The following is a 144,179-nucleotide window of genomic DNA, read 5'->3' as shown; positions in this document are numbered from 1 at the left end:
TCTGATCATTAAAAAATAAAGTTATGATCGTACATTTATTATATAATCTTTATAAGCTATTGATTATATAGGTATTTTGGTAACACTGTATCTGAAGGAAAACATTATAAGGGTTTAATTTTGGTGTTTATTCAGTACAATCCAAATTAGACTCTTGTAAGGTTTGTATTCATTATGCATTAATTTTTATTCATTATTACCAATATTAGAACGTAAATAGATATTAAAAAGACTCTGTTAGGCATATGATTGGGCATGAATTAATCATCTAGATTCACATCTAATGAATGAATTAATTAATTAATATTTCGGAATATGTTATTCCTCTAGGCCCTAGCTTATGTTAAGTGACTGTGCATTACGTTAGAGTTCAATAAGTCATTAATGCTTTAAGATGTTTTCCATACTCTAAAGTAAAATGCATTAAAGTTTTCAGTGAGTGAATTTGCATCACAGATTCAAGACTAAAATGTACCGTGTACTGAGACCAAAACTAACACTGAACACTAAAATGATAGTATCGTGTCTATCTACAGCTGTTATACAGCATCAGCCTGGTGTTGATCTGTTTAAATAAAACTTGATAGTGTTGAAAAGGTTGCAGGTTGGTTGGGATTTTTTTCTGAAATTTTCCATTTTCTCTTTGCTGCAATAACCCATGTCTCTTCCTGGTACAGAAGCGTATAATAGAAATGTATAGAAATATATTTACAGGTGCTGGAGTCGCCGTCGCAGGAACAATTAATCACTGAAATTGGCTCCACTGAGCGGACGCACTGATTTACTCCTGCTACTGGGGAGAAGTGAAAGACTGTATGAGAGCATGGAGTGGAAAATACATGAGAGAGAGAGAGAGAGAGAGAGAGAGAGAGAGAGAGAGAGAGAGACATGCATATACACAGAGAGAAGTAGAAGGAGAGAAGGGAGAGACAGGAACAAAAGACCAGGGAGAAACAGAGAGAGAGGCATAGAAAGAGAGAGAGAGAGAGGCATAGAGAGAGAGAAAGAGAGAGATGGGCATAGAGAGAGGGAGAGGGGCATAGAAAGAGAGAGAGAGACTCTCTTACTGAACATGGCCTACAGCAGCACCTGGACCTGCTGGATCACTACTGTCAGAACTGGGCCCTGTCAGTCAATCCGGCCAAAACCAAAATTGTTATCATCCAAAAAAAAAGGCCAGATCTCAGGAACACAGACACCTGTTCAATCTATTAAACAAATCCTTACAGCACTCGTTACCCTACAATTACATAGGACTGAACATCAGTGCCTCAGGAGGCTTTGATCTGGGAGTGAATGCACAAAGAGAAAAAGCATGAAGAGCTCTTTATGTAATCAAGAAAAAATTCTACAAAGTAGACATCCCAACTAGAATTAGGTGTAAAATCTTTGACAGTCATTGATGAAGAGAACGCGAGAACACAACATCGGCTCTGTCCCAGAGAGACCAAACACTCTCAGAGCTTCTGTTTCATACTCCTTTATTCCACCTCTGAGTGTTTTTACTTCCTCGCTGGATTTTTAATTTCATAGCAGTGAGCTGTGACTGAGCTTCTGAATCTTGTGCATCTTCGTGCATTCAGTTCTTCGTGCATGAAGAACTGAAGCTCTCAGTTTTATTGCTGCTGAATGCTGTTTGTACCTACAGTGTGCCTAAGTACACAATGTAGTACTGAGCCTTATATTAGCCACCTTGCTAGGAAACTTGTCTACTGGTTTAACAATGTAAAAGTTAGCTGAACATGAGCTAGTGCTTGTGAACTTTACTGGGTTTAAAGTTCACCATATAAATAGTTTAACATTAGCTAGCTTGCTATTAATATTAAATAATGGGTTACATATGAAAGTATTTAGTCTAAGTTGGTGTCTCACTTTCTAGCAAACATGTCTAATGGCTTTAATTAAACTATACGTAGCCTATTGATAGGTTAACAACTACAGTTTACTAGCAGATTTACCTACTGGGTTATGTCAAGCTAAACCTGAGCTAGTATGTTTATGAAATTCATATTTAATTGATATCCTAGGTTGTTAGCTGACTTTACTGGGTGGTGCACAGTTTTATAGTTAGCCTAGCATTAGCTAACATGCTAGTAAACTTATCTACTATATTATACAAAGTAGTATTTGGTCAAACTTAACTATCACTTTTAGTTACACGATAAGTTAGTTCATTCAAGGTTAGTTGGCTTCCTGTTGGTTATAATTAGTTAGCTAAACAGTCGTTAGTTTGCTAGAAAACCTACTCACAGTATTATATACAGCACACTGTATAATAGTCAGCCTGCTAAAGTATACTGCTAATTATTTTCCTTGGTTAACGTTGCTCTCATTATCTTCTGTGAATAAAAACTGCTAAGTAGCATATTGAGCTGTAAAAGTAAACAAAAAATGTCAAATATAAATAACAGCTAGTGACAGTTTTATATGAATAGTCTTATTTTTAGCTTCCTCTCTTTTAGAGTCACTCCTGATGTTCCTATCTCAGCTGCTGTGTCCCAAGCAGGAGATGATTTATGAGCAGGAACGCTGAGAGCCCATCATGTGGAGAGAGAGAGAGAGAGAGAGAGAGAGAGAGAGAGAGAGAGAGAGAGTGTTTATTACGCAGACGGCTGAAGGAGACGGGCGTGTCCTGTGTCTTGCTGTGGCCGTCTGTTCGGTGTCTAATTTTCCACGACCGTACAGCTGTACCGAGCTGTAACTCTCACTCGCTAATAAAGAAGTGACTCCTGCTGAGAGAGGATGAGGAAACAGCATTACACTTCTTTATTTCAGTGGGTAAGAATCAGTTCATAAAACATAAATAAGACAAAGAATCGCAGCTTGTCGTGTTACTGAGAAAGCGCAAAGTAGTGTAAACTCCTCTGTCCTGAAGATGTCGGAAAACGTAAAGTTACAACTTCACCTCTGACTGTTACACAGCGCTGACACTGGAGACTCCTTCCTTACATTTTACATAAACACATTTCAGCCTCACACTCGGAGTCAAAGCCTCTGATGTTCAAGAGGAGAACATGACTGTAATCTATACAGCAAGGTCAGAGAGAGAGAGAGAGAGAGAGCGAGAGAGAGAGAGTGAGCGAGAGAGCGTTGAATTTATGTCTGAGCACACTGCCCCCTGCTGGACTCACAGCGCTACTGACACAGCTGTCTCTTGTAAAAAGATTGTTGTTGTTTTGTATTATTTATTATTTTTTTTTATTTATTTTTTTTGCAGTGGACCGTTTACAATTCTGATTTAAATCTTACTATTACATTCAGAATAAATAAATAAATACATACATACATACATACATACATACATTTCTGCATTACTATTAGACTGTTACTCATAAACCCTGATTACAGATTTTTATTTCAGAATAAACAATCATGTTGTGAGTTTTCCGGATGTTTTTCCTGAATCTGTGTGTAAGTTACATTTCCTAATGTTGGGAAACATATTGCTAACGTGTTTGGGGTGTGTGTGTGTGTGTGTGTGTGTGTGTGTATCTACCTATCCATCCATCTATCCATCCATCCATACATCTATCTATCTGTTGTTTTTAATTAAAAAAGGGGTTTGGGGTTTTTTTTGGTAGTAGGCTAGAAAGGTAGGTGATGGAATATAAAGCCAGTTATATCCAGATCTGCAAATGGAAACCAGAAATCATAATATTTTCCAAAATAAGACTTCATATGTGATGTGACATCAAAGTTCATGTTTTTATATAGTACAAATTATTTTATTTTTTTAAAAATTGGAGAAAAAAACATTAAAAAGAGTAGGAAGTTTGAAACTAATGAAAAATGTTATGTTGGCTTAAGTGTTAATATAATTATACATATTTGAGTAGAAATCTGCCACACAGGCTTGTTTAATACAAAAGATAAAAGTAGATGGAAAAGATTTTCCCAACATTATTATTAATTTTTGTTCAGATTCAGGATAAACAGCTGGTTTGGAATGAATCTCTTCATGCTTCTATTAACTTTAATCGCTGTAGATAACCTTCTGTACACTAGTGATGGAAACTCTGGGTGTTTTTGCAGTGACTCAGATCAGTTGACTCACTAATAAGAATAGGAGTCGACTCTTTTAGTTCCCAAACGGCTCGATGTGATTTTGACCAGTCAGTGATTTTTCATCTTTGATTAAACTATGATTGAATTCTCACTCAGCCTTCTGATTAAAATGCATTTTAATTAATAAATAAATAAATAAATAAATAAATAAATAAATAAATATTTAAATAATTGTGCAGTGACTAATACAGTGAACATTTTTATATAAATGTTTCCATTGAAGCGTTTTGTTTACATTACACTGCAACAACCGTGGCATTGCCTTCATCAGCAAAAAACAGACAGAAAGAAAGCAAGAAAGAAAGAAAGAAAAAGGGTTTGACTCAAAGGGTCGGTTCTTTGAATCAATGAACAGAATCAAAGAACCGACTCAAGTAGTCAACCGACTCGTTGGATAATTTAATTAGATTTGAAATCGGATTTAAACAGAATGGATCAGTTTAGATGTTATTCATCTGTACTCTGTGCTGAATGGTCTTTCTTACACACACACACACACACACACACACACACACACACAGAGAGAGAGAGAGAGAGAGAGAGAGAGAGAGAGAGAGAGACAGAGACGCATATTTTCCCGTCAGTACTTTGGACTTTTTCCAGTCAGGATCAATGCGTCTTTGTGGTGTTAATGCACAGCTTTTTCCGTTCAAGGACAGATACACACACACAGTACAGTAACACACTTAAAAACACATTTATATCTGATTACACAACCTGATTCTGAGACTCTGACAGCTAAAACGCCACCCACTTCGTGACATCATGACACACTCGGGTCATACCTGCTACGTCAGTGCTATTTAAGAAAAATCATTTTTAAGTCCAAAAGAAGGAATAAAATCGAGGAACAAGACAGGACACTGTTGTTTAAATGAGATAAGTGTTAAATGATTTGCATGTTACACACAATCAGATTTCAGTCCTGTAAAAAATATGCTTGTGACATCAAAAATCACTGAATAGCTCCATGAAGAAGTCTTTACATTTCTTTAAAATTTAACTAAAAGGTGTCGCAGGGCTCGAGAAGGGATTTAAGCGATGATTGGCTTTAACTGTGTTTTAAAATCATGCATTTAAACTTAAGGACTAAATTGACTTAGTTTGAAAATGGTATAGTCCATTGTAGCGGTGTTTTATGATGGGGACGTAGTTTATTCTGTAATGTGCAAGTGTGTAGGAGTCTTAAGTCTTAAGAAGTCTTGTACTTAATGAACATTATTAGTAATGATGGTCTAATAACATTCTTACTTGTTACATCACAATAATTCACATTCACAGCGTCTGTGTTCAAATCATACATAAATATCCATTCATTGTCCATTGGTACGTTTCAGCAGCTCTCAGACACTCTATTTATCCAACCAGGTTTGATCCTGTGCTTCTTCCATAGTCCGGAAGTTTTCCCCAAAAAACAAACAAAACAAACAAACAAAAAAACATGGCAGGCAGAAGACACACAAACACAAACACACACACACACACACACACACACACACACACACACAAACCAAAACAAACATGGCGGACCAGCGCTCAGTTTAAATTGAAAAGATAACGAGCATACCAAAACTCCACAACATGTAACTACACTGCTGGGAGTATTCCAGAAAGCAGGTTTGCATGATTATTTACTGTGGACGTTATTGTGTGCGTGAGCTAAATAATATTTCACAGTTATGCTGAGATGTTTTAGCTGTAATTATTTTGTAGTTTGCATTTACTATTTTTTTCAATGGGCTCAGGCCTATCTAGCACCCCTCCAGCAGTCTTATAATGGTACAGTCCCTATATAAGCCCCCTACACCGGTGATGACGTCACAAATGGGGATGATAAAAAGAAGGAATGTATACAAGTTATAAAAATATAAGTAAAAGTTCAGTGTCCTGCAAAAATGTAAACTTTAAAGTGGTGTGTGAGAATGAGAGTGAGAATCGGTGTAATACAAACGGCAGTTAAACACCGGTGTGATTCCTGCGTCATCCAAAAGAGGGTGACAAAATCAAAGGAATTCAAAATCTAAAACTATTATTATTATTATTATTATTATTATTTAATCATCATTTGAACAATGTTAAAGTGCAGAATTCCACTCAGTGTAATTATTTAGTAAAAATAAATAAAAATAATGTAAAATATTTATTTAAAAAAAGATATCCTGAAATCTCAGAAAAGTGTATTGTGACATCATTTATCACGGTATTGATATTAAATTGTCCTGTGTCCTGTGTCCTGTGTGCTGTGTGACGTAACAGAAAGCTTATTACCCTGCTGAAAAAAGCAATAGAAACCCTGATAGTATTTGTAATGGTTTTAATGGGAATTGTATTTGTTTGAATGGAAACTGTCTACTGGCAATTTGTTGTGTTCTACTGGTGGCATGTTATGGCTAGTGGATACCATTAAGGACCAATAATGGTAATGGTTTTAATGGTTATCTGATGGCTTGTAATGGTGTTTGTATTGGAAACCATTAGAATTTCTTTGATGTTTTCTTTTTTTAAGGGTAGTTTTTGACCCCCTGTTTATTTTTTTAATGCATTTTAAAAAATAAAATAATCTTCTTTTATTTTTTTTCCATGTAATAATATTAATTATGATTTTAAAATTGTAGTGTATTTAATATTGTTTAATGTTTTATTTCTAAAGCAGTGTGTTCTCACCGACTGAAAGAATTCAGGACTGAAACACAGAATGGAGTTAATTTAACATGTTAGCTGTTAATAATTAACATTTACCTGTGTTAATATTTGAATAAAATGTGTAGCATCAGAATGAAAAGTAGAATAAAATAAAAGTAAATGAACGGAAGCGAACGCAATGTTTAATTATTTAGATTTTATATTCAGAATTTCTGAAAAACTAAAAAAGTCTTAGAGTGATAAATGATGGATTTTAGAGAAATAAATAAATAATAAAAAATAAACTGATGTTTTTTAGCTGATGAAATTAAAATAATTATTCATGTGAAAGTCCACACGATTTCTGATTAAAACACAAACATGTGAGCATGTTGATTATTTTCCTCACTGCAGTGCATTATGGGATTGAGGTGACAGTAGGGGGCTGTGTGTGTGTGTGTGTGTGTGTGTGTGTGTGTGTGTGTGTGTGTGTGTGTGTGTGTGATGGTTTTTATCCGGACACTTTGCTTTTGGCTCACTCAGCATCTCTGAGCAGCGAAGGTCGAGCCTCTCCTCCTATTTCCATGGAGACCAAGGAGCCAATTAACTGCTGCGGCTCTAGACTGTACCACTCTGAGCAGAGGGGGGGCTTAGATATACTGGGCTGCCAAATAAACCTCACACTTTATTATTATTATTATTATTATTATTATTATTATTATTATTATTATTATTATTATAACAACAAGAATCATCATCATCATAAAAATAATAATAATAACAACAACAATCATAATCATAAAAAATGTATATGTGATATATATTTTTAAGAACTAAAGCAGTTTAATTAAAAGGGTCAAATTAGTTATTTATTTTATTATAAATATTTTATTATATATTATTTTTAAAGTATACAAATTGTAATGATTTTTCATAACAAAAAAGACAGAGCATTAAGAAAAACAAGTGGAAGATATTTTTAACAGAACTTAAACTTATTCAAAGTAAAAATAATATTTAATTCATGTATTTATTTAAAATTAAAAGAGAAGAAAAGTAACACTTATTATGAAGGAAAAAAACAAAAAAAGGTACATTAAATTGTTATAATATTAGTAATAATAATAATAATAATAATAATAATAAGTAATGCCATTGAAAATATAATGAAATGTGCTGTAACTTCATGCACTGCTTCTGAAAATTAAACATTTCTTAAATAAAAATAAAATGAAAGTGGAAAAGTCACTTCATGCTGCACAATAAAGAATTTATTTCAAAAGTAATGTTATCCATAAATATCTCTATATTTATCTCCTGAACAGAATCTATTCAAACATAGTGTCATTTTTCTGAACTTTTTCACTGTATTTAATTGTATTTATTTTTTACATTTAAATAGAAATTTTTATCGATCAGAAAATTAATTAGGAAATAAATGTTTAATAAAATATATCTAAAGAGAAGAAAAAACACAAAGTAAAAAAAGCAATTAAGTCAGAAATGAATATTTATAATAAATTGCTTAAATGAAAAACATGGTCCCCCTCCCCACACACAAACATACACACACCCCTCACATCACAGTTGGTACGTTCCGGTGTGGATGTGTGATGCGAGTGTTGCATCACAGCTGCTGATGAGTCTGAATGAAACAACAGACTGCAGCTCCACACTCCATCCTCCTGCTGCCCTGTCCCTGCTCTAACACTCCACACACACACACACACACACACACACACACACACACACACACACACACACACTCTGAGAGTAGCTGACCTCCATCCCGACCCATCATGGCGTACCGACTCTCCAAAATGTGAGTACTCATTTCTGATGACCTTGTTGAGATAAAATCTGTGTGTGTGTGTGTGTGTGTGTGTGTGTGTGTGTGTGTGTGTTTAATTGATTGACCTGCTGAGTCACTTCTTTCATGCAGGTGCTCATTGTTGGGCTTCGTATTTTGTGTGTGAGTCCAGTCACGTGTGTGTAAACAAGAATATTCCACAGGGAGGTTGTCATGTGAGCTGTGTGTGTATATGTGTGTGTGTGTGTATGTGTGTGTGTGTGTGTGTGTGTGTGTGAGCTTGTGTGTGTGTGTGTGTGCGTGGGCAATCTGTTAAAAACATCACATTGTGATATTAAAGATGTTTTTGTGTCAGGTCTGTACTGCGGGTCTGTATCGCGGGTCTGTATCGCGGGTCTGTACTGCAGGTCTGTACTGTGGGTCTGTGCTGCGGCGTGGGGTCTGTACTGCGTATCTGTACAGTGACGTCAGATCTGTCCTGTGGCGTCGGGTCTGTACTGTGGCGTTGGGTCTGTACTGCGGGTTTATACTGCGGCGTCGGGTCTGTGCTGCGGCGTGGGGTCTGTACTGTGTATCTGTACAGTGGCTTCGGGTCTGTACTCTGGGTCTGTACAGTGGTGTTAGGTCTGTACTGTGGCGTCGGGTCTGTACTGTGGGTCTGTACTGCAGCGTCGGGTCTGTACTGTGGGTCTGTACTGCGGCATCGGGTCTGTACTGTGGGTCTGTACTGTGGCGTCGGGTCTGTACTGTGGCGTCGGGTCTGTACAGTGGCATCGGGTCTGTACTGTGGTGTCAGGTCTGTACTGTGGGTCTGTACTGTGGCGTCAGGTCTGTACTGCGGGTCTGTACTGTGACGTAGGGTCTGTACTGTGGCGTCAGGTCTGTACTGCGGGTCTGTACTGTGACGTAGGGTCTGTACTGTGGCGTCGGGTCTGTACTGCGTATCTGTAGTGTGGCGTCGGGTCTGTACTGTGGTGTCGGTCTCAGAAAAGCAGAACATTTTGGTACACACGTGCTCATGTTCCATTTTCACAAGCTTTTTTATTTTTATTTTTTTGCAAAGTTTCCTTCAGAAACTCTTTAGGTTCTGAACATGAAAACATTCAAATAAAAATGTCTCAAATAAAAAAAAAAAGTGGAAAAAATTACAAAAATTGAACCATTTTTTTGAGCTCACTAGAATGTGTACGGTAAATAAATGAAAACTTCTTTCATGCAGGTGCTCATTGTTGGGCTCCGTATTTTGTAAATATTAATCACATTGCTGTGTGTCAGAGGTTCGAGCAGAGCTGCTGCAGGATGTGGATGTAGGAGAAGGTTATGAAGGTAGTGATGATGTTAATCAGATCCTCCAGTTTAAACAGAGACCGAATCACGCTTATGCTGGTTTCATGAGTGTATTTACTTTTGCTTGCATTATGAGGAGATTGTCTAAGTGTGTGTTTGCTTCTCATCAAATATCTTTAAGCCCCACCATCACTCCTGATCTGTGCAAGTACCCCATTCTTCTTCTACTTCTTCTTCTACTTCTTCTTCTTCTTCTTCTTCTTCTTCTTCTTCTATGTATTATGATGTATGTAATATCAGCCTGTCTGTGATGTATACGCTTGATCCTCTCTGTATAAGTGAGATTTGCTGGTTCATATTTCTGAGATCTCTGGATGATCAGTTTTGTGTAAAATGTCATATGGCTGGTAAAAGGCGTCATGGTGCGAAGTTCTGAACCGATTCAGAACATTTCGGAGCACTGATCTGCAACTTACTCATCCTCACCCACACCACTCATATTCATTTACGCACCTACAGAATTAATTAATACATCATTAGTGTGGATGAAGGGAAGAATAGTTTAATAAACAGTCAAATAATTAAATCTATAAACTAGTAAATTATGTAGATAATAATAATAATAATAATAATAATAATAATAATAATAAGACATCTTGAAATAATCTGTTAAGCAAATTAATTGTACAGATAATTAGCACTAAAATACTTGCTAGCTGTTAACCGCAATTAAGCTAATGTAATTCAGACATGTCTGGGGGGAACCACTCTCAGTTGGTTATAACACTGACCACGCCCTGACTTAATATCAGTTTGTTTTTGTTTTTTAAATTATGGTGAGTGACACGTGACACTAAGCAAGCGCTTATACGGCTTATAGCAGGAAACGATCCTGGTATAAAAGCAAATAAATGTGGCTGGAGGTTTGGCTCACTGGTGGGATGGGTGGTCAGTTACAGCCAAAGAACATTTACATCTTTATTATACTTAGAAACACAAAGGGTGTGTTTCCCTGAGGATCCTCGTGTATGGACGGAGGTAAGAGTAGAATCACTTCAGCGCAGTAGTATTACTGTACATGATCATTCCTATAACAGAAAAAGTGTATATTCATATCATTTATCAAAAACATTATTTATTTATTTTTTATTAATTTTTTTTTTTTTAAATTCAGAGTCTCTTTAATTAGGAGTTTTCCAAGCTAGGACATGCCAAGCTCTTGGGGAAAAACCGCAAACTGTCCCACCTCTTCAATAACACAACACATGCATTAATTCTGTTTGAACAGGTGTGTACTTCCTCCAGTGTGGTTCTTTATACAGGTAAGAACACACTGGTTTGAGTGAGGTGTCTAAATGATCTCTAGTAGTGAGAAAGTGATTTTACTCTGAATTGACTCACCTGCAGGAAGTGAATCAAACATGCCGTGTGTTTTCGGTTGTAACATTTCATTTTTGTTTGTTTGTTTGTGTTTGTTAAACTGAGCCAAAGCACAGATCTGTGGCGCTGTAGAACTGCATTATGTTCTGGAGATTCTTATTGATGAAACAAACAAAAAGGGAAAAAAAAAATTTTTTTTAAAGTGTTCTCCATGCTTGGCTGAATTTTTTACGAATTCTAAACACACTTGGTAAAGATTCGTTTACATTTTTTACATTGTTTTTCTGACCCATGCATGAAGGAGTTTCACAAGGTTCGTGTTCATCCCTACGCGTTCCTTAGAAAACATTTCATTGCTTTAATTACGTGCAGTGTGAAACCAAACTAAACCAAATAAAGCAAATGAACCGAATGAAATAGAGGATCGTTTGCACTCTGATTGATTCAGAGTCAGTAAACAGACTGATGGGTGTGAAATCGTGTTTAAATGACGGAGAAGAGTAACAGTGCTGCTTTTGAGAGAAGGGAACAGAGGATGGCGTGCTCGCGGGGCTGAAGGTCACGATGTGTTCTTCATCTCTTTGAGCTAATGGAGAAAGGACGAGAGATGGCAGGCGTGGAATTCTCCTCCACAGCTTGGAAGTTGCATCTCCATTTGTCTTTTCTCTCAACTTTTAACCTCTGCGTCATCAACAGTCTTATTAAACTCTTTGAATAGATCTGTCGTTGTTTTTTTTATTATTATTATTTTAATCTATACCAAGCTTCTCGTTATTATAGATGTATAATATAAAGAGAATTGTCTTAAAATCTGCCTCCTTGCTTCTCTTTCTATTAATAGGTTTATTTTCCGTCTTTACACCTCTCGTTGCATAACACATGAAAAAACCCAGCCATCTGTTTTGTGCTGAACGGCTTTGTGTCTAAAAACGGACGTGTGAGTGTGTAACAGAGGCTCGAATGCCTCGGGCTGGAATATCATATGACTGTCTGAAGGTGACTGTAAGCACCAGCTTCAGGGTTAAAGGCCTCGTCTGCTTCAGCGCACGGTGTCCTACAGCGCCAGAGGAGGATTTTAAAGTCTATAAAGCACGCTGGCGTTGTCTGGACACGTGAAGAATAAGAACACATCCTGAATGCATGAGTGTTTCATTTGGATGTTAAACGTCCAGGACGGAGTGTTAAGTGTTCGTGATGTGCAGTAGTGCTGTGAGGACGCCATGTTGCTGCGTATATTTACATTACATTAAGATGTAAATTAAAGCCATTTGCTTCTTCTGTAGAAGTCAAATGTCTGATTATATAAACGGTCATAGAACACATTATCACGCCCTAACACATTAACGCGTATGTATTGTCTAGTTAGCTAAGTTAGCTCGATAATTTTCGCTTTGTAACTAGTTAGCTACTTTACATTAGTTAGATAGATTAGACTTTAAATTACGCCTGGATAAAAACATTTGAGCTATATTATGCCAACTTATTTTTGTCATTTGTTTTTTTAAATTTGCATAATTGATACTGGGAACATGTTCTTAACGCTTTTTGAGAGTGTAGTCGTCAGAAACATTGAAATGCATTTAAAAAAAAAAGAAAGAAAGAAAAAAAGTCAGTAACCCTATTTAGACAGTGTTTGTTTATTTTTTTGGGCATACGCGATGAAAGTCATCCAATATTTAACTCACCCAAATGTAATGCAGGACAATAAGGGGGGCACTTACATATGCTCTGCTGGACTGGTGGCTTTAGTAGTACACAATATATGCATGTAATTTATATATATATATATATATATATATATATATATATATATATATATATATATATATATATATATAAAGCAGGAATCAGTGTCGCGGTCACAGAAAACAGGGTCACAAAAACAAGAAACATGAAGTAGTACTATGGACTGTGAGTGGAAAAACCAGTGGGGAGTAAATGAAGTAATCTATAGTTTAAACTAACTAAATCTATCAAGGATCATAACATTAACAACGTATCTAACTCTACTATGTCCACTACAATACTCCGCGAGGTGTACAGGGACGCGAGCGGTACATATCCCCAATATAATCATCCGTATAGAACCCAATAGAACCATTTTCTGCACTCTTGTCAATGCACTTTTTAATGCACTTTTTAGTTGTAGGCTACAGAGTGTTCCATTCTTTCAGCAGTCAGTTACAGGACTAACATCGGCTATTCAAGGGGCTCAGAGATGAGCACATCAAAATATTTTTATTTTACTCATTTATTTATTTAAAGTTATATTGTGCCTTGTTGGTAGGCTATGCCTGCTGGAATGAAACAAAATGTTCAGTGTTGAATAAATATTTCGAAATCGTTGTTTTTGTAATTAATTTTTTTCTTTGAAAAGCAAGACAGAATAGTAAAAAGCACATTTTGACTATTTAATTTAAGCAATGGTGAAAAAAAATGGTAAAATAAATGGAAAAAACGCGAAAAAACGTGTTCGGTATTCGGCCTTCGGCTTTCAGCCAAGTTTTTCATCATATTCGGTTTCGGCTTCGGCCAAGAATTTCATTTTGGTGCATCCCTATATGATAGAGTTGTTGTAAAGACCTATGAGCTCAAGGAGAAATTACATTTTGCACGGTTATCGTAATCGCTGTAATTTTTTAAAAAAAGTTAATTTTTTAATTTGATATTTAGTTTGTTCCTTTTGTATCTTAAAAATCAGACTGACGCAGAATAAAATCATATTTATTGTTGTTTAGAATACACTCCACCATTCGGTCATCAGTCACCTCCTCTCCAGACATAGCTAATTTGATGCTAACCTGAACTCTCAAATCTATTTTTCCCGTGTAAATAAATAAACGCAGACGCTCTCCTTGACTTTCTGACTGTATGTTTCTCCTTGTGTCGTAGGTCTGTAGATACTTTGCACCAGTATTGCTGTCCAGCTCCGTTGTACAATAAGCAGCTAGCCGTGCCTGCGCCTCTCAAAGAGTGCAGGTAAGCGTCACGCTAGTCCCAAACACTTAGCCTAACTCGATTCATCGCTAAATCGCAACCTCGCATCGCTTTATTCAGCCGAACAAACATCTCGTACAAATGGTAACATGGCTAAACGTTAGTGAAACGATTGCATGCTAAGCTTGACTAGTTAGCATGATCGCGTATTAACTGGCATGACTTCATTATTAGCCATGTTAGCATTTCAGGGTTCTGGGACAAGTTAAATTGTAATATTTTATGTTATTTCTCAGATTTTGTTTTACGCTGGTTTGTTTGTTTTACGCTGGTACTTCACCTAAAATAGCATTTAGAAAAATACCATGTAAAATACACATCCCCCATGGATCATAGCTACATTTGCTGACTTTGCTCACTCATTTCCTGTTAAGATGCATGTGTATTTCCTGTCTAAATTAGAACAGGCTGAATTCCGACTGCTTTTTACGTTTTCATTAAATATTTTTTGTAATATTGTAAACATAATGAATTCAATTAAACCTCATTACAACACTTTCATTTCCCCTTGAGACAATCAAGTGCTGCTTAATTATACAGTTATTTCATTTATTATTGACTTGCTGTAGGAAGAACTAGTAACCCGGATCTCGTATGGTGCTGTGCATAAGTATTCACCCCCTTCGAATTTTCCTACTTGGTGTAGTGTTGCAATCTGGAACTGAAATGTTCCAGAAATGAAATCGAAAAGTTTGATTTGATTATATGTTATGAATCTACATTTTTAAAAAACAATTGATGTGAGGGGAAAAATCTATATAGTTTGCAAAACTAGGTAAAAATAAAAAGTTGTGGTTGCATAAATATTCAGCAACCCCCCCCCCCCCCCCCCCCCCCATCACTGTGAAATCTGTAAATTAATTCAGTTTCCGTGAAAAGTCTCAGGATCAGATGAAAGGAGTCGGCATGAAGGTAATTAAAGTATCATGTGAGCGATCAAAACAAATCCAGGTTTTAAGTTCCCTGAAGGTATCAGTCAGGGTTTGGAGGTTAAAATACACAAAGGAGACAGTTCACTAAATGTCAGTGAGTAAGTAAAGAGGGGATTATTCTGAGAAACAACCAAGAGGTCATGGGTAACTCTGAAGGAGCGGGAGAGAGCCACAGCTCAGGTTTGGAAAGGCTGTTCATGGGACAGCCAGAGCCTGGACCCTCCACAAAGCTGGACTTGATGAAAGAGTGAAAAGTTTTCTCTGGTCTGATGAAACCAAAATATAAACTTGAACCCAACACTATGAGAACACCATCTCTGCTGTGTCTGTGAAGCATGGTGGTGGTGGTGGTGGTGATCATACTGAGAGCTACCCTTGACCTCTTTTTTCACACTTTTCTCCACTTCTCAGGAACATTCTGTGTTCTAACATCGAGTTTCATAAAGCAGTAGCGAGAACGCTAATTAGACATGAATTCTAGCAGAGCATCAGATGCAGTGTGTTCACACAGCGGGGGGGGAAAACATCACATTGTATGAAACACTTCCTGTTTGCTTCATCATGCATCGTGCGTCATGCATCATGCTCTCTTCCTCACGCTCTGGCTGCTCGATCATCACATCACAACCACCGTTCCGTACCGAGTTCCTTCCAGCAGCCATTTTGTGTCTCTGTGTACTGCGTGTGTTCTGCTTTTCTGCCAGGGAAGATAACGATCTTCACCGGTTCTGCTGTCCGTCCTCTGGGAGCAGCGGTCTGTCCAGATAGCGGAGAGAAAAGCAGAATCTCGGGCCGGCCTACGACTCCTCCGTCTTCCTCTTCAAACCTGTCTTTTATGGACTGTTTTATCTCCCATGTGCATGTGGAACTATACAGTGTGTGTGTGTGTGTGTGTGTGTGTGTGTGTATCGTCTGAACCGCCACCGGGTTTTGGGAATTTTAATCGGAATGTGTGTCATTTCTCCTCATTTTTCCATTTTAGACAGCAAGGAAATGTTAAGAGTTATCCAGTGAAGTGCTGCATGTTTTAAAGAATTATTAATAATCACACACACAAGTTTATAAGGATTAGAAAATAATACATTTTTTCTTGTGCAAACATCATAATTAAAATGTTATATTTGTTTATGGGTAAATCGTTCATCATATAATCGTCAGTGGTACCAAAAAGACCAACAAAAAAACCCCACAATGTTTCACAATGCATGAAATAATGCAATATTGAATTTTACTGAGATTTTGACAACAAAAGAGTTATTTAGTATTAAACAATAATTAAGGAAGAATATGAAATAATTGGTGAAGAAAAATTTAAATGTCAAATGCGTGACTTCGTTCAGTGTGAGTAATAATGTAGATGAAACACTTATAAATCTTTAATTTATTCAGAATGATATTTTCGCATCACACAGCACTAATTAGTGTTTAAGAGCAGCAGGAAGTCGCACTGCAGGGAAAAAAAAACATAACCAAGACTAAAGAAATAAAAAATGTAGATGAATGTGACGTTGAAGTGGCATGTTAAACTGAAATGTAATAAAATGCAAATAAAATATTTATTTTTTAGACACTGGTTTAGTATCTCTTTCTGTTAACAATCATTTGAAAATGATTTATTTATTTACTTATTTGTTATCATTATAATCATTATTACTTTTATATTTATAATTAAATGTGATATATATGGGTGTGTGTGTATATATATATGTATATATATATATATATATATATATATATATATATATATATATATATATATATATATATATATAAAATCACAATTATTATATTCAATTACATTTACATTTATTCATTTAACGGACGCTTTTATCCAAAGTGACTTACAAATGAGGAAATACAAGCAAAAAATTATATAAACTTTATAACCATATAATTATACATATATAAATATAACAATTATTTATTATTATTACTATTATTATTATTATTATTATTATTATTATTATTGTGCCTAAGCTGTGCTGTAAATGTGATATTTTGTCCTTAAATTCTCAAAGTTGGTTCTAAATTATTATTGTCATGATCACTGCATAAAGCTAATGTGGGTATTTAAAATTGTTTTATTTTTAATTTATTGAGTTTAATATTAATTAATTTATAATTAATTAATTTTTTATTCATGACATTATTCTCTGATTTTACCTTTTTTGTGTTTATTTTTCATTCTTATTTTTTTCACTGATTATAGTATTTATATATTTCTTTTTTTATTTTATTTTATTAACTCTTTGCTGTCTGTAACTTTGTTTAGAAACGTCTAGTATAAATAAAGAAAAGTAAAATCTAAAAAAAAAAGTGAATATGCTGAAAAAAGTAATATTTTTCCTATAATTTAATTAAAAAGTGGAACTTTCATATATTCTACATTCATTACGCATACAGTGAAATATTTCAAAGCCAAAAAACAAACAAAAAACAAAGATTTTTGTTTTAATCTCGATGGTTACAGCTTACAGCTCACAGAAATCAAAAATCCAGTATCTCAAAATATTAGAATAAAGAATTAATACAGAAATGTCGACCTGAGAAGACTCTGTAGTGTAGTGTAGGGTAGTGTAGTGTAGTGTAGTGCATGCAGTTTGCCTCTAGGGGGCGCAGTGTAATCAGGTCACTGCAGTAGGTGTCCTCCAGAGGGAAAGTGTGTCTGGTAATGCAGCAGTGATGTAAACGGGTTAGAGCTTCTTACATCTGCAGTCACGTTTGCAGTGTCAAACACCAATCCTTCTGCTTTCCACCTTTTTATTCTTCTTTCTCTCTGTGCTTTTTCTTGCTGACAGATCGCCCTGTGTCATGGTGTCCGAGTTCAGTGTTTAAACGTATGGGTTTTTACACCACATGCACTAGGCTTAAAGAAATCTATTTTAAGGTCACATTAAAAAAATTTGGGCAGAAATGAAAGGTACACGCGGTCCCTCAGCCTCTAACCTTTACATCGCTCTTTTTACGGTAGTTCCTGATCACACCGCAACTGCAATCGATTGTAATCAAATTTCATTGTATTCTGTGTGATCGCATGTCTCCATAAACACACACAAACACAAATTGAGCTTGAAGTAACACGTTTCATTTATAGTCGTCGTCTCTAGCATGTGCGTGGCTGTCCCGTGAGTTTGTCGTCCTCCTGTTTACTCCGTCAGAGAGTTTTTTTGTGCTTTTTTTATTGCGGAAACCTACTTGAATTGGCAAAATAACAATCTCACGAAATTGTTTTGTGCGGTCTTTAGCAGTGATGTTTGTTTGTTTGTTTGTTTGTGTGTTTGTAAACAAGACCTTTTAGCTCTACTCGTGGTCGACACGTGTGAATGGAAGAACACTTTGGCTGAATGCGCGTCGTGATGACATCACGTGACGCGTCTCGGCACAAATCAGTGGAAAATCTGCGGTCATTTTGAAATCTCGTGAGCTCCTCTGAATATTGAGGAGTTTTCTTGATTTTTGCGTTAATTTCTGCGATCGCAAAATCGCTAAATCCTGCAGGGATGATTATTGCTGGACTTGAGATCAGAAATTTCTCACGCTGAAAGCACTTTGCCGTCGGCCATCTTTAATCGCGTCAATAACGTCATATTATACTTTCTAAACCTCTGATCTCAACTTACAACTAAATTAAGACTTACAAATTTTTTTATGACGTGCGTTTAAATGTAAAGTGTAAGGCTAGCTTAGTGTAGTTACTAATAGCTAGTAATTTTGTTATGTTAGTGTCGTTTCTGATGCAATTTTATCTATAAATGTGACAAAAAGGACATAAAAAGAGATCAAACATTAAAACAGTCAAGGTGTAAAAACTTAAAACTGAATGACTTTATTTCTTTGTAGGTAGGGGGTATGGCCTGAATACATTTTGAAGGCGGGGCTGTGTATTAGAAGTAATTTAGATGATGATGATATAGATGATGATGATGATATAATTCATAATTAATTTGTATGTGTATTTATTTTTTATACTCAATTTACTGAACTAATCGGTGATATTTCGACACAGGTTCAGCGTAAGACACTAAACTGGTAGCTGCGTTTCCATGACTTCACTGATGGAAAACTAAAGAAGCACATGTTTAGGTTGATTGACTTTATTTAACATTACATTTAAATAGGAATCTTGGATACTTTGAGTTTTTTTGGGTTTTTTGGTCTGAAAATGAAGGACAGAGTGAGAATTTCTTTAACCTGGTTCTAGATCCTGGTTTCAATACGCGAAAGCTCAGCTCCACTCGACGATTTTTAATCCAGTTGTTAACCAGGTTGCAGATTTGTAATTGAGAGTTAAATGGATCATGTCTCTGTGCTCGGTGGTTCTGATTCTGTCCGGGTCAGAATGAGTACTCTCAGATTAACTAGAGGCGATGATTCATCCTGTTCATCCTCTGTGGCTAGAGACCGTTTAAACTCAATTTTTAAAACGTAAGGTCACTGACGTGTCTAAAACTCTCTGCAGCTCTCGCTCGTACTGCTTGGGTTTTTCTAAGCGTTTGTATTTGCGCCTGAGGGAGTGTGCAGTTTTTTCTAAGACAATTAGCAGGAAAATGTTTTGAGCGAGCAGGTTGAACAGAAACCTGCAGAAATATAAAAATATTTTTTTTAAAGACCAGAAACTGAAACTAACAGAAACTTAAATGAGCTGTTCTCACTTCTGGAATACTTTTATATGCAGCTGTGTGTGTGTGTGTGTGTGTGTGTGTGTGTGTGTGTGTGTGTGTGTGTGTGTGTGTGTGTGTGTACACATGCATTGCACATTATAGCTGTGAGCTGTGAATATATGAAGCATTGTGGAATGTTCATAAAACTTTAAATCTATAATAATGAACCCCTCCCTGTGCGCTTAACTCCACACTGATGAGTGTGTCGACATTGACGGAGGAATTAGTGTGAAAGCTTTGGAAGTACTGGTGATGAGGTGAGCGAGCTGGACAGACTAAAACACTAAAGTGCCGCTGCATCACACTCTTTAGGTAAACATGAAGTATCCACTTAGACTGCTATCAGCACGGCTTTATGGGTAATGTAGGAAACCTGTTAACCAACATGAAAATCCTGGACACACAGTTTATTTGCTTTGCAGTAATAGAAATGAAATATAAAAACCCAGATTAAAAAATAACACGTTCCTCCTCATGATTGAGTAACGAGTTCTGATACTTACCAGAGCAAAGAGGAATTAAAAATACATGATGATAAAGTTCAGGTCTCGGGAGGGCAACGAGGATAAACTTTGTGTGTGTGTTGGTGAAAGAAATTGCAAAGTTAACACTGACTTGCAGTTAAAGCTGGTTAAAATATAAAGAGGAAATGAATTGAAATTAAAGAGTAAATAAATAATACATTTCTGAGATTTCGATTCTTCATCCTCCTGCTTCACGTTTAAGAATAAAAATTGCTTCAGAAACGCGTTCTCAGGCGTCTGTAGATGCTTATTAAGCAAAACCACGGCACAGAGACTAATTTCACATGTAGTACAGCGAACATCTCTTCATTCTGTTCCAATGACATCATCGCACAGGAGATGCAGTAATCCCCGCCTCTCTGACTGCTCTGGCCAATCAGCAGCTGTCAGACAATCATTTGCAAGTTCAGTAGTGATGGTGTTGCCTGGCAACCGGGAATTTGGCATGTCTGAGAGCTGAGCTTTCGGCTGCAGAAGAGCTGAGAATCACACGCGAGAAGCCGGGAGACGCTCGACTGCAGAGTGACGGTGAGGAGGAGGAGGCGGAAGAGGTGTTCTCCTATACGCTGGTGATGACCTTCTGCAGATGTTCACCACTTGTGGGACAGGAATGGTGCAGACACACACACACATACACACACATACTGTACACGTGTAGCTTGTAGTAGGTCTACAGTCTACATGTGATGGATGAAGCTCATCCGTGAATCCGTGACCCTGGAATTCCACAATACACATTTGGGAAGGTTTTAGCGATTCCTCGACACACAGCTCAGAGGAACCTGCACTCCAGTCCCAGTGCACTGAGGAGGATTTTGAGTGTCTTCTTCAGCATGGAGCGCTTCAGCGAGGCGCCGTCATGGCCGCTCGGCGTAGCAGGAACTCAGTGTAACCGCTAAGCGTGCTCTCAGGTGTATTATGAATTTGTGGTCCCTGTTTGGGTGCAGGTGATGATGATGATGATGATGATGATGATGGATATTCCTCATTTCACCACCTGACCACGAGACGCTGAGTCCCTGACGATGTCACGGTTCAAAGCTCTGTGCTTAGATTATTGGCAGTTTCTGTGTCTGCAGCCTCCGAGTGGCTTTTTTAAAAGGTAAGCAAAGTGCTGAGCTGAATTTATTGTTTGAGCCGAGCTTTAGTTCAGGACACAAATTCATTTAATCACCTGCATTTGATTTATTTATTTATTTTTAATCTCCTGTTGAGAATCCTCCTGGAAACGAGGGTTCTGTGTTCGCAGTTGTTTACTGTACAATTACATTATGGATGTATAGTTATTATTGTATTTTATATATTTTATATTACATTATAAATATTATTATAGTTCTATTATATTTTAATTTTTAAATTTAGTTTGATTTATTTTATTTATCGCATTGAATTTTATTTAAGCTCATTTGAACACTTTGTCCTCCAAAACAATTAATAAATAATATTGTATATCATGAGTGTAGTACAGAAGCAAAATCTTCTTTGTGCATTAGACGTCCAAAAGGCTGTCTATAAAGAACGAACAAAAGCGGGCCTAAAACGGAAACTTGTGGGATGCCTTGTTAATATTTTATCTTTTATTCCCTTTCTGTCTCAAAAACAAGCTTCGCTGCTGATTTAGTGATCTATTTCACATAAAATTTCCATGTGAATCCTTTCCAAAGTCAAAAAGTTAAAGCTGGGGATTAAATGAGGATAAAAATGAATTAAATATGGACGTCTTTGCCGTATCCGTTCAGTTGAAACTGGTGTAAATTTGTACAAACTTTCAACCGTGAAATTGGGTTTAACTTCCTGTAAATCCGTCCCAACGTGGAGCGTTCTCAGCGTGTCGATCTCAGAGTTATCTAACTCAAATTTATTACAGTTGTTCCAGACTAGGACTGTACCTTTTTATTACGTTATTACTTTATTTATTATTGTTATTTAATCCTGTTGGCATCCAGAAGTGAAAAACAGACATTATTTCTGTGGATTAAATGTCTAAAAGTGTCTGTGTATAAAGAGAGAACAGCAGCAGGACTAAAACACAACCCTGTGGGTCTCCACATGTCATTGTGGCTCAAATACAAACTGCACTGCTGATATTAATCATAAAATTCACTCTTCCCTCGTGTGTTATATCGTCCTCGTCGTGGATTATCCTGCATTGGAATTACAAACACACCGTAATGATTCTTCCTGAGTCGCATTGATTTATACGTCACTTTGCTAAACCACTCCTCATTACTCCGAGTCAGGATCTAATCGTCTCTGCTGATTGCTGTTCCACACGTAAAGGTGTTGCGTTTATAAGTGACATAATTTTATTGCCATGAAAAGAACAAAAACGTGTAAAAACGTGTTCACACGGTGTCTATGAAGGTTTCTGTTCGTCCTCATTGAATGAACTAGACGGTTAAATACACCATATATGGCTTCGCTAGAACCGTTTATAACTTTTCGTATTGTTTGATCAGTGTTTTAGATTTTAAGTGAGGAAAGAAGCACTTGTGGGCGGGGCTGTTATAGGAAAGGCGGTGGTGCGGTGAAGCGGAGTTACAATTCTCACCCTGAAGTTTAGTTTTCCTCAAACAGCACGCCCCCAAGTGTTTTATTCCTCTTACCAATGATTACAAAGAACACTTATTGAAGAACAACATACTTTTTATCCCTTAATAGTTACTAAACAGTTTAGTTCTTGTTCTAACAAATGATATAGCAGCTATAAACAGTCTTTCCCTCGCCAGCCTGACTTTATTCTGTCTTTTATCGGTACACGCTCCTGTGAGTGAGCCGTTTCTATAGAAACGATAACGTTTTAGGATGAGCGCATTAATATAAACCTGCACTACTCTCAGAGCCGCTGTTATAGAAAACGAATCAACACCTTCTGACCAATCAGAATCCAGAACTCAGCAACGCTGTGGTGTATTTAGAACTAAAGAAATATTCACTTTGCTCTGTAAATCTGTGCATAATGGGGATTATTGTACGCTTCGCAGGTAATCCAGCTTCTGTGTTCTTGTCACAGCAGGGTTTTGCTCAGACTCTTTCTGTATTCGTACGTGTTAGAACCATTACGTCTTTCCAGTACAGCTGTGGCAGTGTAAAGTCTGAAAGGCCTCATTATGCTGTAGAGAAATGGCATCTACAGAAATGTAGACACTTTAAACGTAACTCCGTCAACGCCTGCGAGAACAACGACGCTCCTGTACTCCGTTTCTTGCTGTACAATAACACGCCTGTGCTTTGTTTTTCTGTGTTTGTGTTCTGGTTGAATTTAACTCCAGCCTCATTTTAACCCCTCGAACCTCTCGAACTCGGCGATCAGATCCTCCACGGAGGCCGAAGGCGAGGCATGTTTGGAATCACGCCCGGTTCCAGTTGTTGTTGTTGGAACATGCAAGTCGTTTCCATGAGGGCCCGACTGAGGAGGAAAACCAGCACAAACTAAAGGGTGGAAGAAGGAAAATAAGATCTCATCGAAGACAGGATTACTTTAATCTCTTTCCTTGTTGTCGTTTTTTACATTAAAATAACTTTGGATTTTTTTTTTCGCCTAACCTGGTCGAATCCAAACCTCCATCTCGGCCCACACGAGAACAACAACTCCAGCTGCAGAATAAAATTTCACTTTCTGTTACGAGCGCTGATGAAATCTGTGGAAAGTGCAGAGAAAGAGGAAGCGGTTTCCTAGACTAGCGCTTTTGTTTTCAGAGAAATGCCACCTGTGTGTCAGATTTAGACATTTTCGTATTTAACACGTCGTGGTTTTTTTCCTCCGTGGATGATGTCGCGTGTGCTGGTGAGTGATGTTACGACTCTGTGGAGTGGCATGTGGAAGTACTGCATCTCTGTAAGAACTAAAAGGTAGGAGCTCACGCCGTTTGCGTATCACAAACGCGGTTTACGAACACGTTTGTGCGTTTGAAATTCTCACAAGTCTTCATTTTAACCGTTTTGGCTGCACAACAAAAGGCTTTAGAGAATTTTAGAGGACATCTGCTGCATCTTCATGGTGTTGAATGAATATATAATATATATGCGTTTGTTGATTTCGGGACACTCATTTGTACAGTAGCACTACTTGTATTGTTCTCTGCTCGATATATCGCTTTGCTTCTATTTTCTCATTTGTAAGTCTCTTTGGATAAAAGCATCTGCTGAATAAATAAATATAAATGTAATGTATTAATATACTGTATATTAATATTCTCTTTAATGTGGTCCATACTAGAGGCAAGATTTAATAACGGTATAATTTTTTTCTGACTCACTATAAATCATCCATCATGACAACACTAGCCTTCTAAAAATGTCGTTCCCTCTCTCTTTTTATCTCTCCTGAAGTTAATTAGACAAAAAAACCCTCAGTTTGTTACGCATGTTATCGAGAAACTGCAAAGAACCGTAAACTCCTCGGTCCTGAACTTACAGCTTTAAAACTTACAGCTTTACCTCCGACTGTTACACAGCGCTGACACTGGAGACTCCTTCCATACATGCTAAATTTCTGAAAACTTCACTACATCAACAATTTTTAAACTGCATTTACTACTAGTGGAGCATCTGCGTGTAGCATCTGTTACTATAGAAACGATAACGTATTAGAACAAGCACATTAATATTAAAGCTGTGATTTGCAGCTGCATTTCTTTATCGAAAATGAATCGACACCTTCTGCCCAATCAGGATGCAGAATTTAACAGCGCTGCGGTCTTTATGACATGGTTGTGAAGATTCTCTGGAGTTAAATCGGATGCTGCCACCACCATGCTTCACAGTGCGGATGATGTCGGGTTTCTGAGAGATTGTAGACGGGTGCGTCTGTCGAATTATGAATCACCATTCTTTTTTTCTTTTTTTTTGGAAAAATACCCTAGTAATGAAAAATTTCTTTCGTGATTTACTATAAGAGACGATTCTGTTTAAGGTGTTTAACCACATTGTTCATGAGTAGCTCTTTAAGGCTTGTTTCAATGAATAAAATCAAGTTGTTTGTACAGAATTGAATCGTAATATTGCATCATTCGATGCTTTAAGTGCATCTGCACTACAGAGAGATGTACAGTAACTCACTACATCTCTTCACTGACCTGCTGGAGCACGCTGACATTCTGAATGTGACGTCATTATGAAACTCAATCTCTTTCTGTTACCTAGAAAAGATTCGCCACGTGCTTCTTCTCCGTTTTGATGAATGTCCTGGTTTTATGTTTTTTATCAGGGAGGGATTTGGGACATGAGCAAGAGAGGATCATGAAGATTGTTGAAGTTTTTTTTCTTTTGTTTAAGCCATCACGTATCGTGCAGGATCAGCTGTGACTCTGAGAACTTGAGAAACCTGATGTGATCCGATCCGGTCTGACGCAGGACACAGAATAATTTATTTACGCCGTGTGCGTCCAGTGTCTAGTGTTCTCCTCACCGATTCAGAGCTTAGAAATAGAGTTTGGAGAAGAAGAAAAAGAAGAAAACTTTATTTTTATATCGTTTTAATATCAGTTCATCCTCGTGTGTGAAGTTTTAAAAAGGGAATATGTGTATACAGTATGTGGTGATCTGTTTGGTGTCAGACTACACATCTACACATCTCAGACTCTGTCTGGTGTTTCTACGTCGTCTGAGTGAACAGAGTTTTGTGACCTCCTGTTAAAGCTGAATTAACAACATTTCGGCCGACTTTGGTGAGTTATCACTGCTTTCACATCGCTGCTTAATGTACCTTTTTAATGATGTGTGTTTTTTTTCTAGTGTGTGTGATTGTACGCTGTGGTCTAACAGTCAGGAATCAGGAAGTAAAATGGCTTTTAAATGCTAATCACAATTTAATCTCATTTATAGAATCAAGTGTGCTAGCTGAAAGTAGAAAAAACTTTTTTATTTATGCATAGCACTTTTAACAATGGTGATTGTCACAAAGCAGCTTTACAGAAATCCGGATATGAATTGAGATTAAAATGGAATGGAGTGAACGCTTGAGTTTTAGAACTAAAAATGATTCATTTAAGCTCAATATTTTTGCTTGAGTTGTTTCTCGGCTTATTTTGCGTGTCATGTCACATAAGTGTGTAATTTTTATCTTACTGTGTGATTAAAAAAAAAAACTGTATTTATAGAAGTGTACAGAAATGGATGCTATCCCTTCATACACCTCAGGGAAAAAGGTGCAGGGCTTGTATCAGAAAACGGACAAAACCATGGCAACCAAATGAAAAAAACGCACAAACCCCGGAATGCGAAATAGTCAGTATTTGGAATTCATTTCAGTGACTCAGATCATTTGACTCACTTCAGTTAATTGAGTCGCTCAGATTTGTTCACTAATTCAAACAGCATGAGTCATGTATCGTTTGTGTTATTTTATTATGTGTGTGTACTTATGTTTGTGTTTAGTTATTTTTCACACCCAGTCCAACACACACTCCTACTACACACACTGGACTAAATGAGCTCAAATGACTCAAATGACTCAGTCATTTCACTGAACAAGAGAGGAGCGAATCAAATGACTGAACCGATTCATTTAATGAGAAAGGTGCGAATCAAATGACTCAACCAATTCGCTGAACGAGAGAGGTACGAATCTTGGTCTTAACAACAGAAACCTGTACAGAATCTCTGTTTAGTGATCAGAAGACTGAATTAGCTGGATTTATATGAAATTATCATCATAAGCAGATAAACTGGTTAGATTTTGGAATTGATCCAAACAGGATCAAGGTCATATCAAGGTGAAATCCCTGTCGATGGCGTTGCTGTTGCACTCTACTTGTCTTTCTTTCACTTTTGTTTTCTTTATCTTTCATTTTCTCTATGCTTTCTGTTAATTTGTCTTTCACTTTCACTCAGTCTATTGTTCTCTCTTTCTTTTCCCTCTTTCTCTTTCTCTTCCTTCTCTTTGGATCTTTCGAGCTTTTCAAACCTGAAAAACCCCAGATCCTTCCTTCCTGGTAGAATTGTGTATACAGTGTACAGAAATGTTCTATACAACTGTGTGCTCTATAGTGAATGTTTTATAACCTCAGTCCCCAGTCTGTCCATCATGACTGTTTTACTGGAAATGTATTAATTACACCCTCATTATACACAATGAAACTGAAGTCTCACATGTTCCCCCTGTATCTATGTGGGTTTCCTCTGGGTTTTCTGGTTTCCTTCCATCTCCTGAAAACATGATAGGTGTGAAAGATTGTGTGAATCTATGTGTTTGGTGCCCTGCGATTGACTGGTGCTCTATCCGGAGTGTATTCCCGCCTCACGGCCAGTATTCCCGGGATAGACTCTGGATCCGCCTACTGGAGGATCTGTCTCTCTGTCATTCTCTCTCTTTCCTCCCCTGTCTGTCGCTCTCTGTCTCTCTCTTTCCCTCTCTGTCTCCCTCTGTCTTTCTGTCTGTCTCTCTCTGTCTCTCTTTCCCTGTCTGTCTCCCTCTGTCTCTCTCTTTCCCTATCTCCTTGTCTGTTTATCTCTTTTCGTTTATTGCTTACATAACTCTCTATCAGATTGCATAAACTTGCATAACAGTGAGAGAGTGGAGGGGGCGGAGTGTGTGTGTGTGTGTGTGAGAGAGAGAGAGAGAGAGAGAGAAAGAGTGATGTGAAGTGATTTGTAATAGAACAGGCTTTAATTTAAGGTTATTAATATATACATTTAAAGAGCTACACATGGATTTATTAACATGACTAATCTCTACCTGATGATGATGATGATTATGATGGTGATGATGATGGTGGTGATGATGGTCTGGTGATGGTGGTGGTGATGGTGATGATGATGGTGATGGTGGTGATGATGGTCTGGTGATAGTGGTGGTGATGGTGTTGATGATGGCCTGGTGATGATGATGATGGTGGTGATGATGATGATGGTGGTGATCATGATGGTCATCACAGATGGTGGTGATGATTGTGATGGTGGTGATGGTGATAATGATGGTGGTGGTGATGATGGTGGTGATGGTGGTGATGATGATGGTGATGATAATGGTGGTGATGATGATGGTCTGGTGATGAGAAAGTGGTCAGCTTCACTCACCGCTCCATTGTGATGAAACAAAACTTCATTAAAAGCACAGTCCTGTAGGATTCCATATAAAACATGCACTGGCACAAATACACATAATGCAGAAGCAGCTTCATAATAAAAACCCTAAATTCAGTTTTAATTCTTGAATTATTTACAATTCTCAGATAATCAGATAATCACCTGAGTATTAAAATGTTCATACAGTCGCCATGTTTAGGTCGATGTCACAAACTTGGTAATATGAGGTTTTTATGGACATTTTTGTTTCCGTGTTAATTTGCATTATAGCAGCTATAAACACTCGTTCTGTCACCAGCTTCTCTTTTTTCTCTTTTTTCTCCTTTTTCTCTTTTTTCTTTTTTCTATTTATTACGTTCTCTTTATATCTTTTGAGTCTTTGAAAGACAAAAAATCGCAGCTTCTTGTGTTACAGAGAGACTGCAAAGAAGAGTAAACTCCTCTGTCCTTCCTTAAATGTTAAATAAATGCACATCTTCTTACAGAAAACTTCAACCGTTACACGTGTTTTTCACACGTTTTAAATCCACCATATAAGTTGCTGTGATGAATTTCCTATTCTGTTTATGAGTTTTGTGTATATTCGTCTGTATATAACATTTGGTTCTGTTAATGAAGTTAAAAGTAAGATGTTCCTCTGCAATTTTAGGACATTAAAATATATTAAACTATTATTAATGTATGAAGATAATTTTTAATGTATTAAAGTCACATGTCCAGGGAGACATTAAGATTTAGATAGATAGATAGATAGATAGATAGATAGATAGATAGATAGATAGATAAAGAAAGAAACAAAGTGTGTTATTTTATTAAGAGCCTTGTTGGGGCTGTAACGTTAATCCCTCTGAGGAATGAAAATCACATTTCCACATGACTTGACTTGCCTTTGGGACTCCCATGGTCTTAGACACACACACACACACACACACACACACTGTAATTTCTCACAGTTCGTTAATAATTAAGACTAATTAAACAGAGGGAAGCAGCGGGAGTTCATTTGCCCAAACCCACACTGAGACAGAAAACCCACACTGCTGACCTTCTCATCATCTGCACATCACCTGCAAAATTCTGGACTGTGATTGGTCAGAAGGTGTTGATTAATTTTCTATAACAGCAGCTCTGACAATAGCGCAGGTTTCTATAGTAACAGCTCAGACGGACTCGTACAGCAGACGCTCCACTAATAATAAACGTGTTTTTAAAATGTACAATTGTTTAGATTTTGTGAACTTCAAGAGAGAGAATACAGAGAGAATAGAGAGAGAGATAATAGAGAGAGAATAGAGAGAGGGAATAAAGAGAGGGATGGTGAGGGAACGAGTGTTTATAGCTGCTATAATGTAAGTGATGACAGGAACTCACTTTCATGAATATTAAATGTAACTATAAATGGATAAAAGTATGACGTTTCATTCTTTAGTAAATAAAAAACATTTGTAGCTGCTGTGTTATGAAGGGGAATAAAACACTTGGGGACATGCTGTTAGAGGAAAATAATCAACTTCATCACTCAGTATTTTAATGTAGCACACACACACACACACTGTTTATTTACTTTTATTACTTATATAAGACACTGATAATTTTTGGAGTCAAAATCTCTCTCTCTCTCTCTCTCTCTCTCTCAATTCTGTCATATCTGCTCACTCCGTGTCTTTAGTGTTGGAGATCAGAGTGTGTGGGTGAGATCTCTCGTCCTGTCACTGCTGTAATGAGCTCCCTCGAGTGCTTATGACACTGAAATCACTGAATTCTCCCAGAATTCCCTGATTAAATCAGGCTGATGTCATGTTGCCTGTGTAGAGAACCAAAAGTGTGTTTTATTGGACAGGATTTATTGATCAGAAGTTTGTAGCAAGCAAAAAAACCCAGAAGAATGAAATTTTTTTAAAACACAAATTCTCACACACACACACGCACACATGCACACACATTCATACTCACACGCGCACACACACACACACACACGCACACATGCACACACACACATACACACACGCGCGCACACACACGCACACATGCACACACATTCATACTCGCACACACACACATACACACGCGCGCGCACACACACACACACACACACACACACACACACACACACACACACACGCACACATGCACACACGCACACATGCACACACATTCATACTCACGCACACACTCAGACACACACATTCACACACATACACTCACACGCACACACTCGCACACACGCCCACACACACGCACACTCACATACACACACACACACATTCACACTCGCACACACACACATTCACACACACACGAACACATATTCATACTTGCACGCACACACTCACTTGCGCACACACACCCAAACACACACACACACACACATTCAACTCACACACACATTCACTCACTCGCACTCACACACACACACATTCACTCACACTCAGTCAGAATGAGGATGAGGATGAAGCCCTGTGGTGTTGAAGTGAGGTGCTGATGTTCCTCGTTCACTCTTTCCAGCGTGTGATCTGTGGATTGATGCCAGACTCCACAGCACATCAGAAGAGACATGAATCTCTCGATGTTCTCATCACCTCCAGCTGTGTTCCTCTCTCCATGGAGAGAGCTAAGACGAGATGCAGCTGTCGGATGAGTGCTTTCTCTGTGTAAATACACCTGAAGGCTCCTCAATCTGGCCCGTAACCCCTCTGTGGAGATTTATGACCTGCTCCTGTTCTTGAGAGCGAGAGAGAGAGAAAAACATTAAATTGAACTATAGATGGACGCGGTCCTTTAATAAATAAATTGTTGTTGGTGAGTTGCTGTGGTGTAAGAGGAATAAAACGCTCGAGGACGTGCTGTTAGAGGAAAATAATCAACTTCAGGATGGTTACAGTGACTCTACTTCATCAAATCACCCAGTATATAGACACACACACACACACACTCACATTCACACACACACATTCAAACTCACACGCACACGCACACACACACATTCACACACACAAGCACACATGCACACACACACACACACACACACACACACACACACAGTGCTTATTCATTCGTTAGAACCCAGAAATGCTGCAGGAAATCTGTGAGTGCTCCATTTCTTTCCTGTTTAACCTCCATCAGTTTCCTGTCTGTGAATAAGCGCTCACACTCAGCTTTTCTTACACTATGTGGATGCGACATGGCGGATGTCCAGAAGGTCAACGTCTCGAGAAACACGCCGAGGAACTTTCTGATCTCTCTGTAACTCTCATTCTCACTGACAGGATGTTCTCAGACCTGCTGCTGATAGCGGAGGTGTTTCTGTGGTGTTGTTCTATAATTTCCACATTTATACTCGCCTTTTCTACTTTCTGTCTGTCTTTTCTTCTCTCTCTGTTCAGTTATGGCTCAGTGTTAATGACCAGAAGGTTGTTAGTTCAAATCCCACAATCATCTTCAGCAGAAGACTGGGACTGCAAACTGACTTGTCACTGACGGACAAGTGATTGTTTACAGAGTTAACCGTGTTCTCCGTGCTATATAAATAATGATCTGGGAAGACTCAGAGTTTAAATGCTGAACAAATGAAATACAAGAGAAGAGAAAGAGAGAGAGAGAGAGAGAGAGAGAGAGAGAGAGAGAGAGAGAGAGAGAGAGAGAGAGAGATGAAGGGACTAATGCGAAGTGTGAACTGATGAATTGTGGGGCATTTTACTGCACACTGGTGCAGTAACTCAGAGAGGGAGGGATGTGAGAGGGAGGGATGAGGAGGGAGAGAGGGGGAGGGATGAGGAGGGAGAGAGAGGGAGGGATGAGGGAGGGATGTGGACACTGATGGAATGAACTGGATGGTCAGTCTGGCGAACAGAGTGCAAAACAGATATTTTATTTTATTCTGGATGTGAGAGGGTTCTACAAGTCTCTGCAGAGTCTGATGGAACCACGGCAGAACCTCAGACTCAGGCAGGTAGGTGGAGTTAAAGAAATAAAAAGAAGCCAAAACTCACTTTGGTCCATTTGGATTTTGGTCTATGTTTCTGGATTTCACAGCACCCTTTTTAACACTTTAACAGCAATTTAATGTTAAATATCACTTTACAGTCACACTAGCACACTACTGGTGAGTATCTCATTTAGCTCGTAGATTGTCTCGTGTGGGTGTGGCCTATCCAGCATACACAGTAGGATCTATACTGTATACAGCTTCTAAAGCAAACAAAATGAAATAACGCAGTAATCAGTATAATAATCACGTGTGTAATTCACGTGGTACATGCTTGGATTCATGCTAGCTTTGTTCTCGGATTAGATTAGCAAAGTGGGCTAACTGTACTAGCTACAAACACTCAGTAGACTCTGTAATGTCACACAATTCGAAAAAGAAAAGAAGAATCAAGGAAGGAACTGAAAAAGACTTGATGAAGAAAGAATCGAGAGTGAAAAGAGAAAGAACGGGAGTGAGAAAGGAAGAATTTAAAAACTAAAGAAATAAGTGAAAAGAGAAATTTAAAAAAGGAATGGATAATGCATCAAGAAGGAAGAAAGAATAAAGAATCAAGAAGAAAGGAAAAAGAAAGAATTGAGAAAGAAAGCTTCACACAAGTTGTTGATGTTCCAAACATCATAAAGTTAGAGAGAGAGAGAGAGAGAGAGAGAGAGAGAGAGAGAGAGAGAGAGAGAGAGAAAGGAAGGAAAGAAATGAAGGGAGAAATGCATTTTTAAAAAGAATTGAGAATGAATTAAGAACTATGGAATAAATAAGAAAGAAAGAATTGGGAAACTAAGAAAGGAAAGGAAGAAATTTTTAAGAAGAATGGATAATGAATCAAGAAGGAAGAAAAAATAAAGACTTAAACTGGAAGAAAGGAAAAAGAAAAAATTGAGAAAGAAAGAAGGCTCCACACAAGTTGTTGATGTTCCAAAGGTCAGTGAGAGAAAGAGAAAAAGAGAGAGAGAGTGATAGCGAGAGAGAAAGGAAGGAAGGAAGAACTGAAAAACTAAAATATAGAAATGAAGAGAGAATTTTTTTTTAAGAATTAAGAATTAATTGAGAAAAGTGGAAGGAAGAAATAAAGAAATGAAAGGAGAAATACATAAAGAATCAAGATCGAATGGAGAAAGAATAAATAAAGAATTGAGAAGGACAGAAGAATAAAAAATCTGGAAAGAGATGAAAGAACTAAGAAGCAAATAACCGAATGAAGAAATGAAAGAGAAAGAAATAAAAAAAAGAATGGATAACGAAGCGAGAAGGAAGAAAAAGTAAAGAATGAATCAAAGAAAGCTCCACACAGTTTGTTGATGTTTTGAAGGTCATAAAGCGAACAATCTTGGAGAGAAATATTTGTTTTTGTCGTGTGGTCAGAGTGAGGAATGTGATGATGTCATCACCTTCTCCATCAAAATCCACACACCAAGGGAATTTTTATCTTCTTTGATCTCCATTCGTATTTTACGGGAAAGTGAATCAGTTTAGTGTCATTTACAGCCAGGAGTCATGTTTCATGGAGTCAGTGATTCAGTGAGTTGAAGTGATTCAGTGAGTTTTAATGATTCAGTGAGTTGAAGTGATTCAGTGAGTTGCAGTGATTCAGTGAGTTGAAGTGATTCAGTGAGTTGAAGTGATTCAGTGAGTTGAAGTGATTCAGTGAGTTGATGGGATTATTTTCTCCATCTGTTTGATGCGTCTGATGAAATGTTTGTTTTGTTTTGAAATGTTAGTGGTTGTAATATTGTCTCATCGCTGCAGCTCTCTGTGTGTGTGTGTGTGTGTGTGTGTGTGTGTGTGTGTGTGGTTTGGTGGAAAAGCTCACATCCTGCTCGTGATGTTTATGAACTCTGCGTTCTTCCCCTGAGGTTCTGTGTTTTTATCAGAGAACCTACACTGGATAAAGAACAGAAGTTCCTGGGAGGGGATCATCCTGAAAAAACACACCGCCTGTTTTCTCGTCCTTTAGATAACAAACCGCACGTCATCTCATCACGTGCATCAGGTTCACGAGACATTCTGATCAGCTTGCACTGTATATAAGGGTTATATTCAATATAATTAGCTGTAGAGACATGTATAATGCACTTTAACTGGTGTTTGAAGAAACATCTGGCCTACTGATGAACATCTGCTCTTTCACTTTACGTTTTTTGCTTAAAACCTGAAAACTAACAAAAAAGTTATCTTCAGAGTTCTATGTGGCACGACATCAAGCTTCTGTTCGCTCTTCTACAGGGTGTGGAGAGTTTTATTCACTTATACCACTGCGATTTATCAACAAATACAACATTTCATTTATTAATGACACGCTGCATATTTTAATTGTTTGATGTGGAACATCAGAGAGATTTGGAGGAAGTTCATTTCTGTTCTCACATTACATCATTACAGCTGTGATAAACAGTCATTACCTCACCTGTCTCTCTCTCTCTCTGTCTATCTCTCTGTCTCTTTCTCTCGGTCTCTGTCTCTCTGTCTATCTCTCTGTCTCTGTCTCTCGGTCTCTGTCTCTGTCTCTCTGTCTATCTCTCTCTCTCTCTAGGTATCTGTCTCTCTCTCTCTGTCTCTCTGTCTCTCTGTGTCTGTCTCTCTCTCTCTGTCTCTCTGTCTCTCTCTCTCTCTCTCTCGGGATCTGTCTCGGTATCTGTCTCTGTCTCTCTCTCTCTGTATCTGTCTCTCTCAGTCTCCGTCTCTCTCTCTCACTCTCTCTCAGTCTCTGTCTCTCTCTCTGTCTCTCTCTCTCTGTATCTGTCTTTCTCTCTGTCGGTCTCTCTCAGTCTCTTAGTGTTAGTGTATGTTGAGCTGTACGCATCCATGTGAATGAGCTGTTACTATGGAAACGATATAAGGAGCGCTTTAATATAAACCTGGCTGTCATGTTACAGAAGGAACGACAGTCAGAACCGCTGATGTACAGCTACTGACCAATCAGAATAGAGGATCTAACCGCTCTGAGGTGTGGAGGTTACGGGGTGCAGAGGTCAGCAGCAGGACTTCATTATTTAAAGCAGTAAAACATCAGAACAGAATTACCTTTGGGCATGTTTTTAACGCTGATGCTGCAGGTTTTTTCCTGGGATGTGAATGTTACAGCACAGTTTTTGTGCCAGCAGGGAAATGTGGTCATGTGAAATGAGAAGAGACAGCGTGTGCAGGATCGGGAATGCTGAGGAGGAAATCCAGGTCATGGTGTTGATGAGATGTTTCTGAGGAGGTGCAGTCCTGACTACTGAATAATATTTATCTAAAATAACAATGCAGGGAAAAGTCACACAAATTCCTACATCACTTTCATGTAGATGTTTACGATCTTGTAATGTGGGGGAAATGTTCCTAATTTTTGTATCATTTCCACCTCAGGTGTGTTTTTAGTGTGTACCAACGTCAACAGCATGGCGTGGGGGTGCGCTATGTTTATCTGACTGGCCTCTGTGTTCGTAAGTGAGTGAGTGAGTGTGTGTGTGAGTGAGTGTGAGTGAGTGTGTGTGTGAGTGACTGTGTGTGTGCGTGTGTGTGTGTGTGTGTGTGTGTGTGTGTGTGTGTGTGTGTGTGGTTTTCATTACACTTCTAAGCGCTGTAATAATGAGAAGGCTAGGCTGTAAATGAGATGGACTGGTGTTTATTCGAGGTAGGTGACGTTCTAGAGTTTAGAGTTTATTCCTAAACCTGGATCCCGGTTCTTTATTTAAATTTCCGCTCTTCGGTTCTGCAGTTTTACAGATTACGGCTGTACACCTGCTCAACTACTGTTTACTTTTATTATTTTAATATGTAACAATATTCTCGATTTAATAGATCCTTTACAAAAGGGTTCCTTTGGATAGTTCCTCCTGACTCAAAGGTTCTTCATGGGTTCTTAGATGGTTAAGGATTTCATAACTTAATAAAAAGTTCTACTTGGAACTCTTTCTTGGAACCATGCACGTCTGTGTTTTCTATTGTGGATTGTATAATACAGTGAATAACCATTAAACGTTCCTTTTCATGGGTTCTTATACAGTTAAAGGTTCTTTGCTTCCTAAAAGGTTCTATACAGAACCCCATTCTGGGAAACACACAGTAGTAATATCATAGATTTTATGTTGGTGCTGGTGTTGTTGTTGTTGTTTTATAACCAATTTGTATTGAAGCAAAGAACTTTTTAAAAAGTTCCACATAAAACCTTTCATAGGGTTCTCAATCTAGTGGAAGGTTCTCATCTTTATTTTGTTTTACTTCTGAAACTGTATTAAATGATAACGTCTGTGTTTTAGCTGCGGTTCCACACAGAGTTAATGATCGCAGAGTGACGTTAGAACAGAGAACATCTTAGCAGAGAACATCTCTCTGGTTTATTATCTAGAACCTTAAATTGTTCTGCAGTTTGTCCCTTTGTGGGATCTTTAATGGGTCTCTGTAGAACTATTACTCATCTTAATAACCTTTAAGAAATGTTTTCTAAGATGGTATGGATTAAATTTTTTATTTAATTGATTGATTATCCGTTTGTTTGTTAGTTTGCATTTTTATTTATTTATTTATTTATTTATTTATTTTTTATTTTTTTTTCCTCATTTTTTCATAAAGTTCTTTTATGTTCTTTAGGAGATATGAACTGCTTGTAAAATCCTGCAATGCCATTAAATGTTATTTTATCGTGAAAAAACAAAAATGATAGAACATTTATTTATTTATTTATTTTTGAAAGAACCGATCAGACAGAAGCATGTTGAGAAACCCTTTTCTGTTTATGTATATATTTTGTGTGTGTATATAATATAAATCTGTAATAACTTTCCTATTTTAAGTACATTCATGTACACACATTTGAGTTTTTTCTTATTTTTTATTTATTGGTAGACATATTTACAAATATTTACGCTTGAAATGTAATGTTTGTAAAATCTCGTAATGGAACCTAATATTGTTTAATATTTATGTTATTTTTAATTTTTATTCACAGACTATTCAGATTTTTTTAAAGAACCAGTCAGACTGAAGCTAAGCTTTTATCTTTTAATAAGCTTTCCTCACCATGTCTTTGCATTTTTAAAAGAAAACACTTGTTAGTTGTTCCCTTTAAAGTGCCTCCTCTAATGTACGACATAAAGAACATTTTTAAGGTGCTGTGTGGAACGTTTTTTTCTTCACACTGTAGTCAGCTCCAGTTTAGAGTATAAAGGTTGTAAAATTATCATTAATTTTAGCATTTAATTACATGAAGGTGCACGGTGGCTTAGTGGTCAGCATGTTTGTCTCACACCTCCAGGGTCGGGGGTTCGATTCCCACAGCTCTGTGTGTGTGGAGTTTGCATGTTCTCCCCGTGCTGCGGGGGTTTCCTCCGGGTACTCCAGTTTCCTGACCAAACACATGCATGGTAGGCTGATTGGCGTGTCTAAAGTGTCCGTAGTGTATGAATGGGTGTGTGATTGTGTCCTGCGATGGATTGGCACCCTGTCCAGGGTGTACCCCGCCTTGTGCCCCATGCTCCCTGGGATAGACTCCAGGTTCCCCTGTGACCCTGAAAAGGATAAAGCAGTATAGAAGATGGATGGATGGATTTAATTATATTTAGCAGTGAAGTGTCCAGCGTACAGAAGTTTCTTCACCTTGTTTATTTATTAATAATCATAGAGTCCTGGAGTCCAAAACTCAGTAACCAACCAGAACACCTCACAGCACAGTAAGTAGGAAGGAGTCCCCAGTTTCAGTGGAGATGAGGTTTAAGTGTCTAATGACAGAAGACCAAAAAAAAAATCAAAAACAGTGCAGTGTGAGCATCAGGACAGCAGATGGAGTCCTTTGTTTGTGTGTGTGTGTGTGTGTGTGTGTGTGTGTGTGTGTGTGTGTGTGTGTGTGTGTGTTTTTGTATGTGTGTGCGCGCACTGTGGATTGCTGTGTCATGTGCTCCCGCTGTGCTGTGTTTATTTTTCTCTCTGTAGACACACGGAGCTGTGGATTTGTGCAGCGCTGCTGTTGAGTAACTGACTCGTGACTCATGTTCTATTTGCTCTTTAGACATAAACACCGCAGTGTAAATAGGGAGCACTTTATTTCCTTCTGAGCAGAAACGCAACATTGTTTTGGTTCTCTGTGGGTTCTTGGCTGGAAAGAAGTTGATGTCCTTGAAACTAAACTATGAGGCCTTCAGTTCTGGTTTTTGTTCATTTATGTTCTTGGACATTTTGGTTTTTTCTTGTGTTTGTTCATGGTGAGTAGGTGCTGACCCTCAGTGACCCACTGAACTCTGTTCCGACCCCGACTCAGAAAAATGATCCATGACACCCATGTGAAGTGTGACTCAGTAAAACAGGAAGGACATTTATTCACACGGTAATACGAGACCTTCTTCACATATGAGTTCAATGAGATTCACCCAGAAAAATAAAATCTGAATCACATTATAAACACTCATCCATCCATCTTCTATACCGATTATCCTACAGGGTCATGGGGAACCTGGAGCCTAGCCCAGGGGGCATGGGGCACAAGGCAGGGTACACCCTGGACGGGGTGCCAATCCATTGCAGGGCACAATCACATACACGCCAATCAGCCTACCATGCTAGGCTGCTAGGGCTGGGGGAGGAAACCAGTGTATCCCCCACAGCACAGCGAGAACATGCAAACTCCGTGGTGGGAATCAAACCCTCAACCCTGGAGGTGTGAGGCGAACGTGCTAACCACTAAGCCATCGTGCACCCTGAATCACTCAGATGAATCAAATTTAAGTGATTCTTATGGATCAAATTTGAATCGCTCATATGAATCAGATTCTCTATTTAATACTATTAGGAGCTCATTTGAGTTGGTGATTCAGATATGAATCAGAGTTTAGGATATTAGTCAGGCTGTTCAGTGAGCTTTGTGGTCACTTTGAGCTTTATTTAATCTATAGACAGACAAAAAAGTTTAATCCGCCGTTTTAAATAGTGTAAATTAACCTCTGTGTGTGTGTGTGTGTGTGTGTGTGTGTGTGTGTGTGTGTGTGTGTGTGTGTGTGTGTATTAGTTTCCCTTTTAATGAAGTAAAATTTGGACACCAGAAAAATTATATTTCTGTATTATTTCCACGTCTGGTTTGGCGTGTATGTGTGTGATCAGTACAGCGACGCCTGAAGCGGTTTTAAATGCAGACGGTCTTCTTGACTGGAGGAAGTTGTGAACAGAATTGTGAGCTTTCCTGATCTTTGATCTTGCCCTTCGTCCCCTGAAGGTTCCTGGAGGCTCCACATCTGTTCCAGCTTTTCCTCCACCATCACAGACTCGACTCGGCTCATCCTCTACTCACTGTCGCTTCCTGTTCATCCGTGCGACTCCGAGGTGGAGTTACAGTGGAGTTTTCTGGAAACTGGGATGAAGAAAAGCTTCGAGCGGCTCGTTTACCGTTAACAGCGCCAATCTTCCGTGCGCTCATTTTGACATTTCCCCCCCTAAAGACTGCCGTTGTATTGAATCATGACATCAGCGCTGTTTAATTGCTTCCAGCCCGAGCCGGAGCGCGTTCATTCCTCTCCGCTTCCAGCACAAGCAAATATGAGAGACGGCGCATGACATCAGAGGGGCGACGGCTGTTATTTAGGCCTCTCTGCTCGGCCTGAAGAACACAAAGCTCTGGATTGTGAGAGGTCTGGAGTTTTTTCTTTCTGGTCTTTTTTTTTTCAAGCCCTGATGGTTTGCATTAACACATCCAACTTCGTCCCTCTTGGGCGAGGCCCCCCTCCTTTTCTTCATTTCATTTTTCTTCTCGGTCTCATTTTTCTTTTTGGTCTGCTCTTTGTTTTTGTAGGCAAGAACACGGGAAGGCTCTCGGCGTGAGCTGGAGGAAAAAACTTTCCCCCAGCATTCTTTCTGAACTTGAAAGTCACTCGTAGTTTAGCTGAAACCCAGAAAATGATTATACTGAAGCTAAAACGAAGCAGAAGTGCTGTAGAGCTGTGGGGTTTAGTTAGAGCTCAGGCACGTGTGTGGAGCTGGAGCTCAGAGCCTCGGGGAAATGTCTAGTTGGAAATCTCGTCCATGACATCATCATTAGTTTAGCGTGAGCCAACATCGGCCTTTATTACTGCCTTTTATAAGAGACAAAACGCAGCCTCACGAGGGCCTTAAAGTACAACTTACACTCTTTTACTTCACACTTTATCTCATTGGGACTGGAATTAGTTCTGTCGTGCTTCTGTGTGAACGAACCTTTTAATGATTTTTTTCTGTGTAAGATCAGCAGTGTGTGTTCGACACTGTGTTGCACAATGCCATTCAGAGGAGCTCAGGTAGCAGGTAGTTAATATAAAAGATTCATCAGTAGCTAGCATCATGTATTCAAGAAATGCACTTGTGTAGCAAAAATATTGGGCACAACTTTTCAGGAAACAAAAACGATATACAGCGAGAGAAGGAAAACGCTCTGAAACTGAAAACAGTGACAAAAATTTAACACGCTCTTCAAATAAAAAGCGTTCTGTCTTAACGTGTTTTCTAAGCTTCGTTGTCGCTAATCATGGTTTATGAACGCGCTGCGAGTTTTCATTTACGCTCGCTTAGCAACTTTATCTTCACCATTCTGGCACAAACCTCCCGTGTGGGCAGGGCTTAACAGTGATTCACTCTCATTGGCTAGTGAGATTTGGATCATCAGACAGTAAAGTCTTCAGTGGTGTGAATTTCGGAGAGCGTTCTGGATGCGGTTCTCCGTGTAGTTGTAGTGATTCTACTTTGTGGTGGAAATGACTTATTTACTGAGTCAGTATATCAGTTCATCAATATTTGAGGTTTGGGTACGACTCATACCACTATTGTTTCGAGATGAGTTCTCGGGAGCGGCATCATCATCATCATCCTCCTCCTCCCCAGCTGGACACTTGAGCTATCGAGAAAAATCTCACTAGCCAATGAGAGTAAAGCGCTGTTTAGCCCCACCCCAGACGTCAGGTTTGTGTCAGAATGGCGAATGTAAACTTGCAAAAAGTTTGTAAGCGTAAATGAAAACTCTGGCAGCGTGTTCGTAAACAATGATTAGCGAAACCGAAGCTTAGAAAGTGCATTAAGACAGAACGCTGTTTATTTTATAGAGCGTGTTAAATTTTTGCCACTGAGTTTTCAGTTTCAGAGCGTTTTTCTTCTCTCGCTGTATATTTTTGTTCGTTTCTTGAAAAGTTACTAGTGACTCGCGGTAAATAAATCCAACATCTTGAGGTTCAGTTCGATCCTTGCTTGTTTCTGAGTATCTCAGATGTTTTTCCTGAATTACTCGACCTGAATTTTAGTAAATTTTTTCCCTACCTGAACGCCTGTCAGCTTGATCTTTTTTTTTAAGTGAATTTAATCCTGAAACTTGAAGCGAGTTGAATTCAGATCTAATATATTCAAATATCTTAAGTGAACATTTTCGATAACGTTTACACTTCATTTTTAAGTATCTTCTGACTCTGACTCCACTCCAGACTGAGCTGAATCATAAACTACAGTAACGGAATCCCATCACGAAGACTAGCGGCCAAAATGAATAAAATAATCAGTGGTTTGTGAGCGGTATCTGAGACGTTATTCACTGAAAAGGGACTTGAGCGGATTCTAGCCTCGGCTTTATCGACTAAATCTTTGTGTTTTGTGGGTTTTTTTTATGGAATGCAGTTCTGTATTTATTTTCCATAACTTTGGGTTTGTGTTAGAAAATGTGATGAAGTCGTTGGGTCTGTGTGTCAGATTATGAGTGTGTGAGTCTGTAGGGAGGATTAATGTACGGATGTTGCTGTGACAGGTGATTGTGTGTGTGTGTGTGTGTGTGTGTGTGTGTGTGTGTGTGTACAGACAGCTGTACTTACCCACTATAGAAACAAGCACAGCACTACAAGTGGGTTAAAATAGACACATTGCTCAGACACCAGCTCTCTCACACACACGTCCCTGCTGTCACTGTCGCCGTATCAGCTCTGAATGGTTTATTTGGTTGGTCTCTCTCTCTCTCTCTCTCTCTCTCTCTCTCTCTCTCTCTCTCTCACACTCTCACACACACACACACACACACACACACACACACACACATTTGCAGAATTTTTCCCCCTTTGGCAATCTGTCGTTTGAACTTAGGGATGCAGTGGCGCCAAAGGAAGCAATCAATGCCTCTGAAGAGAAATGTCCAGGCTACTAATTAGCGTCCGTGGCCAGTTTCGTCTCAAGGTGCCCTTGTAAAAACCTCGCTGCCATCTGGGAATTATTTTCTACATTCTCTCCTTCTCTACCATTATTCACTAAATAAATACACAAATAAATAAATAAAACATACTCCTGTTTCTGAGGGCACTTTGGATAATCACTTCAAACAGCCACTCAGTCTCCTTTTGGTCCAATCAGACCTTCTGTAATCTCTCACACAGACACACACACACACTCCCTCTCTCTCTCTCTCTCTCTCTCTCTCTCTCTCTCTCTCTCTCTCTCTCTCTCTCTCTCTCTCTTCACACATTCCCTACACAGCTTGGACTGGAGTTGATGTGTGAATCACAGCAACATGTCATTTAGCGTATAGAAGAATATGATCAGGAAAGATCTGTGATTTTGGAGAACTGGATTCTGATATCAATTAGGTTCTGGGTTTTGGTTCTGATTCTGGTTCTGTGTGCATATAAATCTGACTCATGCAACATTCAAGACTTCATAAGTCACAATTTTCAGTCAGTTTCTCAAAATGGCGGGGCCTCAATATAGCTTTTTTTTGCAGCAAATAAGTGCAGTTTACAAATAAACCCGAGAGAAATGTTGATGTTCCTGTGGGTTCCATCTGGATTTCACCCTCACTCTTCCTTCACATTGTCTGTGTAAAAGATTAACAGCTACGTGCTAGCCTGCTAAATTGTTAGCCACAGTCTTTTAGCTAGGATCAGGCCTTAAGTAGAATATTTACTCATAAAATCCATTAAAATCTTTTTAGTAACCATGACAGCTTCAGCTTGGATCTCATTTAGGACAAGCTGTTGGAGAAGAACAACGTTTTTACTTAATATGATACAGGTACTGTGGTGAGGTTAGCTAGCTTACTAGCTTATTATGTGCTAGCATAACGGTGTGTTGTGACTGATGACAAAATAAATGTTCATTAGCATGAACGCATCAGATTTTAAGATTACAGGAGAAGCAAAAGCAAAAAGCGGAGATATTATTATTATTATTATTATTATTATTATTATGTATTCTATATACTATATACTATATATAATATATACTTAATTTTATTGTATATTTGTATACTTATGCATATTTTTGTACTTACATTTTCACTTTTTTATTATAATTTTATTAATTGTTCTAAATTTTTTATTAGAATTTTTCATAATCATTTATAAAATGTATGATAAAATAATATAATAAATAATAAATACAGTTTATTTATAATATTTTATAAAAAGAAAATGATTAAAATATTTCAGCTTTATTCAAACAAATGCATCGTCATTTTGCATTTTTATTTTCATTTTTATTTGAATTCTTGGTTTTTTATCACAATTTTTTAATGTCATTTTTATAACTGGATTGTACAGCACTTCCACGTTTATAAACAGCGCTCTACAAATATTATTTATTTATTTCCCTATTTTTTTGGTCCGTGTGTTAAATATAGATTTGTGTTCTTCACTGAAGCCCTTCATTTCTTTTCATCATTTATTTATTTATTTATTTATTTATTTATTTATTTATTTGTGCATTAGTTAAATTATACCTACATATTTACATTCTAAATCAAAAATATATAAAACTGACTAATTTTCAAAAAATAATAATGGAAAAGTCCTATACAGCCCTAAACCTCTCAGTGGTTTGGTCCATTTATTGTGAAGGCTCTTATTTATTTATGATGTAAATATTACTGGTTCTTTTTCATTACTTGTTTGCCGATTCTACTTTTTGGTTCAGAAATAATTTGACCTAAAAGATCTTCCTTTCCTTTAATACGCCTCCCGGTTCTGCTGAGTTGGTTCTAGAGCGGAAAAGTCTGCAGTAATGTGGGACAATGTGAAGCCAGGTGTATAATCTTTCTCTCTACGTCCCTGTTTGCTGAAGGCTCTATTAATAGACGTACATCTCTCTCTCTCTCTCTCTCTCACTCACTCTCTCTCTCACTCACTCTCTCTCTCACTCTCTCGACCCACACTAACATTCTTCCACTGCCTTCACAGAAGCAGACAAACGACCTCTCATTCCTTTAGTTTCATTCTTGCATCTCTCTCTCTCTCTCTCTCTCTCTCTCTCTCTCTCTCTCTCTCTCTCTCTCTCTCTCTCTCTCTCTCTCTCTCTCTGTGTGTGTGTGTGTCTTTCTGATCGTGGATTATATTGGCTCTTTGAGAAACCATTCCTGTTCTCACCGTCCATCAACTCTTGGCTCGGTGTTGGAGCTTCCCGAGCGAGTCCCACCCCCCTTCCTCATGTCCTTCCATTCACACAGCACATGCCCTTTCTTTTAATTTTTTTCCCTCGGAGGCCCCCCTCCTTTCATCACACTCGCTCCTCACGAGCAGGACAGAGCAGAGCTGGAGAAGGAAGGAGAGAAGGAGTGTGTGTGTGTGTGTGTGTGTGTGTGAGAGAGAGAGAGAGAGAGAGAGAGAGAGAGAGAGAGAGACCTGGAGAGCAGAAATGGCATGTCTGAGTTGCGGGTCTGATTTCGAAGGATGTCGTCTGCGGTCCGGTGTGGATCTCTACGGGAGTGTGTGTTAGCTGGAGGGAAGGATGTGGTGTCTGCAGTGTAACTCGGAGAAGACCCAGTCTCTGCTGGAGCTGGAACTGGATGGATGGTAAGGCAGTGTGTGTTTATGATTAGCGTTCAGAGTAAGAGACGTTTCCTACAGTGTGTGCGCTGCTCCGGTCTCTGCCGAGAACTAACGATGGATCCGGACACCGTGGACGCTTTTGTAGGAATATCGGGACATGTCCGAAATGTTGGAAAGATCTATCTTCTCTAGAGGGAACTCCCTGCGAGTCTGAGTCAAACCGTTTTATCTGGAGTTTCGTAAGCACTATTCGGTAACGTTCCTGGAGGACGTGTGTAGTCAATCTGATTGATTCTTACGGGATAAGTGATCTCTGTATAAATCACACAGACGAGCGTGTCTTTAATACTACACACTACACTACCCCTCACATGCTTCATTTTAATACACACTGATTGTTTTGTTTTTTATTATAAGTGCTTGTTGTAGGGGGTGTGGCCACGTTCCATCATAAGTAGGTCACATGACCACAAAATGTACCTATATCTGTCTGAAGCATCAGTTCCAGAGATGCTCCTGGAATAAACACATTACACACCTCCACATTGAAAACTAATCCCGTCTGAACAAGGCTTGAGCTTTTTGAAGCGGAAGTTTTATTCATTCAAGTTTTTTAAAAAACGTGACATTTCCACCCACGACCGCTGCTCAGTAACTTGCGTCCATTTTTTGAAGCACAGTCGAGAATGCCACAGAGGTTTGTGTTGTTCCCTTTGACCTTTTGTCTAAACACGTTTTATGTCTGCCCGGTCGAGGACAGGTGTATATCTATATCTGTACACGACTGAATTATTACTGAATGCTGGAAATGTGTGGCACCATAATGAAGCTCCTGAAAATGCATAGCATCAGGCTTTGTTGAAAAGAGAGATATTTCAGGAGAGACTTTATGGTTTATTTATTAACGCATCTATCTGACGCTGTCTAAATCTGGCTCTGTCCATGCCTGCATGCTGGGTAAAATACTACGACAGAACATGCTCTATATTAGAGCTTGAAATGTTGTCCTTCAACCAAGAAACATCCAAGCAGCTTTGAGTTTGGCTGTCCGCTACATACAAGCTTTTTTTTAAATTCTCGGCATGATATATTGGACATAACAGTGTCAGGTTTCACTCGTGCCAGGCCAGATCAGGAAACAGCTTGCATAAGGGAACTCTCGTGCTTCCTCAAGTACAGATGGACGTTAAACTCGCTCCAGCACAACAAGCAGCTTTACATCCTCATCCCAATCATCCGGGCCCGATCAGAAAGAAAGGCCGATTTGTACGAACGGTGCCTTTTTGCCGATTGCATAATGTCTGGCCGTCATCGTTTGCCCTGCCAGCTCCATCACAGCTTCTTGCCAACTACGTTACTCCATGCTGTCTCTCGCAAGCTGGCCACGGCTCGTCTAAAAAACCGGCCGTTGTATTGTCGTGTTAGAGTTTGTGGTTGTTTCAGTCACAAGGCCATGACTCACGTCTCTTTTTAAAAACATTTAGACATTATTCATGTGTTGGAGAAGGTTCAGGAATATAGGAGTCATTTCCATCACTTCATACACTTCATACACTGGTAGATAATGTAAGGGTACACTCAGGGGTCGAATTACTTACAGGTTTTAAATGTACACTACACTCTTTAAAAATAGTTCTAGCTTTCTAACTGGGTTCTGCTTGAAACTTTTTTGAATAATTAAAACATAGAAAAGAATGGTTCTAGCTTCTAAGGTTCTCCATAAAACCCTTTAAGTTTTCCCAGTGAGTCAGTCTAGTTCAACTAGTCTCTTTATAGTGCTAGATGGAACCTTTTTTTTTCTAAGAGAGTACTTAAAGGTGCATAAGATGTCATTCTGAGGATACTACACCAGTGACTTGGGGGAACCACCCCAATAATTTGTGTTTTTTTACCCTCTATGATTGAGGATTTTACCCCAATGACTTGTGGGTACTAAGCCAGTGAATGGAGGTTTTTATTCCAATGACATGAGATTACCACACCAATGACTTTTATCTTTTACCCCAATGACTCGAAAGTACCACTTCAATAATGGAGAGTGTCACCGTAATGACTTGAGGATTTTACCCCAATAATTCAAGGGAATCATTGGAAGGGCATGACTGGAAGTTTTTATCCCTATGACATGTTAGTCCCATCCTTATGACTTCAAGGTTCCACCACAGTGACATGGGGATTTTACCCCAATGACTTGAAGTTTCCATCCCAATTACTCAAGGGTACCATCCCAAAAACTGGAAGCGTGTCACACCAATAACTTAAGTATTTTACCCCAATGACTTTATTGCAATGGTTTTATTCTCAGTGACTCGTTACCACAATAGTGAACTGGAACTTTTTACCCCAGTGACAATGTTTTTATGCTAATGACTGGGGGGTACCACCCAGTAACCTGAGTATTTTAGCCCAATGACTAGTGGGTTCCACCCCAATGACTCAAGGGTGTCAGCATAATAACTGGAGGACTTTACCCCAATGATTTGAGAATATCACTCCAGTTTATATCCTGAAGTGACAATTCTGTTTTTTTGGATTTTTTGAGAGTGTAAATTACTAACATATGTCTTTCTTCAACCAGCCTGTACATACAGGGTTTCTATCTCACAAAAGGTTCCATGTAGAACCCCTTTATATAACAAGAACCATTAACCATTCAGAGAACCTTTACAAAGTGTTAAAAGTTGTGAAAGTTCACAAAGTCTCAAGGTTATTGTGATGCTGGTTAAATATTTAAATCTGTGTTTAAGACACATTTAAATTGCAATCAACACAATTCAGATAACAGAAGTTCTGCCGTTAATCTTTTCCGAGTGTGTGTGTGTGTGTGTGTGTGTGTGTGTGTGTGTGTGTGTGTCTGTGCGTGTGTGCGTGCTGAGTGATAGCACTTAGCAGATGTCTTGCATTATGGATGTAGTGCCTTCATAACCTTCATAGTCGAGCATCACGTCGCTCACATCAGCGTATATACCTTTCTTTGGGAACATGTGGGGAACCACTTACAGATGCTGAAATGCTGGATGGTGATTATACAGACAGATGTGTTCTAACACACACACACACACAAAGCTCAGGCCTGCTGTTCATTAACAGGTCGGATTCCCAGAACTCCCATGGACTTGTTCTTGCTCCCCCTTCCACACTCCTTCCCTCTCCTGCCATCGATACTTTGCTTATTCATCCGACTGGGAATGTTGGAAAGTTTCCCGATGTTAACCCCAAGTTCTGCTCGTTTGGAACCCTAGGGAGTGCTCAGGGGGAAGGTGGAGGAAGAGTTGGAGGAATGTTTGAGTTTGCTCAGCTGGATAAACCCGATCCTGGCCTCTGCTTGCCTCAGCATCCTCCCTCCGTCCTGTTAGGAAGCAAACGTCCGACTGAGCGTGGAACCTCAACCTCTCACCTCTACACGGGAAATGGAACAACCCCCTTTTCTTTTTTTTGCTAACACATGGCCTTCCAAACATTCCTATCATGTTAATCATTCCAGTGAATTTATTGCGCTCCTATAGAACTCTGACTTGTGAGAGTTAAGTATTACCAGATTCGCTCATCAGAGGTGACGACCAGAAATAAAGTTCCTGCCTTCAGCGTTGGCTTTGAATTGGAAATTCTTGTAGGTTTTCCAGTTATTTATCCTAATTACAACTTCTACATAAGGTTCTACATTGCTTTATATAATGCTTTTTTTGTTTGCTATGGTTTTATTGTGTATTTATGCTCTTTGTGGTGGTCTAAACAGTTCAGATTCTTCTGGAAAGAATTTTAACACATGCTCCAGGAGATGTAATAAAACAAAAGATACTTACCATTTAATTATGTCATATTAGACATGCTTGCTTTGCGATTTTCTCCAGTTCAGAACGAAGCATGATTTTGGAACATGCTCTCTGCCGTGTGTTAAAACTTGGCAGCTGTCAGAGGGGTTAAATTAGTTAAAGTCAGGAGTGTGGAGAATTTTGATGTGAAGTTATTAAAAGCCGTGTGTAGCAGAGGTGTTATGTGAGGCATTGTCCTTCCTCAGTCACGTCCTCAGACAGCTGTTCTTTCCGTAATGTTCTCTTCCCGACCTTGGCGTGTTCCGAAGGTGAGCTGGCTTTTGGGGGAAAACACAGAGAGCTCTGAGGGTCTTCGAGGTTTGAAGAAGTTCAGCATGTTTCCCTGCACTGAGAGAAGAACAGAACATGTGTTTACTCCAAACGCACTGGTAATAGACTTATAATGGACAGGAACAATTCCCGGTGTTCACATGAGACAGACATGAGAGAAAGTCTTACCAAAGCTGTTCTTATGGACTTTTATTCAACTTGTCAAACTGTAGTTTTCGGTCCTAAAAAGTAGTTCCGGTTACTTTACATGTTACTGAAGTGTTTTGCCCTCTCCATACGCCATCAGAGACGCGCAACTCCAAATCGTTTTATAAATATGAGTTTCACCTTTATCTTATGGAATCCTGGATTGTGATTGGTCAGAAAATTGTTGATATGGTGAGGTTTTCTTAAAGTAAGGAGATGTGTACTAACATTAACATGTATGGAAGGAGTCTCCAGTGTCAGCGCTGTGTAACAGTCAGACGTAAAGCTGTAACTAAGTTTTCCCACATCTTCAGCACAGACGAGTTTACACTAACATGACAAGCTGCATAGTTTTTCTTATTGACTTCAAGAGAAAAAATAAAGATAGGCTCAGACTGTTTATAGCTGCTCTAACGTAAGTGACAACAGGAACTATCTCGTTTCACGAACATTAAATATAAACAGACAAAAGTCTATCGTGTCGTTTTGTAAATGCTGATGGCAAACTGCTGTGGTGTAAGAGGAATAAAGCACTTAGGGACATTCTGTTAGAAGAAATTAATCAACTTCAACCCTAAGTCCATTTCATCAATATTTTACTTTAACACACACACACACACACACACACACGCAGTGTATAATTCCTGTAAAGGATTCCTCCTGGGTGGGAAGAGAACCACACATGGTTCCACTGAACGTAAACAGAGTGTTGTGTGTTCTTGCAGCTAGCGTGAAGTTGGTTGTATCCTCGTACTCTCAACTCCTGCGTTTGATTTCCACACTGTTAAATTGAGTTAAAGCTTTCTGATTGGTTGCATCCCAGCATCCCTTTCTGCTTCATCACATCTGTGTGTTTGAGTAAATGAAAACTGACTTGTATTTGGAACATGGTTCCTCTTATTGAAAAAATACCAAGCTTTTATTCTGTTCCTGTGGTTTGTTCGCGCACTCTATATTTTACGGAATACAGTTGTGAGTTTTTACATCCCGTCTGATACACGAGTGTAAAGCCATACATCTAAAGATGGACATTGCAAACAATGTAGAAGCATGCAAAGAAGCTCCCGATTTTCCACTTTGAGAAATCCTTTGCGTCCGTGGTGTTATTGGCCAAGCACACGGTTGAGTACCAAGCAGATATGACCTGGTTAATGAGTTAAAAACCACAACTAATTAGTAATAAAAGCTTTCAGCTGTTTGCAATGAACAAATCAACAAAAGCAATTAAAATAGTTCGACACGATGAACGCTTCAAGTGGTTTCCCCAAAGTCAACTGAAAATGCAACTTATAATGATTTCTCCAGTCTCAATTACGCACCCCCTTCATGGTGAGCATCTTTAGTACTCAGTAGAGCTCCTTTTGCTGTTATGACCTGCTGCAAATGAAATGCAGAGCTTCTGCAGCGTTCCTGAGGAATCTTCTCCCGTTCCTCATGAGCAGTGGCCTCCAGTTCAGTAATATTCTTGGGTTTGCGTGCTGCAACCGCATTCTTCAAATCCCACCAGAGATTTTCTATGGGGCTCAAGTCAGGTGACTGTGATGGCCCTGTAGAATCTTCCAGGACTTCTTCTGTAACCAAGCCTTGGTGGAATTTGAGGTGTGCTTGTTATCATTGTCCTGTTGGAAGGTCCAGTGACGCCCAAGCTTCAGCTTCCTCACAGACAGCATGATGCTTTCTCCTAGGATTTCCTGATACTTCACTGAATCCATCTCACCTTCCACACGCTGCAGGTTTCTAGTGTCAGAGGAGGCAAAGCAGCCCCAGAGCATCACCAAGCCACCACCATGCTCGACTGTTGACAGGGTGTTCTTTGTTCATTCTTCTTCCTCCAGACATACCGCTGATCCATCCTGCTGAAAAGTTCCAGTTTAGTTTAATCGCTCCACAGAACAGAATCCCAAACCTTCTGTGGTTTATTTATATGCTTTTGAGTCGACTTTTCTTGTGCTTTTGGGTCAGTAGTGGTGAACGTCTTGGAGTTCTGGCATGGAAACCTTCTGCGTTTAGTACGCGCCTTGCTGTGCTCACTGCAAGGCGCGTACTAAACGCAGAAGGTTTCCATGCCAGAACTCCAAGACTTCCTTTTTTCTGCCCCGGCCAGGTATTTCATACAATTTCTACCCCCGGCCAGTTCAGGTATTTCATGTGTTCCAGCTCAAGCACGCCTGCTGCAGCTAATGAAACCCTTGATTAGTTTAGCAACAGGTGTGCTTGAGACAACACCTGTTCTGCATATTTGTGCTGTTGTGAGGAATTCTATTCAGGGGGGTGAATAATTTTGAAAGTGGAGAAGTCATTATAAGTTGCATTTTCAGTTGAATTTGGGGAAAACACTTGTTGTGTTGAACTTCAATTACTTTTGTTGGATTTGTTCATTGCAAACAGCTGAAAGTCTGTAAATTTTGACAGTAAACCTGATTTGCAATGGGGGTTGAATCATTCTGATTGCAACTGTACATCATCCCCCTGGTGGAGCAACCTTCTTAGTTAGACATGATGTTATTCAGAGACAGATCACAGTCAACACTAACCTACAGGCAATAGCACTATGTTTAACTCATTGTATTCTATTTATAGACCTCCAGACGTACCTGTGACACTCCTAGTCCTAAACAAGTTTTCTGACCAACTACCAAACCCCTTCATAATTATGGGAGATTTCAACGGTCACAACCCATTACGTGGAGGAAACTATACTAAGGTGAAGAGTAAGAAACTCAAAGATTTCATCAGTAACATGATCTGTCCCAGGACATCATCAAAGCCAAGTTGCCAAGTCGCGGGACCCATCCATGTTTCGATGACGACTGTAAAAAGGCCATTAAAGTTTGAAAAAAAGCAGAGAACCTTCAAGAAACATCCAACACTGGAGAATCTAATGAGATTAAAAATACGCCAAGCACAAGCACGCTGAGTCATTAATGATATGACGAGACAGGGCTGGAGAAGATCCGTATCTAGTCTAACAGCAAACACGCCACCCAAAAAAAATTTGGACATAATCCAAAAGATGAAAAACAAAGGGGATGTCATGATGAGAGTGCATGAAGGCAGATACAAATGCAGCACTTCTTTTATTGCAGACAGACACAGGGAACAGACTCAGGGAAACAAACACCAGGAGAAAAACCAGGGAACTTCAAATAGAGCACTAATCAATCAGGAAAATGAAAACACATGAGAATAGTTAAGGCACGAAATGGAGGGAGACAACAGAAGAAGTTGTTCTGCAGTGGCAGGCAGGGTGCCCTCTGGTGGCCAAAGATGGAATTGTCCCTGTGGGGCCATGACAGCGCTCCCCACCTAAGGAGCGGCTCCTGAAGCACCACCAGTCCGAGAGGTTCAAAGCAATGACCGCAGCGAGGCCTGGGCGGGGGGGGGCGACAGCAACTGCGAGGCCGGGGGGTTGACAACCACGGCGAGGCCAGGGGGGAGTGACAATGACGAAACAAGCAGGCGGAGCGACGTCCTCAGCCGAGCAAGGGAACAGTGCTGTGCCACAGCCGAGCGAGACAGCCGTGGCAGCTCTCAGATTCCCCGAGTTAAATTTGTGCTTGTCAGTGAGATGAAGGCGTTTGTGTTCAGCCTGATTAACGCGTGAGGTATGCTCATGACATGTTGACGGGCTGCAAGAAGCGCAACAGAAACGCTCAAGAAAGAAAGAACAGCGAGAGTCCTTTTCCATTTTCCTCTCGCTTCTCTAGGTTCTGGGCTAATGATTGCCGAGTCGGGCCTCTGAAGCTTAGCTGTGTGCTTGTGTTTGCTTCTTGGGATGAAATCGTCTGCCAGATGAATCGGTGGAAGGTTGATGGGAGAGAGAGAGAGAGCGCGAGAGAGAGACACAGAGAGACAGAGCGAGAGAGAGCGAGAGAGAGACACAGAGAGAGAGAGAGAGAGACAGAGAGAGAGAGAGAGCAAGAGAGAGACACAGAGAGAGAGAAAGAGCGCTGTGCATCACAGTTTGATGTGGCAGATGGTGGAGGAGTTTCAGCCCATCAGCGATTATGCAAGAAGTGTGAAAGTGAATTGCAGAGTGTCATAAGTGGCTTAAAATTCTTACACACACACACACACACACACACACACACACAGAGGCTGCTATCAGTGTTCAGTTTAGTTCAGTATCTGAAAGTAAGAACACGGTGCTCCACTCTGTTTGTATAGAGTTAAAGTCACTTAGTAAACTGTGTGCTTATGACAGAAGAGCGCACCAACACTAACACTCACATACTTAGTTTACATCATGCCTCTGTTCCTGTATTTCACCTCTAACACACACACACACACACACACACACACACACACACACGGTTTCATTTTAATTATTATCCTGCAGTGTCCTAATCTGATCTCTTACTGTGGACTGAGTTATTATAAATCCAAACCCTAAGTACACTCTTAGAAGTGTTTTTTCGCAGTATGTACAAACGGACTTGTAGAAGTATTTATTAGATATATGTCTAAGTACTTCACTTTATCAGAATTATCCATACCACTTTACAATTATCACGCACTAATACCTGAATTAATCTTTACTTAAATATGAACTAATGATGAGGTCAGGTGTTTCAGGTATTAATGCATGATGATTCATGTCCTGTTATTATAAAGCTTTCCCTAATTATTTATCAGAAAGTTCAAACGAGGGCACTATTCGAAGTATAGTATTTATTCGAGGTATGTTTAAACAAGCCATGTATAAGTACACTCATTAAAGTAATTATTAGAATATGTAAAGTAAACATTTACAAGTATTTTGTAGAAGTATTCATCTAAAGTATGTCCAAAAAAAGTACGTATTTAAAAATATACTTTTAGAAGTATTTATTAGACGGATATTTAAGTACCTTAAAGGTTTTGTGTAGAAATCTATAGCAGAGTGTTTTACTGAAAGGGTTGGAACTCGTTCTGATGATATGGGAAGCTTTGGTTGTAGGGTTCTAGTACACTTTTAGAAGTATTTAGTAGAAGTATGTACAGGTATGCTCTTGCACGTATTCATTAGAAATAATTATAAGAACCGGTAAAGGCTCCATGTAGAACCCTTCAACAACAGTGTTGTAAGAAAGGTTCTGAGGTAGGAGGCTCAGAACCCTTAATTACTCAATGAACCGTTGAAGAACTGAAGAACCGTTGAGTTTGTATTTAGAGAAGTTGCAGATTGTTTTAAATTTAATTTAATGAAAAATAGGATTTAATTATGAATGTTGTTGATATTGTAACGTTAAAGTGATAATATTACACTAAATCCTTCATCCTTTTGGAAATCTTGTGAAGAACTGTGGAACATTTAACCCTTTCCTGCATAAATTATAAATAATATATGCTTTTATTGCACAATAATTGCATGCAAAAAAACAAACAAAAAAACAACAACATTGGAGTTAACAGGAATTAAAGCATGAGTTAAAATATTACTGCTGAAAAATACTTACAACTTTATTTAAAAGGCACATTGGGTGAAATTTGTTAACGGTTAAATGGGTGGATTTGAATAAGAATTTAATTTTCCCCACCCATTCACACAAAGCTCCACCCCCCAAACTTATGGTGGTTCATCTAGAGTTAGCATGATCAAGGACTGTCATGACATCACTTAGATGTTCGACCGCTTGAAAGTGTATAAACATGTGATTCTCTGTATAATGAGTAAAGAGGATGTGATGGGGCGTTGGGGGCGTGGCTATAACTTTCCAAATGAAAACAAACGTTCTGGACTAGAAGACAAAAATTGTTTCCTTTTTTTCCCCAACTACATAATACACTTGTTCTTAGCTTAAACTATTTATTTATTAATTTATTAATCATTTTTGCATAAATTTCCATGTTATTTGTACTAGTAAGAACTTTTAACTATTGACTGTTAAGTCTAAAATGTTACACAATCATTTTATTTATTCATTTGATGCCAAAAATATTTGAAAAAAAAGCAGAGTTTGTGCTGAAGTATACGTGCAGCACAACGATTGTGTCACGCAGGTGTGAAATGAAAAATAAATAGATTTTAAAAAGGTAATATTTGTTTAGACAGAAGTGTGTGAGTTGTGACGCTTCTGATAAAATCGCCGTGTTGGATTGGGAAGAGGAACACTCGGTAAAAATGGAGCGATTTAAAAATAATTTCGTGTATAACACATCAGAAGTATGGAAGTGATTTAAATCGTATATATAAAAAAACCCAGTTGTATGTTAGTGACCTTTGAGCATGGAAGCCATGCATGAAAGGGTTAATGACGTTTGGACACAGGGGCAAGAAGGAGTGTCTGATTTGCATTGCGGCCGAGGCGGAGTCGTCTCCTGTTTCAAAGTGAAAGTTCCTTGTTTACACAGATACAATGCTCTGAACCTGAACGCTTCTGACAGATCAGCATGTTACGACATCAAGCAGCTTGTTTCAGCTGTTTCTGGGGAATGTCCTCTTCTCCAGCGTGAACCTAACTGCAGATTTGAATAACCAAAGTGAGGTTCAGAGCGAGCGTTAGACATGATGAAGTGGTGTGAGTAAATGATTGGTCCTGGGTCTGGTTTCATCACAGCAGACTTCCTCAGCATTGTACTTTGGACTTTTTTTTTTTTTTTTGCTCTCGTGATGGCTGATAAGATTTGGAGGAAGAGCTGCGAGTTCTTCAGTGGTAGAAGTTCTTTCTTTGGAAGACGACATGTGGAGAGTAAGAGTGAGTGAGTAAAAGTTTAACTGATCATGCACAGAAGATATGTTAATCACATACACGTGACTGCACACAGCTTTAATTTTAACTATAGAGGCTTCTGTATGTCCTGTAATTCATCTCAATGATGGATTTGATGTTGACTGTAATGTTTGTGGTTCCTAAAGCATAAACCAGGGGTCGTGACCCTACGTGGGGTCATTTACAAACCGGGACGTGAAGGAAACTCTCTTTCTCCTTGTTTGTGTGTTTTATTCTTTTATTTTACAAATGAATATAGATATTATACTGGTACAGTGAAGGAGTTTGTTATTGTTTTGTTATCTATGTGATATCTATTTTGGTCTTTTTGCTGTCCTGACACGCTGCACTAGCGTAGGAGGAGCAATAAAAAGGAGAAATTTCTCCATCCGTCTTGCTTCACTAGCTCAACAGCAGTCGAGGAACTGAATATGAAAATATGCTGAAATGTTTATTGATTGTAAAGAAGGAGGAGAACTAAACATATCAAAACTTGTAGACACAGAAAATGTATAATATCTATTCCCAATAAGTTTGTTGTTGTATAATGAGCCATAATTTCTTGTGGGTGTGGGTACTGGTGCAGAAAATAGTTCAATACTTCCAGATCTTTTTTTTCTCTTCATAGACTGTCTTCGAATGCAGAATAAAAATGAATGTATGTTTTTACCTTTTACAGTGTGGAGGGGGAAGTCCAGAGCAGTGAGCCATCCTCTTCCCTGGACCGTGGTAAAGGTTACGGCCCCCTGACCCACAGCTCGTCCGTCAGCCCGGACCATTTTGAAGGCTTAGGGTACGGCCAAAACGCCCAGGCCGGTCCGCAGCGTCCACGGAGGCCCAAACTCCAGCACTCGCAGTCCATCCTCCGCAAGCAAGCCGAGGAAGAGGCCATCAAACGCTCGCGCTCGCTCTCCGAGAGTTATGAGCTCTCTACAGATCTGCAGGACAAGCAGGTAAGGCTGAAAATAAAAATCATGTGTGTGCATCTACAGAGACCTCCTCTTCTTCCTTCTTCTTCTTCTTTTTAATCTGTTCTGTCGGTTCTTTCAGGTGGAGATGTTAGAGAGGAAGTACGGCGGGCGCTTCATCAGTCGACATGCTGCTCGCACCATTCAGACGGCATTCCGGCAGTACCAAATGAACAAGAACTTTGAGCGTCTCAGAAGTTCCATGTCTGAGAATCGGATGTCGAGGCGCATCGTTCTGTCCAACATGAGAATGCAGTTTTCTTTTGAGGGACCTGAAAAAGCCACAAACTCATTTTTCGATGGGAAACAGTTATCTCTGACGGAGGAAGGAACTCCGACGGAACCTGTAGCGAAGATCGAATGTGGAGATATGGTTCCCCTACAAGTGGCTGCACCCTCGGCTCCAAATGACCTCAGTGACACTATTACAGAGCTTGAGGACGCTTTCTCTCGGCAGGTCAAATCACTGGCTGAATCCATCGACGATGCTCTGAATTGTCGTAGTCTCCATGAAGAAGAGGACCAGGAACCGGAGCAGGTTCAGGACATGCAAGGTGAACTGTCCTATCAGGTAAAACCGACTAACGGCTCTGATCGACGCAAGTTGGATGAGATGATGGCGTCCTACAGCGGCGTGACGCTGTTCATCGATGAGGAGGATCTTTGTCCTCCTACTCAGCTCTCGCATACGGTGGATCCACCGTCCAGCACCGAGTCCGATCATCACGCCATCAACTCATCTCAGGAGTACTGGCCCATGGACACCAAAGATGAAAAAATAGACACGGATACCAGCTGCCGGAGCACGCCGTCCACAGATTGTCAGGAGCCACGGCTTCGCATTGACCGTCTCCCGCTCCTGACCATCGAACCTCCCAGTGACAGCTCGCTCGAAATGAGCGACCGCTCGGAGATCGACTCGGTCAAGAGGCAGAACGTTTATGAACGGACCACGGCTGGACCTCAGGCCAGTCCCAAACACATCACGCACAGTCTACCTCCTAGAGTGTCCTCTCTGTCCCGGGATGAGGATCCCATCAGGCACCGGCACCGGCAGCTGGAGAGCCATCTGGCCATCAACGGGAACCGACAGAGCAAATCAGAATCGGACTTTTCTGACGGGGACAACGACAGCATCAACAGCACTTCAAACTCCACCGACACGATCAACTGCAGCTCGGAGTCATCTCGGGACAGCATGAGGGAGCAGACGCTCAGCAAACAAACGTACCACAAAGAGACACGGAACAGCTGGGATTCTCCGGCTTTCAGCAACGACGTCATCCGCAAGCGGCACTACCGCATAGGCCTCAACCTCTTCAACAAGTACGTATTGTCCTCCTTACTGCTGGAGCAGGAAAAATGGAGTGAATTGGTCTACATAGGCTTCTGGAGTAGATTCGTTTAAGCGATTTGTTTATTTGATATTGAATTATCTTTTCCATCCAAATGCTTAAAGGAAAACTCCACCCTAAACATCCTGTAGAGTTAATATGTGAGCTTCGACAGCGTCCAAGAGTTTAAACGTCTTTCATGGACATAGACATGTTTCTCTACTTTAACTTCGATTAGTGTGTTCCTACATTACCCACAATGCGTTTCGTCGGTACTAGTGCAGTGGGATTTAGTCCGCTCTTTTGTCATTTCTGCCTAAAGTGTTGCAATGCAACGGCGCTTTAGTCTTTTATTCTGTCCAGCTCTCGTCGTCTGTACCGTACTCTGCTCAAACAGATCAACTTCTTCGACTGTGGATCAGGTGGTAGAGCGGGGTGTCCACTAATCGTAGGGTTGGCCGTTCGATTCCCGGGCCACATGACTCCACATGCCGAAGTGTCCTTGCGCAAGACACTGAACCCAGAGTTGCTCCCGATGGCAAGTTAGCGCATTTCATGGCAGCTCTGCTACCATTGGTGTGTGTGTGTGAGTGTGTGTGTGTGAGTGAGTGAGTGTGTGTGTGTGAATGAGACACAGTGTAAAGCTCTCTGGATAAAAGCGCTATATAAGTGCAGACCATTTATCTTCACAAAGCTTCACCTTTCATGCTAATACCGCTATCATCGCACTCGTCATCTCGTACAAGGCTAACTAGCTAGGCTGAGCTTCTGTTGTAACTCTGTGTCATATAGCTGCAGTGCATTCTGGGACGTTGAGTTCAGAATTTGCGCCAACGTCACACTGGAAGCAGATTCACTAAACACATCACAAATATTCCAATATAAACATATTTCAGGGTGGAGTTTAATTTTAACGCATCACAATGAAACATTCTGTTCTTGTAGGTTGTACACGAGGTTATAACGATGGTTTGTGATCCTTTTACGTAAAAGCCCAACATGCGACAGTCTTACTTCTGTTTTACTGTCATCGCCTTTAGGAAAAATACTGTAAGTGTAAATATACAGGAAGTATTCAGCGCACCAGTCCACCGCAAATGAGAATCAAAACAAACACATTCCAGTCTCGACAAGTTCCTGAGTGTATAAGCTCTCAAAAATGTCTCTGGATTCTTCAGAGCTTCATTGTGGAGTTTTTGGAGAAGCAAAGAGCGACTGGTTTCTGGAAACTGGTTCAGTGAAATGTTCGAGAAAACCAGACATCATTATATCACTCATGATGGCTAAAACGTGCAGACGTCAGGGTTCACCTTCCAGGGGTTCTGGAAAATGTTTTTTAAAGGTCTCTAGAGATAGGAACAGGAAGAAAATGCAGCAAAAGTTTATGATGTGTTATTTGTTTTATAGATATTTATTTTCATAGCAAGGACTCTGGGACTGAAAGATAAATAATCTTGAACGCTTTAGTGCGACACTTTTCAATCCGATGAAAAGAAACGTCACATTTATTGATCATTTGCATGATAGTACGTGAAGACACATGTACATTGAAATGCTTATGGAAAGGCTCGGGTAACAGAATATACAAATCTCACACAAGAGCTTAAACAAATGATCGAAATAAAAATACAATAAACGACACACAATATATAATATAAGTAAGAAAGAGAAAAATTGGTGTACACTAGACACAAGTATTGCACTGGAGGTATAAAGTGACTAACAATAACTCTAATCTACTGAATCCAAGTTCCCTTCTCAGTTTGTTTTAAAAAATCTGTTGAATCACTTTTACTAGCTCATGAAATACCGCAGTATTGACTAACCACATGTCTGGGAAATAAAAAGAAACACTTAGAGTAACGGCTCTGTGCGTTGGAGGACAATGTCGGAGAAATGAATACGTCCTGGCAATAAAATGGAAGTTGGATTGTTTTCTAGCCGGAGAGATTTTATTACATTCTTTGTGTGTGAATCAGACTGCATGGAGTTCATTAAAAAGGTCCAGTCTTCAGTGTAGGGGAACCAGTGAAGGTTCTGTATGTACCTTCATAATAAAGTACACCACAGTGCTGCTGAATTCTGGATTCTGATTGGTCAGAAGGTTAATTGTAATGTTCTCTATTACATTTCTATTAAAGTGGTGCTGCAACAAATCACAGGTTTAAATTAACGCTCACTCTGATACGTTAACATTTCTACAGGTTCTCCAGTGTAGAGCTGTGTAACGCTCAGAGGTGAAGCTGGAACTTTCAGTTCTCCCACATCTTCACAGAGGAGTTTACACTTCTTTACTGTTTCTCACCAACACACGCACTGTGATTATCTTATTAACTTGAAGAGAGGGAGTAAAGAGAGAATAGAGAGAGAGAATAGAGAGCGAGAATGAAGAGAGAGAGAATAGGGGTGGTGAGGGAACGAGTGTTTGTAGCTGCTACATAAGTGAGGACAGGAACTCACTCATTTCTCAGACATTAAATGTTATTTGTTGGGGTATAAGGGGAGTAAAACACTTGGGAACGTGCTTTTGATTATTTTTTATTTATGCCGATTTGAACTGCTTTTTTCCTAAAATATAAATGTTATACAAACACAACCTCAGAGTATTTCTTTTAAGGATGTTGGTTTTTGTGCACTCACACTTCTTCCTCTGATAAAACCACACCAGCGTGTATGTTTGTGGAGTGTTAATTCCTCCGTGTTCAGTTATACTCCTTTAATCAGATGCTCGCTATTTTCCCACAATGCAGTATGTTTTGTTTGTGAAGCCATTCCATCATTACTCGTCCATAATCCAAACGCATCTTTCTCCAAACTCGCACAGAGTCTGGTTTTGTAAGACCTGTAGGTTCCGTCATTATCGGTTTACTTCCAAGTGTGTCGTGAGTCAGAATGAAAAACTGGATGTTAAACCATCTGTAGAACATAAATGATCAGCGAGTCTTGGTGAATTGAATGGGAATGACGTGTACGTTCACTGCTGTGACATTTTTAAGGGAAATTTATTTATATAACACATTTAATGCACGAGGTCATATCAAATAAAATGTGAAAATATAAATACGATATAAATATAAATGAAAATATAAAGGTCATGGTAAGATGCATAGAAAATGGTCGAAGTGCAGTCTAAATCAGTATTAGTAAACATAACGTTATTAAGGAAAAATTAAAACATATAAATAAGATAAACGAATACAATATATATATATATATATATATATATATATATATATATATATATATATATATATATAAATGCAATGAAAGTGCAATGAGAGCTAAAATCATGAGGCTTAACTGTAAGCTTGTCAGAACAGTTTTTTTAAAAAAATGTTATTGTTAAGTGAAATGAGCAGGTTTCACTGTCGAGATTCAGATGTTGATGATCATCTTTCTCTTCCTGTTTCAGAAAGCCAGAGAAAGGCATTCAGTACCTGACTGAGAGAGGGTTCATTCCGGATACACCTGTGGGCGTGGCTCACTTCCTGCTTCAGAGGAAAGGGCTGAGCCGGCAGATGATTGGCGAGTTCCTGGGGAACCGGCAAAAACAATTCAACAGGGACGTCTTAGAGTGAGTGTTTGTTTTATATATTATTCTTTTAAAATACTTTTACTTTGTAGAGTGTTCACATTAATCAGGTGTATTAGGGTCTGAGGGTCAAATTCAGAGTCAGCAACTTAAGTCTAAAAATTACCTCAATATTTACGCAGGGAAAGTTTCTGGTATTCAGAGTCAGGTGTAGTTCACACCTCCAGAAGCATCCGAGACTGAGTTTTTCAATCGCGTGAAGACCGCCACCTTTAACACTTTCTCACGGTACACTGCCGTTCCGTCCTGCCAGAGAAATGGAAATAAGACATTTTCGAACGGTATAAACAAATGAATTATTTTATCTCTGCAAGTCTGTTATAAGATTAAGTCAGGACACTGTTGGGTTTCTGTGTGTAGAGAACCGTGACACTGTGAGCCCCCTGCTGGGCAAAAAATTCACACCTCTCCACAATAACACTGGTCCAGAGATACAACGCTCAAAACAACTAAAGCTTTTTGATAGAAAAACACTGCATACAACTGCCACAATACGATTACAACATTTACACCTAGTAGTCTAGCTAAAAAAATAAATACTCATGAAAAAATGCTAATTTATAAAGCCCTGGGTGTCTACTGTCACACGGGCTCGGGCACACCCAAAACAGGTGCAAAAGTCCATGAATAGAGTTAAACACTCACCTTTTAACCTGAAAATAAAAATCAACGATAGAAAATGTGCAGGATGTAAGAGATTTTATCCCACGAAAAAACGTGTCCACAGTCTGAAGGATAATCTGACCTAGCGCTCATCTGCTACTCTTACAGAGAAACTTTAACTCCATTAATCTTTTCATCCATAAAATATTCACTCCTCCAGATAAACCAGGCCTCTGATTAAGACGCGTCTCCTCTGAAGCTTTTCACGGATTTTAAATAGACAATATTATTAAGTAATGAATAGAGTAATATTTATGTATTTAATATTGTCCTCGATTGACATTCCATAGTGTGTGTGTGTGTGTGTAGTTACATCAAACAGTCAGACGGTGGCGCTGGACTTACCGCTGCTCCTCACTCGGGCCGATATCACGCTAGAAACATGCGATCAGACTCGAGAGTAGCTGAGACACGCCTCCGTTTTAGATAAACTCCGCCCCCGGGCGTGTAACGCTCACGTAACTTCCGAAAAGCGCTTACGTCCGTAGTTACATCTGAGGTCTGAATACTGAAGATTTCAGGATTAAATCCTGAAAGTGCGTAACTCATAATACAGCTCTTAATCTCTGTCCGTGGGGGAAGACTGTGTCCGATCGCTAATTAGGACAGTCTCTCTGTCAGCGTCGTGTCCTCGGAGTATTCCTGCATGCCTGTACACACTCCCGTCGTATTGAATCAAACAGCGTGTGGTTAATTAAGTACAAATCATTCTGGGAATGAATTCGTCTCCTCAGCTGGCGGCGGTTCACTCGGTTTCCACGCTGCTTAGATTTCACACACGCAGACGTCCGGTTTTATTTTTCTTCTTCTTCTTCGTGAGCATACATCTCCATTCTGCAAAACTTCAAAGCCTGGTTTTATTGAAGCGTTCAGCAGAGCAGTGTTGAGTGATTCAGGTTAGCGCCGAAGCACTGATCTGTGCTGATGGACCTCTAACTGATCGTATGCTGTTTGTTCAGCTGCGTGGTGGACGAGATGGACTTCTCAGGGATGGAGCTGGACGAAGCTCTCAGGAAATTCCAGGCGCACATCCGAGTTCAAGGGGAAGCGCAGAAGGTCGAACGCCTCATCGAGGCTTTCAGGTGAGAACTCTGAACACTCCATGGTGACCTGGTTAGCAGATAGACTGTAACTGTTTTCAGAAGTTCTGAAGTTTCTTTTTTTTTTCTTCCTCCCCCATCAGCCAGAGGTACTGCATCTGCAACCCAGGAGTGGTGCGCCAGTTCCGAAACCCAGACACTATCTTCATCCTGGCCTTCGCCATCATCCTCCTCAACACGGACATGTACAGCCCCAATGTGAAGCCTGAGCGCAAGATGAAACTGGAGGATTTTGTGAAGAACCTCAGAGGTGAGCAAGAGTATGAACGTTCTCCAGTTCTCCAGAACTGCTTTGCAGTAGAAGAGTTGTGGAAGAGATTGGATTAGATGGTGAGGAGATCATGTGGAATCTTCATCACTAGTGGAGAATGATAGGAAATTATTCATAAAGAAGGTAGAGCTTCAGGCGTGGACTTTCTCCTAAATTTCAGTTATTTCATTACTCTATTTCATTTGTTGAATTTTCTGGAATTACCAGGAGTGGATGATGGTGAAGACATCCCTCGGGACATGCTGATTGGCATTTACGAGCGTATTCATGAGAAGGAGCTGAAGACCAACGAAGACCACGTCTCTCAGGTTCAGAAGGTGGAGAAGCTCATCGTCGGGAAGAAGCCAGTAAGTTCTGATGGAGTTGCGTTCATACGGAGTATCATTTAGAAGGTTCTGCTTTTGTTGTCTGGTCAAATACCAGCGATGAACTTTCAGTTCCTGTCCATGAATCTGTGAAATGTTCATAAGAAACATTATCATTTATTCAAAATCACATTTCCAGCATTCTTTTTTCCCGATGGTCTATAGCGAGATCAAATCCTGATGATCCCACGCCCGTCTGTGACCGGGAGTCCAAGAGAGTAAAATTGTCTGTGCTCCGTGGGTGGGAGGGGCTTTCTATCACTCCCCTGTCAATCACAGTGGCACTCGGCAATCATGGGCTCATATATGTGAAAGAGGGTCGATAGTGCTTTTCTGAGGGCGTGTTACTCCTCCCTCTGACGCTGCATGAGTTTCAAAATTTACATAATCATGCAAAAAAAATTGGATTATGGGTTCACCTTATTCATTTTCTCTTCGCTCTGCTCTTACAGATCGGATCTCTCCATCAGGGTCTGGGATGTGTAAGTTTCTCTCTTTCTCTCTCTCTCTCTCACTCTGTTTCTTCAATAGAAAATATCAAAATGAAAACAGTTGCTGTGAAATGCCTTGAAACGCACAGAGTTATTTGATGTGTTGATATAATTTCCACTGAAACAGGGCATCAGATTGGGACATAATGAGTAGTTCCTTCCCCTTTTTAAACAGCCAATAGCGTTTAGCTTAAGCCATACTTGACACTTAGTACCATGGATGCGAGCACCAGCAATAACAATGCTAATAATAATACTAATAATGTTAAAAGTAATAATAATAATAATAATAATAATAATAATAATAATAATAATAATGGCGTGTTCGAACAGCCAAAGACATATTTACGACCCCGTGCTCGCTGATACGATTTCTCTCGCTCAACAACGGCAGCTTCGGCAAGGTGATTTCTATAATGTTGGGGGCAGGACTATTCAGATTCTAGAGAGCATTTTGTCATTGTTTTGGAGCGCACGAGCTTCTAGAGAACCTTAAGGCCGACATATTCAAACTAAAATCCACAAAACTTAAATTTTGATTTCATGGGGACTTGTGTGTGTGTGTGTGTGTGTGTGTGTGTTTAGGTTTTATCCCTCCCGCATCGGAGGTTGGTGTGTTATTGCCGGCTGTTTGAAGTACCAGACCCCAACAAGCTTCAGAAACTCGGCCTTCATCAGAGGGAGATCTTCCTCTTTAACGATCTCTTGGTGGTGAGAGCCGTAAAAACTAATGCTCAGAAAAACTCATAATTTTGTTGTTGTCGTTGTTGTTTTCACTTTCTGTTAGTGCTTCACTCAGGTCTTCAGTTCACTCTTTCTCTATTCTGTAGGTAACTAAAATTTTCCAGAAGAAGAAAAACTCGGTGACGTACAGCCTCAGGCAGTCCTTCTCTCTGTACGGCATGCAGGTCCTGCTCTTCGAGAACCAATGTGAGACTTTTTAACCTCTGTACAGGAACGCGGTCTTCACAACCGCAACCTTAGCATATTAAAACATATTAAATCATATTAAATCATATTAAAAGTCATGAGAGTGTGGAGTGTGACAGCAGTAATACAACCTCGCTGTCTTTATTCCCCTTTCTTTGGCCAGCTTTCTGTTTTTCTCTCCGATTCCTGAATCATATTAGCTTTTTATTATTTCCTGGTCTGATCTGTAATGCTGATACACAGCCAATGCTAACATTCTTTCAGCTAACAGTTAGCCAAAGCTAACACTATTGTATCACAATAAAAACTCAATAGTCCATAAAAATGACACTGTAAATAATAAATGATTTATTTATATTCATGCATACAAGTGCTGTGTCACGGCTTAAAGCTAACACAGTGCTAGGATATAATGTTAGCTAATGAGTGAAGTAAACTAGCCATGGAGGGAAATGATTAATAAACAAATAAAATTGAAGGAACTTATTTTTAAAGTGCAGCCAGTGTTGATGTAGATGTAGATCCTCGACTTAATTAATATTATGATTTAAAAAAAGAAAAGATTTTAGACATGTTAGCATTAAACTGTTTATGCAGTGCTAGCATGCTAAAAACAGCTAAAGTATGACCGTAAAATATAAAAACACAGGATTTCACAAGAAGTCGCTAAAGAACATGTTCCTTTTGTAATGTTAGAAAAAATATGACGCAAAATAAATTTTTTACAAAATGCAGTGTGTTGATGATATTTTGGTTAGCAAGTGCTAGCAAAAGAGCAGAAATAATAAGAACGATTATATTGTGCAAACAAACGGCACAAAATAAACCTTTAAGGATGATGTCATACACTCTCGTGAGCTGCCGTGACAGTTAGCGTTAGCAGTAATTGTTGAGAGCTGACGTAATGGCAGCTAAAGTCAGATGCTAATCTACGCTAATTATACTGATGCTACGATACATTTAATGTTATTTAATTCTAGTGTAACTGTGTTGGATTGTAACCATGACAACAAGCATATACATGATAAATAATTTAGTACGTTATACATTAGGAAAATCATTTCCACAGAAAGGAATGTTTTTATTTTTAATTAAAAGCAATAAGAACAGACCATTAAAGATGTAACCACAGAAACAGCTGTTTAATAACGATGGTGCATGTCCTAATAAAGCTTCTTTATTAAAACTCGGAAAGAATTAGCATGTCACAAAACATATAACATACATATACATCATCAGGAATGTTAGTGACAGGTATATGATGAGGTTATATCAGTCTATAAGTAAATAATTCTAATAATGACGCTTGGTCGTTGTGGTATTTTATGACGATGTGGTATTTTCTGTTTCGTTCAGATTACCCTAATGGCATCCGGCTCACGTCGGCCATCCCGGGTGCTGACGTCAAGGTCCTCATCATCTTCAACGCCCCGAACCCTCAGGACCGCAAGAAGTTCACAGACGACCTGCGAGAGTCCATCGCTGAGGTCCAGGAGATGGAGAAGTACCGGATCGAGTGTAAGAAGCTCTGATGTTTCAGCAGGACCGCAGGACGTTACCGTAAACAGGGTCATGTAAACGTAAAAGGTCAAAGGGAACGTGAAGGTCAGCGTAGCTTAAAAAGATAAAAATCTGAACAGAGAAAAACCGAGAAAAAGTTTTCAGTGGAACCGAAGTTTAATCGCACGTCTCTGTCTCACGCTGAAATACGTCTTTATTTCACTGCACCATCTACAGCGACGTGTACGGTTACCACGGTTACACTTTCACAGTTTGTGAATCGCTGTAACTGATCTTAAGCATTTAATACTTTCAATAATATTAATAATAATAATAATAATAATAATAAAGAATTTCTACATTTTTATTTATTTATTTATTCATTCAGATTTTCACACAAATCCTGAAGGTAGATATAGAGAACCCAATTAAACAAATGAGACCAAAATATTATACTTGGTCATTTATTTATATATTTATATATATTTATATGTTTTATATATAATACTTTTTTCTTCTTCAAAATTATGTTAGAGTTGTAATATACCTAAACTAAGTGGTAAAAATGTTATTTTCCATTAAATTAGATATCCTCATTATTATAAATGTGTTCCACCCAGCAGCTGAGCATTAACCATTAAAGGGTTAACACAGGCAGTATATCAGTCAGATAGCGCTCCCTGGAGGACATTTACAGCACAGCAGCACAGAGTTTATTCCTACAGCTACAACTAATCAGAATTATTCCGTGTACATTATTTAAATTTGAGCTTTATTTTATTTAAAAAATGTATTTCTAAATGTTTTAGGAAAATGTAGAAACAGTTGTGATAGTTTAGAATTTAGAGATAATCAAGCATTTGCTTAAATGTTTTAGAATGTATTATTATTATTATTATTGTTGTTGTTGTTGTTGTTGTTGTTGTTGTTATTATTATTATTATTATTATTATTATTATTATTATTATTATTATTATTATTATTATTCCAGAGATTCACTCCTAAGACATGGAGAGGAGAAAAAAATTAATTCATTCAAAAGTGATTTAAGTGACTTGTGTTGCGCAACTTAATTATTCGAATTATTTTTTTTGATGATTTTTAAGAATTATAGGACGGTGTTATTTCAGTTCATTTTTATTTGTATAGCACTTATATTAGATAACGTGCAGGTTGTTTATGTTCACAGCCGAGCTGGAGAAACAGAAAGGTGTGGTGAGGCCCAGTATGTCCCAGAGCATGTCTGGTCTGAAGAAAGAGGTTGGGAACGGGACCATGAGCCGCGCCAGCCTGGATGACACGTATGCCATGGGGGAGGGGCTAAAGAGGAGCGCGCTCAGTAGCTCCCTGCGGGACCTTTCTGATACAGGTGAGTTTGGGGCCGACGCTGCAGGACTGTAGGTGTATAGGTGTAGATATAGATGTCGATGTTTGTATGTAGATGTATAGATGTAGCTGTATATACTGTACGTAGATGTACGTGCATGTTTGTACGTGCAGAGATGTCACAGGAAGATGTAAAGATGTCACAGGAACGTCTGTGGTGAGGTGATGAAAGGCATTCAGATCTGGAGTGTGATGCGGTTAGAGTGATTAAACGATGGTAAACGATTTCCTAGTGATTTCATCAAACACGTGTTTACTGACGATTCGTCCATAAAAAATACTTCATCTTCATTTTTATTTGGTTTATATTTAAGATCTTTATTAATCCAGATTGTCTGTGAAACTAATCTAAAGTGGTTTCTATTCTGGAAAAAAATCATTCCTGTATATTCTTTATAAATATGGAGTTATTTTTCTGCCTCTCCTAATCACATCCAGTTACTCATGCATATTCATAGATCGAGCCTCAGTGCTCATTAGCCTTCACAAGTTACTTTATATAGCACGAAACACTAAGTGTATAATTAAGGAAATATATAGATAAGTAAGTATGTAAATAGATGAGTACATTGTTACATAAATAAACATGTACATACTTATTTTAATAAGTAAACAAATAAATAATTTATATTATAATATTTTATATATATATATATATATATATATATATATATATATATATTTGTTAAATATAGATGTGCAACAATTATTGGCACCCTTTTAGTCAATACTTGTGCTAGCTCCCTCTGCCAGGATAACAGCTCTGAGTCTTCTCCTATAACGCCTGATGAGGTTGGAGAATACATGGCGAGGGATCTGAGAGCGTTCCTCCTTACAGAACCTCTCCAGATCCTTCACATTTCGAGATCCACGCTGGTGGACTCTCCTCTTCAGTTCACCCCACAGGTGTTCTCTGGGGTTCAGGTCAGGGGACTGGGATGGTCATGGCAGGACCTTGATTTTGATTAATTCCCAAAAACATTAAAGATCCTCCTCCATATTTAACCATGGGCATGAGGAACTTTTCCATATGGCTACCTCTCTGTGTGCTCCAAAACCACCTCTGGTGTTTATTACCAAAAAGCTCTATTCTGGTTTCATCTGACCATCGAACCCGATCCCATTTGAAGTTCCAGTAGTGTCGGCACACTGAAGACGCTCGAGTGTGTTTTTGGATGAGAGTAGAGGCTTTTTTCTTGAAACCCTTCCAAACAGCTTGTGGTGGTGTCGGTGAATTCAGATTGTAGTTTTGGAGACTTTCTGACCCCAAGACACAACTAACTTCTGCAGTTCTCCAGCTGTGATCCTTGGAGATGTTTTATCCACTCGAACCGTCCTCTTCACAGTGCGTTGAGACGATATAGACACACGTCCAATTCCAGGTCGATTCATAACATTTCCAGTTGACTGGAACTTCTTAATTATTGCCCTGATGGTGAAATGGGCGTTTTCAATGCTTGTGCTATTTTCTTATAGACACGCCCTATTGTGTGAAGCTCAACAACCTTTTGCTGCACATCACAGCTACATTCCTCGCTCTTACCCATTGTGATGAATGACTAAGGGAATTTGGCCTGTGTGTTACCTCATATTTATACCCCTGTGAAACAGGAAGTCATGATTGAACAATTTCCTGTTCCTAGTCTCCCAGGTGTAAAAAATTTTTTTACAATATCAGTGGGAATATACTTCAAATGTATTTTTCTCATATGAATTTATAAGAGTGCCACTAATTGTTGCAAACCTACATTTAACAAAGATATTTTTTGATAAACCTGTGTTGTGTTTGATATCCATGAGAGCAGAGTATTTTTCTGAATTTTCTGAACAAAAGATCAAAAGGTTCAACAATAAAGCCAAGTGGCGGCTGTGGATCAGGTGGTAGAGCGGGCTGTACACTAATCGTAGGGTTGGCGGTTCAGTTCCCGGCCCATGTGACTCCACATGCCGAAGTGTCCTTGCGCAAGACACTGAACCTCAAGTTACTCCCGATGGCAAGTTAGCGCCTTGCATGGCAGCTCTGCTACCATTGGTGTGTGAGTGTGTGTGTGAATGGGTGAAGGAGACGCTTTGGATAAAAGTGCTATATAGGTGCAGACCATTTACAATTTTTCCCAGCCAGCTTTGTTCATATTTATCAAGGGTGCCAATATTAATGGAGGGTGCTGTACTGTACATACATAAATAAGTAACCAAATAAATAGTTTAATAGGTAAACATGTAAGTATGACATAATAAGGAAATAAGGAAATAAATACATAGTTACGTACGTCATTAAGTAAATATGTACATAGTAAGTAAATAAACAAATAAATAATTAGTAACAAGTAATAAATAAATAAATAAATAGGTAAGTAATGAAGTAAATGAGTAAACAAATAAATAAATGGGTTAAGAAGGAAATAAGTAAGTAAATAAACAAATAAATAGGTAGGGATACAATAAATAAAAGTCAATAAATAAGGAGTTAGGTAGATAGATAGATAGGTCTAACTCTAATGTTCTGGAACACTCACTGGGATATCTGTTCTGTGTGCCTCTATTTGCCAAAATGAGACTTTTTCTTCATTATCAATCTGATTAGTCTGATGTCACTTTGGTTCATGATAGTTGATCATTTTTCTGCTGTTGATTTGATTAGATTTGCCCAAACGGAACTCACCTATATCCTGTACAACCTCAAAGTTATCACACTGTCCTCATATTGTCCTTATAACATCTCATATGTTTGAATTGTGTGAAGTTTCATGTTAATTACGTAACTGCTGAATCATCAATCTCATACATCAACGCCCAAAACTCCAACTGACGGTCATGTGGATCTGATCAAAGGCACTTGAGGTGACTTAGTGCTTGGCTCTAACACAACACATCTAGACGGTTGTAAACAGGTATATTTCACATTTCATAAATCACAAAGCCAAGATAAAAACGTATCTCTAAGTGCCATTGTTATTTGATCTGGGTTCAGTGTTTGCAGTCAGTTGGCCATCAATGATGATGGAATTAAATCCATTTTTAAAAAAAATGAAAAACAGAATCCGAGCCATTTTATATTGTAGTGAAAACTACTAACATTTACTTCTGAAAGAAATGTCGTGTTACGTTATGTACCTTGTAAAAATACCTCGTAAAACCCCCCTTCCAAGCTCCACCTCCGAACCCCCCCCCCCCCCCCCCCAAAAAAAAAATGAAATCTCCACCCCCACCTTGCTGCTTGGTCCTGGTTGTTCGACATCACCGATGAAGCCCTCCATTATTTGAAGCTTTTACTTGTGGCATGAGTTGCAATCAGTCGTGTATATGAAGCATTGTCGCATCCACCTCCCTCCCCACCCTTCTACCTTCCTTTTCCACCCGAACCTAAGGTTTAGCTAAAGCTAAAATGCTCACGTGTCCACCCATGTCTCGTTCGTGGCTTTATCACAGTCTACACCACTCTGGAGACGGAGCTCTCTTTAAACAGATCCACAAACCAACAGTGTAAGCAAAAAAAATCAATAAAGTGAAAAATGAGAACGTTTCCTTAATGGAGACCAGTGGTGCCGTCCGGTCTGAAGCACTTCTCAACAAAAAGCGAGTTTGAAAATATTCATATTTAATGCCTCGAACAGTAGCGTAGAATATTACTTAGCTAGCTATTAGTTAACGTTCCATTGATGGTCATGTTCGTGAACATTCCGTTGAGGGGTGCCAATAATTATGGAGCTGACTATATACATTGTACATGGGTGGGTTACTGACTGGTCCTTATATTTGATGATGCAATAGGATTTTTCAGTAGCAGTAATACAGTCATGATGTTACTTTAATTAAAAATGTATTTGCCGTCATTGAGATGGCAGAAACATTTATTTATTTATTTATTTATTTTAAAACTCCGAACGAACCAATCAGAACCCTTGAATAAGCGTCACATGAGCTTGTGAATGTTTGGCTGCGTTTTAAAATGTTTATTTTCAGATTAGTCTTGAATTATTAAGGCACGAATAATAGTCAGTTATACGAATTATTATTATTACAGAGAAATATTACGAGAGAGAAGACAGAGAAAACTACTTAACTACATTTTACTGCTGAAGCCGCCACCATTTTGAGTGTTTCCATGTGACGTTGCTACAGTCAGGTGGTACTATTCGGAGCTCTCAGAAAATTCCTAGTTTATAAGTTGTAATTACCAGTTCTACAAGGACGTGAATGTATCTTACAGGTCGTGATCTCGGTATTTACGGCATGGCGTGAGAGCAGCTTTTAAATGTAATTTATTTAATAAAATTGCTGGTTACTAGGCGCTTGGCTTCGACTACACCACTGGTCAGGATGGAATCAAAAATCTTTTTTTTCTGACACGTATTTAATCGGTGACTTTTATTTAAAATGTGATCAAATCAGACCAAGAATTTAACATTTTCACTCCATAGTCCTGCTAAAGCACTAAATCCCACCCACCCTTCACCTCTGACCTCTGACCCTGCTCATCTATAACTAGCGCTAATTGTATTCAATGGTTTTAGCCACACTGAGCAAAATTTCAGCATTCAAAAGTTGCAATGTTACAAATGATCTAAATAGTGCGTAAGTTTCTGCACCAAGGAACCGATCAACCAACCAAACTCTCAAATAAGCATCATATGGGCTTGAAAATGTTCAATTATAGTAAATAATCGCAACATATTTGCTTCAACTACACCACTGGTCAGGAGTAAAGCAAAATTTGTCCTTATCAGAGATATTTATTTTTTAAAATTTTATTTAAAAATATTCTCACTCCATAGTCCTGCGAAAACACCACCCTCCCGTCCCCTCCCCTCCGCTCTGACCTCTGACCCTGAGCCATAATGATCCTCCACGAGGCTTGCTGTGCTACTCCCATTTCCCTTTTGGCGCTTCCTAGAGTAAAGGGGCGTGCCCACCACTAGCCCCACCCCATTCTGGTGTGATGCCCATCTCTAATCTGTGGTATTGCATGTCTCGGGCAGGCAAGCGCGGGCGCCGCACCAGTGCAGGATCACTAGACAGCAATATGGAAGTAAGTAGGAAGCAGCGGATGTCCCTTTTATTCTTTTCTCATGCAATAAAAAAAAACACAAAGCAAAAGCATTAACCAAAAACCAAACAAACCAAAGAGCAACCCCTTAATGAGCGAATGATTTCTTTTGTTATGTTCTTGCACCCTCTGACACTTCATAATTCTTTACATTTTTTTTTTTTTTTTTTTGGTACTACCAATTCCTAACCTGCATGCCTGCTCATACGCATGCACGAACTGCTTGCAGAACCCTGAACATGTTCCTCCGTGTTCCTGCGTGTTCCTCAAAGCAAGCATGTTCTCCACTAACCCCCCTCGACCGCCACCATCTCGTTTGCTTCCATGTTCATGTGGTTCCTCATGGTGTCAGTACGCCTTAACAGGCATGACGTAGAAGTTAATCTCCATCCACTGACCACCGAATTCCTGACTTTCAAACCCTACGTTCACGCTAGCAAGGACTTGTGTATCTCGTGTGGGTGTGTCACTTATGGGCTGTGTATTTTTAAGAAAACATAGTAGACCCTATGTTTATCTACAGCCTACAGCCCACTATATACAATTTACTTGTTTTTTAAATTTTTTATTTACGTTACATGCTAAGCTTTGAAGTCAGATTAGTTTAATTCAGGCGATCTCTGCTACTTCCTTCCAAGCTTCTTCGTAACGTCTCTATACACACGTAACGAGAGAGAGGTCGTATACAACAGGATGAGATGAAACCACACATACGTTTTTCTTGCAGTTGTGAGCAAGGAACTGAAGAAACACCAGACCACAGGATTGGTTCGAGGAATCGTTCGAGACGATCATTTGTTGGATTTGTCACTTTACATCATACCTCATTTGCATAAAATTCGCAGTGCACGTAGAAGATGTACACTCACCTGTCGCTGTGTTGCTCACTAGTGCGAACGTAGGTAAAGAAATTCGCCCGTTCTGATTAGAGACATGCTAATCAGATCTTTTCAATGTTTCAAGGATGTGGATTTCATTAGCATACATGTTCACCATTCATACATTGTTTGTGGCCTTGTATCAGATGTTAGACAAGATATGGGTGGGAGTGATGGTAGACATTGTCACAGCTCAGCTTTACAGAACTCCAGATGTAGATTTAGATCCTGAATGAACAATCCAGAGGAGACAGTGGCGACGTTGTTCAGTACGAGCAGATTGTAAATAAGAGTCCTGATGATGAGCAGCAGGACAGTCTTTATGATTACAGCAGCAGCTCTTACACACAAACCTCCAGAATCCAGGTGAGATTAAACACTGAAGCAAAGTTGAAACCTTTTTGCCTTTTCTCCTTCTGCATGTCGACGATCTGCTCCCATCATCCTAACGAGATGCATGTGAGAGTTCTCCCCAGGCTTGTTCTACAACATGTTATCATTTTTTTGGGATATTTCAGTGCTTAAAGAAGGATTCCACCTCAAAGGATCTCTAATCCAAAAAAAACAAACGGTTCCTCAAGGGTTCTTTGGAAGTTTATTTGGTTCGAGCTTTTATTAAAAGGATTTTAGCGTGGACCAGTCTCGGACTGAAATCTATGTGGAGCATTTCGGGGTTCCTACAGAGGGACAAACCGAAGAACCTTAAATAGTACTAGTGCGGCTGATTTTCTATGAAGATAGTTTGCAGAAATTTGTCCAGAAGTTTGAGTTGAATTAGAGGAATTGGGTTTTTACGGCTTCAGGTAGAGAAGGAAACAACGCTAGAAGGTCTCATGTAAAACTGTTAAAGACGATAAAGATTCTTCAAGGGTTCTTTAGATGCGTAGTTGTTCTAGATTCCTAAAGAGGTCCTTCTTTTGTAAAATGTTTATCATGTACTACTAAGAGCTTTCAAGCTCAAGGTCTTCCCCACAGGGACTTCAAGGAAAAAATAATTATTTAGGTTGTCCCTCTGTTATAAGGTTCTATATAGAACCCTTAAAGGTTCCTCTGGAGCGACAACCCATGAAAATTCCTTTACAGAAATTGATTTTCAGCATTAGCGCCGGATGATTATGCTGTTTTCATAAAGACCTATTTATAGACAATACACTTGTAGAAAAAGTCCATACGAGTGTTTCTTTTTTTCCCCTCTTTACAGCCCAACATAAGGGTTCCATTCAGCACGCTATAACTGCGGGTTTCTCAATTTAGCCTGTTCCAAGTAGACCCCCTTTAGGATGCCGTAAACTCTCAACGATCCAAAGAACCCCTGAGGAACCCTTTTTGAAGAGTCCATCTTGAGTCACCTACAAGAGTTGATCTTTGATGATCAGGGATCGAGACCGAGAACCCTCTCAAAGAGAACCATGTGATCAAGTGTGAGATTTTAGCCGGTCTGAGCAGCATGGACGTGAGTGAGTGTCAGTGTTTCTCCCAACTCTGTTCCTGGTGGAGAATCTCCAACTAAATGATGGATATTTGGTGGAATTCTTCTTTAAACACTTCTTCTACACGTCACCTCGTCACATCTTCAGCTGGATCAGTTACACTCGTTTATTCTTAACTCTTAAATACAAAATGTACATTTAGAGATGTGATGTGAACATAGTTTTGAGAATTTTTTTTATTAGATCTGTATCTTCTGTATAAATGTATAAATGTTCCCTTTTTCACTGACATGGTGTTGGTGCTTGTTCCATGAAACCAGGAAAAAAATAGTGTAAAAACCTAAATGTCCCAAACAGTTCAAGAGCCGAACTTTTTAAAATTCAAGAACTTTACTGTCATCTGCACGAGCTTCTCTGTAGGATACCATTCTTATTTTACACGTTCTCACAGAGGCTGCAGCAAAAAATTATATATATGTATATAAAGGTTAAATAATAAAATAATAATTTTTTTCAATCAAATTTTGAAAAAAGCGGGGCTACTCTTTTTACATAAGCAGATATGAGAGATTATTTAAAAAAAATTCCATTTTGTAAAAGGAAAAACAACTGTGGAGAAGTTTTCTCTGAACATCAGATTCTTCCTGCACTCTTAGAACAAAGGGTTCTTTCATCTTTCAGCTCGTCCTTCTGGGGAACCCTTTTACAAACGGTTCTGAATAGAATGCTTTTAGAAAGCTAGACCTTGTAATGTCAGGTGTATAAGTCTCCTTTCCTCCCTGAACAACTGATTTGTACCTGCGTACCTACAATAATCTAAACAGTAAGTCTCTGAATATAAAGATTATAGAAAAAAAAGAAGCTTTATAGAGCCTCCTAGAGGATTGTTCTTCTGAGGAAACACTTCAAGATTTCAGGTCGAACAGAAGAACTAGATCTTCATAAAGAGGACACCATTAACCATCCAAAGAACTGCTAAGGAACCCTGTAGTTAGCAGGAACTTTCTTGCAGTTCTGAACTTGCAGTTATGGTTTTGAGATAAAAATCAGAACCTAAAATGTAAATCTCAGAAATGCAGATTTTATGCAAATTAAGTCCAAGGTGAGGCGTCACAGGTTCCTGGGGGAAAGTAAACACAAACACATAAAGAAGTTTTTATGTTCTACTCAAATATCCAGTCTTCTACAGTGATGTTAAACACTTGATGTACAGAGTCATGGTTTAGGTAACTTTCTGGCTTCTAGTTCTGGCAATCGGTAACAGTTAACCGCCAGATTTAACAGTTTAGAAACTCTATGCACTTACCTCATTACAGATCATAAAGTATGTGCACCCCTGACCATCACACACATCTTCTTCCCCAAACTGTTACCACAAAGTTGGAAGCACTCAATCTGTACGCTGTAGCTTTACAATTTCCCCTAAGAAGTAAGAATCCCAAACACTGTTCCAGCATGACGATGCTCCTGTGCACAAAGAGTGTGAGCTCCCTGAAGACGTGGTGTGAAGGTTGGAAGAAGGTAGAAGAACTCGAGTGTCCTGTACAGAGCCCTGACCTCAACCCCACTGAACACCTTTGGGATGAACTGGAACTGGAGTCTCCTCACATCAACATCAGCGCCTGACCTCAACCTCACTAACGCTCTTGTAGCTGAACGATCACTAATCCCCACAGCCACGCCCCAAAATCCCCACGGCCACGCCCCAAAATCCCCACAGCCACGCCCCAAAATCTAGTGGAAAACCTTCCCAGAAGAGTGGAGGAGGCTATTATAACAGTAAAGGGGGAATAAATCTGAAATGCGATGTGCAACAAGCACATATGGGTGTGACGCTCAGGGGTGCACATACTTTTGGCTATATAGTATTTTTTACATTTTAACTCCACTCTACTTCACGTCTCTTCACAGACGACTGGAGTCGGAGAAATTGGACTGTGATTTAAGGCTTCTGAAAGTTTTTCACTGGGAATCCTGGACGATTCACTTTTGGACTAATTTACATCAAATCTGTATTTTTGACTTTATCTGAGATTTTTATTTAAGGGTTCAGATTTTTTTTTTTTAAATCTAAAATCTAGTTTTTAATGACGTGTTTTAAAAGGCAAATCTTTTACCCCTAGCAAAATAAACATTGGAATAGTTTTATCAGAGAAATCAGACTAGCTGGGTTCAGGTGCTGAAAAGAAAAGTTCACGTCTTAATGAAAATCCAACTTTTATTTCTCAGGGTTTTAGACCTGCATCGATTTTAGACGGCGTTTCAGCTCTTTTGAGGTGGAAAAGCTGAAATGGTTTCAGCACAGTTACCATGTTGGTGGAAAAGGTGGTGGAGATCTACTCTGGAAGATATTAGAGCCATGTAGTCGAGTATGAGTTTCTCCTCAGACCATGAGGATTTGTTTGTCTTTGTCTGTCTTGTATGTTTGACGTGATAGTGTTCTCGGACTGTCTCTGCCCCCCCCCCCCCCCCCGCAGGGCTCCATCATTAGCAGTCCACCTCAGCTGCCCCGGAGAGCGCCGTCCGGCCGCGAGGGTCCTCCTCGTCCACGCTACTCTGGCACCACCCCTTCCTCCTCCTCCTCGCTGCTGGGATCGCTCTTCGGCAGCAGGCGAGGAAAACCTCCTCCTCGTCCTCCGCTTCCTGCTCCGCCCTCCTCCTCCTCGCACCACCCCATCCACCCCACCCTCATCTCCCACAAGCCCCACCCAACCAACCTGCACCACACTGCCCAGGCCCAACTAGATCCCCAACGTTCCCAGCACTGTTCTCTCCCGCAGAACCCCCCGCCGTATCAGCACCACCATCACTACGATCCGCCTCCCGTCGGGCTCTGGTTCCACCGTCAGCAGCACTCGGGCCACCTCTCTGCCCCGCACCACCACCCTCAACTCGCTCACAACCACCTTCCTCGTCATCAACACCACCACCACCATCAACAACGGCACCAACATCAGGAGCAGCACCTCGTGGCAGCGGCGTCATCGTCGTCGTGTCCCATCAGCGCCAAACCCAAACACTGTGGCATCAGCACGGTGGTGTGAGGATACGACCGGAGCCGGACTAAACTCCAGATAAATAATTCCATTTCTGAGATGGTTCCAGAGAGTCCTCCTAATCAGAAGCTCGGGGTGTAGAACGATGCTGAAGGAATTCCGATGATAGATAAAGAAACGCGAGGAGGATCGTAGCGTCTTGTTTGAGGTCTACGTGAATCTCCTGAGGTGCAGTCTCAGCATCGCAACGTAGAACCTCACACATTTTCCCCAAACACCAAACCCCCAGAGCGAAGCTGTAAAGTAACGTCCAAGCTGTTGGTCTCACACGTAGTCGTCCTGACGCTGTATTTATTGTGGATAACGGAAAAGCTTTACATGTTGTCCTTAGCGATCATATATCAATGTGCCAATAATCCCTGCGTACTGTATGTACTCGGCTCTGTGTGAACTGTATCCTGTGTGTTCTAGAGTTTAGTGTAAAACTGCATCCATTGTAAGATGTTCTATATACTGTAAAAAAAAACAAAAAAACAAACTAAAACTATATATACATATTCAGAGAGTTTTTTTAAATATTACAGTCAAATAGAAATGAAATATTACGGTAAGCGGTGCAGACTGTACAGATGATCAGAGAAATATTTTGGAGTTTTAGAAAGCAGAAGCAGCTGCACTGAGCTATAAAGCGATAGAAAAAGTGTTCTAGCTTCCTGGTAAAGCTACAAAAACACAAACCAGGAGCTAAACAGCACTTTTATTTAGATTTAGATAGAGTTCAATACATTCGATTTCAAAGTGTGAGATTTCGACGTCCCACTCACTGAGCACTTGTCTAATTTTTTTTCTTTCTTTTTTTTTATACAGCTTGTTTCCCGAGAACGTAACGATTAGTATTTTACAATGAAGTAACCTTTCCTTGTTTTTGTTTTGGGTTTTTTTCCTTAAAGAAAATGATGCAATCAGATAGTTTTCTTTCAGCGAGTGTTTAGGTAAAGCTGAAGGTTAGATCGTTAACGTCTGCACAAGTTCTACAGAAATTATGCACAAAACTAAAGAAGGCCAGTGACTGAAATAGTTTTTACTCCGATGTGCAATATGTTTAGAGTTCAGGAGGACGAGGGACGCCATGCGATTAAAATAAATAAATAGATATATAAAAATAAAAACAATAAGAAATACGCCTCGACGTTCAGAAATGAATAATGAACTAGATTATAAATCATTTGTTAATCTTCAAATTAATGCACACATTCGTTTTTATGTCTTTTTTTCCCCTTTACCTTTTTTATTACTAATTTTTCTCTTTGTTCCTTTACGTTTCCTTTTAGTATTTCTTTTTCTTCTTAGTTTTATTTATTTTATTTATTTTGTTCTCTTTTCCTTTTTTTGGAAACATATTTACTTTTCTTGTTTGTTTTATTCCCTTTTTTTATTATTTTTATTCTTTACCTTTTATTATTTTATTTCACTTAACTACCCGGAAAACAAAATATACATTTAATGTAAGTGATTTAATTTAATGATTAATGATCAGTTCTTGATTTATTTCCAAATTATTTACATTTTCATTCGTAAAATAATTTTCAGATTTTTTTTAAATTCCAGATGATTAAACTGTGGTTTTTTTATTCCTCTTCCCCCCCGTGACATTCCTCGTCCTCGGTATTTGACAACTTTTAAATTATTTTGTCCCACAATAACATTTTTGCGGTGGCAAAATTGAGTGAAATGTCAAGTGTGTGTCCTGTCAATTGTTGCGTGATTTTTATTTTTTATTTTTGTTTGTTTTGTTTTTTGTGTCCCAAAAAATAAACCAGTGTTACGTTGGCAGTTAAGTGCAATCGTGTAAAGAAAGAAATTCATTCTGCAGCTTTGTGTTGTTTCTGTACGAGATTCAGGTGAATAATGCGACAGTTTATGCAAATCTCTTTCCTTCCAGACGACGGAGAAGTTTTTTTTACAGAATGTATTTCAGGTGATGAAACGTAGAAGCACATTAAACCCGTTTCTTACGGAACCACACGGGCGCGAATAAATACATTGTTTTTTTTCCTAAGTGAATAACAATAATTTTCTAAAGCGATGTTCTGTTCAGACGGCGGATTTATTCCTCATAGTGAATCCGGAGGTTTTATGGAGCGTGTAGAACACGTCATTGTTCTCTGCATCATCATCTCCAGAAACCTGTGAGAAAGGTGCAATGATGAAGATGATGAAGAACTCGACTGCTGTTCAGTGCGTGAGGTTTTAGTCTGAGCGCCGCACGGAACCGACACGCCTCGTTTCACTGTGAGCTGACGGACACTTGAGCTGGACACGCCTCGTTTTAGGTTCCTCCTCCTTTGTTGTTGTTTTTTGTTTTTTAGCCTCGATGTTGAATTTGCTGTCGTACTGCGTTGTGTTTCTCTGAAGTGCAGCATGCAGATCATCTTCACATACCCATTGTAGAAAAAAGAAAGAAGCGTGCAAGAGACGTGAAAAATGAGGAGCACACTTCATGAGAAATGAGAAACCATCAGTGTACATAACGTAGATAAGATGATGAGGATGATGATGAGGATGATGATGAGGATGAAGATGAGGACGAAGGACAGTTTCTGTGTCTCGGTGTGTGTTTAAGACAAGCATACTGTTGGACACGTTCACTTCCTCTGACGCTGAGCCACAAAGAGAATAAGAACTGAAGGGTGGAGATTTTAGGGAAAAGGGAACCCTCTCATTTTGATATGCAGTCTGTTTGTAAGTGCTTCAGATCTGATTAATGTCAAACTGTGACAATGTTGAGAAATAAAACAACGTTAAACATCACGTAAAGTCTCCAGTGTTTCAGAAAGGATTTTATAACCCTCGAGAGGTTTTTTCAATTGTCCCTCTGCGTTCAGGGGATAATTAAAGGTTCTTAAAAAAATTGTTCTATACTTGGAACCCTTTCTGAGCTCCTGTACACTTTGTAATGTTATACTTAGAACCTCTAAGGGTTCCTACAGTGACAAACTAAGAACCCTTAAAGTGATGGTTCCTAAATGTGTCGCTTAATTTACAAATGGATTCAGGAGACAAACTCACAAGCTCCTCTTTGTTTTGTAAATTATTATTAAACAATATCAGGAGATGCATTCAGACATGCCACACTTTAGCCTTTTTATATTTTACTCTTTTTTTATTTAGGAAATGGTTCCGTGTAGAACATTTTTAACACTATCCAGAGAACTCTTAAGGAACCTTTTTTCGGTTCTGTACGTTCCCCATTTTTGTTTCTACACTTAGAAAAAATAGCATTAAAAAATGGTTCTTTCAGTTTGGGGGAACCTTTAAAAGCTCTATGCAGAACCCTGCACCAGAGTGTTTCCCTTTCAGAAAGATAAAACCGGTACTTATCCAAAGAACCTGTGAGGATACAGTTAGTTTCACCAAAATTTCTGAAAAATCTGACTGAAGAACTCTCTTGTTCTAAGAGAGAGAGAGAGAGAGAGAGAGAGAGAGTGTGTGTGTGTGTGTGTGTGTGTGTGTGTGTGTATTAAGTGGGTAAGTGTGCAGTACAAACTCCACATTATTACTCATTATGTTCTTCCTAATATCCAGAACCTGTTAGAAATAAGGGTTATTATAAGGAACATTGGGTCATTAAGGAATATAATAAGGAACATTGGGTCATTAAGAGTTCTTTGCATCCGAAAATGGTTCTACTAGGGACCCTTTCTGTAGAGTTCTTTTAAAGGTTCCTCTCACAGCAACCACGATGAGACACATTAAATTTTCTAATGTACATTTGATCATTTTTTGGTTACACTTTAAAGCTCTAAATTTCTTTAAAATGAGGAATTGTACTTGAGGAACTGATCCGAGTGAATTTCAGAATAATTATGACTTTTTAAAAATTTTATTAAAAAAATGTTATATCTAATTAGTAAATATTAGAAATCCAGGACGACTAGAACACCAGTTTCTGATTAAAACGCCAGTTTCTGGTTATTGTGTTAGTTAACCTTGAACTTTGCCCTTCAGAGACGTCACACTGACATGCACTTCCACACTGTGACCACTAGGGGCGCAACATTAAACGTGGTTTGTTGTTGTTGTTTTCAGGCTTCAACTTCAAGTGCTGTCATCTGATCGGATTTTTTTAAAAATGGTTTAAAATTTTGTTTAAAAAAACACAACTGTAACTGCGTTGTATTGTCCTCCAATCAGATTGCGGCATGCTGAGGGCGCCGTATTTTCATTCTGACCTTAGCTAAGAGATGTCTGGTAAAACATTTAGAATGAAAGGCTACAATGATATACATATTTAAATAATATTAATGAATATATTAAAATATTTACATAATATTATCATAAGCTGTCATGTCTTCAGTGAAAGTTTACAGTGAAAGGCTACATCACTCATGACTGTCCTAGATGTTCCATAAGTATTAATAAAAGTCTTATTAGCAGTATATATATATATATATATATATATATATATATATATATATATATATATATATATATATAAAATGACAACCTTATAACACAACCTTATGTCACTTTACAAACGTCACATTTATAAAAGTATCTGTAGCTTTATGTCAGTACAGCACTCATGTAGGTCTTATGACGCTCTATGAACACTGTCCTTCATTCATCGCTTCTTTTCTTACAGCTAAAATGTTTGTTGCTGAAACTTGAGGCTTTTTAAACTCTGGTGTTGGAGATAAAACTTATCAGCGGCTCACAGAGTCACAGTTCTGCACGTGATCATTATAGCGCTCGCTCGTCCACGTCCCCCTTCGCATGACAGGCAGAACCGACACCCGAACGTGATCCGAACAAAGACTCGCAGCGCCGCCCAGAGAGGAACACGGGTTTTAAACCATTGAGATTATTTAAAACATCGAGAACAAATATATTCAACAATATAGTCTTAGTGATGTGCTAGTTAGCTAGCATGCTACCTGGGTAACTTGATAGCTAACTAACAAGCTTGTAATTTATAGATGCTGCATGCAGCGACGTAAATCTGATCTGAAACATAGTAAATATTAAGTTTAAGCTACAAGCTGGTCATTAAACTAAGGTCACTGAGAGGAAATAAAGGACTGGAACATTTGTTCTGAGTTCCCCGAGAGGAAGGTCAGCAGGACATTGACCAGGATGAGACGAGACGGAAAGATCTGCTTTCTTCTGCATGAAGACTGAAAGGTACGTTTTTCACCTCACTATTTATTTTTCGTTCTTTGTTTTTCTAGTTAAATTGTTTTGTATCGCGATTTTAAAGTCTGAATTCATCACTGAATCTATTAGTAATACTTAAATCCTGAATACATTTTATTTCGGTTCTGAAATTTAAATGATAAATTATTTGAATATTAACGTTACAGTAGTTGTGAAGTTAAAATCTAATCTCTGATCACACGTCATTAAATTTACTCGGTTTGTAGACGACGTAAGTGTTAACCTTCAATTTTAACCAAAACTATTTTTTAAAGATAATTTGCTATAAGAACTTGAATATATTTATTCTATTTGATCATTTTCTTTCTTTATTTTTTAAAGTCATTCTTAAAGTTAATAATCTGTGGCCGTTTTGTGCGAATAGCTTGTTTATGAAATGGAGAATTCCCAATTTATTTTCTTTAATATGTACCTGTTCTGTTTTATTCTGAGCTGTAAACTATCATTTAAATTTAATTTCCCACCTGGAGGATTATAATTTGATCCAAAACTTTGGAGACACAGATTTTACTTCATAGACTCATTTATTCAGAATAATTTTGTCTCTGATTAATAGGTGCTCGGAATAATAATAATAATAATAATAATAATAATAATAATAATAATAACATACTCCAACGTAAGAAACGTTGGTCTTTGACCAGATGACGTGAATAAAAGTCTGAAACGTAGTTCTAGTGAAGACACGGCTCTTCTCTCCTCAGCCTCACACTCAGGATGATCTCAGGTCTTGCCGTAGCTGCGATTCTTCTTCTCATGAGAAGGGTCTCGCCGTCATCAGGCCTGAGCGTCAACTGCAGCTCTCAAGATCTGGAGCGTATTCCTGATTTCCCCTCAAACACCACCGAGCTTTATCTACAGCACAACCGCCTGGTCACGGTTCCTCAGGGGTTCTTCGAGACGTTTCTACAGCTTCGTGTAGTGGATCTGTCTGGGAATCCATTCCACTGCGGCTGTAATATTCGGTACCTGAGAGCCTGGCTCCTGAAGAACCGAGACGTCATGACGACGAGTGTTACATGTTCCAGTCCGGCGTCTCGGGCACACAGAGCCATTGTGAGTCTGGACGAGACCGAGTTCTCGTCCTGTGTGAGGAACCAGTGCTCCATTGCAGGGTATAACCTGGCATTAATGTTCCTGCTGTGTGGAATCCTGGGCTTGTTGCTATGGAGCCTCCGCCTGGCCAAAGGGCTGTCGTTTACTCTGGGCATCGGCGAGAAGCACGGCAGTCTCCGGGCCGAATCCCTGCGCTCGCTCAAACCCAAACACAGAGCCACGGCCAGGTACTTAACGCAGTGGAGCGAGGACCTGGAGACGCCGCTGCTCGACATGGACATGGACATCCTCCCGCAGATCATCGACACGCTCCACAAACACCACAACATCAAGATTAAAGAAATGTGACCTGTGAACTCTGCTCACAATTAAGTGACACGTACCTGACAGACACGATCCTTCAGAATATTCATTACTTTACACTTCCACACATTCTTTCCGGTGCTTTCAATTTTTTGCTTTTCCTAAACTTTAAAGTTTTTTATTTTTCTCCAGCGTGATGCAGACGAACACGTCAGCGATGTACACGTCGCAGATTCGCCCTTAATTACAGTTTGGAGAAAACATGGAAAATTCTCTTAAAAATTTTATCTAGAACTTGTAAAATAACGCCAGCTCCTGATTCTAAACGCTTTAAAACAGCTCTAAAATAGGTTAGAACTCATTTTTCACCTAGTTTTATTCCACTTTTTATTTATTCCAACCTTCTGAGGTAACTTTATTCCAAATTTACTTAAATAATTTTTATTTAACATTTATCTTCACACTTTTCATACATTTACCATTTAATGCCAAAGTGTCCTTGGACAAGACACTGAACATCGTGTGTGTGAGTGGTGTGACTGTGTGTGAATGACAGTGTAGACTGCTTTGGAACCATTAAGGTTAAAGAAAGCTCTATATAAGTGCAGACCATTTAATACTTTTTATTCTATGTATTCATTGTTGTTGAACACTTCTCAATATTTTTACTTTAAAACATCACATTTAAACCTTTTATATTTTTAAGACTTTTATTTAACAGGTTAAACTTTCCCAATTATTATTTTTATTATAATTATATCTAATTTTATTCTGATCACTAAGCATTACTTTTTACACGTTATGCAAGAAATTGTCAGATTTCATTCCATCTACAAGCTTCTCTGTGCAAAAGTTTGTACACCCCATGGTTTTGAACAGAAAACATTTTAAAAGCCCCTTGGCATGACAGTTACATTAATAGTCGATTAACTATTTTTATATATATATATATATATATATATATATATATATATATATATATATAATTAAAAGTTTATTATTGAGTAAATTGTAAGTAAATCCAGCAAAAATCCTTCCTCTGTAATCCTGCAGCACCATTAAATTCTTGTTATTAGGGAAAAATAACCACGCAATGGTCCGCGCCATCCCGATCCTCCTCCAGCTTTATTGATAGTTTAAAATTACATTTTCTATGTTTATAGGACTTCAGTTGCATCTTTTCCTTCTGACTTAAAAACAGAGTACAAGCAAAATGATTTTTTTTTACAGTAGTCCAAGTGATATTGTACAAAAATAATATTTGATTTCTGTGAAAACATTCTCCTTTTGCAAATTAGTGATAAATCCACAAGCTTATTGGTCTTGATAATTTAAGATAGAAATTACTAAACTTATTGTTTTGGAATCTTTAAGCATTTATGAGAAAATGTACCAAAAAAAATCTGAATTCAAAATAAAGAAGAAAAAAAAGAGGATGTCAGTATTTCAGAATTCTGTTACGAGTATTATTAATAGAATATTTCCTCACAAGTTAGCGCCCAAAGCGAGTGTGTGTCCAGATTAAGATGGAGTCCTGCGTTTGTGAACATTACCGCCATCAGACTCTTTAAGCAAACTCATTATTTCCTGCTGAATTTATTATAAACAAAACATCCGCACGCAGAAGTCGAGGCTTTTCCCGTCTGCCGACTCGAAGGCTCACGTGAAGCGAGCGAGTGCCGTGAGGTTCCACGTTAACACGCCGCACGCCGGTCGTCACGTCTGCAGGCGTGCTTAAGGGGTTTTTAAATAAAGCATTATTACACAACACCTCTACCGAAACTAAACACACATCTGATACTGAATGCAGGAAGATTTTTAACCCCTTCTTTCTTTTTTTTTTTCTTTAAACATGTCGAGCAGCTCACGGGCCCGGGACAAGCCTCCGTCTGCCCACCTTTAGCCAATGAAGAGGATTCCCAGAAAATAATAACCATCAACGCGAAAAAGGAGGGGCCGATGAAGGGGGAGGGGGCGTGTTTACGCCGAGGCCTCGATGGTACACTCCCGCGCCAGGTGACCCGTCTTCCCGCAGTTATAGCAGTTCACCTCGCTCGCCTTACTGCACTGCACCGCCACGTGGCCGATCTCACCGCACCTGCACGCAACCAAACTCACCTCATTATTACTCGGGCCATCATCATCATCATCATCATCATCATCGTACACTGGTTTATTATACACGCTCATTACTTCTACTAACAGGAGTAATCACTCACTACTAATATACTCGTAATAGAAATCTGAATTAATAATAGTATAGTGGTAATGGCTATTATTATCATTGCTAGAATATTAGGAGTAATTCTAATAGTAATCATTAGTACTAAAAGTAGTACTTAGTAGTAATAAGAGTTTAGTAGCAGTAATGGTAATTATTAATAGCGACAGTGATCATTGGTATAGTATTTTTGTTAGTCATTTTATTAGTAGTAATATAGTAGTAGTAGCAGAAATTTATAGTAAAGCAGTATTAGTAATTAATAGTATACAACCCCTGGCATTAATGATGGAATCAGCACACTTGGAGGATCCTCACACGGGTTTTTTTTACTTCGTAGCAAATAAACAAGTCACAGATTTGACACAAAACTATTTTTATTTAATGGCAGAACATTCTGGCTTCGTGAAACACCTCAAAACTAATTCAATTGTTTTAAGTAATGCCATTTTTCCCCAGAACAAGCAGAGGAACAAATTGTGTCAACAACAAATAAATAAATAAATAAAAATCTGATTAAGTACTGCCATTGCGTCGCCTCGGGCCAGAATTCTCCAAGGTGTGTTCTTCACTAATGAAACAATATTCTCCATCGAGCTCTTCCAACATTCTTGAACAATGATTGGTAGATCAGCGCTGCAGGATGGAGCCTCATCATGGACCAAATTTTTTAATTTTCAACATAAAATTTACTCAGATTGAGATCTGGACTGTGTGCTGGCCATATCAGTGAGATGATCTGACTTTCCTGAAGAAAAGCTTTAACACTCTTTGGTGAGATGCATTATCATCCTGAACAATGACTTCACCACTAAACCTGCTCTCTATTGATGGAATGAGAAAAGTGTCCAAAATGTCAGTGTACACCTGTGCACTGACTGTTGAGGTCTCCTCTGGTCCTTTACCGGACATGAAACTCCAGATCATACCCGACTGGGGAATGTGATTGAGGAAAACAAGCTCTTCATCTTTATATGTTTCATTAGAACCGCACCAGAAGAATTTCCTGCATCATCTCCTTGGCCAATGCAGATTCCTGATTCATCACTGAACGTCACTTTTCATCCAATCATCTACACGCCAAGATCTTCTCTTCAGCCCAGTGTAACCCTGTTTTCTTCTGTTCAGGTGGTAGTGCTGGTTTCCCTTTGACTTTTCTATACACAACTCATTTCATTCACCTGATTTCTTACAGTTCGGTCACCAACACTGACTCCTGTTTCCTCCCATCTGTTTTTCATTTATTTTGTTGTGCAGTTTCTACTTTGAGGCATACTGCTTTGAGTTTTCTATCTTGACGCTCTGACGTCTTCCTTGCTCGACCAGTACGTTTTCCTTTCACAACCTTCCCATTTTGTTTATACCTGCCGCAGATTTTAGTTACAGCTGGGAGCAACCATCTTTTACCACTCCGTGTTGGATTTCCTTTTATAATACTTTCCACTCTTTCAATTGACATCTCTCTCGTCAGGGCCAGGTTTCCTTTCAAAAAGTCCGAGGTTAAAGTGTGCAAGCACGCTCTCTTAACTGCAGGCTCATTTGCATTTTTAGACTTGTGCTGTATTTGTTTTAGAAATGCAAATTACAAGGTGATTCCATCACTTTTTTTCCCTCTACTTGATCTGGGAAGAAATGCCATTAACTAATTTAATGTAATTTGTTTGAAGCCAGAATGTTCAGCTATTAAACAAAAATAATTGTCATATCTGAGAGTTGTTTATTTACTACGAATTTTTTTAAAAATCCAGGTGTAGTAATAGTATTAATTGGTATATCAGTAGTATAGTAATAGTCATTATTTATAGTATCGCAGTATAATAATACAGCAGTATAGCACAGTAGTAGCAGTAATAGTCATTTATATTTGTAGAATAGTTGTAATAGTAATAATAATAATTAGTGGTAGTAGAGATAATAATTAAGAGTAGTACGTTGCCGCGGTCAGTATCATCATCATTAGTAGTGGTGTAGTCGTACTCGTACCGGTAGCACTTGACTTTGTCGCACAGTTTCTGGATGTGTCCAAATCCACCACAGGAGTAACACTTCTGCTCGTTGGCGTGGTCGCAGTCTCGGGCCACGTGTCCGGCTTTACCGCAGTTATAGCAGCACTGCTCACGCTCCTTCTTCGGTTCCTTACAGTCCCGGGAGATATGGCCACTCCGGTGACAGTTATAACACGCTGAGAGAGAGAGAGAGAACACATTTTATTTAAAAATAATTAAATAAAATAAATAAATATTTAAAAAAGCACCACAGGATCATCCAAACATATGACAAGTCTGAAGGGCTACAAAAATACTACTACTATACTAACTGTTACTATTACCACCATTACTTGTAATGCTACTAATTTCTCCATCTGGGGTTTAATAAAGTATCATCTTATCTTACTACTGGTACTATACTACAATTACTATTACTACCACCAATAAACAAAAACAGTATTAGATGTAGCGGTAGTAGTAATAGTCATTATTATTACTTGTACTATTAACAGTATTGTCATATTACTATAGCAGTGGCATTAACAGTGCTTATTGCAATAAATTACTACAGCAAATCATTACTAATAATACTATCAAAGTTATTATTAGCCGTGACGTTTCTACTTTTACTACAAAAAAAATGTTGATTTTAAAAACAAAAACAAACAGTAATGAGTTGTGGTTGTTGTCAGCGTCTCACCATCCTCAGTCTGTTCGCAGTCGCGGGCGATGTGTCCCTGCTCTCCACACCGGTAACAGAACAGATCTGCAGAATAAACACAAATAACTACTGAATACGTGAGTAACCCCAGCGCCGTCGTGTTCAGGTGGTGGTGACAACCTGACACAGCTCACTACAACTTGTCCTCACCTTTACCTCGACCTCTGCCCCGCCCACGGCCACGCCCCGCATTGGGGCAGTTCTTCACCCAGTGTCCTGAGCGACCACATCCGAAACACTCACTGCTGCTCATATCCATCACCTGAAGAAGATAAATAAAAAACAAAAGTAAAAGTTATGAGGACACACTGAATGTGACAATGATATGGAGACATGGGGGAACTGGATAAACCTGCTGGTGTAAAATGAGCAATACTCAGATAGTACACCGTATTGTTATCTGCGTGTGAAAAGCTCCAGAACAATCTGCCTAACTGTCTCAACTCAAACTTGTATTATAAAGACTTTTATAAAGAGTAGCAGAGGATCAGCAGAACATGCCTGTGTGTATGGAGCTGATTGGCGAACACATGGGAAGCACATGTGAAGGATCACTCACGAGGAGTCAGATCAGATTTCTTTATGGAGCCCAAACCGCCCCCCCCCCCCCAAAAAAAAACCAGCAGTGTGACGTCATAAATCTAAAACAAGCCCCCATGTAAACATAAAACTAACTTCTAATTCAATATATTAAAGTATTTATGCGGTGTAGAGAACTGATGCGGTATATTTACGCGTATAAATATATAATGCGAACCCTAGAACCTAAAACAACCACACAGTAAAGTATCGAATCAGTAAGAGTGGTTAATTAATAATGCTGATTAGACATTTAATAGAATTTTAGGATTATTTATCAGTTCTACACTGATCACGCGCAGGGCCCTGTATCCACTCGTGCACCACACGCGCGCGCGTGCTAAACCAATCAGCAGAAATTAGCACGCGACCTCGGCGTTTATTCGTTTCCCAACTTTAAACAACTCATTTATAAAGTTAAGACGCTTCGGGATAATTTTACAGGAATGAAATAACTCGATAAAAGGCGCAGGTGTGTGAAGACTTTCCCGCGCAGCCACGCTACAGCTAGGCCTCAGCTAGCTCACCTGCTAAGCTAAACTTAACCGCGAGCAACGTTTCGCTTCACTTCGACACCGTCCTCCCGTCAAAATATAAACATTCAATCAATAAATCGTGTATTACAATAAAAACCAGATTCAATTCCTCTTATAAAGAGCGTAAGATTTGTTCAGACTTACCTGCTGATCTTCGCTGCTAGCCTAGTTAAGCTACGTGACTCGCTGCTCTTTGACTCCGCCCCCTCTCTCTCTCGCGCTCGCGCACCGTCTGCGCCACATGCGATTTGCGCATGCACACGACTGTTCACACGCACGCGCATATCCGCTCAACTCCCGCGTTCTGCGCATGCGCGTAGACAGGAGGACCAGACAAGAATAAAGTAGACGAGTAACCGGAAGTGTGATAACGGCCAATAAAAAAACGCGCGAGCCTGACCACCGCCCCCGTGAACTGTCCAATCATATCTCAGACTGTCAAAAAATATAAATATGTATTTAACTAATTGAAAATAATAATTATAATACACAGATCGAAAATATTTTAGTTACAGATTTAATATATATTTATATAAGTAATAAAATATACAACACGCACTAAAAAGTGAGTATACATGGATTAATAAAAATAGAATGCAATCATTGATAAGATAATATGCCTTTATTATCTCTGTACAATGAGAGCAAGCCATTAGAGTAAAGAGTAAAATATAATTATACGTGTATATACATTTACACCGATCTGCCATAACATTAAAACCACCTGCCTAATATTGTGTAGGTCCTCCTTCCTTGTGCCACCAAAACACCTCTGACTCGTCGAGGCATGGACTCTACAAGACCTCTGAAGGTGTGCTGTGGTATCTGGAACCAAGACGTTAGCAGCAGATCCTTTAAGTCTTTTAAGTTGCAAGGTGGGGCCTCCATGGATTGGACTTGTTTGGACTTGTTTGTCTAGAACATCCCACAGACGCTGGATCGGATTGAGATCTGGGGAATCTAAGGCTTAGTCAACACCTTGAACTCTTTGTCATGTTTCTCAAACCGTTCCTGAACAATTTTGCACTGTGAGGGAGCATTATCCTGCTGAAAGAGGCCACTTATATTAGGGAACACTGTTACCATGAAGGGGTGTACTTGGTCTGCAACAACGTTTAGGTAGGTGGTACGTGTTAAAGTAACATCCACATGAATGCCAGGACCCAAGGTTTCCCAGCAGAACATCGCCCAGAGCATCACACTGCCTCCACCAGCTCGCCTCTTTCCCATAGTGCATCCCGGTGATATCTCTTCCCCAGGTAAGTGACACACACACGCACACCTGGCCTCCACATGATGTAAAAGAAGACCTGATTCATCAGACCAGGCCACCTTCTTCCATTGCTCCATTGTCCACTTCTGATGTAGGTTCCATTGTAGGTGTTTCGGTGGTGTACAGGGGGTCAGCATGAGCACTCGGACCGCTCTGCAGCTACGCAGCTCCATACGCAACAAGCTGTGATGCTCTGTGTGTTCTGACTCCTTTCTCTAAGATCCAGCATGAACTTTATCAGCAGTTTGTGCTGCAGTAGATCTTCTGTGAGATCGGACCAGACGCTCTAGCCTTTGCTCCTCAAGCACATCAATGAGCCTTGGGAGCCCATGACCCTGTCGCCAGGTCACTGCTTGTCCTTCCTTAGAACACTTTTGGTAGGTACTAACCACTACATACTGGGAAAACCCCACAACACCTGCTGTTTTGGAGAAGCTCTGACCCAGACATCTAGACATCACACGCTATCAAAGTCACTCAGATCCTTACACTTGCCCATTTTTCCTGCTTCCAACACGTCAACTTCCAGAACTGACTGTTCACTTGCCCCTTGACAGGTGTCACTGTAATGAGACAATCAATTTTATTCACTTCACCTGTCAGTGGTTTTAATGTTATGGCTGACCGGTGCATACTGCACATCGCACTCAGAAACGTTGAATTGCACATATGTCCAGAATGGTGTGATGGCAGACATCCAAAGTGGTGTATTCTAGAGTAGTGTGAGGTGTTGTCATGGTGAGGGGCATAAATGCTGGGAATGAAGATGTTCCTCAGGCTGGGTGTTCGGGTGTACAGGCTCCTGTAGCGTTTTCCAGAAGGCAGACGGGTGAAAATTCTGTAGCGAGTTCAGCCAGTTCTGTAAATTTCTTCCAGTGTTAGAAGATGTGATAATCTGTGCTGTTTTGATGATGCGCTGAAGTGCCTTCCTGTCCTCTGAGGTGCAGCAGGAGTACCACACTTTTTGCAGCATGTGATTATGGACTCAATGCTGCACAGGTAGAAGTTCAAAAGAAGCTGTTGGGGGAGCTGTGCTTTCCTTAACCTTCTTAGGAAATGGAGCCTCTGTTGACATTTTCTTTTGTCATCACTGCTGTGTTGAAGGGCCATGACACTGTAGGTATCAAAAGGTATTAAAACCGTTCACTGCCTCAATCAATTAAAACTATAGACAGAATAGACAGATATATAAATATATAGACAGACAGACACATATATAGGGGCGGCTGTGGATCAGGTGGTAGAGTGGGTTGTCCACTAATCGTAGGGTTGGCGGTTCGATTCCTGGGCCACATGACCACATGCTGAAGTGTGCTTGGGCAAGACACTGAACCCGAAGTCGCTCCCGATGGCAAGTTAGCGCCTTGCATGGCAGCTCTGCTACCATTGGTGTGTGAGTGTGTGAGTGTGTGTGTGTGTGTGTGTGTGTGTGTGTGTGTGTGTGAAAGGGTGAATGAGACAAAGTGTAAAGCACTTTGGATAAAAGACAGACAGATAGACTGACAAAGAGAGATGGACCAACAGACAGACAGATACTGTAGAGAGAGATGGATAAAAGTACATTTATTTATTGGATAAACACTATTAAAGACCCACCCACTCTAACTCCGGCCCCACCACCTTAAAGAACCACCCACTCTAACTCCACCTACCACCATAAAGGCCCACTCACTCTAACTCCGCCCACCACCATAAAGACCCACCTGCCATCATAAAGACCCACCTGCCATCATAAAGACCCACCCATTCCAACCACACCTGCCACCATAAAGACCCACCCACCCTAACCTCGCCTACCATCATAAAGACCCACCCACTCTAACCCCACCCACCCTAACCTGGCCTACCATCATAAAGTCCCACCCACTCTAACCCCGCCCACCATCATAAAGACCCACCCAGCCACTTTGATACCTTGTCCCTGTGTTACCTTTAATGTATATGATGTTGCATGTAGTATATTAATTAATATATATATATATATATATATATATATATATATATATATATATATATATATATATATATATATAGAGAGAGAGAGAGAGAGAGAGAATATTAATTTTACTTCGTATTTATTTTAGCATCTGTTTATCCATTTATTTTTTCTCTACTATTTTTTTTACTATGTTTTATTCAGTTCCTACTTCTCTTGGTCTCCTGGTCTGCTGCTGTATGTAGCTTTGGCAATACTGAATTGAATAAAAATTGAATAGATAGTCTCTCGCGCTCTCTCTCTCCCCCAGTCTCCCTCTGTCCCCGTCTGTCTCTCATTTGTCTCTCTCTCTCTCCCCTGTCTCTCTCTCCTTGTCTCTCTCTCTCTCTCTCTCCATCTCTCTCTCCCCCAGTCTCCCTCTCTGCCCCCCGTCTCTCTCTGCCCCCCCCGTCTCTCTGCCCCCCCCGTCTCTCTGCCCCCCTCCCGTCTCTCTGCCCCCCCCCCCCCGTCTCTCTCTGCCCCCCCCGTCTCTCTCTGCCCCCCCGTCTCTCTCTGCCCCTATCTCTTTTTCCATTGTCTCTCTCTGTCCCTGTCTCTCTCTCCCTCTCTCTCTCTCTCTCTCTCTCTCTCTCTCTCTCTCTCCCCGTTTGAAGAGTTTAAATGTTGACGTCACCACAGTGTGTGTTTTTTCCCTGAAGTAACTATGGCGGTTCTGAACTTTTCAAACTTTTCTTGGTGAGTTTTATTTGTCACTTGTTTGTGAGTTTATTGACGCGTTTCTTCTTTAGTTCTTCACTCTGATCTTTTACAGAACGCTCACGAGCCCTCACACGACTTTATTTAAAAAGCAAACAAACAAACAAGCAAATAAAAAACCCAGACGTGGATCTAAGGCGAAGTTTTCTTTACGTGGCTAGTAATCGGGAGTTAGCTTAGCACGCTAGTTTGCTAACCACATTAGCGGTAGTGTTTATGCAGGACATTGTGATTTGTGAGGAGAAGGATGGGTTTACACCGTCAGAAAACCGAATAAACTTGAGTTTTAGTGTGTAAAAACGCGTAGAGCTGAAATATCCAGGTTATATAAGTTGTTCCTGGGGTTAGCTGGGTTAGCTTAGCCAGGCTGGCCGGCTCCTTCATAGTGTAAACAGAGAAAGTGGGGAAATATTCTTCAGAAAAATAGCTTTAATTTATGAGTAAATAAAGTTCAGCAGCTCAGGAGGAATTAAACTTCATCCCAGACTGTTAAACTTCACACTTTAATCTGAGAGAAAGTTGTGTTTAATGACACTTTTACAGTTGGAGAAGTTTTTAAAACCGTTTAAAAAAGAGCTGTTTTTACTGATTCATATTTTTATATCCGATAAACAGACTAAAAAACTCGTCTTTGTGGTTTTATATAATAATTAATATCATAGATAATTAGTATTTACAGTGTAAAATACAGTCTGGGCCTTAAAATGTCCTCATAAACGTTTAAAATGCGTGTTCAGATCCTGGGCTTCTCAACTATCTTTATATAAATGAAGTACCAAATAATTGTAGATAATCACAAACTCTTGGGTGTGAGTTGTTATTGTTATTGTTATTATTATTATTATTATTATTATTATTATTATTGTGATTTAGTTCAATACTTAAAAATGTTTTAAAAATGCTTTTAATTACACTTTTATTTTCCCCCCAATGTTTTATCATTCCCCCCTAGATATTAAGTTAAAAACACAAATTTGAAAAAGTCTAATAAGCAGTTGAGTTGATGTTAAATATTTTAAAATAAATTACCATCTTAATTTTTTTTTACCGAAATATATATTTCTGCACATTTAAATAAATGCCTAATTGAGAGTTTTTAAAAACTTTAAAAAATAGTTTTTTTACTTTGGCATTTGATGAGTATTTATTATTTGAAGTACTTTTATTAACACACTTTTTTATTTATTTATTTATTTTATTTAAACAAAAACCTATTTTGTATTTGTAAATATTTAATTTAAACATTAAATGTTTAGAATATTTTCTTTTTTGTGTCAGTTATTTGCTATAATTAAAAAAAATGATCTGTTTAATTTTTTCACTGCATTTTTTTGTTTCTTTTTTATTTTACACTGTAAAGCACTTTGAGGTGCTTTTTAAATGTATGAAAAGTACTATATATATATATATATATATATATATATATATATATATATATATATATATATTACATAATTACCCCCCCCCACACACACACACACACACAAATTATGACGAATGAAGTAATGAGTCGGGGTTAAATTGGAGATGCCGAGCGCAGACAGAACCCGTCTGTGATTAGTTTTATCGTGTGAAAGTGTTCACTTCTGGTTCTTGTTCCTCTTTTTGATGCTTGTCCCATGTCTCTGCGTTAGAGACTCGTTTAAAACAATAAAAGCTGGTGTGTACGCCGTTCTACCAGTTTTTATTTCTATATATATGTATATGGCTATGGATTTTTAAGGAATGTCATTTTGTCTTGGAATTAAATGAATAATAGAAACATGACCAGGATAAAAAAAATAATTCAACAGTAGATTTATATACGAGTCAATACAACATTGTGAAATAATTGAACAAATATATAATACTGAACTTATTATTTTCAAATATTATTTGATCACTCATTTTTATTTCTGTGTTTTTTTCCCAGAAGAATACTTTTATTTCATAATTTATTTCTTTTCAGATTACACATTTATATTTACGTTTATATTTCACAATGCATTAACTCCTTTATATATTTATGGCTGCATTTTTATTTGTTATTATTTATATAAGGTATATTTATTGTATTTATTTAAATAAAACACCATTTCACTGTAGTGTGTAAATCCACGCTCCCGTCTGCCTGCTCTGCTCAGTTAACACGTGTATTTTTATTTTCGTCACTGATCGAGTCACGCTGTATCTCAGTACCTGTGTCCCCCCCACCTTACCAGTACAGGGGCCTGTGGGCAGGGCTAGAGGCAACGCTGATCACTGATTGGTCAAGCACAATGAATAAAATAAAATGGTGCCCACTTTAGCCGAGTTTGGAGCTTTAATAACAGTTAACTAGATGCAGGTGCTGATACAGAACTCAGTGTGTTTCGGTCGATTATTTCCCCCAGGTCAGACATTTTAATTGTTTTTGGAGAATTAATAAATGTATTTGTTAATTTGTAAGATTACGGCAAACCTGTAGCTAATTTTGTTTACAATATTAAACCACTGTTTTTGGCTTTTTAAAAAATGTTTAGTTTTATACAGACCAAAATGCACATTGTTTTTGATTCAGAAAAAAAGGATTCGTTTCGGTTGTCATTTTTCTTCCTTTGTTCAAATTTGGTTCAAAAGTTTCAGAAAAATCGAATCGTAAAGTGAGTATCATGAATCAAATCGACTCGTGATCGGAGTGAATCGTGATCGTTACAGAAATATCAAACTCAACACTGTGTGACATTCAGCCTTGACAAAATTCACACTCAATATCCTGTTTATTTTTACTAAAATGACCTTGCTTTGTTTTGAGCTGCTCATCACATCAATGCAGGACGAACTCGCTCGTATTTGCTCGTGTACTTGATTCACATACACAGTGTTCAGTGTGTTTGGCGTGTTCAGCCTTTGAGTCAGGTTCTTTAGGCAGGTCGGATCTCTCTCTGGACTGAGAGAGGGCGAGCGGGGTGATCCGGATCCGATTCCGGGTGAGCTCTAGTGAGGAAACGATTAGACTTTGAGTCGACTCACTGCAGGAACTGAATCAGACACGTCGTGTGCGTTGGGTTCTCCGTGCTCAGGAGATTTTTGTGATTTCAGCTCACGTGATGATTTTGACAGTAGTTTTTGACAAAAGAATGAAAGAACATTTTTAATTAAATATGTACAGGATAAAATTCATTAAAAAAGAATACGAGTGAATCGAGTTGACACTGATTCAGAGTCGACAGACGGACTGATGGGTGTGAACTCATCCTTTGCTGTTAACGACTTTAAATTCTTTATAAGCTTTAATATTGTATAATGATAGTTCTAGTTTTGTCGGTGAAAATACTGCTGTGTGAACTTAATTACTTAATTAAGAACTGAATTAACCTGTCTGACATGTAAATAAATTAGGGATGCACCGAAATGAAAATTCTTGGCCGAAACCGAATATATTAGAAAACTTGGCCGAAGGACGAATCCCGAACACGTTTTTTGCGTTTTTTCCATTTATTTTATCATTTTTTTTCACCATTACTTAAATAAAGTAGTCAAAATGTGCTTTTTACTATTCTGTCCTGCTTTTCAAAGAAAAAATCAATTACAAAAACTACAATTTTGAAATATTTATTCAACACTGAACATTTTTTTTCATTCCAGCAGGCAAGGCTACCAACAAGGCACAATATAACTTTAAATAAATAAATGAGTAAAATAAAGATATTTTGATGTGGTCATCTTTGTGCCCCTTGAATAGCCGATGGTAAGCCTATATCTGACTGCTGAAAGAATTTAACACTCTGTAGACTACAACAAAAAAGTGCATTGACGAGTCCAAAAAAGTGGATGGACCCACAACAAATGAATAATTGTCCTAGACATATGCCTACTTCTTCAACGGCCATTCTTACATCCTTCTCTGACACTTTAAAATGCTTCCACACTGCCGACATGTTTGCTGTAATTAAAGCTCCGCGCGTCTCACTCAGGTTGCTAGGCTGTTTGGTCGCGTCATCAAACACATCATTGTTCGGTCGAATTTATTCGGCCTTTTCACTTATTGTATAATTTCGGTTGCCGAACATTCGGTGCATCCCTAAAATAAATAAGTAATCGCCACATAAAGAAAAGCTAGCATGCTACAGGTTATCATATCTCAGTACACGTGATTAATAAAACTCCACGTGTTATTTCTGATCATCGATGCTGTTGGTGTTTTAAAGCTGTTTTGAACCTCAGTGGAAATTTCTCCACAGATTTTGTAAGTGTTTGTTCTGATGGAGCATCTCCAGGGAGCGTGGAAGACCATCAGCAACGGCCTGGGGATGAAGGAGTCGGCGCTGGAGAGCCCGTGTGTCTCCCCCACTGCCGCGCAGGACTTCCCGTACCAGCGCCGCGCCTCCGACGACTCCAAAATCCCCGACTCCAAGGCCAGCAGCACCATCCGGGTGTACCTGCCTAACCAGCAGCGCACTGTCGTGAGTCCCTGCACACGCACACACACACACACACACACACACACTCTCTCTCTCTCTCTCTCTCTCTCTCTCTCTCTCTCTCTCTCTCTCTCTCTCTCTCTCTCTCTGAGTTTAATTAGCATAATTAACAGGATGTTATGGTTTGAAATGTTTATGGTATGATGGTGTAGTCTAATGTTAATCAGCTATTTAATAATATTTATTTTTGTCGAAGTCTAATCCTCTAATTGTTTCTTTTCTTTATTGTTCCCAGAAGTCACGTGTCATCATTCAGTTCTCACGTCTCTGTAATAATCTCTCTATAAATCACAGAATGTGTGTAGCTTCATCACTAACACTGAAAACTCCATCTGTTCCCCACACACACTTCATTTTAATACACACGAGTGTTCTGTCCACATTATTATAAGCGCTTCTCGTGTGTGGCAGTGGTTTTGTGGTGTAATTGTGTGTGCAGTGGTGTGTGTGTGGTGTTGTAATTGTGTACTCGATGTGTGTGTTCAGGTGAACGTGCGGCCCGGTATGACCCTCCACAGCTGCCTTATCAAAGCGCTGAAGGTTCGAGGACTCCAACCTGAGTGCTGCGCTGTCTATAAACTCCACGCAGGACACCGGAGGTCAGAGTGCCGATGTAGCTGCACAAGCACACCGTCGCCACCACACCGCACGCCCTATACACGCGTTTAGTGTGATCAACATGATCAACATTTTCATGAGGAGAGAGAAAATAAAATCATTAAGAAAAGCGAGATCTCAGGTGGATTAAAGGTGTTCTAACTGCAGCTACAGCTGTAAATCATTACATCAACTTTTACTGTTCTGTAAACAATCTGTAGCTTTATCACTGACACGTCCTCAAATATCGAATGTTTAAATGCTGATAAACTCGTACTGTAAATTATCTAATTTATATTCAGACTGATCATGTATAGTTATTAATTTATCAGCATTTAATATTAGATAGTTAAGGAACTGACACAAACGTCCATGTCCGGGTTCGAAGAAAACACAGCGCAATAGAGTTTCATGACTGAGGACACGTGAAAAAAACGTATTAAACATGTTCCACTGATGAACTAATCCATCCCAATAGGGCTCGTGTCTCTCTGTGGTGTCTGTGTAGATATTTTTACAGTAATCTGATTATTATTAAACTGTATTAATTTAGTTTAATGTACGTACTGATGGAAGCAGTGTGCTGCTGAAATCTTGTTAAATTGTTATTAATTTATCATTTATTGATTAAAAACTGATTTTTAAAAACTGATTTTATAGATGGTAAAGCGTATCATCAAACATTTTTCTTAAGTATCATCGCAAAGTTTAAAAAAAAAAATTACTTTATAGTAAAATATATAAAATATATAAAATATATAAGAGAGGAGTTGTGTGTGTATATGTATGTGTGTGTGTGTGTGTGTGTGTGTGTTAGAGGAGGTGTGTATAGATACATATGTGTTAGAGGGGGTGTATATACATGTTAGAGGAGATATATATATATATATATATATATATATATATATATATATATATATATATATATATGTGTGTATATATATATATATATATATATATATATGTGTGTATATATATATATATATATATATATATATATGTGTGTATATATATATATATATATATATATATATATATATGTGTGTATATATATATATATATATATATATATATATGTGTGTATATATATATATATATATATATATATATATATATATATATATATATATATATATATATGTATATATATATATATATGTATATATATATATATATATATATATATATATATATATGTGTGTATATATATATATATATATATATATATATATATATATATATATATATATATATGTATATATATATGTATATGTGTTAGTGGAGGTGTATATATAAGTGCTACAGGATATGTGTGATTATGTGAGAAATATTAGTAATTAACTTCGTTTCCATCTTCAAATATTTTAAATCGCTCAAATATTTTTGTAAGAACTCACATGAAGAGAAATGGTTATATTCTGCCTGTTGTAATAAACGGATTTTACTCAAACCTTTTGATTTTTTCCCCTCTTTAATTGCAGTAAAAAGTCTCGTATGGACTGGAACACGGACTCGACGTCGCTCATCGGAGAGGAGCTCCTGGTGGAGGTTCTCGATCACGTTCCTCTGACCACCCACAACTTTGTGAGTTTCCCTCAGGTTACTCAGTACAGTATGAAGTATAAAATTCGACGCTCATGACGATCCTCCGTTTGTGTTTAAGGTGAGGAAAACGTTTCTGAAGTTGGCGTACTGCGACATGTGCCAGAAGTTCCTTCTGAACGGCTTCCGCTGCCAGACGTGTGGGTATAAATTCCACGAGCACTGCAGCACCAAGGTTCCCACCATGTGTGTGGACTGGAGTAACATCAGGCAGCTTCTGTGAGTGTCTCCACGCCCTCACCTCACCTACACCTTTATTTTATTTCGTCAGTACAATTATTCCTTAAATGTACAGAATAAAGATGGCAATCAAATATCGGGGCCGCTGTTCGGCAGAATATATAATAAAATATTCAGTAGTTTCAGCCATGATGATGACGATGATGATGATATAGATTTTGATTTCATTTAGAAAGGCGCTGTACAAGATAAGAAAAGAAATAGATGCAATGATGCAAATATTATACATTTATTAATAGTAATTTTGTTAATTACAAGTGTTTTTTAGATAATTATTATGTAGTATTTATTAATGATAATTTTTAAACAATAAATAAACTTATTGAACAGAATTAATTATTTTTTTTTTTTTTTTAAATCTCCTCGGCACGTGTTTTGCCAGATTATTTCCGACTCCCGGTGAAAGCGGCGCTCCGTCTCTGCCTCCCATTACCTCTAGGAGGATGAGGGAGTCCATGAGCCGAATGCCCAGCAGGTAGGACACCTTCCTGTTCGCCTCGTTATCTATAAATATTCATATTTTGTATGTAAACACAGATATTTCTTGAGTCTCACATAGCTAAATTCTTCATGAGGGACATGTTTAGTGTATAGGTTCATAATAAAGCAGGGGAGTGTGTAGAAACAGTGCTGGGGTGGATTTCACGCGCAGGTCCACAGGGAGGGACAGGTAAAGTGTTTGAACACAGGGAGGTTTTTATTGTGACATTTTATTACTGTTTATGCACTAGTGGAAAATAATTAGTTCTAATGGGATTAACGGCCGTGTCTTTACAGGGGAGTACACTTGTTTAGTGAAGCAGTTACTCTAAAGCAGCGGGTCTCAAACGTTTTGTAGTGAGGTTCACTTCAACTGTAGTATAAATTCTGCACTCCCTCAGTATGGATTTATCTCATGAACGTTATTAAGATTTTTTTATTTAAATAATATTTTTAAAGCCATAGGTCTGAGTTGACTTCAGTGCTTGGACCCATAAACATAAAAACTTTGATAAAGTGTTTTGTGATTTTTATCACTGTAGCAAAAGTCCGTACTCTGTGGGTGGGCGGGGCATACTTCCTCTCTCCCATGTCAATCGCAGTGACACTAGCCAATCATGGTTGTCTCTGAGCTCATGTATGTAGAAGCGGGTGGATAGCACTTTCCTGTGCAGACTTCACGTGTCTCGGAGGAAGCACGTGTTATACCTCCCTGTGTTTAAACAGCTTGTAATTTAAACTAAGGTTTGTGGTTTCGGACAAGTCGTGACGTGAAAAGTGTATGTGCAGCACACGTGGGTTTTGTATCCATGTGTGTGTCGTGGTGTGGTGTTTTGTCAGTGCGTGATGTTTGTGTTGTCTCTCATGTCTCCTCCAGCTCAGCACACAGACACTCGACTCCTCAAGCGTTTAACGACAGCACGGTGTATCCTCCTGCAGGGGGCGCTCTCTCTCAGAGACAGCGCTCCACCTCCACACCCAACGTACACATGGTCAGCACCGCCCTGCCTGTGGACAGCAGCCTGATCGAGGTGACTGACCTGTCTGTCTCTCTGTCCATGGTGCGCCAACTCTGTTTCTTGGTCTTTCCCTCTCTCTCTCTCTCTCTCTCTCTCTCTCTCTCTCTCTCTCTCTCTCTCTTTGTGTCTCTCTTCGTCTGTCCCTGTCCATCTCTCTCTCACTCCATCTTTCTGTCAGTCTGTCTTTCTCTCTTGTTCCTTTTTAGTCTCTCTCTTTTCCTTCTATATTTTCTATCTCTCTCTACTATCCTTTTTATATATATATATATATATATATATATATATATATATATATACACATATACATATATACATATACACACACACACATATATATATATATATATATATATATATATATATATATAATGTGTGTATATATATATATATATATATATATATACACACATTATATATATATGTATATATATATATATATATAATGTGTGTATATATATATATATATATATATATATATATATATATACACACATTATATATATATATATATATATATATATATATATATATATATAATGTGTGTATATATATATATATATATATACACACATTATATATATATATATATATATATATATATATATATATAATGTGTGTATATATATATATATATATATATATACACACATTATATATATATATATATATATATATAATGTGTGTATATATATATATATATATATATATATATATATACACACATTATATATATATGTATATATATATATATATATATAATGTGTGTGTATATATATATATATATATATATATATATATACACACATTATATATATATATATATATATATATATATATATATATAATGTGTGTATATATATATATATATATATATATATATATATATATATATATATATATATACACACACATATACACATATACACACATTATATATATATATATATATATATATATATATATATGTGTGTGTGTATATGTGTCTCCCTCTTTCTCTGTCTGTCCCTGTCCAACTCTCTCTCTCTCTCTCTCTCTCTCTCTCTCTCTCTCTCTCTCTCTCTCTCTCTCTCTCTCTCTCTATCGTAAAGTAAATTTTCCTCACTGCAGTCTGTTATACTTCTTTTATACAGTTTTTACTTTCCTCCTGTTTGTCACTAGCTGGTGTCCTGGTGTCTGTTGGTGAAGTTAATAAGAAAATAATCAGTGTGTGGTGTTAGTGAGAAACAGTAAAGAAGTGTAAACTCCTCTGTGATGAAGATTTGGGAAACTTACTGACCGTTACACAGCGCTGACACTGGAGACTCTTTCCCTACATGTTACATAAATTACAGATTACGTCACCATATCAGCGATTCTTTTAATCCGTTTATTTGGAGCGAGTGGAACAAGCGCCTTTTAATATAAACCCATGACTTGCAGCTGAATTTCTTTACAGAAAATTAATCAAAACCTTCTGACCAATCAGAATCCAGAACTCAACAGCACCCGATTTGGACACCAGTTAGTGTTCTGTGTACTTTTCTTTTCACCCCCCCACCTCTGTATTTCCTCCGTGGTCACACTCTCGTGGTTGTCATTGTGTCACTCGCGGTGTGGAGTAGGTAGATTGCCTGAATACTTCTCCTAGTTCCTGGTGCCGGAGATTTTGTCTGAAGAGAAGAGTAGGTATTGTTCACCTCTTCACATTTCTAATTCATGGCTGTAAAATTCTCTTAGAAACCAAAATGATAATATTTGCTAAATACGCAGCGAGAAGGAGGAATAAGTGTTTTGTTCGAATTTGAAATATTGTACTTATGTATTTATTTCTTTATTAATTTACTTATTAATTTGTACAGGATGCGATACGTCATGGACAAGGTCACGGATCAGGTAAGAGGGGAAAAAACTGCAGTATAGGATTTCCAATAATCCAGAATGTTTTGTTTAATAATGTTGTTATTATTATTGTTGTTGTTGTTGTTGTTGTTCAAAACTGTTCAGCCAATTAGGGAATCAAAGGGAATCTTTCATTTTTACATTGTGCATAAGATTTCTTTAAAGTTAGTCACATTTTCAATCTTTTTTTCTGGCAGTTAAAGAGTAGGGCAGATGGGCGTGTCTTTAGGCCCATATATGGACATTAAGCCCTGATAAACAAACATTCCTGAATAGTTAAAGTACTGTCATTGCACTCAGAGAGATTTTTCTATTGCTAAGAAAATCTGTACAAAACATATGAATCTTAATGGCACACCCACCTTCTCCATTTATGGTCTTAAATACACGCCCACTCTGAGTGATCACTGTATTATTTATTGATATAAATATTTATTCATATTGTTATACATTGCTTGATTTTTTTTTTTTGTGCGTATATGCTCATTCCGGGTTTTATTTGAACTCTCCTACAGCAGGAAGTTCCCCAAACCAGAGTCCGACTGGCTGGAACCAGTCCAAAACTCCGCCTCCAGCTCAGAAAGAGAGGGCGCCGCCCTTCAGCTCACAGGAGAAAAACAAAATCGTAAGTCCTCTAACGCACGCTGCTTCACCTCAAAATGCACTCCTTTTTCAAGCATGAGATAATTTGCATCTAAATTACATGAAACACACCACAACGTGTGTATATTGCTCCCAGCGTCCGAGGGATAAGAGAGACTCGAGTTATTACTGGGAGATCGAAGCCAGCGAGGTCATGCTGCACTCCAGAATCGGCTCGGGATCTTTCGGAACCGTTTACAAAGGGAAATGGCACGGTGAGAGAATCGAGTACTGCTGGAGAACCTGAACATGCACATCCAGCACAATGTCTGGTTACAGAATAATGACCCATCGCTAAGCTCCTGTTCCTCTGTCCGGACTCACAGGTGACGTCGCCGTCAAGATCTTAAAAGTCACTGATCCCACGCCGGAGCAGTTCCAGGCCTTTCGTAATGAAGTCGCAGTTCTGCGGTGAGGCGGCGTCCTTAAAACATCAGAACAGCACACACACATGCACACATTCATTCATGCAGTTATCCAATCAGCCAATCATGTGTCGGCAGAACAGTGCGTAAAATCATGCGGGTACAGGTCAAGAGCTTCAGTTAACGTTCACATCAAACATCAGAATGAAGGAAAAAGTCTGATCTCTAAAGTGTGACTTTAACGCTGATGTGTATGTTGGTACCAGATGGGCTGGTTTGAGTTTTTCAGAAACTGCTGACCTCCTGCTGGGAGTTTCACACACAGACTGGTGCGAAAAACAAAAAACATTGAGTGAGTGACAGTTCTGTGTGTGGAAACACCTTGTTGAGAGAAATCAGAGGAGAATGATCAGACTGGTCTAAGCTGACAGGAAGTCTATAGTAACTCATATAGTCACGCTTTACAACCGTGGTGAGCAGAAAAGCATCTCGGAACGCACAACACGTCAAACCTTGAGGTGGATGAGCTACCACAGCAGAAGACCACATCAGGTTATTCTCCTGAGGCTATCATAGGCACAGACTCCTTAAAAGAAAAATCAGTCTTCAGCTGTCCAGTGTGGGCGAGTCCGTGCCCATGATTTCGTCATATTCTTGCTCTTGTCTGACAGGAGAGGAACCTGATGTGGTCTGATCATTCTCCTCTGATCTCTTATCAACAAGAGGTTTCAGCCGGCTCACGTGATGTTTTTTGTTTTTTGCGCCATTCTGTGTAAACTCTGGAGACTAACAGGCTGCGGTTAAACTCAGAGATCGCACCTTTTCTGTTTGAAGTGAACGTTAGCCGAAGCTCTTGTCCTGTATCTGCATGATTTTATGCACTGTGCTGCTGCTATATGATTGGCTGATTTAGATACTGCATGAATGAGCAGGTGTACAGGTGTTCTTATAAAAGTGGATGGTGATGGTTGGTGTGTTGAGTGTGGAACCTCTCGGTCTTTCTCCGTGTGTACAGGAAAACCCGACATGTGAACATCCTGCTGTTTATGGGCTACATGACGAAGGATAACCTGGCCATCGTGACGCAGTGGTGCGAGGGCAGCAGTCTGTACAAACACCTCCACGTGCTGGAGACCGACTACCAGATGTTACAGCTGATCGACATTGCGAGGCAGACGGCTCAGGGCATGGAGTGAGTGTCAGGAGCATAAACATCACTACAGAAGCAGACTCGGAACACCGGACACGTCTGGGACGATCAGCTACCTTTCTGTAATTGTGTGTAAATTTAACTCGAGCAGAGATTTAATGTTTCTGTTCGTTTAATTTCAGCTACTTGCACGCAAAGAACATCATCCACCGAGACATGAAGTCCAACAGTATCCTTATCACAATTTATTCATTTATACACATTTCATTTTTGGGCATGAAGACAACTTTATTTAAAAATGAGAATGGAAACATGAAAACTGGCTAAAGTAGGAAGTTGTAGCAAAAAAAACAACATTAAAGTTAAACATCAAATACAAATAAAAAGAAGAAATAATAATTACATTAATAATTACATTATGACATTATAAAATGTCAGATTTGATTTATAACAGGTTGTAAGAATAACATGGAAATAAAATCGATTGCCAGTAAAAATAACCGCTTTAACCGGAACACAGACATTTTCCTGCATGAAGGCCTGACGGTGAAGATCGGGGATTTCGGTTTAGCCACGGTGAAGGCTAGGTGGAGCGGCTCTCATCAGGTTGAACACCCGTCAGGATCCATATTATGGATGGTGAGTTTCATCCACGGATAAAAATGAAAGCAGGATAGTTTGGGATGTAGGTAGTGTTCTCAGGATGAAGGTATAAGTGAAACCGTGCTCTTTATATAATAACAGTATGATCTTTATCTCTCTATAATGTTCCTCGCCAGGCTCCTGAGGTGATCAGAATGCAGGACAACAATCCGTACAGTTTCCAATCCGACGTTTATTCCTACGGAATCGTTCTGTATGAACTGATGACCGGCGAGCTTCCGTATTCACACATCGCTAACAGAGATCAGGTACAGCTCGATATGTACACAGTACACATTCATCACATTACATTACATTACATAAAAACATGCTGTAGCTAATGCCTGTTAGTCTGTAGATGAGGGTGCGGTTGGGGGCTGGGTCAATTAGGGGGTTGGGAGAGGGTGCGGTTGGGGGCCGGGTCAATTAGGGGTGGGGAGAGGATGCGGTTGGGGGCCGGGTCAATTGGGTGGGGAGAGGATGCGGTTGGGGGCCGGGTCAATTGGGTGGGGAGAGGGTGCGGTTGGGGGCCTGGTCAATTAGGGGGTGGGGTGAGGGTGCGGTTGGGGGCTTGGTCAATTAGGGGGTGGGGTGAGGGTGCGGTTGGGGGCTTGGTCAATTAGGGGGTGGGGTGAGGGTGCGGTTGGGGGCTTGGTCAATTAGGGGGTAGGGTGAGGTTGGGGCTTGGTCAATTAGGGGGTGGGGTGAGGGTGAGGTTGGGGCTTGGTCAATTAGGGGGTGGGGTGAGGGTGCGGTTGGGGGCTTGGTCAATTAGGGGGTGGGGTGAGGGTGAGGTTGGGGCTTGGTCAATTAGGGGGTGGGGCGAGGGTGCGGTTGGGGGCGCGGTTGGGGGCTTGGTCAATTAGGGGGTGGGGTGAGGGTGCGGTTGGGGCTTGGTCAATTAGGGGGTGGGGCGAGGGTGCGGTTGGGGGCCGGGTCAATTAGGGGGTGGGACGAGGGTGCGATTTGGGAGGTAGGATTAAAGCTAATACCTTTTTTTTTTTCATGACTTAATTTCCATATTAAATCGCAATCCTGCACTCGCATCAATTAATTTTAGAATTATTATGGTTTAGAACATTAATCAACACCTTTTGATGAATTATGTATGGATTAAACATAATTTAACTGGGATATAAAAAATCCGGGGAATACTGATGTGACAATCAGAACCTGGGAAACTATTGACCGTGTGTGTGTGTGTGTGTGTGTGTGTGTGTGTGTGTGTGTGTGTGTGTGTGTGTAGATTATCTTCATGGTTGGTCGAGGTTATCTGTCTCCGGATCTCACTAAGCTGTATAAGAGCTGCCCCAAAGCCATGAAGCGCCTGGTCGCCGACTGTATTAAAAAATCCAAAGAAGAGAGACCGTTGTTCCCTCAGGTGACGCATCAATACCTTACTTTTATAGTTCACTCTGCATCATAAATATTCATCCAATCATTAAGGTTTGCATTTTTAACATTTCACTGATTTTGCAACATGGAGGACAAAGTACTGCTGGAAAAAAAGTATTAATGAGTGAATATGAGGAGATGTTCTGTAAAGATTTCAATCTGACTTTTGATTGGTCCTGTAGATTCCAGTGTTCTGATTGGTTAATAAGACTTTAATAAGGATTTTTAATCCTTTTCCTGTCCTGGTGTTTGTTCAGATCCTGTCCTCCATCGAGCTCCTGCAGCACGCTTTACCCAAAATCAACCGCAGCGCCTCGGAGCCGTCGCTGCACAGAGCCACTCACACCGAGGACATCAACTCCTGCACTTTGACCTCCATGAAGCTGCCCGTGTTCTGACGCCACAAGCTGGAGCTGATGGAAACCACACCACGTCTTCAGACATCTTCCTGAAAGCGGTGTAATCAATCTCTCTCTCTCTCTCTCTCTCTCTCTCTCTCTCTCTCTCTCTCTCTCTCTCTCTCTCTCTCTCTCTCTCTCTCTCTCTCAGATGAAGGCGAAGAGAAAAAGGACTCTGTTGTATTATTTGAAGGTGAAGGAGGTCTTCATGCACAAAAACCAGTCAGATGAAATCTGGGTTGTGTTTAAAAAGTGTAGATACGTAATTGTTACAGGTCTAAGCATTAAAGGTTTATGTTTACTGCTATATTTGACATGCTGAAACGAGCCGCTGATCGTCCTGCTGTTCAGCTAACAGCAGAAATGTCACGGTTTTATTTCTTAAACTACAGACGATGTTATTCTAAGCTTTGCTTTGCTGCAGGAGCGGAGAAGGAGCTCGTGTCCGTCACGGCGTGAAGGACGGAGGGTTTTAGTTTGAATCCGTCCACACGTCTTCCGCCGTCGCCGTGCCTTTCCCTGCGTGTGGAGTTTTATACGCTAGAGCGTTAATGTTAACGTGCACATCCTGTAAACAGATCAGTGTTCAGAGTTTTAACGGTGTTGATTTTGAAGAGTAGGACTCGATGTTTTTAAGACCGTTTGATTTTGAATCAGCTGTGTATTTCTGGGTTTTATTGCAGACTCGAGTACAAACTGTTTATCAATAATGGTTATTTTAATAAAAATTTAAATTAAAGTTAAATACAAAAGCATTGCATTTTAATTGAAGTGTCTGTTTTTCTACTACAGTCATACTGCATGTAACAAATTTGAATGAATAAATGATGTGGGCAGGGCTAGAAATGGTACTGACCACTGATTGGTCAGAATCGTTCTGATTATTATAACGTCTCTGACAAGAGCAGCTAATCTGCCTTTATTTATTTGTTTGATTATTTTTTGCATGATTCACATTTTTCTCCCTCAAAATGTACATTTAAAATTATTTTTTAAAATTAATTCATTCAGTACTGTTTTCTTACGACTATTTCACATTAAATCTGACAAATGGCTTCCTGTTCACTATATTCGCTCACTACGTAGGGTATAATACTGTTTTTGGAGCTGTGTGTTTTATTAACCAAATAAGGAAAGTATTGGCACCCGTGCCTACATGATGGCAGGGTGCAGCGATGAATAATCGTCACAATTTTCTCATCAAATGTAATACCTCAGGTTCATTTTTTGTTTATTTTTGCACAGTACTCTTTTCTCATCATTGATATTTAATTACATCTCGTACCTGTGATTCACGTAAAATCTGCTTAACAACACAAACGGCTTCCTATTCAAGGTGATTCGAGATTCCTCAGACACCAGGCACCCATCACATCTCGGAGAAACGGACCTGAATATTTTACTCAGTTTAGTTTTGGAGAAGTAGAACCTCTGTAGAACATCTGTATGTTTAAGGAGCAACAGTTCGGTTACTTGTGATCATGAAGAAGCTTCCATAAAATTCAATTCACATTACATGTTGTCATTTTAAAAATAAGGGAGTGATAACTTTTGCACTCGGCTCTCAGGACGGGCGTTGCTGGCTGGGGAAATGGACTCCAGCATCATCGTGTGAAAAATTGTAGACAATAACTCAGAAATGACTTCATCAGTAACTTTATAATGCACTTTAATTTTGTAAACATCGCCATTAACTTTATAAAATGTGTTTAAAATCAAACTCTTTCAGGAGAAATGATCTTAAGTGAACAGACACATCACAGTAAGGAAACTACAACTGTTATTGCATCATAAAATATAACAGCCAATCATGTTTCTGTATGCAAATACAGGCCATGCAGTGGGAAAAGGGGCGGGGCATGTAGGGTTAGAGTTGCTTCTAATTTGAATATTTCTAAAAGCTAGATTTCTTGATCAGAGTGGAAGTGTTGTACTTTTGTCTTTTTCTGTTATTTAATGACTTTTTGTGGAACTGCCACATCAAACAATTTTAAGCAAAAGCGACCTAAAATTTTAGTTGTATTTATTACTTTTATTTTCTTTAATTAATTAATACTCATCTTATTTTCAATCTTTTAAATAAATAAAAATTTGGATCTTGTGTTTTACATTTTAAATAAATATTCTGAATTTTGCTGTAAAATTTTTAAATGAATAATTGGAGCCTTTTTATATTTCTTAGAATTATTACTCTGGAGATTGTTTTTCTTTTTCTTATTTAAATCAGTAATCTGAATCTTGCTGTTGTCCTTTTGTTTAAATGAAAAATCTTGACCTGGGATTTCATCTTTTTTCAATTAATAACATATCTTTATTTTAAAAAAAATGAATCATCTGGACTTTTAAACTTTTTTAAAAATGTATTTGTTTAAAGAGAATAATCTAGATCTTGCTTTTTCAGTGTTTTTATTTATTTAATTTTTTAATTGTTGATCTGATTTTTTTTTTTGACTTTTTATAAAGGAAGAACAATCTGGATCAGCTTTTAAAAAAAAAAAATTATTAATCTTTATTTTTTTTTTTAAAAAATTGAATGAATTAATCTCTCTCTTGCTTTAAAGTTTTATCTGGATTTTTAAAAGTCTGATGTGTTCTCAAACAAAGCAAAACGTTTTATTTCATATTTTTTCAGTACAAATGAAGAATTTGCTCTCGTTTGGATTCTAATACTGGATTCTTAACTAAAAGCAGATTCTGGAATATTACAGTGAGTCTTATTTCCTGTCTAGTGATGCTCTTATTAACATGTTTATAAAATCCAGGTCATTAATAACGGTTCCCAGTCATGTTCTGGGTTCTAGTAGAGGTCCTGCATGATCTCCAGTAAGAGCGGGTGAAGACACATGTCCAGCTCGCTCTTCTTCAGTAGGTGGATGTTGCGTACATGTTCAGCAACCAGCGACCGCAGGTCCGTCATCTTCTGCAGCAGTTTGGCGAAGAGGTGCGGAGACTCGGGGTGGAGAACCTTCAGCTGGAACTCCAGAGTCTGAAGAACCTCATCCTGGAGCGCCTCGATGGCTTTTGGGTTCACCAAACCCGGCCGATCTGCAGTCAGGCAGCAAAGTGGCACAGGTTAAACACTAATGACTAGCAACTAGCACGTAATGGAAGTTACTCTGTTATACAGTGTACTCCACTAATATTGGCACCCTTGGTAAATATGAGCAACGAAGGCTGTGAAAAATTCTTTATTGTTTAACCTTTTGTTAAAATTCCCAGGACACTCATGTCTGTAGGGGTATAACCTGCCCAAAATTCCCCAACTGACCCTTCTCCATCACCCCCTAATAATCTCCATCTCTGAATTAGCTCTATAGGGAACCTGGAGCCTATCCCAGGGAGCATTGGGCACAAAGCGGGGTACACCCTGGACATCCATTGCAGGGCACAATCACATACACACACACCCATTCATACACTACTGGACTGGGGGAGGAAACCGGAGTACCCTGCAGCACGGGGAGAACATGCAAACTCCGTGGGAATCGAACCCCCAACCCTGGAGGTGTGAGGCGAACGTGCTAACCGCTAAGCCATCGTGCTCAACGCTCATCCAAAAACAAACTGGAGCGTCTTCAGTGTGCCGACACTACTGGAACTTCAAATGGGATCGGGTTCTACGGTCAGATGAAACCAAAATGGAGCTTTTTGGTAATAAACACAGAGGTGGTTTTGGAGCACACAGATAGGTAGCTGTATGGAAAAGTCCCTCATGCCCACGGTTAAATATGGAGGAGGATCTTTAATGTTTTGGGCTGTTTTTCTGCAGAGGACCTGGACATTTTGTTAGGACACATGGCATCATGGACTCTATCAAATATCAACAGATATTAAATGAAAACCTGACTGCCTCTGACAGAAAGATTCAAATGGGCCGTGGTTGGATCTTCCAGCAGGACGATGATCCAAAACATCATCAACATCAACACAGAAATGGTTTACTGACCACAAAATCAAGGTCCTGCCATGACCATCCCAGTCCCCTGACCCGAACCCCATAGAACACCTGTGGGGTGAACTGAAGAGGAGAGTCCACCAGCGTGGATCTCGAAATGTGAAGGATCTGGAGAGATTCTGTATGGAGGAACGCTCTCAGATCCCTCACCATGTATTCTCCAACCTCATCAGGCGTTATAGGAGAAGACTCAGAGCTGTTATCTTGGCAGAGGGAGTTAGCACAAAGTATTGACTAAAAGGGTGCCAATAATTGTTGCACACCTATATTTAACAAAGAATTTTTTTTATAAACCTGTGTTGTGTTTTGAGTATTTTTGTGATTTAAAAATTTTTTTTTTTATAAAAGATCAAAAGCTTAAACAATAAAGACAATTTTTCACAGCCTTCTTTACTCATATTTACCAAGGGTGCCAATATTAATGGAGGGCACCGTACTAGTTTAGTTTTGGATAAATTTTGGATAAAATCATCACATACAACATCATGTGTTGTATGATACAAATGGTCTCAGTGATACAAATTAATTAAATAATCCTGGATTTATTCAGGATTAAAGTAGCAATTAAATTTAAGATTTATCTTGATTGATCTGTTAAATCCAGTTATTTTAACCTTTTAGTCTTGTTATAAAATTAGCTTTTAAATTTTTAAATGAAGTAAAAAAATTGTTAGTTCATATTTTTTAAACATTAATGTGTAAATGGTGAACTTTTACACCATTAACCCCAACACTCTGAAAACCCATTTGTCCGGTCAGCATATGTTCTGGACTGTGATTGGTCAGGAGGCGGTGATTAATTCTCTATTACAGCGGCTCTGACAGTAGCGCAGGTTTATATTAATGCTCTCGTTCTGATACCTTATCGTTTCTATAGTAACGGCTCACTCACAGGGACGTGTACAGTGCACGCTCCACTGATAATAAACGTGTTAAAAAACACCAGTTTATGTGGAGATCTATTTTACATGTAAGGAAGGAGTCTCCAGTGTCAGTGCTGTGTAACAGTCAGAGGTGAAGCTGGAACATCTTCAGGACAAAGTTTACACTTCTGACAAGCTGTGATTTGTTCAAGAGAATAAAGAGCGAATAATGAGGGAGAATAAAGAGAGGGAATAGAGAGGGGGAATAGAGAGGGGGAATAGAGAGAGGGAATAGAGAGGGGGAATAGAGAGAGGGAATAGAGAGGGGAAATAGAGAGGGGAAATAGAGAGAGGGAATAGAGAGAGGGAATAGAGGGGGGAATAAAGATAGAGAATAAAGAGGGGGAATAGAGAGGGGGAATTGAAAGGGGGAATAGAGAGCGAATAACGAGAGGGAATAAAGAGGGGGAATAGAGGGGGGATAGAGAGAGGGAATAAAGAGGGAGAATAGAGAGAGAGAATAAAGAGAGAGAGAATAGAGAGGGGGAAAAGAGAGAGAATAACGAGGGGGAATAGAGAGGGGGAATAGAGAGGGGGAATAAAGAGAGGGAATAGAAAGGGGGAATAAAGAGAGGGAATAGAGAGGGGGAATAGAGGGGGGGAATAGAGAAAGGGAATAGAGAAAGGGAATAGAGAGAGGGAATAGAGAGAGGGAATAGAGAGAGGGAATAGAGAGAGAGAATAGAGAAAGGGAATAGAGAGAGGGAATAGAGAGAGGGAATAGAGAGAGGGAATAGAGAGAGGGAATAGAGAAAGGGAATAGAGAGGGGGAATAGAGAGAGGGAATAGAGAGAGGGAATAGAGAGAGGGAATAGAGAAAGGGAATAGAGAGGGGGAATAGAGAAAGGGAATAGAGAGAGAGAATAGAGAAAGGGAATAGAGAAAGGGAATAGAGAAAGGGAATAGAGAGAGGGAATAGAGAAAGGGAATAGAGAGGGGGAATAGAGAAAGGGAATAGAGAGAGAGAATAGAGAAAGGGAATAGAGAAAGGGAATAGAGAAAGGGAATAGAGAAAGGGAATAGAGAGAGGGAATAGAGAAAGGGAATAGAGAGGGGGAATAGAGAAAGGGAATAGAGAGAGAGAATAGAGAAAGGGAATAGAGAGAGAGAATAGAGAAAGGGAATAGAGAGAGAGAATAGAGAAAGGGAATAGAGAGGGGGAATAGAGAAAGGGAATAGAGAGAGAGAATAGAGAAAGGGAATAGAGAAAGGGAATAGAGAAAGGGAATAGAGAGAGAGAATAGAGAAAGGGAATAGAGAAAGGGAATAGAGAAAGGGAATAGAGAAAGGGAATAGAGAAAGGGAATAGAGAGGGGGAATAGAGAAAGGGAATAGAGAGAGAGAATAGAGAAAGGGAATAGAGAAAGGGAATAGAGAGAGGGAATAGAGAAAGGGAATAGAGAAAGGGAATAGAGAGGGGGAATAGAGAGGGTTGGTGGAATGACTGTTTATAACTAGCTGCTATAACGTCAGTGAGAACAGGAATGAACTCATTTCCTCAACATTAAATGGTTTATGTTAATGGAGCACTAGATGTTTTTACCTCCACACAGGATGACTGCGGTGATGAAGAGCACCAGGTCGCACTCCTCCAGCTCGAGTGCTCTAAATTTATCCAAGAAGTCAAACTTGGTCTCCATCATGTCGCAGAACGGTTTGCGGAGGCTCTTGATGAACTCTCGGGTCATGAAGACTCGTCCCTCGGCCATCAGCACGCCGTCCTTGTTGGTGAAGTGACTCAGGCAGATGATGTTCACCTCGAAGGCGCTGTACTTCAGCATGGTGATCTGATCGCTCAGCTCCAGCTCCCCGAAACCCGGGATGCTCTTCGCAAACTCTGCGACTCTGCGCACGCACTCGGCCGAGCCGTACTGCACACGGCGGAACATGGACAACTCCAGCTCGGCGACGGGGAACAGAGCCGGCACAGACGAGTGCTTCCACACCAGGAACCCCTCACCAGCCATCAGAGACTTCATATCGTGGATGATGAACAGCTGACGGGAGGAAGAATGTCTGATCAATTCTCATACTGAGTAGAACATCAAAATAAATTCGGAACGCATTCCAGACAGAACAGCTGTGTGCTAGTGAAGATGTGCTAATCCCAGGATGTTTTAACACACTCGAAAATGACCCGAATCAAGGGACTAAGGGATAATGGGATTGAGCTTTAGGGATGACTATAAAATGATGGGTTAAATTCATGAGTAAGAATTAGATTACAGAATTAGAGATCATGAATTAAGGATTAGGAGTTAAGGGTTGTGATTTTAGGGTTAGAGATTCAATATCAGGACTACGTTTAAGAGCATTTAATCTTAACCCCAATCCCCTAACCTTTGATTGTTAACCGTACATTTAATCTGCTAAACCCCTAATCCCAAATCAATCTATAACCTTAATCCTGAATTTAACCCTAAACCTTAAGACTTATCTCTTATCATTAACTGTAATTTTTCACTCTAAAAATAACCCCTTTCCCCTAATCCTTTATTCTAATCCCTACTCTTAAAATCTAATTTACCCCTTCATTTTATCTGTAAACCCTAACCCTTGATCCTTAGCCCTAAATTTCAACCCCAAGGTCTGACCTTCATTTTAGATCCTTAACCCTGAATCTTACCCTTTACCTCCTAATCCTAAAAATTTATCCTCAACCAAAACCTTATCCTGAGTTTACCCCAGAATGTTAACCTTAAACCTTAAACCTTAACCTTTATCCCTAATCCTGATCTTTACACTTCAATCATTAACCCTAAATCTTCCTCTTTTAAACGTAAAAGTCTGGTTTAAATTCCAGCGTAAGGATTTTTGGTTGAGGATTAGATTTTAAGATTAGGGATTAGGGATGAGGGATTAGGGGTGAGATTTAGGGTTGGGGGTTAGGGTTGAGGATTAGATTTTAAGATTAGGGATTAGGGTTTAGGGGTGAGATTTAGTGTTAGGGATTAAACGATAGGGTTACATGTTTTAGGTTGTGGATTAAGGCTCAAGATTAAAGGGTTTCCTTTATTTGTAGAGATTAAAGCAAGTTCTGAGTAATTTTACCGGGTTTTCTGTGTCTTTTCCTGATAAAATGGCTTTGGCTTTGCTCTTCGTTATTGGGAAGTGTCTGAGGTAGGAACGGTATAAATTCCTGGCGATCGCTTGTTGTTTTCCTGACTCCGGTTCCAGCCGATGCACGACTGTGTGGAACTCCATGATCAGCTTCTCTCGCTCGGCTAGAGGCGTTCTCCCAAAACGAATGGCTGTGAGGAAGCGATATTTAAGTTCTTCTGCAGGATGGCACTTTAAATGAGAAGTGTTCTGGTTAAAGATAAGCAGTTTATTGACGTACCTGTGTGAGACATTCCTGCCAAAACACACTTCTTAAACCGGCAGAACTGACACTTGTTCCGGCTTTTTTTGTGGACTCGACAGTTCCGGCTGCAGTGTTTATACTTCAGCTTCAATCCCACGGTTCTCCGAAAGAAGCCCTGAACAATTTCAAAATCTTAATCCTTTAGATTAGATCGCAGATCGCAGGTTCGGCATCAGATGCCTTTTAGAAGTTGCTCCAATTTCCTGTTATTATTTTTCACATATTTCACATGAATACATCAATACTCTACTAATAAATGCATATTATACAGGAAAATATTGAGTCAGCTCACATTATTAACTGGTAAACTGAATTCCTCCTCTTTTGGCTTTATAAATAAAACAATTTTTTTTTTTTAAATGATTAATGCCTTGGAGACTTTCGTACTGTTACAGTATGTTTTTTTTTTTTAATTTTTTTTTTTTTACATTTTATATTCATTATATATATAAAATGCATGTTAAGTTATTTGTGCCATATCTTCTTTTCCCAACAGAAATGAAATGTAAATAAATGTTCAGTGTTTATAAAGAGCCGTATACAGCATGTGAATTATTACACTAATGTTTTACTGAATTTATCAACTTAAATCATTAATTACTACCAGAATTTCAGTTTATACTATCAGTGCTTTAAAATCTCCTAAAACACCATTTTATACCTTTTTAAAATAACAATCCCTGTAAAATATTAAATAGTTTAGGAATTTTAATGCATAAACAATGGATAAAAATGTCAGTGGAACATCTCTACACTTTTTCCCCCCTCATTAAAAATACCAGCATCTATGAATATGCATGAATATGCAAATCTGTCCAGAAATTTTCTCCAAACTGTTTCTTTAGCAGCGTTTTAGTTACCTTACACCCTTCACAAGCGTGGACGCCGTAGTGATACCCCGAGGCTCGATCTCCACATATCTTACACGCCATGTTTAGTAACGCGGTGCTGGCGTCGTCGTGCAGCTTGGCGTACGAGAAGCTGTGTTCTGTATGAGGCGGAGTCTTCAAACCTGAGCACCTAGAACCTGAACCAGGACAAAACCACTTAAACACTATTTATTAATAAAAATATCTTAAATTTCTTGATTTTTAACTCTACAATGATTCAGTACATGATACAGAATATACAATGTCCTGAGTTCATGCATTTAAATATGCTGATCTACAGCTTCAACACTATTTTGTATAGAAAGTGTGTTTTGTGTCGGAGTCCTTGAGAATACCACTTAAACACCACGTCCTCATAAACTCTGTCTGATATCAACTATTAAACCCCATCGTTTAAATGAGCGAGGTCATGTTGCAATCTCACCATTACCCACAATGCATTTGGACTTCTTAAACTCACACTGATTGACTCTACTTATCTCAGATCTCAGATAAGTAGAGATTTTAAAAAAACTGTGTGTGTGTGTCTGTGTGTGTGTGTGTGTGTGTGTGTGTGTGTGTGTGTGTGTGTGTGTGTGTTTGGTCCAGAAAACTTTTGGAAAAGTTACAGCTTTACCTCTGTCTGTTACACAGCACTGACACTGGAGACTCCTTCCATACACGTTTCATAAACACATTTCCTCTCACAGGAAACTTCACCATATCAACCATTATTGAAATCTGTTTATTATCAGTGGAGCGTGCGCTGTACACGTCCCTGTGAATGAGCCGTTACTATAGAAACGATAATGTATTAGAACTAGAGCATTAATATAAACCTGCGCTGCTGTCAGAGCCTCTGTTCTAGAGAATTAATCACCACCTCCTGACCAATCACAGTCCAGAACTCAGCAGTGCCGTGGTGTAAATGTGAATCTGGGTATCTCACTGTAACAGCATGACGTACTTTCCTCCTCACTGTGGAGACGCTGAGTGTCCGTGTCATTGGCGAGTTCAGAATCCTCACTGGAAGCGCTCAAGGAGAACTCGGGTTTTGATGGAAATGTCACGTCGAAACCGTATATTGTCATTTCGTCCAGTCCGAGCTGATCGAGTCCAAAACTCATGTTCCAGGCGTCAAACTTCTCTCCATCCGTACACATGGTTAATTGGACGAGTGAAGGTCCGGGGATCAGACTGAATGAAGCAGTGGAGGAGAAAGAAGGAATAATTGACAGTTTTAATGGTCCAAGCGGAATTTTATGATCTCAAAGGTCTGGTTTTTTTAAACATTAACCTGCAGTGAGGTTCAGGTTCAGCTTCCAGATGTTTTATAGACAACACGTGATCCATTGAAAGACTCGGAGGTAGGAGGAATCTTCTTAAATATATATTTGACCTTTATTACAGCATGAAAAAGATTGAGAAAGATGATCGCTGATAATAATTTCCATCTTATTAATGTGTGTATGTGTGTGTGTGTGTGTGTGTGTGTGTGTGTGTGTGTGTGTGTGTGTTACAGATGTCAGCAGGCATGAGGAAGCTGCAGAGGAACCACCACTCCCTTTAGATTAACGGGGTCCCATTGGAGAGAGTGGTTCATATCACCAGGACATGCCATGGTCCTGTCACATTAACCCCCTGGTGAAGAAGACCCGTCAGCGTCTTTACCACTTTAGACTCTTAAGGGCCTGTAAACTGCCCTTTAATGTGCTAAGGAACTTTTACACCTGCACCATGGAGGGCATCCTGATGGGAAGCATCACAGCTGGGTTTGGGAACAGCACCAAGCAGGATAAGTGGCTCTCCAGAAGATGGTGCAATCAGCTGAGTGCAACATCTGCACTGAGCTCCCTGACCTGCAGTCCATCTACCAAGGCCGAGTGAAGGAGCTCAGCGGACTCTTCTCTCTGTTGCAGTCAGTGACGTGCTTCTGCTCCCTAAAGGCCAACAGAGAGAATGAGGATCTTGTTCCCACAGGCCATTCGGTTCCTCAACCAGGACAACACCTAGGACTAGAGCCAGATGTTACACCAACCCACTGCACATTATGCAAAACACAGTTGTACTGTTTCTGCCACCGATCTTTCTCTCCTATACATCAGATTTTTAAAATATTTTTCTTTCCTACCTGTATAGAAATTAATTTTGGTTTATGTAACTTCTATTTTTATGTCAGGGACCATCGAAAAAAGCGTTTCACTGCACGTCGTACTGTGTATAATTGTGTATGTGGCCAATAAAATTAGAATTTGATATGTTACTAATTAACCCTAACCCCAAGTGCACCTCTGAGTTAGTCTCAGCCTCCCTAACGCACGGTGTGAATTTAGTGAAAATCAGAGAACGCTAAAAAAACCCAAAACACAAAACCCAAACAATCTCAGTAAGATTCCCCTTACTGTTTTTCTTTTGGGTGAAAAATTCAACATTCTCAGATTTTCAGCAAATTGACACGATGCGTTAGGGAGGTCAAGAGTAACACAGCGGTGCACTTAGTTCGTCCGGGGGAGGAAACCGGAGAACCCGGAGGAAACCCCCGCAGCACAGGGAGAACACGCAAACTCCACACACACAGGGCAGCGGCGGGAATCGAACCCACAACCGTGGAATGAAGACATGAATTTGCTCTTGTTGCTGGTGTCAGGATGGTGAGTACGTGCAGATGATTTTTTTCGGGAGATTGTTGTCACATGTAGGGAGTAACCAGTACTTGCCAGAAATTGCTGAAATTATTTTAATATTGCTGTAGCCCTCTCAGCAGCTTCCCTGACCAGTTTTCACCTGATCTTCTCATCAATTTTAGAGGGACGTCCTGTTCTTAATCGTGTCACTCTCATGCCAAACGTCCATGGTATATCCAGTGCCTCGGGAAATTTTTTGTCAGTCACTTTAATTGTTGGCAGGTGTACACTAATTAGTATTTATCATGATTGATTGGTTGATTCTGAACAAATTCCCAGTTATATAAGAGTGTGCACGTTTATGCAAGCTGTATTGGAAGTTTTTTGGGGGTTTTTCCCCCCAAAAAAACATTTCTGTGTGTTTGATATTTATACGTTACAATTTCACAATAAAGGTGAAAGACTGTGTGTTTGAACCTTTTTCAACATGTAACTGGCCCTACACACATCAGAGGGCCAGTTTGACCGTTTTTTCAGGATATTTTATCATGAAATTAGTTCTCGCATCCTAAACCATCTTCCTATGGAAACGTTTTCTGCTGCTTTTTATAATAGTCCTGTTATTATGTCAGATACTGTTGTTGATTTTCAAGTACAGGTTTATAATGAGCACTGGCTTGCAGTCCTGGATAAAGTTGCTCCTATAAAAACTAGATTGGATCCTCAGAGAAATTCCTCACCTTGGATGAACGATAATATTCCCTATTTAAAACAAAACTGAGGGCCTGTGGAAATAAACCCATCTTCAAGTACAGCTTGAAGCTTCAGTATTGTTTTTAATACATTAATACATGTTCCAGAAACAAACAATGAAATTTCCATTTGAAACAAAATGAACAAAAAACAACAGAAAAGCTCCTTCAAAATTCAAGCTACAATGACGAAACTTAAGAAGCAATTAATCATTTATTTTATGAACTTTAAACCAAATTCTAAGATCTTACAATAGAATCAAATTCAAGAGCTTAAGTGTTTAATATAATCTAAAAAGATATCATAAAAAAACCACGTATACAATATTTACAGTCATATGTAAAAATAAGTACACCCCATGGAAATCGTTCGGTTTTTTGGATATATTTGGACAAGCAAACATTTGATCCTGTTTGAAACAGTGCCTATTAATAACGTTGGTACACTATTGAATGAGAAATTTTATAGAAATTTTCACAATTTCATTAAATTCGGTCGCTGAACGGGTTCATCATCACTCTCCAGATGATTTGGTACTGTAGCAAGTCGAACCTTCTTTTTGTCTTCACCGTAGTTCTCTGCTGTGAAAACAGGTGTCAGCACAATGGGTTACACATTTCTTCCAACATCACTGGTTTACTCGTTTACTCGTACTTTCACACTGGCTTCCTATGGTTTATAAAATTCCTACCAGTGTTGTAGTCAAGAGCAGAACGAGACCTGAAGACGTTTTTTTAAAACCAGGGTTATTTATGATAAAACTGAAATGAGGTGTTGTTCCATACCTTCAGTCAGTGCTAGCAGGAACTCTCTGTCTCTGTTAATTGACGTGCTAATGCTACCCTACAAACAATGTAGAAATTTTTGTAAGGGACTTGACTGGTCTCAAGAATAAGTCCGATTCTACACTTGTTTAAATGCTCCTGAGTCCATGACAAGACCAACAAACACTGATTCCTACAAAAAATGTATTCTGTACCTGCATATCCGAAAACAGAGACTTGGTATCTCTGCCAGGATCCCTTGTCAGACATTTCTTCTTTTTTCACTCTCGCTGACACAATTTGTGCATGGCCAGTAGCAGAAAACCTGAAAAAAAAAATCAACAGATCAAGATATAAAGACAAACAACATGGGGAGTGTGCCTGAATTAGTATAAAGTAAAACCATGTAACTGTGTGTGAGAAAACAGTGAAAGGAGTTTTGCTTCAAAATCAAAATAACCCCATGGATATCTGAAACAACAATGAACAGTTACTAGTGAGGACTCTCTTGTGCATAGATACAGAAGAGCGTGGACCAATGTGCAACCAAAACCTGGAAGGAAAGTGTTCTCTCTACATACTGAAGACTGTCCAAACCAGACATTAGCCATATTTGTCTAATTTGATTATGTGAAAGTCTTGTGTTTAATTTGGAATGGAGAGAGGGAAAACTCGCACACTGCAAAATCAAGAGGCATTAGGTCAATATTATAATAATATTGATAAAATATTTAAAATAATGATATGTAAATATTTTTACATCTTTATGTAAATAGTTATTGTCCTTTGTGTGAACGAGCCTTAAGAAGGAATTCTCCTGAGAATGAGTTTTGCTACACTGAGAGAGTGAACTCGAGGACACTGATAATAATAAGCATCCGCTGCAAAGCTAAGCTAATCAACATTGTGATAATAATAAGTATTTTATTCATACAATGAACAAAAGGCACTCAACTTACCTGAAAGGCACTGTCTCGCTGTTTGTCAATGGTCAGTCCATCCCACTGACCGTTGATTGACACGCACACACGCTCCAAAACCACGCCCACCTGATCACGCTAAACCGTAGAAATGAATTTGAATAGGGATGTACAGATAAAAAATCATTCCTTATTTTATCCCTCACTGAGATTGCAAATGTTATTATACTGATGTTTTTGAAAGCCCCTAATTTTATTGTTTACTTGTTTACATACTGTACAAATAATTATACACTATAATAATGAGATAAATGAATAAGTTTGTAAGAACCACAGCAACAAACATCTGTTTGCCCTGCCACAGTCACAGGGAGTCGGAAGAGGAGCAATGTCAGCAATTTGGAGATATTTTAAGATAAGTGATGATGATAAAAATAGAGCAGACTGCAAACTATACTCTACTAAACTGTCAAGAGGAGGGGTAAAAAATAGCTCATTTAACACAAGAAATTTGATTAAACATCTAAAGAACAAACACAATGCCGAGTGTAAAGAGTATGTTAATGCTAGCAGCGGGATATTGCAACAACCAACTTTGCAACAAATGCTGGAGAAGTGAGAGAAAATGTCCAGAGACAACCCAGTTGTAGTAAAAACAACAGAAGCTCTTACCCAGTTCATTGCTCTTGATGACCAACCGTTGTCAGTTGTAGATAATACAGGATTTCATCGTCTTCTTGGTGTACTTGAGCCGAAGTATGAGATTCCCAGCCGTCACCACATTACAGATACCGCATTACCAAAGCTGCATGACTTGGTGAAAAAGCACATCAGGAACCTGTTGCAGGACATTTCGGCCTTCAGCTTCACCACTGGTGTTTGGACTAGCAGTGTCGGCCCAATGTCTCTTGAGGATTTTACTCCCCAGAGAGTCGTTTTACAAGCAACGCAGTTTAGGGGTTCACAGACTGGCCAAGCCATAGCAGGTTCGTTTGATGACATGCTTCAGACGTGGGGCATTCCGAAAAGTTATGTTCACATTGTGTTGCGGGACAATGCCAACAACATGATCAAGGCTATGAGTGATGCTGGACTACCTAGCTTGCCATGTGCCATTCACACCCTCCAGCTGGCTGTTATGAGGGTCTTTTGGCCCAGAAAAGTGTTGCTGATGTGGTGGCAGTCAGATGTAAAATGGTATAATTGTGAAGTACTCATATCTTTACTTGGTACAGGCAAATACCCAAATGTGAGTACTTGTACTTGGTCTGAAAAAAAGTGGTATCGGTGCATCCCTACTGAAAATAAACAGTATTTCCACATTTGACACTTTTCAGACCCTCCAGGATTTTGCGATCACAGAAACAAACTCCACAATATTCAGAGGAGCTTGCAATTTTTCAAAATTGCTGCAGATTTTCCACAGATTTTGGATCATCACACCACACATTCAGCCAGAGCCATCTTCGATTCACGTGCGTCGAACACGAGTACAGCTCAAAACGTCTCATTCACCAACAAACGTCACCGTGAAAAGACCGTGCAAAACAATTTTGTGTGATTGCAATTTTGCCAATTCAAGTACTTTCCTGCAAAAAAAAAGCACATTAAACTATGAAATATGCATCGCAAAACAATCACACACAAATAAATCAGTAAACGCAGTGTAAGGACACAATGACGTTCTTAATATAATTCCATAAGTACAGAAATCTCTGTTGGAGAGATCCAGATCAATACCGATCCAGTACGATCTCTGTACTCTAGACTATTATAGCAAGTCTTAGCTACGTGTAGTTAAATATATTCTATTCAAACTCTCTCACCTGTTCCGTGTCCTGAAGTTCCATAGTAAACCACTTGTGGCTCAGGATTTCCTCGAAAGTTGGCTGATTATGAGGGTTTTTCAGGCACCATGATATCAGATGGCAGCACTCTGTGTGGGCAGTTATGAGACAGAGGGTGAGATGGAAATTAAAACTCAAACCAAAATTTTACAGCTTTATTCTACAGGTCTAAACGTGATGGTTCGGAAATGCAAACGATTTTCTCACCTTCAGAAACTAACATTGACCACTTAGTCATATGCTTCTCATCATAAAAGAAAACGTCTCCAGTGATCATCTCAACTATGAGTGCACCCAGATTCCAGATGTAAGAAGTAAGTCCTGAATAAAAGCAGAGAGAAACTGCAGCAACCATCAGCCACATCACACAAAAATGTTCTCCACTGCACTCTCTTGGATTATATCCTGTATCTCTTCTAAACTGACCTTCACACATCGTGTTGGTGTTGCCCGACAGGAACTCTCCACAGCCAAAGTCAATCAACTTCACCTCCAGAGTGTCTGGATTGATCAGAATATTCTGGTTGTGTATGTCGCCGTGAAGAACTCCCCGTTTAAAGCAGTGATGAGCAGCTCGAAACACCTGCAACATGATAGCTCGACTCAGACGTTCAGACAACCGACCATCTTTCTTACCTTCACAGAATTTCTGGAGGTCCATGCAGTGAACGGGTCGCTCCAGCACCAAGATAAAAAAAGTGGACATATCGATCCATTCCAGGAGCTCCACCACATTCTCACAGCGAGGTGGCTTGGACACCATTTCCATTAACGCCACCTCCCGAGGCTTCTCTCCGTACTACAATTAAGATCAGATCAACTCTAGATCAACAGTCTTCCTCTCATATCTATTATGAACGATCATTAATAAAATCTAGGAACAAGTAAATGGATGCATCATTTTGGTCTAGATCTGCTCTATAACGTCACTGTGATTTACACCTTACTGCTTCTCTACAGAATCTCTGAAATAAGGGAAGTTTACTTACCAATAAGTCTTCATCCACTTTGAACACATATTTCATGGCAACCTGTTCACATGGACAAAATAGAATGAGTCATTTCAACAAGCCATCATTTTACTCCATCCATCTTCTATACCACTTATCCTTATCAGGGTCACAGGGAAACCATGGAGTCTATCCCAGGGTGCATCGGGCACAAGGCGGGGTACACCCTGGACAGGATGCCAGTCCGTCACAGGGATTCACATACACACCCACTCACACACCCATTCATACACTATGGACACTGGACATGCCGATCAGCCTACCATGCATGTCTTTGGACTGGGGGAAGAAACCAGAGTACCCGGAGGAAACCCCCGCAGCACGGGGAGAACATGCACACTCCACACACACAGGGCCACGGGGAATCAAACCCCCGACCTTGGAGGTGTGAAGCGAACGTTCTAAGCACTAAGCCACCGTGCGCATAATGAGTATAATTACTACAATACTATATTTTTTCATTGTATTTATATTATAATTAGTGCAATTCCACAGCCATTACCTGAAAATTGTCATTCATTAATCGTGTAATCATACATTAATCAAAGCAGGTGACTTATTTTACATGACTGCTTTGCTTCATGGTCCAGACTTTGTTTATATGCGTTCACTAGAATGATCCACAGCTAAACTGTTCAGACAAACAAAGAGCTCCACACACTGGGAAATTATTTAGAAGCTTTGGGAACACCCCTGGGGGGGTACCGATTGTCTGAAGCCCGTATAGAACAAGTCACCTCCTCCTCAGCTTTCTCTGGCCTGTGCGAGAGTGTTTTTTTTTAAAGAGCTATTTCAAATATATATATTAAATTGTGTCTCCTCACAGTGTAGCACATGGAATATAGGAAGTGCATACCTCCATGCCCTTGCTTTATAACTAGTGGGGACATGCACGGAAAGGGTGTGAAATGCCTCGGCGTCTCTCATGCTAGAGTGGCGCTGCACGTCATTGCTCACTGTGAGAACTGTGAAAGTGCTATGCTGCCAACTTGCTTTCTTTCGTAAATTGGAAGGTATGTCGTGTATCCCCGTCACTCCGTTTCTGAGGTTGCCAAGGCACCTCACGAGACTGAGCCTTTGGGATCTGATAGCGAGTGTGAGTAGGAGGATTTCCCCTTTCTCTCTCTCCCTCGCATGAATGCAGCACCTGTGCAGTTGAATTCAAGCGGAGAGATTTATGTTCCAGTCTGGAAGCATGCCACGCTGTTTCTTTGGGGTTGGATGATATTCTGTTTACCACAGCATCTGATTTCCAGGATTATGGTGCTAGTTTGGCTGACACAGGTTCAGCGAGGTGAGCCTTCTAAATTGAATGAGCGCTTCCTGTCTGGCCCTTACTTACACACAGTGCTTAGACAGTAGCCATTCTTTCCTGATCTCCACAAGGAGACTGTGAAATTCTGGAAGCTGCCATTCTCAGCGCACATTACAAATGCAGCTGCCTCTGACTTCACCAACATTGCAGGTTCAGTGCCAGCAGGGGTATGCTGCATACCAGCAGTTAAAGAGACACTAGCTGTCCATCTCTCAATGTCTTTGGCCGCCTCCTGGAAGGCTCGGCCTGTACTGCCTATAAAGCCCTGTAGGACGACTTCCATGCTGATCGGCAAGTCCTATATGGCTGCTGTCATATAGAACAGGCAGATGTCCATCAGAACATGGATGAAGTAGCTGGTTTGAACCCAGAGGCAGTCAAGGAGCTCTGACGGGCGACTGATTTGACGCCAAGAATGACGAAACATGGACACTCCATGGCAGGTTTGGTCGCAGCGGAGAGACATCTCTGATTAAACCTGACAGAGATTTGAGAATGGGATAAGGCTTGCCTTTTGAACGCTTCGATGTCGTAGTCTGGTCTTTTCAGCAACACCGTAAGTGCAGTTGTCGAAAAGTTCTGCACAGCAAAACAACAGCCAGCAGTGTTCAGGCTGCTCGTTACAGATCAACACATTGATCTGAAACCGGCGGCTAAGTCCTCCCGGTTTTCAGGACCATAGGGCCATCCCTGACTTTTCAGTCAGGAAACGGAGGGCAGGCCCAACCACAGAGTAAGTGTTCAGACTGGCAAAACATATCTGCCTTTCTCCATGCCGTTCTCCAGAGCCTTGTCCGTATCTATCTATCTATCTATCTGTACAGGTTCTGTACAGTCAGTGCAACAAAATACTTGCTGTACGTCTGTGTGTCATCACCTTCAGGGTCCAGAAGTTACAACTCACAGCAAACGCTGATGGTGGACTGTCATGCCCCCATCCTGCACGCTTGGCCCCCTCCATCAAGTCAGATAGTTTTTTCTAAGTTTTTCCCTGCTGCACACACACTTCAGGGAAACATTCTAAAGGGTCTAGCCTATGCAGAGGCACAATCCAAATTTATGCCCCTCACTCACTTGCAGTTGGGGACATGAGAGGCTTCCCCCCTGCTACAGAATGTCAGGCAACTCCACTGCCCTTGTAGGGCTTCAGTAGCATAGCCACGATGTTGAGTCCTGTCCCAAAGCATCTCGTGCCTCTTTCGAACTACGTGGCAGCATGGAAACGTCTACCAGGAGTGTCTCCATGGGTCCTACGAACCATACAACAAGGGTATACCATCCAATTTTGGTAAATCCACCTTGCTTCAACGGAGTGCTCCCTTCTGATGTGAAGGTAGATCAGGTTCCCATTTTAGAGCAAGAATTAGAGGAAGAAATAGAGGAAGTTCCTCCTTTAGAGGAACAGAGCAGGTTTTACAGCTGCTATTTTCTTGTACCAAAGAAGGATGGAGATCTGCATCCTATTCTGGACCTTCATCACCTGAACTATTCAATTCAGTTCAATTCAGTTCAATTCAATTCAATTTTATTTGTATAGCGCTTTTTACAATAGACATTGTCTCAAAGCAGCTTTACAGAAATATCAACATGGTGTACAGATATTAAAGGTGTGAATTTATCCCAACTGAGCAAGTCACTGAGTGGCGACGGTGGTGAGGAAAAACTCCCTAAGATGTTTTAAGAGGAAGAAACCTTGAGAGGAACCCGACTCAGAAGGAACCCATCCTCATCTGGGTAACAACAGATAGTGTGAAAAAGTTCATTATGGATTTATATGAAGTCTGTATGGCGTTAGGAGCAGCCGTAGCCCCAGCAGTCTGGAATTAAAGAAGATTTGAGCTCCATCCAGAGGCAGAAAGGATCTGGATCTCTAGTATCTCCATAAATTCGTGTGGGGCTCGGCGAAAGGAGAGAGGGAGAAAAAAGATAATTATGACTGCGAAGTAGTAGAACATAATCTAGTCAGGGTAGGCTTGAGTAAACAAATACGTTTTAAGCTTAGACTTAAACACTGAGACTGTGTCTGAGTCCCGAACACTAATAGGAAGACTGTTCCATAACTGTGGGGCTCTATAAGAGAAAGCTCTTCCCCCTGCTGTAGCCTTCACTATTCCAGGTACCAACAAATAGCCTGCACCTTTTGATCTAAGTAGGCGTGGCGGATTATATAAAACCAAAAGGTCGCTTAGATATTGTGGCGCGAGACCATTTAGTGCTTTATAGGTTAATAAAAGTATTTTATAATTAATGCGAGATTTTACTGGGAGCCAATGCAGTATTGATAATATCGGTGTGATATGGTCGTATCTTCTAGTTCTAGTTAGGACTCTAGCAGCTGCATTCTGGACTAACTGGAGTTTGTTTATGCTCCTACTCGAACATCCAGACAGTAAGATATTACAGTAATCTAATCTAGAGGTGACGAAAGCATGAACTAGTATTTCCGCATCATGTAGTGACAATATGTTTCTTATTTTAGAAATATTTCTGAGATGAAAGAAGGCTATCCTAGTAATATTTCTACATGAGCATCAAATGATAGACTGAGTCAATAATCACTCCAAGGTCTTTAACTGCTGCACATGATGAAACAGAAAGACCATCCAGAGTAACCATGTGATCAGAAATCTTACTTCTAGCTACACGTGGGCCTAATAAAAGTATTTCTGTTTTATCAGAATTAAGTAGAAGGAAGTTAGTTAACATCCAATGTCTAATGTCCTTTACACAATCCTTAACTTTACTAAGCTGCTGTCTGTCCTCTGGCTTCGCTGAAACATACAACTGTGTATCATCAGCATAACAGTGGAAGATAATTCCATGTTTACGAATAATTTGACTTAGGGGTAGCATATATAAAGTAAAGAGCAGTGGGCCTAAAACAGAACCCTGTGGAACTCCATAAGTAACCTCAGTACGCATGGAGAATTCACCATTTACATCTACAACTGATAACGATCGGTCAGATAAGACCTGAGCCAGGAGAGGACTGTTCCCTTAATACCAACAACATTTTCTAATCTATCAAGTAGAATAGTGTGATCTATAGTATCAAAAGCTGCACTAAGGTCGAGTAACACAAGCAGCGAGACACAACCCTGATCAGAGGTCAGTAGAAGGTCATTTACTACTTTAACTAACGCTGTCTCTGTGCTACGATGAGGTCTAAATCCTGACTGATACATTTCATGAATGTTATTCCTATCTAAGTACTTTGCTACAACCTTTTCTAAAATCTTAGAGATGAAGGGGAGATTTGATATTGGTCTATAGTTGGACAATTGAGACGGGTCAAAATCAGGTTTTTTAATCAAGGGTTTAATAACTGCTAATTTAAGTGATTTAGGTACACAGCCAGTGCTTAGGGAAGAATTGATTATATTTAGAAGTGGTTCAATTACTACTGGACCAATCTGTTTAAACAAACATGTAGGTACGGGATCTAGTATGCAAGTTGATGAATTGGCTGAAGAGATTAATGTAGCTAGTTCGGTCTCTCGAAGCGGAGCAAAACACTCTAAACATTGATCTGATATTGCTACATTGTCATGTAATGGGTTTGTTACAGTACTGTCCGGTTTTAATTTAATGGCCTGTATTTCACGTCTAATATTTTCAACCTTATCAATGAAAAATTTCATGAAATCTTCACTGCTATGTAATGACTGAGTGTTCCTCTCTGTAGGGGTTTTATTCCTAGTTAATTTTGATACTGTGTTGAAAAGGAATCTAGAATTGTTTTTGTTGTCTCCTATTAAGGTGGAGAAATCGATTTTTCTAGCATCGCCAAGAGATTTCCTATATTTCAGTAGGCTCTCCTTCCATGCTGTTTGAAATATCACCAGTTTGGTTTGACGCCGTTTACGTTCTAATTGTCGAGTTGTCTGTTTTAAGGTTCGCGTTTGATCGTTATACCAGGGTGCTAATTTTTTTTCTCTAATTATTTTCCTTTTGAGTGGAGCCACTCTATCTAGCGTGTAGCGGAGTGTTGACTCCAAGCTTTCAGTCGCCTGATCGAGTTCTGTGTGATCTGACGGTGATCCAAATCTAATTGATGTTTCTGCGAGGTTATTTATGAAGCTCGGTGCAGTAGCTGATGTGTAGGTACGTTTTACGCGGTAACGAGGCGAGGTGGAAATATTATGATCAATTCGTATTATGAACGAGATAAGATAATGGTCTGAGACAACTTCAGACTGCGGAAAAATGATCAAATTTTCTATACTTATTCCGTATGTTAGTATGAGGTCAAGAGTGTGACCACCATTATGAGTAGGCCCGATTACGTTCTGATTAATCCCTACTGAATCTAAGATGGACACAACCGCTAATCTTAGAGGATCTTCCAGGTTATCAAAATGAATATTAAAGTCTCCGACAATTAATGCTTTATCTACAGACACAACCAGGTTTGAGACAAAGTCTGCAAATTCACTAAGAAATTCAGTATATGGCCCTGGGGGTCTGTAAATAATAATTAGAGGAATTGACTTATTTTTTGTGGCTACATAACTTATACTGGTATAAAGAATTTCAAAAGAATTAAATTTATGCTTAGGTTTTTGTGTGATGACTAGATTTTGACTATGGATGAGACCAACACCTCCTCCTCTACCAGTTGAACGAGGCTGATGTACATAACTACATGCTTGCGAGGCGCAGGCTCAAGATGCAGAAAGTTATTCTAGTGCACATACAACCAGGAGACTGGTTTGTCGCGATAGATCTGAAAGATTCTTACTTCCACATTCAGATCGTTCTGAGACACAGGAAGTTCACAAAGTGCATGGATGCTGCTTTGGCTCTGCTGAGATTCCAAGGCATCTGTGTGCTGAACTACCTCGATGACTGGGTGAATTTAGCACAGTCGGAGGATCTGGCTTGTCATCACCGGGACAGAATTCTCGGTCATTTGCGAGAGTTGGGCCTCAGACCAAATTTACAGAAGATCTCTCTTCTGCCAAGGCAGCAGACCATTTTTCTAGGAGTGCAGCTAAACCCATGCTCGATGCAGGCATGACTGTTTCCTGCTCATGTGCAATCTCTTCACGCCTGCCTCTCCATTTAGTAAAGGTCTCGTGTGGTTGCCTTCAAGCTCTTGCTATTTGGAAAAATCCTCCATTTCAATTTCGAGGAGTTCCTATGGGAGGTGTTCACCATCGGAAAGTGATTATGACGGATGCTTCACTGAATGGCTAGGGCGCTATCTGCAACAGTCACCCAGCCTATGGAGTCTGGAAGGGCAGACATCTCTCTTGGCTCATAAATTGCCTGGAGATTCGTTTTGACAGAGCAGAGGTGGATCTGTTCGCTTTGAGAAATACAGCCCAGGGTGGTTCCCTCTGTCGCACCCAGCCCCTCTGGGAATAGATGCTCTGGGGAATGCATGGCCGAGGTCATGCCTGAATGTGTTCCCGCCAATCAGACCGATTCCGTCAGTTCTGAGCAGAGTATGGGAGGATGGAGTGCGTCTTCTGCTTGTGGCACCGCTATGACCCTTCTGAGTTTTCGGAACTAGTTTCTCTACTGGAAACCTCCCCTGGGGAGATTCTGGTCAGAGACAATCTGTTGACATAGATGCAGGGAAAAATTTGCCATCCGGGGATGTAGAAGTTTTGAGTGTGGCCGCTGAATGGAGCTCTCTGATGAATTCCAGTCTTTCTGCTGGGGTGCAAGAGACTATTCGGAATGCCAGGGCTCCTTCTGTATGGAAGTTGTATGTCCATACATAGACGGTATTTGCGTCCTGGTGCAGGGATCTTGATAAGGATCCAGTCTAGGGCTGCAACTAACGACTATTTAAGACTAAATCTGTCGATTATTTCTTCGATTAATCGATTAAGTGGATTAAAAGGACAGTTCGTATTTTTCGAAAAAACTTTACTTCACATTCTGCCCATGTTGTCCTTCAAACATTGTGCAAACTGAAGGCTATGATAAAGGTATTAAACGTGTCTATGTGGGCTATGCTATACATTGTGCAAAGGATTTAAAAAATATTAACATTATATTTTGAAAAAAAAAGACATTTGATTGTCCACACACTTTAAAGCAGAAGTTAAATCACTAAATTAAAAACACTAAAGAATAAAAATAAAAGCCGAAACTAAGTGTTAAATGGTAAGAGGTTGAATGTTCTGCAGTAACACACACATTCACTCATCTGAACACACTCACACGTTCCTTTATTCTGTAAATGTACCACACTTCTTACATTTATATACAATTACACTTTCTAACCACGTTACACTTACTCTCTCATAAACACACACTTACTTTAGTTTCTAAATATAGCATCAAACTACATATTTGATCAGAGTGAATATTTTAGTCAGAGTTATTACACCTCCTTTCTATCGCGCTGTGTGATTCCGGCACACATTTTGTATGGAAATGTAATGCTTTGGTTTGAATATTAGAATTTTCTGATGATCATTTTTATGGACATACAATGGACCTCATTTATGTGGGCTGTATTTTCCCACTCGCTGTTGCATTCAAATCAGTTCATATCAGTGATTCATGCACTGTTGTAGTCATTTGTGAATGAAACCTCCTCAAAACAGACATGGGTGAAGATAATGAATCTGATTGTATCTTAGAGAAGTGTGTCATTGCTTTACAATTCCTATACTGAGTTGATTAGTGCTAATGAACTGTACATGTGTAGACGTATTACCTGTAACCCATCTGCCTTACGCACTCCAGCGTAGACAGTGGTGCAGTCACCTTCCCCCAGCAGCTTTCCTACAGTGTAGCGTGAATCTAACTCCTCTGTCACACACACACACACACACACACACACACACACACACACACACACACACACACATAAAATCATTAAATTCAATAGAAATAAGACTGAAAGAGCCACGTGTTCTTGTCGTCTCTTGCAGTACACAGTGATGACGTGTGTTTGTTGAAAATGAATTGTTATTATGTGATCCTGTCTCTGAGTATATTGTACTAAATACAACCCCAATTCCAAAAGAGTTGGGACAGTATGGAGAATGCTAATAAAAACAAACAGGAGTTGTTTGTAAATGTACTTTGACTTGTATGTAAACAGAAAACTTATAAAGACGAGGTTTTTGATGTTTTATATAATCAGCTGCATAGTTTTTTGAAGATAAACATTTATTTTGAAATTGATGCATGTAGCATGTTCCAAAAAAGTTGGGACGGGGCAGTTTAGGACTAATAGCAATGTGAGAAGCGGGAATAAGAAGGTGATGTGGAACAGGTGAGGCAATCGTCTAATCATAGTATATAAGGAGCCTCCAAAAAAGGCCGAGTCCTTCAAGGTCAAGGACAGGTCGAGGGTCGCGGATCTGCCAACAGATGCGTCAGAGAATAATCCAACACTCTGAGAAGAACATTCTCCAAAGACAAATCGATAGGATTTTGGGCATGTCACCTTCTACAGCACACAATATAATTAAAGATTCAAGGAATCTGTTCAAATCTCGGTGTGTAAATGGCGAGGCCGAAAACCACTCCTGAATGCGCGTGATCTCCGATCCCTCAGACGTCACCGTCTTAAAAACCGTCATGAGTCTGTAACGGAGATCCTGACGTGGGCTTGGGAATACTGCGGTAAACCTTTGTCAGTCGACACCATTCGCCGCTGCATCCACAGATGCAAGTTAAGGCTTTACTATGCAAAGCAGAAGCCATACATCAACACTGTTCAGAAGCTCCACCCACTTCTCTGTGCTCGGTCTCATCTGAGATGGACAGTAGCACAGTGGAATCGTGTTTTGTGGTCCGACAAGTCGACATTTCAAATAGTTTTTGGACAAAACAGCGTCGTGTTGTTATCAGCGTCAGGTCCGAAATCCAGCGTCTGTCATGGTATGGGGGCGTGTCAGTGCCCATGGTATGGAGGCGTGTCAGTGCCCATGGTATGGGGGCGTGTCAGTGCCCATGGTATAGGGGCGTGTCAGTGCCCATGGTATGGGGGTGTGTCAGTGCCCATGGTATGGGGGCGTGTCAGTATCTATGGTGTGGGGGTGTGTCAGTGCCCAAGGCATGGGGGAGTGTCAGTGCCCATGGTATGGGTAACCTGCACATCTGTGAGGGTAGCATTACTGCAGAAAGACACGTACACATTTTGGAGAAACATACACTGCCATCCAGAGCAGGACAACGCCAAACCACATTCTGTCCGGATTACAAGTGCATGGCTGCGTAAGCAGAGAATGCAGGTGCTTGCATGGCCTGCTGCAGTCCTGACCTGTCTTCCATTGAGAACGTGTGGTGAATTATGAATTATGAAGTCCTCGTACAGTTCTGCAGCTGAAGAAATGCATAACGGATGAATGGGGAAAATTCCTCTCACTAAACTTAAGTTTAACTTAACCAATAGGTGTCATCACTCAGCATCCAAACGCTTAATACGTATTATTAAAAGAAAAGTTTAAAAAGCTAATTGTATTGAGTTATGTGTTCACTAGCTACACAGCATTGTACGTACCTTGGAACTCCTGAGACTCATAACTACATGAGATGGACTCCATCACATCACCATAAAAGTGAGAATGTGCACTGAATGCTCTGTACAGCCGGCAAAGTTTTAGCAGCCATTCTGCTTCTTCTTCTTCCATCCCTTGGAGCAGCCTGTAAGAGAGCTACAATAGAGTCAGGGAAAGTAAAGCACTGATGAAGACTTTGCATTTGTAATCTAGAAGCAAACATGAATCCTCCTAGTTACCATTATAACCCGTTCCATAACATAGCTGTTGATGAGCCGAGGGAACGTGAAGATGTTTCTAGCGATGCTCTCGCAGTAAGCGAGTGCCTGAGCAGAAAGTCCAGCATCAACTAGATCACAGGCGTAAAGGTACTTTAACTCCTGAAACAGGTAGAGAACCATTCATTCTCAGTACAATGGTTCCTATTTGAATTTGAGATGAAAAAGAGAGGAGTAATTCAAACCTGGAATTGTGGCTGGCCGATCCCTGAGGTCAGAGACAGCACGTACTCATAGATCTCAGTTCTCTCCATCACCTCCTTCGACACTGAATGATGGTTAATAACCCTTGTACAAATAAAAAACATATCAAGTTAAGAAAATAAACACACACACGCTCATGCACACACACACGCACACACAATGTACCAGTCATATCCAATAATGTGAAATCGTCTACGTGATCCCAGCACCACTTGCGCCACCACGTAGCAGATATGTGATGCATAGATCCGTCCTCTGGAACCTGAAGATGAAAAACCAAACAAACATCAGCGATGTTTGAGGACCAGCATCCATAATCCGGTCCACTTTAATAGGAACTCATTCATGGAATTATCAAATCATGTTTCTCAAAATAACTTCTTCCAACAACCAAGCAACATTCAAAGTCACTGAGATTCTTTCCTCATTATGATATTTCCAGTGAACATTAACTGAAGCTCTTGAGCTGTATCTATCTGACTTCATACATTGTGCTGCTGCTGCCACGTGATTGGCTGATGCATGGATGTTCCTAATAAACTGGACAGTGAGTGTAGTTAATTCCAGAAAAATCCTGTTACTGTGGAGTGTATCCCTACCTAAATCGTCTCCCATTTTAATAATGGCTTTTCTGTGCTCATCTCCTGTAGCAGTGGAGCACAAAAGCCTGGCCAGAGGAAGACACCAGTCCTCCTGGTTCTGAACACGGCCGAGCTGTAGCAGAACGTGACATGTTAGTCTCCATGATACAGACAAAAACAATACACACAGTACAGAGAGACGCTGATGCTGAAACTCTCACCTTTCTCCTCACACAGCCGTAGCCTTTGAAGAGAAGCACGGCGATTTCAGCCATCATTACTCTCTGTAAAAGAAAAATATCTTCAACTAGCACATCTACGCTACAGATATTTATTGATGTTTGCACTTCACAGCATCTCTGGATATCGTTACTCATCATCCTTCAACAATGACAACTGGAGAACATAATGAACTCCAGCACTTACTCCATTCCCATTACAGAAGTGCTCTACAATCATCCAGAAGAAATAGGATTTCTGTTGGTCAGGGTCATCCAGGTGTTGCAAACATTCCTGATATTTCCCCTGGATAAACCTGATCAGGTCGTCCTTCTGCACCTTATCACTGCAACAGATGATGTATAAACAACTGGATTATATAGATTACTGCGCACACACACACAAACTTTAACCACCTGGTGATACGCTTCAGAACATCAATGCAAATATTTAATGTGTTAGAGAAGAAAGAGCGTCTCACCTCATCAGAGGACCAAGAAACAGTGCATCCTGCCCATCAGGTCCTTCTTCTGGTCCAGGTGTAAAAACCTGAGTGTCAGGCACAGACATCGTCTTCACCAAGCTTTTCTAAATCTACACAACAGCAGCAGTTTATATGGATATTGTTATTTATATGCTTATAGGTATTTTTATTTTCATATCCATCTCTACAGTTTGGCCATGGGTATGACTCCTGAGGTTTTGCTAATGATATATAAAGCTCTGAATGGTTTATCTTAATCATAATTCAGTTCAATTCAGTTTTATTTGTATAGCGCTTTTAACAATGGATATTGTCTTAAAGCAGCTTTATAGAAATATATAAATTCAGGATAGCTTATAATCAAATCTTGGTTCATCTGATGCAGGTTTACTATCAATAACTAGCATTAATCAGGGCTCAGACAGCAGGAGATTTATTTCTCACATCACCACTCAAGTCTGGAATAGCACTGTAGAGAATATTGAGAATGCAGGCTCAGTAAATCCCTTTAAATGCAGATTATAAACCTGTTCCAACTGTTTCTATGATAAATAAATGTGAATAACTCAATTGAAAAACAGGAAAGCACTGTTAAACTGTGTCACGTCTCAAGACGTAATGGAGATAGGACGGATGCAAATGCAGTTTTACAGTTTTATTGAAGAGAGACACAGACAGGTAAATCCAAATCATAATTCACAAACGTAATCCAGAAACAATGCAAAGGTCAGGCAATCAGGAAGCAGGCATAAACTGGGCAAGGCAGGAATCAATGTCGTGGTCACGGAAACCAGGGTCGAGATACAAAACAAGAAACATAAACAATAGCGAGGGACTGGGGGCGGAGAAACCAGCGTGGACTAAATCTAATGTTTAACCTAAATAACAAGGAACCTAACATGGATATTAACTATGACTATCTATGGTAACGAATCGAATCGAATCAAATCTAAGCTAAAATAATCTAATCTAATATTCCACGCCGTGTGCTGGGAGGCGCATGGTATATATACACACATGATCAGCGTCAATTGCTGACGGCTGAAACACATGAAATAACAGCCAATAACAGAACAGGGAGGAGACATAACAGAAACATAACAAAAAGCACGTGTCCAATGTACACAATGTTACGATTGTCAACAAACGAACAGCAGGTGCTCGCGCACCTTGCTCGTGCACGCGCGCCCACATGCTCTCCAGCGCACTGCTTAAAGGGGAAACCGTGACAAACTGCAGTCACACTTGATTTATTTACCAATAATTAACTCTAGGAAATAGTCAATAATGTAGGTGTGATTTCTGCACCGTTTTAGTTTAGAACACCGTTTTAGAACTATTTCAAACCAGAGATGGCACAATAGACTTTTTCTTTTCCGATACTGAAGCCTCGAGTATCAGCTGATACCAATACCATCCGATACTGTTTTCTACATACAGCAAAAACATTTCCGGTTCCAAAATGGTTTTTTTTTCCAAAATAGAACTCCAGTTTGCTACAGGATCCGATATCCAAAAAGTTTTCTCTGAAATCTCTCCACCATTTTGTTTGTGCTGGAATCGGGCTGATACAGAAACTTTCTCTAATGAAATATTAGTATAGAGTTGTGTACACAGTCATACACTCGTCTTCTAAATGTATTTCTAATCTGTGGTGTGTTCAGTGAGATTACACACCTGCCAGTTTTAACACACAGAATAAATCTCTCTCACCTGAATAATGTACTTCCCAAAGAAGAAATGAGCAGCATCGCTAAAGAAGAATCTGTTCCGTCTCCATGACAACAGACAAAAACAGTCTAAAATTCTATTCTAGATCCTCCCCCAAAAGTAACCCGACACCGCTGCATTAACACTCCAACACTCTCACCTGGCAGGAGTAAAACACTTTCTCATTTTATTTTTATATCTTTATTTATTTGTTTCAAGCACCTAAACTTGCTTTATTTCACCTTATTTGTATTAAATTTCAGAATTCCATAAAATGTCTTTAGTAACTGTTAAAATTTACCTCATAACCATCATAATGTTCATTATAACTACACACTTACATTTATATACATTATTAATAATATATAATATTAACATATAATATATATTATGTATTATGTACATACAGTGGGGTAAATAAGTATTGAACATGTCAACATTTTTTTTCAGTAAATATATTTCCAATGAGATTATTCACATGAAATTATCATAAATATATGAAATATATATATTTTCATAAAGTACATTATTATTTATTAAACAGAAATAAGGTGTCACACAAACACTATGGAGTCTCATGAGGATAAATAAATTAAAACACGCTGTTCTTTTTCATTATAGACTCACTGATCACATGTTTTTGGGAACATTGTACATTGTACATTCATGCAGTTATCTAATCAGCTAATCACGTGGCAGCAGTGCACTCTCAGCAAAATCATGCAGATACAGGTCATGAGCTTCATTTAAAGTTCTAAATGAAACATCTAAATGAAAAACAACAACAACAACATGTGATCTCTGTGACTTTAACCGTGGCATGGTTATTGCTACCAGATGGGCTGGGTTGAGTATTTCAGAAACTGCTGGTCTCCTGGGAGTCACAGATCACACTTTTGCCCATTCTGATGTTTGATGTGATATGATCTGAAGCTCCTGATCTGTATCTGCATGATTTTATGGACTGTGCTGCTGATTGGCTGTTTGGATAACTGAATAAATTATCAGGTGTACAGGTGTTCCTATTAAAGTGGATGGTAAAGTGGATTTGGCCAACCAATTATATCAATACATGCTATAGTATTATTACCAAACAGTGTAAAAAGTGGTTATGTGTAGTCATTAACTAAAGGGGTTCTTTCTACTTGATCGAACCCTTAAAATTCGCATTCATTGGTGAGGTAAGCTAATAAAGTCAGTCATATAAAAATGTTATAACTTTTAACAATTAACTATTAAGAAATGACGTTTAACTATTAAGCATTAAACCGAATTAAGTTTCATACAAAACATTTTTAAGCTCAGTTTACATTAGTTACAGTTATTAGCCATAAAAGCCACTACTGTAATCAAAAAAGAAGTTTCAGAGCTTTTCCTCTGCATGAACGAGATTGGAAATGATTTGATAATGGTATTTTGGAAACTTTGGTTACCATAGTGACAATGGTCCTGGATCAGCATTTGCGAATACAGTACATCCCAAGTACATCAATGAATGCATTCATTTTGGATCAACATTTTTCTTTGATGTTTTCAAAGACAGTGAAGATTATTATTATCCATGATTAATCCTTGATTAGCCTATTCAGAAGGTTAGTAATAAATACTTTACTTTTGGAAATATACTGTATCTGGACTCAACCCACATAAATCAGGCATGGAAAATCTGATTATTAAACATTATTAGTAAACTGTATTCATTTATTTAAAAAAAAAAAAAAAAGTAAATGTGGATTCAAGCTAGCTAAACTCAGACATTAGCTAATTAGCACAAACCTGTTCTATGTAATTATCTACTAGCTAGCTCAGCGTTGTATTACATTATGCCACGTGATAGTTGAATTTCAGGAATTTTAAATTTTATAAATACATATAAATAATACATTTTGGGTTATACAAAGAAATGCAGAAAATAACTTTGCCTCTTGTCGGTCGGGTAATGGTTTTGAAGCAATGTTGATCGGCACACGCTGATGACATCAGAGGGCTGTGATTGGTTGATGGAAATTTTATTCACCTCGACCAACACCTGACTAGTAACTTATCCGATAACAATAAATATATAAAGTCAACTCACCGATCCTTTTACCTCCAGAAATCTTGGAAAGGTTATAAGGACTTTTTTGTTTGTCCCAGGAAGTGGACAAGGCCCTGTTGATATCTAAAGGTCATTTTTATTTAACTTCATCTGAGGAATGCATAAGAAACGACACAGCTCCCCTGCATGCATCTTCCTCCGACTGCTGCTCATCAAGACTGGGTGTCCTCCTGTAATATATTCAGTACAAGCTTCTGAGGATGTCTGCTATGTTTAGGGGTGTGGTGAACCACATGCGGCAGAGTTAAGTAGGAAAAAAAAAAGTGTATTCACACATACAGCACATTCAACGCGGCAAGTCACCAGAAGGCGTTCCTACTACTGGTTGTCATAGTAACATTTATTAATGGCTGGCACAATTAGAATTCCACTTTTGACAACAAACCAGTTTTCTTCCCACTAAAATTAAACATTTTGCAGGGAGAGCATTTGTATATAAAAGTGTATATATGCATCATATCCTAAGTGTTCTCACATCTAGTCACCAACGGTTGCTGTCGCTTATGTCGCCGGAAGTCACCAGCTCTCGTTGAAAATGCCTCCCGTTGCTTTGTTGCTGCGAGTCGCTGTGTGTGTGAACGTGGCTGAAATCTTATTGTGTTGAAATTTTGTTTCATTGCATCTTTCCTATTAATCTGTAAGTGGAGTTTAATACATCATGGAAGGCTTAATTGCTTTCAACAATGGCATTTATCAGCCAATCAGCTTTCAGCATGCATTTGACAGCTAACAATGATCTATCGTCAAGACACATGAAGGTTAGTGACCTTCTAGGAGCCTATGCATCCTGGGTCACTGGGTGGAGCTGTTGATGCTTTCACACTTATTAACAAGCATACTTGGGAAATTAGGCGTATGTTGAAATTTCCTCCTGTTTCTGTGGATTAAGACATAATAATTCCCACGCAACTTTAAGATCATTTGTGTAATATGCTAAAGCCACTTTTGCAACCTAGTCCTAGGATTCTTGGCATACATTTATTATTAATACAGTTCAATGAAAACTCATAATCCAAGCGCTTACATGTTCATGCAATAAAAATAAGAACATTTATAGGTCTGTGTACATCAGTGGATGGGTTTGAACCACACTTTACTCTGTCCATCAGTGGAAAGAGACCACCGAAAGACCAAACGGGTAGAGGGGTGCCAATACATTTGTGCAAAAGATCAGACATCTTAGACATCTATGAATTCCTTTTTAAGTGTAAAGTGTTCTTTGGTTTGACTTTTTGAGAATACCTTTAAGAGTGTTCACTTTTAACCCTTAATCCTTAAAGAGAACAGCATATTTTTATTATTTATATTATGAATCGCCTCCAATTCACTGCGGTAAGTTAAGTGAACAGCTTTGCTATACTGGCAAATATGAAAATAGCTGATTTGTAGTCTTACAGTCTCTC

The 144,179-nt window shown here is 39.4% G+C and overlaps 6 protein-coding genes across 17 annotated transcripts; 3 read left to right on the top strand and 3 right to left on the bottom strand.

Annotated features, from left to right (window-relative positions):
* The first annotated feature begins 23,955 nt into the window (after nucleotides 1-23,955).
* On the top strand, nucleotides 23,956-81,759 carry LOC108276315 (IQ motif and SEC7 domain-containing protein 1). Of its 4 annotated transcripts, none has more exons than XM_017487897.3 (14): nucleotides 23,956-24,130; nucleotides 56,677-56,950; nucleotides 57,048-58,291; nucleotides 61,712-61,873; nucleotides 63,514-63,636; nucleotides 63,738-63,904; nucleotides 64,133-64,272; nucleotides 64,743-64,772; nucleotides 65,367-65,492; nucleotides 65,612-65,711; nucleotides 67,068-67,229; nucleotides 68,401-68,580; nucleotides 73,577-73,626; nucleotides 78,430-81,759. In XM_017487897.3, the coding sequence occupies exons 1-14, from the start codon at nucleotides 24,048-24,050 to the stop codon at nucleotides 78,994-78,996; spliced, it is 3,408 nt and encodes a 1,135-aa protein (XP_017343386.1). In that variant the 5' UTR covers nucleotides 23,956-24,047; the 3' UTR covers nucleotides 78,997-81,759. The 4 variants fall into 4 exon arrangements, with proteins under 4 accessions (XP_017343386.1, XP_017343387.1, XP_017343388.1 ...); XM_017487898.2 differs by lacking the exon at nucleotides 23,956-24,130 and adding an exon at nucleotides 44,645-45,040; XM_017487896.3 differs by lacking the exon at nucleotides 23,956-24,130 and adding an exon at nucleotides 55,605-55,986.
* A 1,830-nt stretch (nucleotides 81,760-83,589) lies between these two features.
* gp9 (glycoprotein IX (platelet)) lies at nucleotides 83,590-86,958 on the top strand. Its single transcript, XM_017487968.3, has 2 exons — nucleotides 83,590-84,132; nucleotides 84,870-86,958. Exons 1-2 carry the CDS (start codon nucleotides 84,119-84,121, stop codon nucleotides 85,567-85,569), a joined length of 714 nt encoding a protein of 237 aa, XP_017343457.1. The 5' UTR covers nucleotides 83,590-84,118; the 3' UTR covers nucleotides 85,570-86,958.
* Nucleotides 86,631-91,864, bottom strand: cnbpa (CCHC-type zinc finger, nucleic acid binding protein a). 2 transcript variants are annotated; one of them, XM_017487973.3, is made up of 5 exons: nucleotides 91,714-91,864; nucleotides 90,605-90,716; nucleotides 90,434-90,499; nucleotides 89,729-89,927; nucleotides 86,631-87,622 (listed from the first exon to the last, which is right to left on the bottom strand). In XM_017487973.3, the coding sequence occupies exons 2-5, from the start codon at nucleotides 90,711-90,713 to the stop codon at nucleotides 87,505-87,507; spliced, it is 492 nt and encodes a 163-aa protein (XP_017343462.1). In that variant the 5' UTR covers nucleotides 90,714-90,716; nucleotides 91,714-91,864; the 3' UTR covers nucleotides 86,631-87,504. The 2 variants fall into 2 exon arrangements, with proteins under 2 accessions (XP_017343462.1, XP_017343463.1); XM_017487974.3 differs by having other exon boundaries at nucleotides 90,611-90,716.
* Nucleotides 91,865-95,343: 3,479 nt separating this feature from the next.
* raf1a (Raf-1 proto-oncogene, serine/threonine kinase a) lies at nucleotides 95,344-111,139 on the top strand. 6 transcript variants are annotated; one of them, XM_047160401.2, is made up of 18 exons: nucleotides 95,344-95,513; nucleotides 99,737-99,958; nucleotides 100,463-100,575; nucleotides 102,055-102,157; nucleotides 102,237-102,394; nucleotides 102,798-102,890; nucleotides 103,773-103,956; nucleotides 105,516-105,575; nucleotides 105,753-105,786; nucleotides 106,311-106,417; nucleotides 106,532-106,649; nucleotides 106,761-106,845; nucleotides 107,815-107,991; nucleotides 108,132-108,178; nucleotides 108,470-108,588; nucleotides 108,729-108,860; nucleotides 109,838-109,972; nucleotides 110,244-111,139. In XM_047160401.2, exons 2-18 carry the CDS (start codon nucleotides 99,758-99,760, stop codon nucleotides 110,382-110,384), a joined length of 2,007 nt encoding a protein of 668 aa, XP_047016357.1. In that variant the 5' UTR covers nucleotides 95,344-95,513; nucleotides 99,737-99,757; the 3' UTR covers nucleotides 110,385-111,139. The 6 variants fall into 6 exon arrangements, with proteins under 6 accessions (XP_047016357.1, XP_047016359.1, XP_047016356.1 ...); XM_047160403.2 differs by having other exon boundaries at nucleotides 95,345-95,513; nucleotides 103,773-103,926; XM_047160400.2 differs by having other exon boundaries at nucleotides 95,345-95,513; nucleotides 106,308-106,417.
* Nucleotides 111,140-112,036: 897 nt separating this feature from the next.
* On the bottom strand, nucleotides 112,037-120,783 carry LOC108276331 (peroxisome proliferator-activated receptor gamma). Its single transcript, XM_017487917.3, has 6 exons — nucleotides 120,463-120,783; nucleotides 119,487-119,653; nucleotides 118,603-118,741; nucleotides 118,314-118,513; nucleotides 116,806-117,259; nucleotides 112,037-113,429 (listed from the first exon to the last, which is right to left on the bottom strand). Exons 1-6 carry the CDS (start codon nucleotides 120,656-120,658, stop codon nucleotides 113,182-113,184), a joined length of 1,404 nt encoding a protein of 467 aa, XP_017343406.1. The 5' UTR covers nucleotides 120,659-120,783; the 3' UTR covers nucleotides 112,037-113,181.
* A 2,283-nt stretch (nucleotides 120,784-123,066) lies between these two features.
* Nucleotides 123,067-140,837, bottom strand: LOC108276327 (uncharacterized). 3 transcript variants are annotated; one of them, XM_047160407.2, is made up of 19 exons: nucleotides 140,682-140,837; nucleotides 138,966-139,078; nucleotides 138,692-138,830; nucleotides 138,487-138,549; nucleotides 138,284-138,398; nucleotides 137,850-137,946; nucleotides 137,666-137,768; nucleotides 137,442-137,582; nucleotides 137,205-137,358; nucleotides 135,408-135,502; nucleotides 127,393-127,434; nucleotides 126,830-127,202; nucleotides 126,611-126,745; nucleotides 126,383-126,492; nucleotides 125,229-126,145; nucleotides 124,596-124,694; nucleotides 123,852-123,961; nucleotides 123,658-123,715; nucleotides 123,067-123,453 (listed from the first exon to the last, which is right to left on the bottom strand). In XM_047160407.2, exons 2-15 carry the CDS (start codon nucleotides 139,052-139,054, stop codon nucleotides 126,134-126,136), a joined length of 1,668 nt encoding a protein of 555 aa, XP_047016363.1. In that variant the 5' UTR covers nucleotides 139,055-139,078; nucleotides 140,682-140,837; the 3' UTR covers nucleotides 123,067-123,453; nucleotides 123,658-123,715; nucleotides 123,852-123,961; nucleotides 124,596-124,694; nucleotides 125,229-126,133. The 3 variants fall into 3 exon arrangements, with proteins under 3 accessions (XP_047016363.1, XP_053542065.1, XP_047016364.1); XM_053686090.1 differs by having other exon boundaries at nucleotides 123,067-123,450; XM_047160408.2 differs by having other exon boundaries at nucleotides 126,611-126,724; nucleotides 140,682-140,781.
* Between the last annotated feature and the right edge of the window lie 3,342 nt (nucleotides 140,838-144,179).

This window comes from Ictalurus punctatus, chromosome 15 (genome assembly GCF_001660625.3).
Source record: "Ictalurus punctatus breed USDA103 chromosome 15, Coco_2.0, whole genome shotgun sequence".
In the NCBI taxonomy this organism is placed as follows: Eukaryota; Metazoa; Chordata; class Actinopteri; order Siluriformes; family Ictaluridae; genus Ictalurus; species Ictalurus punctatus.
This window is presented reverse-complemented; position numbering and strand designations above follow the sequence as displayed.

Excerpts from the sequence above, each read along its gene's own strand:
- LOC108276315 (XM_017487896.3), top strand. The coding sequence starts at position 55,814 with ATGATTGGTCCTGGGTCTGGTTTCATCACAGCAGACTTCCTCAGCATT. Across the intron at positions 58,292-61,711 it reads GGCCTCAACCTCTTCAACAA|AAAGCCAGAGAAAGGCATTC; the intron begins GTACGTATTGTC and ends TTCCTGTTTCAG. Across the intron at positions 61,874-63,513 it reads TTCAACAGGGACGTCTTAGA|CTGCGTGGTGGACGAGATGG; the intron begins GTGAGTGTTTGT and ends CTGTTTGTTCAG.
- cnbpa (XM_017487973.3), bottom strand. The coding sequence starts at position 90,713 with ATGGATATGAGCAGCAGTGAGTGTTTCGGATGTGGTCGCTCAGGACAC. Across the intron at positions 89,928-90,433 it reads CTGCGAACAGACTGAGGATG|CGTGTTATAACTGTCACCGG; the intron begins GTGAGACGCTGA and ends TCTCTCTCTCAG. Across the intron at positions 87,623-89,728 it reads GACAAAGTCAAGTGCTACCG|GTGCGGTGAGATCGGCCACG; the intron begins GTACGAGTACGA and ends GGTTGCGTGCAG.
- raf1a (XM_047160400.2), top strand. The coding sequence starts at position 99,758 with ATGGAGCATCTCCAGGGAGCGTGGAAGACCATCAGCAACGGCCTGGGG. Across the intron at positions 102,891-103,772 it reads ATGAGCCGAATGCCCAGCAG|CTCAGCACACAGACACTCGA; the intron begins GTAGGACACCTT and ends TGTCTCCTCCAG. Across the intron at positions 106,846-107,814 it reads AATGAAGTCGCAGTTCTGCG|GAAAACCCGACATGTGAACA; the intron begins GTGAGGCGGCGT and ends CCGTGTGTACAG.
- LOC108276331 (XM_017487917.3), bottom strand. The coding sequence starts at position 120,658 with ATGTGTACGGATGGAGAGAAGTTTGACGCCTGGAACATGAGTTTTGGA. Across the intron at positions 119,654-120,462 it reads TCTCCACAGTGAGGAGGAAA|GTTCTAGGTGCTCAGGTTTG; the intron begins GTACGTCATGCT and ends GTCCTGGTTCAG. Across the intron at positions 117,260-118,313 it reads GAAAAGACACAGAAAACCCG|CTGTTCATCATCCACGATAT; the intron begins GTAAAATTACTC and ends TCCTCCCGTCAG.
- LOC108276327 (XM_047160407.2), bottom strand. The coding sequence starts at position 139,054 with ATGTCTGTGCCTGACACTCAGGTTTTTACACCTGGACCAGAAGAAGGA. Across the intron at positions 137,359-137,441 it reads TTATGGAACGGGTTATAATG|CTCTCTTACAGGCTGCTCCA; the intron begins GTAACTAGGAGG and ends ACTCTATTGTAG. Across the intron at positions 126,493-126,610 it reads GTCAATGTTAGTTTCTGAAG|AGTGCTGCCATCTGATATCA; the intron begins GTGAGAAAATCG and ends CTGCCCACACAG.